Source organism: Toxoplasma gondii, chromosome VIII, assembly GCF_000006565.2.
Source record: "Toxoplasma gondii ME49 chromosome VIII, whole genome shotgun sequence".
NCBI classification, from domain to species: Eukaryota; Apicomplexa; class Conoidasida; order Eucoccidiorida; family Sarcocystidae; genus Toxoplasma; species Toxoplasma gondii.
Genome location: NC_031476.1, coordinates 1,727,392 through 1,845,373, shown reverse-complemented (window position 1 = coordinate 1,845,373; position 117,982 = coordinate 1,727,392). Strand labels below are relative to the sequence as shown.

The window sequence follows — 117,982 nt, the reverse complement described above, 5'->3', positions numbered from 1 at the left end:
AAAGGTCCTGCGGTGAACTTCTGGAGAAACGCGTCCACACAACCTAGTCGTTTCTCTCCTGTCTGCATTGTTCCTGCTGATTTCTGTTGGTCACACCATCTCTCTAGGAGCTGTTTCCCGGTGGTCTTCGCTTTCCGTCCTGCTGTTTCACGCCTTCTGGATCTTTACGAAACCGATTAAAAGCACCAAAATACAGGGAAGAGACACGCGCGAAGATTCTTTTCGTGGCTGTCGCGGAAACTCAAGAGAGGCGCCGATGTTTGCCGCTTTTCCGCAGGCAGGTTTAGTGGTTTCTCCGCTTTCCGTGTTACCCCCGTCAAACCGATTCTCTCTCCGCTTTTCTCGGATCTCCTTTTCCCCCGAACCTCTCTGCCACCCTTCACTTTTCCTGCCTTTCCTGGCACTCCTCGTGTGAAGGCCGCGATGGAGGAACTCCCTGAGGGACAGGAAGGAGAATGATGTGGTCCTGCTTTCCCCGCCTCGCTGTTTCCTTTTCGCGACTCCACAGAGCCGGCAGACTTTCGAGGGTCAACCAGCAGCGGCTCTTCGCCGTAGGCGGGGCTCCCGTGCTTCTCTTCGACTCCGGCTTTCTCCAGTGGTCACTCCGAAAAACTTAACGGGGGACACTGGAATCTACGGATCGGATTCTTGGTGGCTTTCCACCTGATTAAGAACGGGATGGACTCCGTTCACGCTTCTGGCGAATGAACCGCCTGATGGCGGCAGCAGGCCTCTGTCTGTAACTAGTGGTACTCGGTCTCGCCCTCTGTCTCTCGTTTGGAAGTGTGCCTTTTCTTCGGCCTCCACGTCTTCGTTCGCCAACTTTGTGTCGTTGTCGGCCTCGTCCCTTGTCGCCGTCGTTGTTTCGACGTTTTATTCTTGTTTCTTGCGTTATCTTCACCCTTGCTTCCGGGCATTTCTGTTCGCGGTCGCCGTCGTCGGTCGTCTTGGTCCTTGAGCCGCTCGCTGGGACACTGGAGCTCCGGAAGCGCGCGCGAGCGAGAGGTCGGAAGCGTCGCGAGGATCTGTTCTGCAAAGGCACCCACAGGTCGCTGATTCGTCTGCCTCTCCTCGCTTTGTTTTTTCTTGAGAACAGGGAGACTCTGAACAGTCTCGTCTGAACAGAACAAGAGGTCTCAGACTCGTGTATCATAGATCGAGCTCACTCTCTCAGGGATTCGCCGGAGGTGCAGGAAGGCAGGCCGCGTGGAAGCCCCACAGAGACTTCGGCGGCTCCTGGATGAGGGCATGTCTTGCTGCCTCCCAGGAGAATGCACCTTCTGTTTGTCTCCATGCATTAGACGACTCAAGTCCAACGCCAAGTTAAGCTGTCGCGTTGGCAGCTTACGAACGTCGAGGTAGGAGCTTTAGACGGCAACTCAGTTCTTTACGGTCTTCTTTCCACCTTTCCTCGTCGCAGACGTGCTCGGTCGGGTGGTCTGCATGCGCCTCGAGTGTCAACGGGCGTCGACCCGCGCCTGACTCGGCGTTTGGTGTCTCCTCTGGCTCCCAAGATGTTGACCAACATTCTTGACCAGCTCATCAAGACCTACGGCCATGAGTTCCTCGGCGACTGGGACCCCATCAACAACTTCCGCATCGACTCGCTGGCTGAGCCGGAAGTCCACTTGACGAACATTCCTTTTCCACAGCAGCTCTTCGACCTCGCAGAAATCCCCTTCGCCGTTGACTACTCCAACATCGCCAAGGTTCGAGCGAAATTCTCTTGGCAAACTTTCTTCGGCTCCCCGTCCTCCAATCCCTTCACCATCGAGGCGGAAGACCTCGAGATCAGGTATGCCTGGCCGCGTCAGTGGTTCCGTGCTCGGAGGACGTCGTTCGTATGCAGCCACCGGGTCTGGATGGATGGCTCGTGGTCCTCGGGTCGCTCGCAAAAAGCTGCACCTAAATGCGTTCTTCTGGACTGCTTCAGACAGCTGAGAGTCCGCGGGGGTTCCTGCCTACCGTTTGCAGTTGGGTGAATTGCTTCACAAGAGACGTTTCGAGTGTTCTGTTCGTTTCTTCAAGTTCAAAGCCCCGAGACCGCCGGTTGGTCGGTCTTCTGCCTCTGTCTGGGACTGCATGGGAGTGTAACGGACTCAGAAGATTGTGCACCTCAAGAATCCCTGTCCATTTCTAGGTTTCACAGCTTCAGTCCTTGCCCTTTGCCTGTTGCAGACTCCGGCTGCTGTACCCCAGTGAATGGGATGCCGAGCACTGGCTAGCCAAAGTTCTCAAGGCGAAACGGAAACGGATTGACCTCTGGCAGAAGTTCGCCTCGCTCTTCAGCACTTCGGTTCCTGACAAAAAGAGCCTCACCCAGGTACAACGCAAAAGCGGCTTTCTGCTTTCTGCGTCGAGAAACTAGGCCCGCATGCCTTGTGCTCGCTCGAATACTCGACGAAGAAGGCGCGATTTCGTTTCCTGTGCTCCTGACCATTACTGCCTTGCTTGTCTCAAGTGTGAATGCACGTGGATGTAACGCGATGCCGGGAAGGATCTCCAAAAAGGCATCCTGATGATCTTCGTTACCGTAGTGAGACGCGGTGTTCAGTTGGGGATCTATTTCTACACTAACTTTATGATCTAAACTGTGCCGCGGCTTCTGTTCGTACATTCACATATCCGCACAAAGGGGTGTATGTGCAGTTCCATATGGCGGCCGAAGTTTTCTCTCACTCTTGAACCGGCTGAGATCAGTGTTGAACTGTCTCTGCTGGACAGCTCTTCATGTTTCTCCAACTCAATCCCTGGATCTTTTCTCTCTTCTCGTCCCACTACATACGTGACTCTGGCGCATGCCTTATCTATCGCATGCGTGGGCTGCTTTCCTTCCGATTTCGCTCTTCCAGACGATTGAGCCGCGGATTGTGAACGCGCTGAAGATCCATGTGAAGAACATTCACGTGCATTTGGTCGACGACAATATCCACCAAACGCCGTTTGGCTTCGAATTCAAAATCGATGAGTTCCTTATCGACTCGCCCCATCGGGGCGACCCTCGCCTCTCCGAGGTCGAGAGCACAGGTACGGCTGCCCCGTATGTATACCATCTCGGTTTGCTTTCCTGAAGGCAGGACAGTAACACTGCATTTTGTGTCATGAATTGAGGCCGCCGTACCAGTCGAGTATTCAGAGCTCGAGTCTAGTCCTTCATGATCTGAGCCAGCAGTCCAACTCGTCGTGCGTACTCCACGGAGCAGCGTATTTGATATCAACGTGAGACTCCCAGTTTGGCCTCCGCCCTTCGCTCTTCTTCTTGTCGAATTTCCCCGCGAGACTGTGTCTGATAATAATAGGTGACTGCCTCTCGTCCATCACCTCTCCATGTGTCTCGATACAGGAACAGAAACATGCCCAATTTACGAAATGCGTGCACGGTACAGCCGGTGTTCTTTGCTATGTTTTCGCCGCATGCCCTGCCAGTTCGTCAAGGGCTGTTGATCTATGTCTTTTCTCCTCCGGCTTCTTGAGCTGCAAACCGTCTCCTGGCCAAAACAAGCAATTTCCAAGTCCTTTCTAAGGATTCCCCATGTTTCCTGTGTTCTGTTTGCTCTGCGAGCGCTTCCCTCTCAGGTTCAGAGAACTGTTTGTTGATGGGCTTGTGGATGCGGTTCGTCGGCTTTCATTTGTGGTTCCGAGAGTTTCCGCGGCCACAGCTCCGGTGGCGCTCCGGTCCGTCTGCGTTTGTGAAGAAGGCGCAGGATCTGCGGCGTCGACTGCGGAAGAATCGCGGGGACACAGAGGCTCGCCGGGAGCTGAATTTGTTGTTGAACCGGGAGGCAGAAGAAGCCGGTGAAGCCGATGGATCCCAGGTGTCTTCGGGGGAGCAGGAGACTGGGGCTGCTGGTTCGGGCGGGGAAGGCTCTGGGGGCGAGGCCTTTGCACAGTCGCTCTCTTCGAAGAAGTCGGGACTTCAGGGATCTTCGCAGTCTCTAGACTTCGCAGACTGCAAAACGGATCGACGCGACGAGGAAGAACGTGAAGCGCCTCAAACCGATGGCGCCAGCGGGACCAGCGCGCCTGACAGCGATGGACGGCCTGGAGGCGAGTGGCGGACCGCGTTTCGGAAAAGCAACACGACTCTGCGGCGCCGAGCTTACAACGTAGCCTTTTCCACGGACGGCGAGAGCGAAGGCTGCAGGGCATGGGAGCTCGAGACAACTCCGCATGGGCGGGTGCTCTCGCGGTTCGACACCTCCGTAGGTCGCGACGGTTGTCGGGAGTCGAGTCCCAGAGATCGTGGCAAGCAAGGAGCCTCGCAGCTGCCAAACCCCGGCCAGGGTCTGGAGACAGACTCCGAGAAGGATGACGCAGAAACCGGAGGTGAACTGCGAAGCGAGAGACGCCTCGCGGTGAAGAAGCCGTCCGTTGAGGCGCTGACGGCTCAGCTGAGTCGGGAAATCATGGACACACTGCCGATTCGTGATGAAGGCGTCGCCAGGGCCTTGGCTACGAAAGCCATCAAGAAGGGATTTCTGTCCCCGACGGTCAGCCTCCGGAGCACGACTTCGGAGCAGCCTGTCGGAACCGCTGGAAGTGGACCCGTTGCAACTGACTCAGGCCCACAGTCGGCGTCAGGCGGCGTCAGCAGCTTGTCTGGAGAGCTCCTGGACCGTGCGCAGCTCGGAGAGCGATACGCGACAAGGGCGCGGCCGCGGAGAAGAAGGCAGTCGTCGCTCTCGACACCAAGGGACGAAGACGCAGACTGCCTGCAGGGCATGCGGGCAGGGAAGGCGTTCAAAGTCGTGCCGAGTCAAGTACGAGACGTGCTGCCGAAGAACTCTCATGCGTTCCGCGTCACCCCTGAGACCGGCATGGAAATGCACATTTTGTTCAAAAAATGGGAACTGCGGGCTCTGGGGTCGTCGCTGCCCGTCCAGCAGGAATCGTGGAAGTCAGTGGAGCTCTCTTTCATCGCTCACGACCCCTCGAAACACCCGGACCTGGGGAACCCGATTCGCCCCCCGCTGTGTGCGCCGCCCTCCTCCCGTCTCCCTTTCTTCAACTTACACGCGTCTCTGGAGTCTGGGGCGCAGACAGGTTCCGAGCCAGAACCTCGCGCCCTCTCCGCCCCGCTTCAGGAGGCCCGAGGCGCGGCAAACAAGGTGGGAGCGGCGAAGAAGGCGGTCGCGGCGAGGGAGGCGAGCGCGCCGATCGGAGAGAAGGAGACAGGCGGCGCGACCTTCCCTGGCGACCGGACTCAACCGCCATCGCCTCCGCTCATGAACGGCCAGCAGCAGCACGCGCCACTGCGGCTCTCCGTGACGTCGGCCGTGGTCGACGCGTTCTTCAACTTCGTCAAGCTCCTGGACATGTGGTTTCTCTTCATGAAGGGCGCGACGCGGCCCCTGAAGCGTGTGGCGTCTGAGAAGGAGTGCAAAACCTACGTCGACTTCTGGAAGAAGAAACTCGTAGGCCAGACGAAGCCGGAGGACAACTTCGAAAAGTTCGTCGCGCAGTTCGAGTACTCTTCGCCCCTTTTTCTGGTTGTCCGTCTTCGGCAGATAGCCGAAGACAGCCTGTCTTGGAAAGACGGCGTCTCCGCAGCTCTTTTACGCAAACAAGTCTTTCGAGCCGTGACTCTAGGGACCCCTCAAAACCCATTCTCGTGTGCAGGCTGTCGCCCATACGTCTGCCGAGAAGAGGTGACCACTCCCGTCGCGGACTCCGAGTTCGCTCAGGAAGACGACGCCGGCGGCGCCCGAGGCGACGACTTCGCCGAGGGTCACGCGCTCGAAGCTGAAGGCAAAGAAGGCGGCTTCGGCGGGAAACGCTGGTTCTTCTCGGACTCCGAACTCCAGGTCCTAGTCCCCAGTCTCTGGCTCGAAATGCTGCCAGCCATCAAGGGCGGCATGCACATCGACTTCCCCTTCGGCCTGGCCCGGTCCCGTCGACGCAGGTTTCGCGACAGAAACTCGTGTGTCGCCGCTGGCGGGGACAGCGACGAAGATGCGCTGGTTACAGGGCACCGTCGAAGAAACGCCGACTGGATGCGAGGCGCCGGAGCCCGGCGCCTCTCCCGGAAGCGCAGGTCATGCCTGAAGGGGCGAGAAGAAGAGTCGAGTCTTAGCAGGCGAGACGCAAACGGGGACCGGAGCGACGTCGAGGGGTCTCCCTCACGCCTCCGAAAGGGCGAAGCATCCCGTGGGGTCTTGAAAAGCGTAGGCCTGCCTGTCGAATCGGAAACGGCTCTGGGCGTGACGGCACCGCCCGACACACTGCGTTCGTTCGCCTCCTTCGAGAGCGGAAGCACGCCGACTACATCTCCATGTTCCCCCAGCAACCCGCGCCGAAGGAGTATCCCCGTTGCCCTAGATCGGGAAGGAGAGAGCCGGCGCCACTCGCGCCGGAGGCGGGAGGATTCGTTTTCCTGGGGGCGAGGCTCGACGCTGCGGGGGAACAGAGCGGGACGCAGAAGCAGTTCCAATGTCAGAGGCGACCGGACTCAGACTCTGGAGGACATCGTCGCCAGAGGCGCCGTTTTTGACCCGCTCCCGTCCACGACGCTCTGCTTTGTCTTCAGCTGCGACTTCCGTTTCCACCAAAAGAAGAAATCCGACCTCGTCCGTAGCAACGACATCTACATCGATCTGGTTCATGTCCAGAAGGGCATGATGGGCCTCCAGCTCAAACGGTTCGACCGACTCTGCTACGTGCGGACCCCGCGAGCGGAGTCGATTCAGGTGAGACGTTCGGTCACACGAGACGATTCTCGAGACGAAGAAAGAAACCGGAAATGGGCATTCGATGTGGCTGCAGGTGACACGTTTGGTCTATTTGTCGGTGCTCTCTACGTACTTCAAGCATGACTGTCTCACGCGATTCGCGTATTCGGTTATTTGAGATATACGGAACTGTTGGCCAGCGAAACGCAAAGCTGAGGCTGCGTGGTTCGTGGACGAGATACCGTTGACGGTTGTGTGGCTGGTGTCCGTTTGACATCTCTCCGGGAACAGCTTTTCTGCATGTGTTGCAATGGTGTATTTTCAGCGTTCCCGGCGAAGGTGATACGAGTTTCGCGTGGCTGTTGTGCAGAGTATGAAGTGACGTATCTTCCGTTCTGCAAGTTGTCGCCTCGTCGCTCGAAAGCTGTCCATTGCAGCCATCCCTTTTTGTTCTACGCTTGGCGTATGGACACCTGAAATCACACACTGCGTAGGTTCGTGACTGTCCCGCTTGTCGCGTGTCTATGTGGTCTTTCTCAGACGCCCTTGCCGAGATACCTCGTCACTCCCACCCCACTGCCGTACGGTGGCTGGACGACCGTTGTGTATATGCCGCGTTTCCCTCCCTCACGAAAGGGCTGGGGTGTCGATCTCGCTCGCATGCCTCGTCGACCTTTCGGGGGAGCTTCTGCGTCGCCCCGAGAGGTCCCCAAGAGTTCGGAAGGTGAAGGAGAATATCAGCTCATCGGGCACCACGTGATCCAGGGGGCTTTGAACCCACCGTTCAGTGCGTCAGTGGCTGTCAGTGACCCCCTGCAGGGCTCCACGCCCCGCAACTCTCCAGTAAGCAGGGAAGGTGCAACTGTGCCCAACGCAGAGGGCCGGAGCGGGGAGACGGGCGGAGGCGTGGGGAGCCCCGTTGTGCCCTTTGAGGCATCTGTCCCCGTTCGACGACGGTCAGTCGTCTCCACTTTGACAGCGTACATGAACCAGATCGGGTCTCGCAGACGCTCGTCAGGCGCGAACGCGAGTGACCATCTTCCTGACGCGCACCAGCGAACCGGAGACATCTCCGCGAGGCCCCAAGGGTCGGGGACCGAGGGCCCAGAGCCTCGCAGCTCCAACACAGAGGAATGGAATGAAGAAAACGAAGACGTCGTCGTCGGGCCTATAGGGTCGGATAGGCGCAAGAGCATCCGGATCTATCTGGCGGACAAGATGTTGTGGGATGAAGAGCAAGAAAGGACTCGAAGCAAGAAGAAGATCGTGGTCACGCTGCCCGAAATCACGGTTGTCGCGAGTGAACTCCTGAGTCTCGCTGATATCTTGCCAACGACCTTCGTCACGCTCGACCTGTTCTTGCGCGAGGATCCGCTCATGCCCCAGTCGACTCTGGACGCCATTGCATGCGCAGTGAACTACTGTCCACGCTGCGACAGCACGATTTCGATTCAGATGTCCGAGGCAACTTTCGTCTACCGCCACTCACTGCTCGACTATGGCCGACTGAACACCTTTCTGCAGTTCGAACGCCGTCTGCAAGATGCGTCCGCGAAGCGGCGATCGATGGGAACTCCGACGCGCCCGGAGAAACCCAGCAAGAAGTCCATGGTGGAGAGGCAACCGTCGAGCGGTCTTCCGCGGGGTGTTACCGGGGGACGCGCAGGTCCCATCCGGAGGTTCCGCACCACAGACTTCCACGGCGTCAACGACGATCCCGTGATCTCTGTGAGCCGTCGGAAGCTGAGGACAATCGTTCGGGACCATTCGTTTGTTACCACCCGCCAGCTGGTGTTTGGCGAGGACCGGAAGGCCCACGGCGGGGTCGGCGGACAGGGAGTCATGTTCAGCACGCATGGACCTGGCAGACCTCTCGACGGCTTGTTCCCATACTACTACCCCGGAGGAGATGCCAACACTGGCCTCTCCGGTCGATATCGCTACAGCCCTGTCTGGGGTGAAGGCGGCGAAGCTGTCCACTTTGTGGGAAACTTCGAAGGGCCTCCTGGCCTTCCGTTCTATGATGCGGGCGGCATGGACCTTCCGGGTCTCGGCCACCCACGCGCGTGGCCTGAGGTGTTGGAGTTCGCGGGTCCTGCTGGGGATCTTTTGGCCCAGGGCGGCTCCGGAACGTCGGGCCTTGTCAACGGCGTGCCTTCGGCTGGCGACAACGAGGGCGACGAAAGCGGGTCGGCGGGAGACCGCGAGACTTCGGAGACGCGGAAATGTCTACCACAAGATGATGAAGACGAGGGCGACATGTGGGAGGACACGAGTGCCCTGTACTCATCGGACGCCACGGGGCTGTTTGGACCGTCCAGCTCGAGTGAAGAAGACGAGGAGGGCGTAGATGAAGAAATGATTCTTGAAGCCGAGCGGGAGCCTGTCGAGTCGAGCGGCTTCGAGTCGATCACCGAGGGTGTACAGATTGTGGTCGAGCGCGCGAAAGTCCTGATCCGGGAAGAGAAACCCGTTGGAGAACGAACAATCGAAGTCGATGTCGGGGTCCTGACAGCGGGAGCTCTCCTTTCGCCGTGCTTCCAGGCTGACGCGTCCCAGTCTGTTTCTCAGTTGTGCAAAATCGAGAAAACAAGAATTCGATTACGGCCGAATCGCGTCAATGTCTCCGTTCGCGGAGTCCACACGGGTGTGTGTACGCCGCTCTGGTCTCTCGGGGCGACATGGAAATACTTCCTTCCTCACACCTATCCATTCACGACTGCGATGCAGGATCCGACAGCTTCCTTGAAGAAACTGAAGCAGATGGGCCAGCTGCGAAATATCGACGCCTACGCCCGGATGACAATTGCCAAGCTCGAGGAAGAGCAGTACCAGCTCATGTTGAAGGAGCAGGAGTGGCGAGACTCGGCGCCGCGGAAGCACGAGGAAGAGACGAAGAACAGTCGGGACGAGAAGGACGGAGGAGTGGAAACGGAAGACGCCGGCGGAAGCCTTTCCATGGCCGACAGGCAGAAGGCTACGACTGCCGGATCGGCGACACGGAGGCATAAGGGAGACGCGGAGGTTTCCACCTGTAGTTCGCGGGTCCCCGGCGCTGCGGGGCCGCCTAACGATCAGAGGACACAATCGGCGACAGGCTCTGGAGACTCCACCAAGAAAAAGATCGGAGCGAAGGAGCGACAGGCAGATGGGACCCTCTTGCAGCGGTCGCGGCCCCCCCCTTTAGATCCTCCTGAAAGCGGAGTCTTCGCCGAAGCTCGTAAGTATTTTTGCGAAGTGAAGCAGCCTTTCAATAGGTCTCGATTGGCGTGCGCGCGTCAGCGTCGCAGTGCACTCTGTATGGTTGAGCGTTGGAGTTCGGGGGTTCTACAGTGTGATCATGCTCATATATACACTGTCGACTCGTATTCCGAATGTGCAGTGTGCTGCTTTCTTTTCTGTCGGATCTTTGCAGTCGAGCCGCGTTTCAGTTGGCTATTCCGCCCTGGTGACGAGCATGAGGAAGGCGCCGACCGCCGAGATACGAAGGACCGAGGAGGGAGCAACGACGACGAGCCCGAGGATGGCGCGCGTCCTGTGGGTGTCTGTTTCTGTACCGGCTCGACAGGCGCAGCGAAGGCGGGGGAAGAAACGTTCGAAGAGGAAGCGCCTAAGGAAGACGCGAAAACGACAGCGAAACACGCCTCTAGTATCTCTGGAGGCGCCCTGTCGACCACGGCGAGGGCCGACGAGAGGGATGCTCTGAGCAGAGGGAAGCCTCGCGATGTTGAGGTTTTGTCTGGGGCAGCAAGCGGTCGTGAGATAGACCAGCGTCAAAACGCGAATGGGGCAGAGATTTTGAGTGCTCAGGCCCTGAAAAGCGGTCGGGGAATAAGCTCCGACAGCGCCGCGTTGCTCTCGAGCGAAAAGCAGCTTCGCATGCTCGCGGCTGCACGCGTCGCGACGCTGCTCGCTACCGACAAGGCGGCAGCTGCGAACGTGGCGAAGCGCGTCGTGATTTCGTGCGAGGTCCTCAACGTCGGCTTGTATACGGGGACGCAGGTCCTGGCCGTTGCTTTGAGCACTAACGAAATCCGAGTGCGTCTGGATCTGCAAGGAGAGTTGAAGGCTGTGAAGGCGAAAGTGGGGGAACTGTTCATGCAGCATGTGAACCCCGTGGCGCCTCCAGCGTCCGCGACAGGCTGTGAAACGCAGCAGCCACTCGGGCCCAGTGTCGGCTCGACTACAAATCCGAGTCACGGGCAGCAGGGTGGCGAAGTCGGCGACGTCGCGGGGCGCCGGGGCGTGCGGCGGGCGGGCAGGGGGGGCAGTCTCGGCAACGAGCCTTTAGATTCCCGCCGAGACCCGGCGTCGCTGTACCTCACAGGTGGGGCTCTGTTGACTGGAGAGAGCGGCTCCGCTGCATTAGGTTACTCAAGCGTCATTCTGTGCAGGAATGTCGCTCACTTGGGCGTTGGAAGCAGCGAGACGCGCCACACCATCGGCCTTGCGCAGCACAGGCTCCTGGAAGAAGAAGGCCACCCGAACCTCACAGGCGACGGCGGTGACGGGTCCTCTGGGAGAGGCTACCTTTCCGTGCATGCAGCAGGGCGACGACAAGTTGGACAAGGCGGCGGAGCCAGAGGGACCCGGGCGGGCCACTCGACTGGGCCCGCCGAGTTGAGCAGCATCTGGACTGGAAGTTCCGGACATGAGGGCCAGGGACGGGGGTGCAAGCCAACGGGAAAGGGCAGCGGGGGTTTGCTGCGGGGTTCAAGTCGCTTGCGCATGCTGCCGAGCGACGGCACAGGTGAGATGCGGGACCGAGGGTTGAGGCGACCGACGGAGGCCGGAGGCAGCGAAGCGCGGACCCAGTCGGCACCTGCAGCGCGTCGTTTAGGAGAGAAAGGAATATCAGGGGGGGGGCGAGAGAAAAAAGAGCAACTAGATGCCCACTTGACCCACGACTTTGTCGACAACGACGCGGAAGATGGAGAGGACCCCGACGTCGGCGACGAGGAGAGCAGCCGACAGCCTATGGCCCTTAGGGGCGGTAGTTCGGGGGTCACGGATTGGAGCCTCGGCGGCTCGGGTGGACCGGCTGTCTCAGGCTTGCCAGCGAGCCAAGTCGCAGGAGTGGAGCACGGCAGACGGGAGAACGTTGACGACTTGCTTGAGGTCGGGCCACGCGGCGCAGCTTCCCGATCAGACAGTCGCGCCAGCAGCGGGTTTGAGGCCCGAGGCCTAACTGACGATGAAGCGACCTTGGTAGGCGTGGAGGGGGGGTTGGGGTCGCCCAGGAGTCGCGCCACGACACTGGTGTCGAGGCTGGATCAGATTGCACGCAGGAAGGCAAAAAGAGAGTCGTCGGCCACCGGGGTGGAGACGAACGGCGGGGACGAAGGCGAGAACGTGGAGGCCGGTGAGGGGCGGCCGGATAACAGCCCGGGAGGCTTTCGGCGATCGCTCCTCAGGGGTCGCACTCGCAGGCTGCACGCCTCCGCCAAGACTCTCCTGACGAGAGATGACAGGACCACCTCCTGGAGACGCGTGACCGAGAAAGCGAAGCAACTTGCGGAGTCGAGCGCCCCAGCGATGAAAACTTCGAACACGATGGTCAAGTCTGGCAGGCTGTCGAGCAGAAGGGCGCGGTCCGAGGACCGGTCACTCCAGAGAAAAATAGAGTACGCCCGTCGAGGTGCCTGCACGGTGGAAGGGAAGACAGGAAATTTGGATGAATGGAGAGAGCTCATCGAGGATGCAGAGGACTGCTTCGACGAAGACAACGACGAGAAGGAGTTCTGGCCAGATGGCGACCGCCATGACGAAGCAGGTACCATGAGGCTTTGCGGGTCGGGGGACCCCGACACGCAAGTGGAGACGTTCGTTTTTGGAAACGATGTCTCCTCACGCGTATCCGGTGTGGGCAACCAAGACGGTCGCCGCGGTCGGTCGGCTGACCCGGCGGCTTCGTCGCCGCCCCAGATCGTGTTGTTCTGCTCCGTGAATCCAGAAAAAGATACAGTCGAAGCGAATGGGAAACTGCGTTCTGTTCACTTGTTCCCTACGGTGGCGTTCACGTGCTGTGTAACAGATATCGCGCTTCAGTCCGTGAAGTTCTTTAAGGAGGAGACGCAGCGTTCGTCGCTCCTTGTTGCCAGTGTCACAGACGACCCCTTGAGCGCCCTTGTTGCTCGCCGGCACGGCATGTCGTTTCTGCCTTTTGGTCGGACACAGGATACCGACCCAGGGATGAAGACTCGACAGGTTCATGCGCCTGGGATCAGTCGTAGTGCTTCTTATCGCGCATTGCGGGATGATCCAGGACCAGAGCCCTTCCCGTACCCTATGCAGAAGCCGCCAGTGTCTGTACCTCCGCCACGAGGGCGACTGTTAGATCCGCTGCTCTCATCCGGGGAGTATGACGTGAAAGCAGGACTTTCAGCGAACGGTCCTTGCAGAGAACGCAACTGGTCCCAGAGTACCGCAGCTTCTGTTTCGACTCGCAGAGCAGAAGACACAGGTTCGCAGCGCAAGCTCACGGCATCGGCTGAAGACAGTCTGGGGGTAGAAGCCAGGACGTCTGGAGGCACGCAAGCTGGAACGGAGGACGATGGAGAGTTGAAGAAGAAAGGCACTTCTCGGCAAATCTCTGTCAACTTTGTTCTCGACGATATCTCTGTAAACCTCCTGACAGCTGACGCGCAGGCGCCACTGCTATCGGGACCCGCGTCAGGTCTTCCTGGCGACGGCGATACGTTGTCATTTTTCTCTGGCGCCGTAGAAAGCGCGTTTGGGCTCGCGCAAAAAGTCGGAACAGAGTCGCAGTTCGCGTCCGCCGGCCTGGCCGCAGCGGGGCCTCACGGCGAAGCAAGCGTAGCCGTTGGGAGAAACACCGATGGGGCTTACACGAGCCGAGTCACAGGTGGCACGCCGGCGAATCCGTTGCCTGTCTTGCCTGGTGGGATTGCAGGGCCCGGCGAGCCGGAAGCCGGTGCCTCTCCGTGGGGGTTTGTCGGGTCTCCAGTGGTTCGGGGCCATCCGCCCGCGCACAGCTTCATGCCCCATCCATTGATCTACACAGCTCAGCAGTGCTACGGCATCCAGAAACCTCCCCTTGTCGAACGGATTCCGCCGCTGCTGGAGGGAGCGTCTGGAACGCAGGCGGTCGGCGCGAAACCTGAAGGCGGCTCTGGGAAGTCCCTAGCGGCAAAGAAGTCCGGAGTTTCGGCTCGCGCCTGGTCGCCTGCAGGATCCGTTCCCGGGTTCTCGGCGACAGAGCCGGATTCCGGAGTGAGTTTCGATGCACCAGGTCGAAACGACTGTGTGCCTTTCGTCGCGTTCCGCCATTCGCACAATCCTGCAATCCTCCCGACTATGTGGACCCCAGATGTTTTCAATAAAACCGTGATTGTGGACTGCCCGACACTGGGTCTGAAAATTGAGACAGTTATCTCGATCGAGGTGCAGACGCGCTCAGGAGTCGAGGGTCTGGAGATCCGAAGCACAGACGCGTCACCAAAGCAGGGGCGAGAGGCCTCTGAAGGACAAGACTCGAGACCCCAGACTAACGCCTCGCTCAAGACTGGGGTTGCCAACGCCGGGGAGCCGCAAGCTGGACCGCCACGCCACGAGGGTCGCGAGGCTGCCGCGAGGGCGACAGTGATGGAGCAAACCATATCTGCATGCATTTGGCGATTTCAGGTCTGCGCTGTCCGGAACTGTACGTGGACAGTGGCTGCCTTGGTTCTGTTCGACACCGAGTATGCAGCGGTCCTCCGCCGAACTGTCGGTAGTGTGCCGGGAACTCCCGGCGCGGAAGCTGGCGACTTCGGCCACGGAAATACGGAATCTCACTGGCAGGCCCGTGGTGTCGAAAGTGGACTCGGTGGCTTAGGCATGCACGACACTCGAGATCACCGCGCCGGTGGGGCTGGTGAAGTGGATGTGCTCGATGCCGTAGATAATGGCCTTAGGCACGGGACTCGACGAGATAATGATCAGGGTGGGGCGTATCGTGGCCGCCCATGCCACAGGAGCATCGACGACTGGGCGAGCCGGGGGCCAGACGCCGGGCGCGGGGCGATGGGAACATACTTTGGACACGCTGGATCGCTGGCGACCTCCAGCCAAAGTCTGAGCTTGCACGACACCCACGGCCTTACAGGAGTGGCTCGGGGCCCAGGTGCCTCTCCAGTAGACAGCGCCACCTATGTGGGAAGTCTTCATCATGTTGCCGGCGACGGTGGGTCCTCTGGAGGAGGTACTGGCGGACGATCGTCGCTAGCTGTGTCTTTCGTCGAAGGCATGGACGGTTCCGATGGCCAAGGACTCCATGATGACGACGACTCTTCCCCAGCGCCTGGGGACAAGATCCGGTTCCGGCTTGGCACCGAGAACGTAGAGGGGGGGTCTTCACGAACGCCGTCCCCGCACTCGGGTGCTGTGACGGATTCAGAGCTAGGCGCAGGGATAGGTGGTCGAAGCAGAAAATCGTGGCTTTTCCGCCGAACGTCTGCGTGGCTGACAGGGGCCGGATCGACGACGGGTGCATGCGGTGACCGTGTGGGTGCAGGGAAGCGAGGAGGCGCTGCGTTAGTCGAGGAAGACGTGCGTGCAAAACGATCCAGTGGTCGCCTTCGCACGTTATCTTCCGGCCCGATCAGGCGCTTTGGGGGCGGCAGTAACCCCGAGGGCAGTTCTCCAGCTGGGGGCGCGCCCAACACAGTCGCGCACCCGGAAGGCGAAGGGAACCTGAGGAAAGAAGGAGGGAAAAAGGCTCGCCCCATCCGACCGCGGTCGCGATCCTGGTTTGGCCGAGCGTCGGATTCCGAATTGCAGTACCTCTCTTCCGCGGGCCCGGGCTCTTCTCACTTCGTCTCAGGGGATGCTGGCCCGATGTCTCCAACTAATGGGGTGGATGACAGAACGGCGGTCCCGCCAGTGCACTCCAAGGCGTCCGCAGGAGAGTCGAAGACTGCTTGGATTCGCGGCCGTCGCCCGTTTCGCAAGGGGGTCAAGTTCTATAGACAAGGTGTCAAGGACAGTGTACCGCAGGGCCGGCAGCATATGCCTGGCGGCTCTATAGCGACTGAGAGGCCAGATGCCTCCGGGGTTCACGCGATGAGCCCGAGAGGCGTGTCACCGACTCCAGACGGCGGTGCAGGAACTCCAGGGGTAGGTGGCCCCTCGGGTGCACTTGGGCCGTCTGGTGGCGGCGCCGGCAAGATGATGGGCGCGATGGGACCTCACGGCAGCGTCCTCGCATACGGAACGGCCGGCGTCGGCGGGCTTCGGGTCTCTGGCATGGTGTGCGAGGACGCCACTCCGGGAGGCACGCGGCGCCGGCCACGAACTGGCAGGGCTTCAGGACTCGGGCAAGAGGATGCGGTGGGTCTGCCGAACGGAGACCTGCCTGGAGCGTGGCCGGGTGGCTTGCAGCCCGTGCACGACAGTAGCTACGGCCCCACTTGGGCTCCTGGGGGAATGCGAGGCGGATTTTGTGCCTACGGCGGACGCGAGGGGGACTGGCGCATGCCAGACATTGCGGAGGCGCCTGGGGAGCTCGAGGACGACAGTGGGGTCCTCTCAGTGGATGAGGAAGTTGTGAGCTACGTCCTTCAATCGTTTTCCGTCACTGTAAGGCGCCTGGCCGTCTGGAACGTCCTGTACGTCTCAGACGACTTCCCGTCGTTCTACAGTCCCAGTCATCCAGTGAGCTCGGAAGCCAGCATGCTGCCACGCTCTTTTGACGGACACCGAGACGTCTCCGCGCGCCGCGAATCGAGTGCCGGCGGGACCTGCCAGATTGGAGTCGAGAGCCTGGAGAGGCCATCCCCGCGGGGCCCTTCGGACTGGACGTTTGCGTCCAGTCGACAAGGCAGCGGCGGAGGAAGTCCTCAGAGCAAGGGAACCGCAAGCGCCAATTTCGGATTTTCTCCAGAGATTCGAGGGAAGCAGCTCCCACCGGGGGCACCTGCCGTGCCAAGCTTGATCGTCCCACCCGTGAGGTCTGCCGAGCGACTGAATTTTGTGGCCAGCAATAGTTTCCGTCATGGCGAAGACTCTGCTACCCAGCCATCACCAGGCGTCGCGTTAGCCGACAGCCGGGGAAGGAAAACTGTCTGCCATTCGAGTTCTGCGACCGCTCGTGGCCTGGGCTTGCACTCCTGGTCCGGAATCCATGGGCATCATGTAAGCGTCCCGTTCTTTTTGGGGGGAGCAGGAGACCATGGTGTCCGGTCGAGCGTTGGGTTCGGTGAAGGTAGATCGAGTCCTTTACGATTGCTTCAATCTAGGCACCACCCAATCTTCAGAGGAGCTTCTCACTGCCACCCAGCGGCTCTGGCCAGCACCGCCGCATTTATGGGAGCTCTGGGAGCGGCAGGCCACCGAGGCGCCGCCGGCTTCCATCCCTCCCTCTTGCACTTAGGCGGCGTGAGACGGCGATCCTGGATGCAAGCTGCGGCCGCACCCGCAGGAGGTCCTATGGCGGATGCTGCTCTCAGACATTCGCGGCGCAACACGTATCAGCGGCGCAAGGACGTGAGTGAGATGACGGTAGAGTCTGTACAGCGTGCGATAGGAGGGTCGGTTTCGTCCAGTGTGTGGGAAGGCCGAGCCGGAAACGCACGGGGCCCCAGCGTTGGCTTGACGGCGACTGCGGGCGCATGGCCGGGGTTAGGACAAGATCTCCAGAGTGCGTGGCCAGGAGATGACGCCGCATCATTCGCGTCGCACCCGGACTTCCCGCTAGAGTTGATCGAAGCCAACCTTCGTGCTCAGCAGGCAGCAGCGAATCTCGTCGGAGTCAACCTGCTGCTTCAAGAGCTCTGGTGCGATGACTTCGTTTCCATGGCACTGCCCAGCGTGCCATTCTTCGCTTATGCGGTGGCGGCCCAGCATCTGGCGCCTGTTCTTCTGCCTGTCGTTGCGCGCACAACTTCCGCGGGGGAACAGTCCTTTCTGCGGAAACAGCGAGACCAGGAGCAACAGGAACTCAAACGAAAACAGGACGAACTACGGGAGCAGACACTCTTGTATGAACAGGCGCTTCGGGTGCGGGCACAAGGCAAGAAGGGGGCGGGAGACAAGGGCCCTGCCGCGAGCGTGGGCGCCGACCGCACCCTAGAGAGTATTGCGGCCGCGACGGCAGAGGTGAAGCGGTCGAATTTGGCGAGTGTCCGTTTTGACCCCGCGACCCAGTCCTACACGACGCGAGCGCGTTCCGTCCGCGAGCCAGACAGTCGCCGTGAATCTTCTCACCTACCGGACGGAGGCGATGCAGAGAAAGGTGCAGACGAAGCTTCAAGCCGAAGAGGCGAATCGTCGACGAAGCACGGCCGTTCCCGCGCACAGGATCCACACCTTACCATTCTGTTCCGTCTGAAAGACTGGGAGAATGCAAGGGCCGGCAGGTTTACGGACGCGGATGACAAGGGTGAAGACAACTCCATGATCTGTAAAGTGTCTGTGCACCCCACGTTTTGCTCGGTTGACCCTTTCCTGATGAAAACGATGGTGCAGCTTGCGAGACCTGAAGGTGGGTTGGTCGGAGTTCTTCGGCGTTTCCAGACCGAGGTTACTCGCGTTATTCAAGGCCATCGCGAAGCGGCTCGAGACACAAGCTGCCGCGTGTCAGACGCGGGGAGAGACACAACAACAGCGGGTAGCTGGGATCACGTCAGTGGCCAGTCTCCAGGGCGTGTCCATTTCGGATTGGAAGTAACGGAAACCTTGAGTGGAAAACCGCGTGCGGCAGCCCCCCTTTTGCCTGAGAACATGAAACCGACGTCAGTCACTGGGGAATCTGATACCGACCGAGAACGCGTAGGGCGCCTCCCCGTTTCGCCTGGAAGGCCGGCTGGCGATGCGCGCAGTCCCGGCCAGTCCCAGGGAGGCGCTGGAGCCGCTGAAGGCGATGGGCAGGCCAAGGACAAGATCGGGGGGCCAAGTGCGGGGACGAAGGCGGCGGCAGAGGCCACAGTTGAACGTGTCGACCACAAGCTGTGGGGTAACTCATCACAAAAGCTTCGCGCAGCGGCGGCGTTCGCGTCCACCTTTCTTGATCACTTGCCGAAGAGCGTCTTTCTTTCCGTTGCAATTGAGTCGCTCCAAGTCTCCTTCCCTGCGACAACGGCGGTGCTCGCGGCCGCCAAGGTCCCCGTGTGGGTGCTGCCCTTCCCCACACGCTACTTAGCTGTTCCCGCGCATCGAATCCCGCTCAGAGCGGTGCCATATTATCGTCTCGGGTGCTGCAGTGCGTTATCTCACACGCCGACGGTCTGTCTCGATGTCATTGCGACTCTGTCCTGTGAGTGCAAGGAAGACGCGGAACAGCGTGTCGCGAACGCCTCGCCGTATGGGTGTTCTGCCCACATGCAAAGCGACGGTGGGGTAAGCGTCCCAAACAGTCCTGCTATGGCCAACACTGGACAAGGGGTCTATGTGGACTCTTCGCAGCAGGCATCTCCAGCAATGTATCGACCCAAGGGAGGCTCCGTACCCGGTCCTGGCTTTGCTCATGGCCATCTGGGGCCTGGCGCCCACGTCCCAGCTAGTGGCGAGCAACCTGTAGGGTCTGTTTTGCCCGGGGGCTCGCCGTATCAGCGAGGGACTGCCGAACCATACCACGGTGTACAGGTTAGAGACGGCCTGCTCGTTCCGCCCATTGGCGGCCCAGTGCTTGGCCGCGGGTCTGGACAAGGCGTGCATCCCGGGAAAGCTCACTATGGGCCTGTGTCACTGCACTGGGTCCCGGGAGGTCCTCGCCCTTCAACGGGCCGTGCCCGGTCGTTCGACGAAGATGGCAGCTGGGTGCCCGGTGGTGTGGAGGAGACAGGAGGTCTACCAGGGACTACACCGACCGGTAATGAGATCCGTGACAAATTCGGTGGGCAAGGCATGGGTCGCGCTGTGCCTTCTGAGGTCGGGTCGGATTCTGGCGGTTCTTTGGCGGGCCCTCTGTCGCTTGGGTTCCCAGTCCTGAGAGTCCAGCTGCTAGACCAGGCCCGCATGCACGATCCAGCTGCACCTAACAGCACACAGGCTGTGGCAGCCGCTCGTACCGTGGTAGTGATGAAAACCGACGCAGAAGTGTCCGGTGACAACCTCAGTCAGCCGGGTAGGCGTCCGCCGTCGCCAAAGCCGCAAACGACGAAGTTTCCGCGGAGAGAGTCACCAGACCGCAGGGGGACGAGGCGGAGAAGTGAAAGCCGAGGCGCTGTTAGCAGGGTATGGCCAGGGGAAAACCAGCGAAGACGGTCTGCCGTCGACGATTCGATACCGGCTAACCCCATCGCTTTGAACGCGTGGCGCCCTGCGATCCTGGATGTTCGTGTGGACAGAGTGGAAGTTACATACACGCCGGTCGAAAGCGATCACAACACCGACACTGGCAGGGTCGAGTATGGAGGGACAGAGCTGTTACAAGGGTGTCTCGAATTGTCAGTAGGAAACGTGACGGTCTTCACGCAAGATGGGTCTCGTCTCCTACGCAACACATCGTCTTTACGAAGGTTGTTCTCCATCCCTTTGAGTTCTTCAGCGCCTGGAGGTCCCGGCCAAGCGACACGTTCCAACCCTGCATCGCCCACGCCTTGGTGGCCGCAATTTGGCGGCGCCGGTGGGGGCCGGATGAGTGTTTCCGGCGGCCCTGGAATCGGGCGCCATGGGGTCCCACCACCTGTGACTAAAAAGGAGGCGATGCGATTCGGTCTTTCTGCGATGCTCGCTGGTCGGTTAGAGGACAGATTTATCGAGCTCTGTGTGAGGAGCTCGCGTTTCGCAGTCGAGGCCAAGGGCCGTGTAGCCATGGCGCGTGTAGAGGCGCAGATTGGTCATTTGGTAGGTTGCGTAGACTGGGTGTTCCTTCTCGCCGATTTTTTTAAGCAGCAGCAGAAGGCGGAGACCATGTATCCGGCAATCGATTTCGGCTGTTGTTTCTCGACGGCTATGTTCCTCTCGGGGGAAGGAGTGAAGAATCTCCTCAGTGAACAAATTTGCCTGGTCGAGGCGAATCTTGCGGCTGAAGAAAGACTCGAGTTCACCACAACGGGGTCGACAGAGGTGGTAGGAGCCGGAGATCGTGTGGATGGACACGAGGCACTGCTTAGAGCCCGTAGCAGCCGTCTCAGCGATAGCAGTGAATTCTTTGGAAATCTCGAAGAATTTGAAAGAAACTCGGCCGTTGGACGATCGGCTGAAGGCGTTGGTGAAGATCTGTTCCTCAGCCCTGATGCTGGAAGAGACAATATGTCAGGTCGCGCTTTCGACGGATCTGACGACCCTTCCCATGGCGATGACAACCATGTGGAAGCCTGTCTCGCGGGTGCTTCCGATGTGCGCCATAGACACGAGCAACAGCTGCAACTTTTGAGGATGATGAAACAAGCTCGCGGACTGGGTCTCGTGAAGGTCATGTTTCCAGCTTTTGAACTGCCTCTGGACTGCACCCCGTTGGGTGACCTCGTGTTACCCCCTCTTCTGCCTCCACTCCTTCCGCAAGAGCCTGTCCCCCACCTCCCGAAAGACAATCGCAGCGGCGAACGTATGGCTTCATTCCCTCACTCGACTCCAGTTTCCGAGGAACGTGCCAGTGTGTGGGGACAGGGAGCGCAACCCGATGGAGAACGAATGTGGGAGTCCCCCCCGAACGCAGTCAGGTATCTCCAAAGAATGAGCACGAGTGGACTGCTCGAGCACCACGACGGAAAGCTGAAGAGATTGAAGTCCCGTCAAGGATGGCGTTTGCTAGGCGCAAAGGCAACTCCCTCGGCAGCTGCTTACAACCGAGCTGGTCCTGCGACAGCGTTTTCGCGGAAACACTCTGGTGGCCGCTTGCTTGGGCCGGTTCTGAGCTTAGATGAGTCTCACCCGTGTTCCCCAAATTGGATCCATCGAGACAGAAATTGCTTTCCGAAAGGTCAAGAACCACTGGAAGATGGACGGGATCGCGGCTCCTTCATCGGACGCTCTGATATCACCCCACAGCTCGGCGACCCTGGCTTCTTCTGTCGAGTGGGCGATGGCGCCGACGACGAGAATGAGATCCGGTCTGACGTGCCTACGGATGCTTCAGCAAAACGCGGAGCGCCCGGAGGCCGACGCGTAGGGCGAGATCGGCTGCGTAAAGTAGTGAGGATTCGCGGGCTTTTTGGCCGCAAAAAGAAGAACAAGGCTTCCGAGGCAAGCGGACATCCTTTAGACTTTGAGGAGTATTCGATGGAGGAAGACCATGACGGTGAAGACGACGATCAGTCTTCCCGTCTACGGTTCGGCTCTGCCGGGGGCAGTGCGAGCATTCGTACCCTCCGTAGACCTTCGTCTTTGCAGACCTACCGCAACCACTCTATGTCAGGATCCATGCCAAAGGGTTTCTTCTTTTCGCGGGCACAGCGTAACGCGCGACGAGACCAGGGGCCTGCCGACGGTCCTACTCCGCCACGCGCTTTCGATGCGATGCACGCAGTCTGTCCACCGGGAATTCTTCGCCACGAAGAAGTCGGGCGCCCCGATCTCCGCTTCGGCGCCGCCCGCCACGTTCCACGTTACGGAGACGAGCAGTCGCATCGGCACCACGAGGACTGCGGAGTGTCGGGCGCAACTGTTTGTTCAAACACTCGCGGGTCTTGTGGTTCTGCTGCTGTCTCTGTTCCGGCCTTCTCCAAAGCATCCACCGTTGCCGTTTTGAAGGGCATTCGCGAAGCCCTTGCTGCAGCGAAGAAGCGGAGCAAGCACATCCTCACGGCGGGACTCCCTCAGAGAAGAAAGACAGTGTCAGTCGACCTGGACGGCATCGAGGCCTGGATCGTCCTTCCTCCTTCTGACACGGCACACCGCGGTTCCGGAGCGGGGGCAATATCCGGTGGCGGAAGCTACGTTGGCGGGTCGCTAGGCACAGGACTGGGACCGTCAGGGGGTGCCGAAGCCGGTGAGCTGAGTGCCGTGGGTGGCGGGAAGGGTCCCACCAGTGTACATGCCCGAACAGCCACGTGTAGCACAGCCACACCGGGGGCAGGAGATGGGTCATCTAAACCGCTGATGGAGAGCTCCGAGGATCGCTGTGGAAGCGCTTTGTTGCCAGGGGGCGATCCACGCTCAGCTGTTCCCGTGGAATCAGCATCGTTGTCCACCAACACCACCGTTGAGTCTTCTGGGAGCAGTATGATGAGCTGCATGAGCAGCGGGGACACCGACTCCTCCTCCTCATCGGGATCAAGTCTCTCAGATGACGACCTCCTTTATTCGGCCATGTCTCCCTCAGTGTTCTCGACGGGGTCGATGCTCCCCAGACTGCAAATTCTCTCCACGGCCTACAAAGTTGCGGGGTTTCTCCTCGACGAAGAACAACGGGAAAACAGCAAGAACCGCCAGACAATTGCAGTTGGTGCGCTGGTTTGTTGCTCCCTGAGTGTGCAGCAGCTCGGCGCAGAAGTCAGCTCGGGAGTACGTGTGCGCAGCCTAAGCGTGATGATTGGAACGCCCACGCCGAGTGAAACCGTCATCGACTTTGTGTCTCCGGGCCTGTCCCGGTACATTCATCTCCCTTCCTTCCCAGGCAACGCAAAGTGGCTCACCGCGGCCGCCAACTCGCCTCCAGGGGTGGCGGGAGGTTCCGTATCCACTTTTTACGGCCCCCCGCTGGGTTGGACCGATGGAGCCTTAGCACCAAGTGGCTGGACAGCGGCTACAGGCGGTGGTCGGTGTTACTATGAAACAGGGGCCCACATGGGAACTGCTGGTAGGACCCAGGAATCCGGTTTCGCCGTGGGTGGCCCTGCTGCCGTTGGCCTGTCCGACCGGGGAGGGCTTGCGGCCCCGGCTGCTCAGGGTCAAGTGGCGATGTCTGCAGCGGCGGGCGGATTCGTGCAAGCAGATGCAGTCAATGGAGGATTTGATGGGACCGGGACGCGGGGAGCCGCTGTGAATATGGCTGGAGCCTTCGAACGCCCTGTTGGAGGCGGACCGGAGTTCGCGAATGCGGCGTCGACCTCAGGGACGAGGGCGTTCGTTTCGGGTGTTTCAGGAAATGCCAAAAACCCACAGGCGCGCAACACCAGTTTGAGTTCCTACGGCCGTGCAGGTCCGCGACTGTCTCGCAGCTCAGACGAAGGGTGGCGCGTGACACTCCGGGGTCTGCCTGCTGTTCTCGAGGGTTTCAGTGGCGCTGTCTTGCTGCCCAACGTGCACATCCGGACCGACCACCTGATCTCGATCTCGCCATCGAATTTGGAGTTTTCAGGCGTCCCAGGCGCCTCGGGCCGCGTTCACCTCGACATCAATGACCCGCAGGTCCACTTTTCGTTCGAAATTTTCCAAGGTCTTGTCGAGATGCACTCACGTCTCGAACAAGAAGTCGCGTCTGCAAAGGAACGGATTGCTCGCAACTTGTGCCCTTCTTCCCAAATTCTGTCGGCGGTCGTGGCAGTCCAGCGGATCGCTGAAGCTGCCACGCACGTGGCCGCCGGAACACACGGCCGGGGTACCTCCGTCTCTTCGCAGCTGTACTTTTCTCAAGACGTGGTAGTGGGGAGTGCTGGAGCGGGGACGCAAGAGACGCTGGCGTCTCAGCGACACGTAGCAGGCGACGCCGGCAGCAGTGCGCTCTCCGCAGGGGGAAGCAGTCGAAGCAGCGAGAGCGGCGCCGTCGCTGGCGGCCAGACAGATAACGCCAAATTCGAACTTGTTCGAGTCCTGTACCCTCACGTCTGCGGGAGATTCATCACCAATTACGTTGTTCGAATGGGAGACAACAGCATGGAAGGGCAGCTGCTTGATGTCCTGGCAGCCTCCTTGGCGGGCATTCCCGCGACCGGGGGCCATGCGCCACAGGCAAGAGTTGCTGTCCTCGCATATGCGCCGACGATGAGCAAGTTCGGAGGGTCGAACGGCCAGGGGACCACTGTAGAGGACTTGCAGAAACATGTGACCAAAGGCGTGGGGATCCCTCGCCGAACAATGCTCGAGTTCGACTCGTTTGAACGCGCGTCTTCAGACAGCGACTCTGCCCACAGCGGCGCGACAGAAGTTAAGTCACCGTCTGGAGTGCGAGAATGGGACGAAGCCAGTGGGGCTGGAGGGTCTCTTGTTCACGGGACGTGCCTGTCGCACGCAGGCGGCGTGCACTCCAACTGGAGTGGTCAGCGAGGCGATGGCGATGTAGTAGACCTGGATGGCGGCCATGCACCAGGAACAGCTAGCCACCAGAATTCAACCATGCATCTAGCAGGGACAAAACGCAGTAGCGCAAGTAGTGTGGTAATTCCAGGCCAACAGCGGGAGACAGTCGTCCCAACGACCACGGCTGGAGGATCTCCTGCATCCGCTGGAGATAGCCGACCTACGACGGCTACCACACCCGCAGGGGGGGCGCCGTCAGGGATGAGCAGTGTCGGATTTCGCTTGGGTAGCCGAGCGTCTATGGAGGAGGGTGTGTCGTCTTATGGCCACGCGAAGGGCTTGGGTGGGAGAGAAGATGGCTACCTTGACGAATACTCTGATGAAGAGGAAGAAGCAGAAGACGTCCCCGTCGTCAAAATCATGGAGGCGGTCGGTGTGAGTCCTGCCTCCGTGCAAGCTGTCGGGGGGGGCGGTGCATGCGGTCCGACAGCGGCCAGTGTCGCCCCAAGTGTGGTGGCTCCATCTGCGGGGCCCTCCACGGCTTTCGGAGATGCCAGTGGCTACTTCAGCTGGAGAGGCTCTGCGCCTGATGTAGAAAGAGTCCCGATGATAGGCGAGGCCGATGCCGTTGGCACGTCCGTCCTGGGACAAGGCGCAGTTGAGTTCAGCGATCCAATTCACAAGATGCTAGACTTCCTGTTGGCCTTAACCCAGTACAAAGCGGAAGGCGAGACGGAGTTGGATGTCCACCTCGGCGTCAGAGAGTGCACTGTCGAGTTCCATGATTCTCACGGTTCCCTCATGAAGGTCCGCATCCTCGTCGTCAAGGGACAGACCTACATCCACCCGCCTGTCCGTGGACTCAATGCTTTGAAGCGGTTTGGCGCTCGGATGGAAGTGATGATTACGGGATATGATCCCATGAGTAATTCTCAGGAGGAGATTCTTCATCCCCTCACTGCGGCTGTCACCATGAAGCGCGAGTACTCCGATCCCCTCGTATCGGACTGGTCCTGTCTCCACATTCAGGCTTCCCTGGGTGGTGTTTCCTTCGACATCAGCAGCGGGTTGCTCCAACTTGTTTCGTACATCATCAACACAGGCAAAGAAATTCTCGACCATGAAGAGGGGTGGCTTGGCACCCACAACAGTCTCCGCGTTTACAATGACCTCCACACTGAGATCTTGGTTATGCACAAGCAGCGCACAAGAGACAAGTCAAAGACCTGGCGCTACCAGAAGCTCCTCCCGAATCAGTGGTTGGTGGCCCCGACTTCGCTGTTGTTCTTTTCCGTCCGGAAGTACTTCCCGCGTGAATCCACGGGTGCAGATGACGACAGCGAAAATGACGCAGGCGTCTGGCGGAGCCCGTCGCTTCATCTCAACGACGAGGACGACGTTCGAGCCTTCATCGACAGTCTCATGGCCCTAGGCACAAGCCGACAGAAGAACCAGTGGCTCAAGGCGCAGGAGCGGATTCTCCTGTTTGCCAGCACGCGAGCAACGCAGCACCCTCTCGAGCTTCTCGCTGAGGACATGCCCCTCTTGACTGGGGACGGGATATCTCCGAACGACCGAACGGGCTCGCGCACTGCAGCCGAACAGCTCCTCCAGCTCATGCGTCGCGAGCCCGGCTGGTGCAATCTCGGGCGCTTGCATGCAGACTACTCTAATTGTCGCTGCTACTGTCTCCACAACGCCGGCTACAAAGTTCTCGTCGAGCCGTATGTTGACCGCGTTCGCGGTGTCTGGAGCCTGACAGTTGGCAGTTGTGTGCAGATTCAAAACAGCTGCTCGATGCCGCTTCGAATCTACGAAGGCCGGCACCGCACCTATTTCCAAGGTGTCGCCAACAGTTGCTGTGGAAGGACAGGGAGACTCGAGTGGAGGCGAACGGACCTGGGGAACTTCATTGACATCATGCCGCAGTCGAGGCGCTCAGTCCCCCTGTCCTGGTTCGAGACGGGTCGGTTGCCGGGCTTCGCACCGCTTGTCGAGCCGGACGCTTCTTTGGATGTCCTGTGGCGCATGAAAGAAGAAGAAAACCGTCCATATGGGGCGCGAGCGTGGACCGGTCATGGCGACACTTCGCTGCCGCCGGTTCCCTTCTACGCGCTCCACAAGCTGCTGAATCAGAAGAACCCAGGCGACAACCGCCGTCTCGCGCTACCGCCTTTCACCTTGCAGCCACGAGGCATTCTCATGTTCCACGGGTCGGTCGATGTCACCGATGTGCCTTCCCAGCATACCAATCGGATCGCCCACAAGTACGTCGTGAAGATCGAGCCAATGCTGACCATCAAGAACACCCTTCCCTTCCACATATCTATTCGCCTCTCTGTGCGGAACAGCCAACAGAACCATCGCGGGGCTCGCGGCAGGCGCCGAGCAGCGCAAGGGTCGCTGGAGTCAGGACTCGAAGGCAGCGCGATTCGGGGCCTTCACACAGACACAAAGCCAGACGCCACTGGACCGGGATTGGGTGCGGGCCTCTTGGGCCTTCCGCGTCCCGGGAGGGGCGAAGCAGGCGGCAGTGGACTGGGGGCGCAAGACAGCGGTAAAGGGGGCGTTGGCAGCGGTGATCCTCGCGGATCGACTGGAGCCGGTCGCTTGCTAGGAGACCGAACTGATCGTGAAAGAGACGTCGGCAAGACACCCGAGTCTTTCGACAACTGGGGTGAGCGCGGTCGAGAAGAGAAGGGACGCTCGGGCGGGGAAGCGAGGATGATAGCTCCTTTTGGGGGTGCTGGAGGCAAAAGCAACCTGATGCTTGACCGAAGACGGAGAGGCAAGCAAACAGACGCGATGAAGCTCCTCAGCAACAAATGGGTCAAGGCCAAGATCGCCCCTCACGAAGTATGGGGGATTCCCGTGAGCGAGCAGCGGCTGTATATGAAGGTGTCTGTCCACGGCGCGCCACTCGAGATCTTCGAAACCAAGCCCCTGCCTGCAGAGTTCATCAATGAAGTCCAAAATTTCATCAGCCCTCTGCGGTCCAAGCACGCAGGTGGAGGCAGTTCCGGTGGCGACGTCGAGAACACTGCAGCGCCACAAGGAAGGCGAGGTTCGGGTGCGACGGAACACCTGTTCCACCAGCCTTCGCGTAGGAAAACGTACTTTCACCAGGGACCTCGAATGGTCTACGAGTCCTCGCGGTTCTCCGTTTTCCTTCCGCACCAAGAAACGGTAACGGTCTCGCGCGTCCTCTACCACAGGCGAGGCAACCTCCGGGCGCTGCTGCCTGAGTCGGCGCGGCGGTTGGCTCTCGCAGATTTGGGAATCATCGCGGGCCGGAAGCACCGAGGGCGGGCGGCAGGCCTCGACATGTATGCGCAGATGCAAGTTGCGGCAGACGTGAGTCGACGGCAAGTCACCATCTTCAGTCCGTACTTCTTCGAAAACCTAACAGATGCGACACTTGCCATTAATGGCCTAATTGTGCCAAGCAAGTGCCGCCTGTACTCGACAGAGGAAGATGCGAAAAATTTGATTCTGAAGGTCTTCAAGGTCGACCCGCTGAGCAACCAGATTCTCCATACACACCTCAGCAAGCGTATGGATCTCACCGGCATCTCAACTGCTCGGCTACCTCTTAGTCTGCGATTTTCTCCTGTTAAACGGAATAGAGGCCTGCGATTTGGATGGGGAAAGCGACGCGCGGAGGCGACCGGCGCGTCGACTTCATCGCTGCCCGATCGGCAGGTCTTCCGGGGCGGAGAAATATTGTCCGCGGAGAAGTTGAGGCCGCTGTGGGAAGACGCGGATTTAAGTGAAGGTCGAGATAAGGATAGTGATGGCTTGCAAACGGTCGTGCACTCTGCATTCAACGATCATTGGCATGAGCAAGACAGTCCGCAGGAACGCAGTCTGACTGAAGATGCTCAGTCCGACTGGACTTATACGGAGAGTCTTGAGGAAAGAACCGATGATAAGCCGGAGGACAGTGACGATGACGACCAAGCTTTCTCCCACAGCGACTCTCTTTCGGATGGGATCACGGGTGAACAAAGAGAGAGGAGGGCCGAGGGAAAGACCGGGGTGGGTGTCGGGTCGGCACGCACGCATGATGTACCTGGAGGACGCAGAGCCCGTGCTTTCCGGGACCGGCTTATGCGGAGAGGCAGAGACAGTTTTATCCGCGGCAAAACCCGGCATTCAGCTGCGAGTCTCGGTAATCGAGTGCCCACGAACGCTCAGTCCCCCACGTGGTACTCCGATGGACAGGACCAGGACGCTCAGCGGGAGAACAGGAGCCCGCTATGCTTGCGTGGTGGAGCCCAGTCTCTGTCGGGCGGTCGGCCTGGCAGCAGCGGTGAGGACAGCCGCGCGAACGAAGGTGTCGGCAAAGCTGGCCGACGCAGATCGAAGCGGAGTCGGCTGCTGTCCCACATCCGGCGGGTCGAGGCCCTTCAGAGTTTGCGTGAGCAGCATGGTCGCATGCGCGAGCAAAGGGAGCGCCGGCCGAGTCGTGGAGAGAAGGTCCGGATCCATGCAACTGTCCCGGCTCCGTCTGAAAGAGATGACGCGGTTTCAGTGTGCGAAACGGTTCAAGCCGACTGGAGCGGCCCTGCGGGCGCCCCTTCAGCAGTCAGTGTGCCGGTGGGAGCTGCGACTGCAGCGGCGGAGAAGGGAACAGCAAGCGCAGGGAAGATAGCACTTTGGAGTGGAAGCACCAGCATCGTCATGGGGTGCTGTACGCGGTATGCTGAGCTGCCGTACAACACGTCGAAGATTGTTAGCTTCATTAACAGATATGAGTTCGTGTCGCAGCTCCCTTTCCCTGTTCTCGTCCGAGACGTCCGTGCGAAGTCTGGCGTTCTCGGAGTCATGAGTGCTCGGATGAAGCAACGACTTTGCGAAATGGTGCTTCTCCCTGGCCAGTCAAAGGCTTTCCATTCGATGGAGACGAAGGTGACGCTCACTCATCCCGCGCGGACACTGACGTCTCTTCCCTTCTCCCTCGTTCCACCCCATGTCCCTTCTTCATTCCAGGTCGAGCTCCTGCCTTCCACGCCCGCAGGCGCGCCAGCGAAAGGTTCCTCGGGCGCCACCCAGCCGCAGCGGTCTCTTATCGTCCAGGTGAACATTGTGTCGGGGCTCTTCGGCGATGTGCCAGCGCTGCCCTACACGTACAACGGTCTCTTCCTGGTCCTGACCATTCCGTCGTGCCCGCAGTTTCAAATCTGCAACCTCACACGCTACTGTCTCGCCTACCTCCCAGGAGAAACGACCCGTCAGCACCGGCAGCATATCCAGGCAGAACAGGCCCAAGAAGCGCAGTTGAATGCAGCGGGAACCCTCGGCGACCAGGGAGGCTCGCAACCATCGTCCGTCCCGATTAGCGCTGGGGGCGCGGCAGAGACTGGCATAGGAACTCATCAGCTCTATCCTCGTGGACTGGGTCAATCGCACATTGGCGTGACAGCGCGGGAAGGGAAACTGACCAACGCCGGGGGTGTGGTGTCTGGGGCGCGCACCTCCAAAGGCCGTCCAGCGAATGGAGCAGGCGCCGCCGAGAAGGCGACCGCTGGAATGGTGACGACAGCTCGGTTAGTACCACCCCACTCGGCTGTTCCATACATTCCGCCAGTCCAGAAGAATATCGAAAACGTCCGTGTCCATCTGCGCGTTGTCGACGCTCAGCATTGCGCGTGGTCCACCCACTGTCTCGCCAATGTTGTTGACCACCTCCAACCGATTGAGTTTCTTCCTCGGCGGGTCGCGGCGTCGACCAATGGGTTCGAGCAGGGACATCTCCACGACGGAGGCGAAGACTGCCGCGGAATCGGCACGGGGATGTTCCAAGCTGGCGGCCAAGGCGCTTCGGGATCTACCGCCGACAATGTATCCCACATTCAGTCTTTATCTGCTGGCAGGCAAGGCCACGCCCCGTATACACTTCTTGCTTCGCCCGCGCAACCAACGCCTTCTGGAAGTCAGCAACAGCTTACGGCGCTCGCGGCTTTGCGGTCAGGCGCAGGCGAAATGGGAACCGCCTCCACAGGCAGTCTCCCGCTGGTCCTGACAAGTCAGCGGCCAGGGAGCTACCATAGTGGGCATGCTGTGACTAGTATCCCAGCGAGCACCCTGCACTTATCTCCGCCGCCCCCGACTTCGGCAACGACGCTCAGCATTGTGACGACGAGCCACATGTCGCCGAGGTCTCAGCAACCGCGGTTCACCCCGCCAGGCGCCTCTTTGGCAGAAGCCAGCGGAGCGGGAGGCGCTGCCTGGGCCTACAGGAGCGGGCCTGCCCTGTCAACTGTGGGAGCCCCTGTGTCTGATGGAGCGTTCTACCTTGCTTCTGCGCCGAACGGAGTCGGGCCTCAGCCCTCGCCTGGAATGGTTACGCCGACGATTAGCGCGATTCCTGGAGTCTGTGGAGAGCGGCACCGCGTAGGCGCGACGGTGCTAGGTGGACCGGAGGGACCCGGTGAAGGCAGTCTGCTGGGTATCGCAGACTACACTGACGTAGCAACTCAGGTCGAACTCACACCAAGAAGGAGAGTCAAGATTTCCGAGCAGAGGTACGTGAACATTTGGACGCAGACATGTCCTGTTCCCGTTTATTTAGCCCGCTTGCCCCAATAGCAGGTCTCCGCGAATCAAGCGCCCGCAACATCCTCCCGGGACCGTCTACTGCTAGAACAGGAGGTCATGTGTGCAGCGTTTTTGGCTTTTTTCCACTTGTTGTGGGAGGTGTGTGTTGTGTGTGTTGATTCAGATTGGCAGCGACAGCGGAGAGTCCAGTCACGGCTGTCTCGTTTGTATCTGCACCCAGTGCGCCTCCACCCCAGCACAGCACATCACAAGCGGCACCGGTTCAGCGGAAAAAGTTGTGGACCTTCCTCATTGTCTCCAACACAGGTACGTTTGGTTCGACAGGCCAACACCATTGTGGGGTCATCTTGCTTCCCGTCGTCGCATTTATCTCCGCAGATCTTCAAAGAAGACGGATGTTTCTGCGTTTTTAATCTGAAGCCAGCAAGTCGCAGAACGTTCCGACACGTTTTTCGGTCATTGAGGGTGTCCGCGTATTGTTTAAGAACAGATGGACTGCTCTCTGTTCGGACTTGTGTTTCGAATGTACCGGCAGCGCTCAAGTTCACGGCCTGTACGCCTATCTGGTTTCATGGGTTTTCGGTGTGTGTTGTAGGTTCTCGGCTGTTGATGGTTTGTGAGTCACGCCGAATGGCGCACAAAGTTCGGTCGGGTTTAGCAGACTTTGGCGAGCACCTCGGATTCCCACAGACAGCTGGCACGGCAAACAGTCGGATCCCGTCTCAGAAGTACTTGACGTCGAGCGCAGTCGCGTTGTACCCGGGACCAGAGCCGCTGGCAACGGGTTCGACTGTCTTAAGTCCTTTCGACGACATACGCAGCAACGGGCTTTGGGGAAGACAACCCGGAGCAGGCGGATGGGAAAGTGCCACAAGTAGCCGCGAGAGTCTCTTTAAAAATCTGGAAGAGTGGATGCGCAGCGTCCCCGGAGAGGTTTATCGCGCGGATGTCGCGAGTCCCCTCGTCATTTCAGCCAATTCTGCAGATCTGTGGTTCGGCCATCCAGCCAACCCTGCCAGGGGCCCCGGCCTGTTGGAACTTCTGATGTCGCTGTCCAAGACCGACGAAGACGATGGCAGTGGGCAGGGTGACGCTCTGCTTGGGACCTGCCATGGAGTCAGTGGCAGAAAAGCATCGAAGAAAGGAAAACAGAAGAAAAAGAAACAAAAGAAGCACGCGGACCGTGACATCGTCCAAAGACCACCGCCCTGGCTAGGTCTCAGCTACGAGTTCCATCTCCCGAGACTGACAATGACCTGGATTCATCAAAATGAAGTGGTAGGAATTTGGGTCGCTTTGTTTCTTGAGATGCTTGAAGTGTCCAAAGCGAAGAGAGCAGCTTATCTGACTAGATAGTTACACCGTGAGTCTCCGTGGAGCTAAGTGTCGAAGTTATCGCGTGCATCCCAGAGCAGTCGTGAACAAACGGGATTCAAAAGTGTGTCTCGCTCTCGGCTAAGGCGTTTCTGTTGTAAAACCGTGTGGTCGCAATGCAAACGAGTTCCGGCCGGAGCAGGTACTGCAGCAGGCCCTGGCAACGGTGTGTGTCCAGCACTAGAGCTCAGCTCCGTGTTTAAGCTCGTTTCCTCTCCTGTGCCGGTTGGGTTTTCTCAGTCTGTGTTTTTCTGTTGTGTGGTGTTGTTCAGGTGCTCGCGCTGCACATGACAAACTTTTCTGTAGCGGGGGGTGTTATGCCTAAAGACACAGAAGCTATTTTCCGTGCGTACCCGGCGCTGATCCACACAGCTGAACAGAAGAGAAAGCAAGTGGTGATGGTGCCTATGAGGGGCATCGTTCACGTGAGCGACCTTCCTGAATTTGAGTCTCGGCTGTGGCGTAGAAAACAGAAGCGTCGTCGCCGAAGGAGACGGAGACGGGAGCGTGAAGGACGCGGTGGCAGCCAGGGCATCGGGAGCGGCTTCGATGAATCGGGAGACGAGTTGAGCGAGGGTGATGAGCACAGCGAGTCTTCTGGAACCGAGGGAGGAGATCTGTATGGAGGCCGTTCGACGGGCGTTGGTGGGGTTGGCGGGGTGAACGGCAAAGGGAAGAAAACACGAGGTAGTCACTCCTCTCCTCCGGACTTCCGAACGCTTCTCTTTACCAATAGTACTGCCTCGATCCTCTTGCAGATTTCAATGTTGCATCTCGATCACTTCGTGAGAGGGGACATCCCCGTCATCTTGAAGAACACACCGCCGAAGGATTCGAAGCAGAAAGACGTCTTCCTCTGGTTCAACGTGCAGCGGTCTTTGGTGGACCCGCGGCAAGCTCCCATGTATGACTTGATCGAATTGAAGATCAGCTCTCTGAGCGCTAACATCGAGTTGCTGGTCATCGAACAGCTGATACAACTGGCGGAGAAGGAGATGCAAATGCTGGAGGTCTTCCAAACCACTCGACAACAGGTACGTGTCGTTCTGCGTTCTCTTCTGTCACCTCCTGTGACAAGGGGCATGTCCGGGCTTCCAGCAGCTTGTATAGAAATGTTCTTGGTTTCCCTTGATAGGATGCAGGAGGACACCTGACAGCCAGTCGCTATATGCAGCTTGTTCTTGTGTTCGTTCTTTGTCTTCGCAGGTGTGCCCGGCGCTTCAGACGGCGCTGAAGTGTCGGGAGGCAGTGAAGTCCATCCTAGAACTGAACGCAGTCGAGAAGCACTGGACTCACCAGCATAGGGGCTCGTCTCAACCACAGCACGTAGCGCACGCGTTGAACGTCGGTGCTATCTCAGGACCGTCGTATACTCTAAATCATCCAGGAGGACCGTCTACAGTGTCGACGGCGGGGTTAACTTCTGGGGCAATTCTATCCGCAAGTCCCCTTCTTGGGGCAGCGGGCATGGCTGCGCCGGCACAGCAACTTTTACTGTCAGACCAGGGCCTCCCAGGGACTGGGGCAGTGTCGGGTACTCAATCGGGCAGCCAGGGAGCTGTGACGGGGGCTGCGTCTGCGTTGGGAGGGGCTCAACAATCCGAATCGCTGGACCAGGTGTGGCGACATTTGCCTCTCCAGCTTCAGTACTACTGCGAGCCTCGCATTCTCATCTCTACAAAAGATTCCCACGTTTTCGTCTATCCTAACCCCCGATGGGTAGAGCTCCAAGACGCGGCCCCGATCTACCTGAAACACTTACGCATCGCACCTATGGATCTGACAGTGTCCATTCGTACAAGTGAACATCGCATCTCGCGACAAGTTCTCCACATTGTCGACGCTCTGCCTTTAGATACCCCGTACATGAGTATTCAGATCGCCAGCGAGAAGCGCCGATTCATCGTCTGCTCGTGGGATGAACTGTTCTACTCGCTACGCAACAGCTACATGAGACAGTTCATTCGACAGTCTCTCCCGTCTGCTTGGATGTCGAACCCATTCGCCTTCGCCATGGGCTTTATCCGTGGGTGTGGGGCGCTTGTCGGTCAGACAGTGAAGGGAGCGACGAGCGGCGGGAATGTGTTCGAAGGCCTTGTTACGGGATTCCGCATTGGATTTATCCTCTTCATCATTTACACGATGGGTGGAATCATGCAGTCACTCAGCCACATCTTAAACATTCTCCACAAGCTGCTCGGAGGCAGCAGACCCAGGCCGTATGGCGTCTTGGATGCATTCTGGAAGGGCTTCAATGGTTTCCTGCTTGACACTTTTTGGCGACCATGGGTGGGTATCGCGACTGAGCCCATCGCCAGCGTCAATAGGTGAGTGAAAATGCAAAGTGCAACAAAGAAATGGAGCAGAGCCGCAAATGTGCATTTTTATATCTCAAAAAAGGTCAGCCGCGTATACTGGTGATTAACACTCGGGCGAGTCCGGTGGCTTCTGTCAGGTAGACTTCGTGCTAATCCTGGCCGACAGCCCCGGCAGGCCTAATTGTACCTGGTTCTGTTTCAGCATACCCTACGGCTGGGACCACATTGTTTAGATCGGACTTCACTGGTCTCACATGCTGGAATTTATGTCAACTTCTTCAGTTCACATTTCTTCGTGACCATGGTCCCCTCGCAGAGGGTAGTGTGTCCTGCCCATGCGTTGGTGGCGTATTGCAGTGTGGACTTCCTCAGTGGCGCTTCCACTGACGCAATGCAACAACAGTCCGAGTCTCTGATCGTTGCCTTGTTTTTGTGTTTGTTTTTGTCTTGCAGAGGCGACAGCTGTCCTAAGACGACAGCAATTCTTTGCATATGTCTCCTGCGATGTATCTTCTCTCCGGTTTTCGGTATCCTTAACTTCCTAACATCGGTCACTGAGGGATTCTCCAACACTCTCATTGGAGACTTTGAGCAGTTCACGCGTGTGCAAGAGCGAGCAGATCTCGGAAAGAAACACAAGCAGGTCCCTCAGCACGGTCGCAGGTCGCGTACAGGTAGCATGCTCGACGTCTCCGGAGGGTTTCTAGGCGCGCCGAGCTCACCCGGGAGCACTGCGTCTCCGTCTGCGAGCTTTGGCACTTCGCTGGTTTCTACGGCGGGCAGAGGCAGTATAGGATTCATGAGTCGAGGAATGCCGTACTTTGGAGCTGGCGGGCAGGTCTCGGGCGGTGGTGGAGACAGAGGTGACGGTGCCGGGGTAGTCGGAGACTGGGGACGCCTCAACAATGCCTCGCCCGCTATAGGCGACGGTGTCGTTCGCGGTGGACGAGACAGTAGAGGCTTCTTTGAGGTGGCGGTGCCGAAACGGGGCAGACAGAGCCGGGACTCCTTTGCAGGGGCCGGAGAGGTACAGGGTGGCCGAAACAGATCTTTGGACACTGAAGGTGGAAGGTGGCGCGAAGAGCGAAGACGGCGCGATACCTTTGGATCAAAATTGACGTCCGCATTCAGGAAAATGTCTTCTTCGAAACAAGTGACTTTTGCTGTGTAAACGAAATCTCAAGGAGCCATCAATGCATGGGGTAGCCATACTTTTCTTCATTGTATGGTATGCGTTTTATGGGGAGATGGCCCTGAAACTCGCAAAGATGATTCGCACTCGATGGGGCGGACGAGTCGTGCATGTATTTCTGTTTGTGTTTCGTTGGGCAGAGAAGGGCGCTTGCTGTAGTGAAACAGATGTAAAATCAACGTAGGTGTGCGTTGTATTGGTGTAGGTGCGCCTGTGTTCTCCCATAGAATTCCAGTTGTTTAGTCGCAGTTTTTGTTACCGTGTTTGTTCATTGAGTCCTGGTCATCCCTGCGATATTGCGAAAGGTTATTTGAAAACTATTTTTGAATGCATGGGCGAAGGGAATCCGTTCTGTTCGGTGATGACTCTCCTTCGCCTATGCGGAAAACTACTGTATGCTACACTGGCATTAAGGACACTCGCGACAGAAAAAGAAAAGCTCATCTAGGAAAACCCTATTTTGAGATTTTTCCTCTGAAACAGTTTGTCGGAAAGTGTTCAACGAGTGGGCATTTTCGTAAATCACGTGTACGAACCCGAAGTGCCACGCGGCATCAGATGTAGAATCAGAGCATAATCCTCCGTGGGTTCAAGATTATACTCATTCTCTGATGCTACCGGTGACACGAATTGTTTTCCTACGACCTGAGGGGGGACACAGAGCTCGTAGAATCCCTTCAAACTAATCCGCTTCGAAAACTCAATACCTCAAGAAGGAACTCGGGGGCTGGCCTGTCCAGTTTTTCGTTGAGCTGTATTCAAGTTAACTGCAGAATTTACCCGACGGGCCCATGAAACCCTACGTTTTCTAACTCATTTACCGTTCTTGCACCACTAGTTAGAATCGCAGGACACAAGACGAACCCAGGCGCTGCGAGCTTTGAGAGTCGAGCTGCAAGAGCTGCGGTGGAAAGAAATCCTTTTTAAGGTGTTCTCGCTGGCAGGTGGGTGTTTAACAGATGTTCCCCTGCGGATTCCGCCGGTGCTAGAAAACCAAGCAACGGTTTCGTAAATGGTGTGCGGCTCAGTGCAAAATGTGAAGGGGATTCTGTTACCTGAGCGCATCCTGTTACATTTGGGCATGTATCTGATTCATGCGATTTCCACTTTCAACGATGTACTCATCCCGGCAGTTGGATCATTGCACCATACTACGTAAAGACAGTGGGATCGTTGGTGATTCGCGGTTCAGCTTTCGTGGCATATCTGTGCTATCAGCTGCGACCCCCAATCTGTCTGGTGAAAGAGCTTAGGGGGTTCCAAGCGTCAGTCACGTATTTAAGGAGACCCAGGACAGGCTGTTTAGTCTAGTGGTATGATTCTCGCTTCGGGTGCGAGAGGTCCCGGGTTCAATTCCCGGAACAGCCCTCCTATCGAACTTCTTTCATAATAATCGAAGATAGAAACTGGTCATTGCTCTGGGCTTTAAATTTAACAGTGAAGCGAAACCTGTTCAATCGGGTCACGCGGTGCGAGTTACACTCGGTAAAGGGTCACCTTCCGTGAACTTAACTTTTGATTCCCTTTATTTCGTCAGCAGTTTAAGGCCTCATTTCCTGTCAAAATTTATCAGCGTCCCAGTTTTTCGAGAAGCTATCTCTTTTTTTACACAGGCCAGCCGGCTGCGACTGGTCTACTGTTTTCATCTTTGCTTTCGGAACACCAGTTTCCGAAACAGATGAGCGACACGTATGGCGGCGGTTGAAGCCTCAGCTGACCATCGAAGCAGCAGACTCTGATTTATAAAAGAAAGAACTACCTTGCTTTTGATCTTGACAACCAAGCAGACACCGTGCATCCAAGTGTCGTCAGTCCGCTGCCTCTGTGAGGCACTCTCGACATAGCAAAACCCGAATTATCTCAGTTTCTATGGGGGGACCAGCTGACGCTGTGCAGCATTAGATTCAACAGATGTTCGTGTTTACACATGCGACGTGCAAGCATTCAAAATAATATTCGCTCTCGAGGCACAAAAGGAAGTAGAGCCCTCGCCACCGGTATAGGCAGGCATACAGGCTCACAGAATCTGTTGTTCTAGGCTGAAAGGCACATCTCTGCAGCTCATGAATCGTAACGCGACCAAGCCAATTAACAAATGTTGTGAAAGAAAACGTGTTTTTCCATTCTAACAGCGGCTGGATCAGGCGCGTTCGCTCTGTTCAATACGAATTTTTCAAACTACCCACGAGGGAGCGACCATCTGTGAGTGAGGATTCTTTCATTAACGGTGGTAATCTCGAATTGGTGTTTCCTCCCGCCGAGAGCTACTCGTCCGTAGTTGTTGTCGCAGACGTAATTTGTTCAAAATAAAGATGTCGCGAGAGGCGCCACGACGGACACACGCGCGTGTAGGCCTTTTTTTCCACACATCCACCGATCAACATCTGCGCACCGGCGGATTTTAATCTCGATTCTTGGTCAATATAGTTCACGTGGGTGAGCAACCACGCCAATGTTTTCGACACGGGATCGCCAATACCCTTTCCCAAGCACAAGACGAAACAGCAAACGCTTTGAGTGCGCAGCTGTTGTATTCGAATGCAATTTCGACGATCACTTTCACAGTTTGTTTGCGACTGCCGCGGCTCGTTGGATAGCTTCAGCCTGAGGTCGAACAAAGCAAAAGGCAAAGTTCAACGCATGATGGCGGTAAATAACCCCACGACGCAGCGCTAAAGGCGTGGCAGGGGTACAAGTGGAAACGGAGAAGGGCATGTGTGTATCCGGACAGTTATCGAAGAAGACACGGAAGTGTGGATTTCAGAGGAAAGACGAGGAAAGCACACAGCAAGCTACTCCAAGAACGACCGGCCTGGAAATAAATATTACAGCCACTGGTAGAAACATACTAACGAAACATCGAAGCATGCTAACGTCGGAGAGGAACTTCTACAGGGGAAAACGGGATCACCCGACATGGTTATGGCATCAGAATCTCAAAACTACAGGTTGCTGCAGCGGTGGGAAGTAAACGATAGACGACAGGAAACAAAACGTAGGCGAAGCGACGGAAGAATGGACAAACGCTGAGGATGCAATCAAGCCTAACTCTTGCTTGGTAGCTCACCACGCATTCTGCAGCCATGGTTCCTACGATGATCTCCGAAAGCGTCGGCTGGGGAAACAGACCAAAGCCAAACCAGTAACAGATATACTGGAGATAGACAAACAACGGTGCAACAACAGAAGACGCAAACGCGTAGACTGAATGTCAGTGGACGCCATGAGAGAAAGCGAATATCGGAGGCAAGGAGACACATGGCAATTATAAAACAAGAGCGAGAAACAAACAGCCGCAAACAGCAGAGGCAGGAAACTCAGACAAGGGAAGGTATACGCGAGAAACACACTATTTATAACAAGCAAGATCACAGTATACACCCAAGCAACCACCCACCCACTGACTACATTTCGAGTTTTGACTGGTTGAAGCGTTTACATTCGGATATCCACACCGCGAAGCTCAGATAGGAATCCTACAATCAGAGCGGATGACATGAAGTCGCGAAATGTCTAGAAGTAGAACAAGGATGATCTAAAGTCTTAGTGCATGGCGTTGCATACACCACGAGACGTAGCCCCAGAAAAGCTAAAAAGCGAATGCTTGGGAAACGGTCCTCGACCCAGTGAACCGCCAGCATCATAGCAAAGATGCATCGTCCTTTGCGCATACGAAAACCTCATATATCCACGCACGCATGCATGTATAGATATTCACATGTGTGCATACACGTTGTAGACGTGTACAGCGTTCGAACTTTGCTTTAAATAGGCTTGTGTCACTGATCCACGTGAGAGAGGCATATGTTCCTGAATGGGATTCGTGGAGCAACGGTCCCCTGTGCAGTGTTGCTTGAGAGCCTCCTTTTTTCCGTGCCTACGTCGGTGTCGCCATGAGTAAGCTCTCCAGTGGAGACGGCGATGACAGCGTCCCCGTCAACGGGGGAGAAGACAGGGTGAATTGCCCGAGCCATGCCAGCACCCGCCATCGCAGCTACACGCCAGAGGGCGTCACGACTCAAGCTGAGAAGGATCCGAAAAAGAAAACACCAAACAAAACAGAAATAAGGATTGCCAGTCGGCCTATCCCGGCGAGCGCACCGATCGAAGCGCAAGCCGACAATGAGATGCGAAAAACGGGAATAGGTGGAAATAAAAGCAAACAGCCACGTCCACGAGGAGGCAGCGGGGAGACCCCAACGGAAAGGGAGACCCGAAGCGAGCAGGGGCATCCCTGAAGAGCAACCGGAAAGAAACGAGGCATCAGATAAGGAGACAGCATCGACAGGCACTCTTTGGAGTGCTACTACCACCGCCTACTCCAAGTTGGTGAAGACGGCGACCAGAGTTGTCGCTTGTGGCTGGAGGCTCAGAGGTAGGAAGGTATGGTCTGCAAGAGAGAGAAACAGGACAGGAGATGGAGGCGTGAAAGGCCCGAGAACAAGGTGAAACTCAGGGTCGCTTCAACTCTTGCCTGTGCACCGACGGCAACAGGAATCGAAGAAGAGAATACACGCCTCCCCCTCACGGACACAGCCTTGGACAAACACATACATGCATACAACGAGGCGAATGCGGAAGCAGGTTTGGAGCGACTGTGTGATTTCACACATGCACCCACGCATGCCTTTCTTCGTGGATTCGCAGGATCGCAAACGCATGCCCCTCATGTCTTTCCGTCCTGGAAGAACCGGGGACCGAACGCACGAATTAGACTATTAGACTGTACACCGCTTCGTGACGTATCTCCTGTTGACGGACAACAGGCAGTAGGTCGTTTCTGGGTTCTCGTCCACCGTGTTGCCAGTTTAAACGGCTGGCTATGCCGCACCTGCTTTTTGAAGGAGCTCAGAGGCTGCGAATGTGACGCCGTTTTTGAGGGGACCTGCGACAACGGCGTTCTCGCTGTCCTTCCCTGTAGCGACGACGTCTCCGTAACTGTTGACGACGACGAAGGCCTGAACTTTGAGCGTTTCATCGTTGCCGGTCCCTGTCGCTTTGTCTCTCGCAAGCTCACCCCGCCAGGCCCGGTACCGAGAGGCCTCGCCCCAGCCTCCTTTCCGTGGCGCGAACCCCGCGCACTCGCCGACTCGGGCGCAGGTCGCTCCCACTCCGACCCCAACAGATCCTATCCAGGAGACGGTCTCCTCCGGTAAAGTAGAGAGAACAGGGACCGGATCTATCTCCTCACGCGAAGTGCCGGCAGAAGCCGGAGAGGCCTGTTCGGAGGGCGCAGATGCAGCGACGACAGTAGAGACTGACCCACTGGAGTGGAACCGACAACGAACTCGAAGAGGCGCGACCGCCGGGGGGACAGACCTTTCCTTCTCCCCCCCCCTTTCGCGTCGTCTGTCCCCGGAGTCGCTCTCGGGAGCCGATGCCGGTCCAGCCACCCGTCGGCGCTCCGCTTCAGCGCATGCAGTGGCGACGTCCTCGGATTTGACGAATTGGGGAAGCGCACATGCAGAGCTGGCAGGAAACGAGGAATCAGGTGCGAGAGCGGGGACGTCAAAAATGCCAAGCGCTGGACAGACGGGAATGGGCCCTGCAACTGAAGGGCGCAAGGGGCGAGAAAGAAGGCGAAACCGCACATGCAAAAGAATCCCAGTTCGTATCGAAAAAAAGGTGCGTAAAGGCAGGTGAAAGGCGAAAATGTGAAGAAGGACGAAACGCGCAGAGACCGAAAAAGAGAAAGAGAGACACAAGAGGCAAACGAGTGCAGAGACAGAAGTCGCCTCGTTGCGGGGTGAACCTTTCACTGTAAAATGGACTCACTCGCATGTCAGGCACTACAACAAAGATCAGCGGGGTGAGGGAGGACCTTCCTCTGGAGATCGTGGAGCTATTGCGGCGCGCGCAGGCGTTTCGTGACGTTCGTTCGTGGTAGCGCGGAGAGAACACAGGACGAAACGTCGAAAAAACAAGGTCGCCAGCGACAGAAATCGAAGACCAGAGCCCAGAAAGGAGCGGCGCGTGTTTTTGGGGTGCGGAATCAAGAGAGAAACGACGATTCTCTCTTTCAAAGCCGTATCCTCCGGCTTACTCGTCGAGACGCCGATGCCACGCTTGCGCTGGAATTCAACGAGACCTCCAACTCTGCATGCAACGGAAAACGACGTGTCAGTTCGCGCCAAAACGCATCTCCTCTAGCAGAGAGAAAAAACGCTGCAGCAGCTGCATGTCCAAGGATTTAATTCACCTTTGTACACTCATACGCAGATACAGACACAGTTTTAGTCGCAGATATAGCAATAGAGGTGGACGCGAATACAGATGGCTAGGCATACCACTATGAACAAAAATGCACAGCAGGAAATCAGAGAGCAGTGGGGAGATAAGCTGTTGAAGCCGCGAGGGCAGGGGCTGACGGGAAATCGTTAGTAGCAATAAAAAGACCTCAATATCTCGCACAAACTAACATTAGGAAGGAGACACCCAAAGTGAAGATCATGATATTTGTACAGCGTGTATACAAAAGGTTTTTCCAGAGTGTCACCAGGAAGAGAACGAGCACGTGTCTCCATCAGCAAGAGGCTTACGCGTCTAGGCCGAAGACGCTGCCGCCACCGAGGAGAAGGCCGTGGATGCTCTGGACAGAGTTACCTGGGAGAGCGCAAGACGATGAATACGTGAAAGATAATCTCCTGCATGTCGGGGAAACAAAGCTCTGTTGTGTTGCTTTGCAGAGTTTTGAGCAAAGATTCGAATCAATCGCGGCACAAACGGGAGAAGAAGTCGCGACACAAGCGGGCGAAGACTGAAACCGGAGTTTCACAGCGAAGCAAAAAAACATTAAACAGGATGGCCGAATACGTTTTCGTTTCTGAGTCGTGAGAACGGTGGCTCTCAATCCGTGGCTGATGCCACAGAATCATATAAAAAGGGAGATACACCAATATGCATAAGTACATATATATATATATATATGAATGTTGCATGCAAGAGTGTACTGATGCACAAGTATTGCACGTCTGGTCATCTGCGCGGCGACTCGGAGATACGCATATACCGTGAACCTGTTGAGGTACAGCACTATTATATATATATATATATATATATATATATATATATATATATATGGGTGTCTGCAGCATGTGTGCGCTTTACGTTTTACGTCTCTGTGTGTCTAAGTTTTTTTCACAGTCAAGGGGCACATGCAGAGCCCGGGAAAGGCTTCTGCCGGAGAGCACCAGTGCGAGCGGCCGGAACTTGCGGCAGCCGAGCAAAGAAGTTGGCAAGAGCAGCAGAACTTCGGCGGCAAGAGGCGACAGGAGACGCATTGAGGACAGCGGGAAAGCGAGGCAAGTGAAGCCGCGCAGTGGGGGATCTGTGGCAGCACGGACCTATTTGAACTACTGAGAAGTCTCGCGTTGCCGGCGCAGAGCCGAAAAGGCGGCCGACGGCTGCGAGGGGGCGGTCGAAGGCAAAGAAGGAGGCGCCAGTGACGAATTTATCCTCAGCTTGTTCTGTGGCTTTTTCTCCACGGTCTGGGGTCCGGGGCAGTTCGTGTTGTCGCTTCACGTCAGGGGACGAAGCAGTTTCGCTCTCCAACTCCTGCAAAGCAGATTTTTCCACGTGGCACAAAAATGCCACGCCGCTGCCCGCCCACATGGTGGCGATCGCCGGAAAAGCGACGGCGTCCGGGCGAAAGGAAGGAAAGGAGTGAAAAAAAGGGGAGGAAAAAAAAGGGAAGGAAGGAAAGGAAGGGAGAAAGAAAGGACGGAAAAGGAAGTCAGTAAAGGATGCAAATGCAGAAAAGAAAACGAGGGAAAAGAAGAAAAAAGAGGGAAGTCGGCAGAGAGACAGCGCCGGTATAGGGAGACAGCGCCGGTATAGGGAGACAGCGCCGGCAGACAGGAGACAGTCAGACAGGAAACAGACAAAAGAGGAAGTGAAAACAGAGACAACACAAAAAACGCGAGAGAAAAAATGCCGAGTGGGGGGAAGGTAGAAAGAGATGAAGAGCAATGCAGCGAAAAAGGGCCAGAAACAAATGAAAGGACTCCATATGGAAGGTGAAGACACAGAACGCAGGCGAGGGCGACCTCCGCGCAGAAAGAGAGGAACCCAAAGAAGAATCGGTATGCAGTTGACGAGAAGGGAATTTCTTGTCAGATGGGAAACTGATAGAAAAGAAATTTGTATGGATTCGGAGTAAAAACCGACAGGATCTCGAAGGTCTTTGTTTACCAGATCCTAGTTCTATTGTGTCAGCTGCGCACAGTCAAGATGATAATTCTTGTGGAAATGGAACTGAACAGCTTGTATTAATGTAACACAGATCATCAGGGTAGTGTGGGCTCTTCTTTCTTCGTTTCGGTTTTCTTTTTCTTGGGAACTTTTCAGGTTACGATTTAGAGAGGCCGTCGCAACGCCGCCCCTGTCTTGCATCGAGCGGAGTTCAGATGTGTCTCGGCTCGAGTGGAACCCTACACAGTTTCAGTTGCTCTCTCTGCACAGCAGTGAGGACAACGTTCTTTTCTGCGCGGAGTTCACGAATCCATCGTTGTCGCTTTCACGATCTTGTCAGTTTTTCTGCCCGTTTGCTAAAACGTACTCGCGCTGTCTCTGTCACCAAAAAACCCATGTGGAGCGGCGTCTCCACGGGTCTGAAAACAGGCGAAAGTTTCACCGACAGGGCACTATCTTTATTTGTAAAGCATCTAATGTGTAGAAACTGTGCTGCGCGTATTGTGACAATATGATGTGTATTGCGCACACTTTTCTGCACGTACATAGATATGGGAGCACAGTCTTACAGACTACATCCTGTCACGAAGATAGTCACTTCGCATTAGAACTGACTGTCCTGGAAGCTGACTGTCATTTCTCCCCATTCTTCTTCGGTTTCGGGTTGTTTAGGCTTCAGGCGGCACTGAGGTTCCCAAAATGCGATAAGGCAACGCTGAGAATCAAGTGACAATCGTAATCCTTTATCATCATTGTAACGAATGTTTTCGTATGTGACCACAGGCCGCGCTGGTGTCACGAGACAGGGCTGTCCTTTCAAGGGGAGGTTCTAGCAAGTGTCACTGCTTCGACAAACTGTAGACACACGACTGTCAGTGGTTCCGAAATCCTGTATAAAATGCCTTTTTATTTACTCAAAGCCACACAGTTTTGCGTGGTAGTTTCATCACGCAACAGCTGCTTGAAAGAAAATCGACGAAAATAAGGATTATAGACGATTAGCATCAGAGAATCCGGCATCGCCAACCAGAAAGTTTTCATGTATCAGCAGCAGGATGTTCCCCCCCGAATCTCAGACGAATCCAGTAACCAAAGACAACCCTCGTCTCAAGCTCAGGAGCTTCCAGTTTACAGGTGCCCTTACACTCAGGAAAATATTGTTACATTGAATTTTTGCAACAGCATAATATAGGGTGTTCGTAGGCTTTGAAAAGTGATCAGCCCAGGAGCAGCTAATGTGAAAGTTTGTACAGTCTCTTAGGAGAAGCAGTAGCTATTACCAACCTTTCTGTGACGCCAAGGCTTGCAATCTGCATCATGCAAGAAGGGCTCGTGAACGTTTGTTCCCGGCTTTTCCTTGTCACTCGTTGAAATTCTGCCTCTTCCGTCTATGTGTACTTGCGTGCTTCTCGCCTGAAACCTCATCGATGTAGACAAACCTTAACATCGTAGGATACTGGAATCCGACGCTTCCAGGTTCGGTTCTGATTCGTCCTTGTTCCGACCCCTGTTGCTGAAAAAAGTCATCTACGGAATGTTGTTGCCTTTGAGCGTAGCTCCAAGACCTACGAAGTTTCATCGGGAACCCAGCTTCGGATCGTCTTGCGGTCTGTTGTCCCGGTACGCGGAAAATACGAATGCGTTTCTGTCTGCCGTCTCCCACCCTGAAAACTGATTATTTCCCAGGAGACGACTTGCTTCTGCCCTGAGGCTATTCGAATCACCGTTCACACAAAACAGCTGACATTTAGGAAACGGTACCGTAGACTTCAGCCACCACGTTGTCAAGTCTGATTTTTATTTTCTGGATGCCGGCTTTGCACAGGGGATTGGGTAACTTCTTTGCATTCGTTTGCTCGCGTATTTCATCTGTCGCTGAACCGTCGTTCCGAACTGAATCTGGTTTAGTAACCATCGAGTATCCAGCTAACATGGTGGTGCTGATACAGTCCGAGTAACACGTTAAGAACGTAGGACAGGCGACTCCAGAAAACAACAAGACCCCTTCCCACAGGTTAAAAGTGCAAAGAGGCGACGAGATTCATCCCGGCATTCTCCAAAAAGGGCGCACAAGCAACCCTGTCTCAGATTGAATCTTCCTCCATAGTTTCAAACGATAGATGGAGAAAAGCTACCTCCGGGCAGTTCTCCAATCGTAAGGCCGTCGAGGATGAAGAGCATAAATAGTGGGAAATGTGTAAACCTTGGTTTGTGTCAGCACTGGTGAACCGTGCTTCGGAGCAAAGGCACATTTACCCGAAGACTTCGCCGTCCAGAACTTCTGCACGGTCCCGACGACCCTTCTCGGGAGTTTCTCGATAAGTGCTCTGTGAATACAACTGTGAACAAAGCGAGACGCAAGTCGTTGCCTTTCACTCGTGTCGAATTGAGCTGTGTCTGTCTGAACGCCTCCCCCCGCTCCCATCAGGGTCACTTCTTTATACCCCTTCGACGTCGTCTCGGGAATGCATTTGAATTTCTTGCACTCTTTCGTGTTTCTGTGTGCATGTATCTGTTCGCTATATCTGCTGCTAAATGAGGAGTGTCTTGGCTGTGTTTTGCAGGATTCTGGCTTTCCAACGCCGGGCTGTCCTGTCGCGTCTCGTGATTCATTTCTACACATATGCGAGCCGTCTCTGTATGCGGGAAAACCCCCAAGCAAGACGAAGATGAACCGTGTATGCGATAGGCAAAGCATAGTCGACTCCGGTGCACACTGGTACACAAGCGATACAAATAACATGTAATGGAATCCACTTTCGTAGTCTTACTTGGTCCCGTGAGCTGAGCGTGACCCGCGAGAGGGGGTTTCCCCGGATTCTTATGAGTCGAGCGCATCTTTCAACGGCACTCAGTTAGTCAAATAAACGCTGCCTACAGCGATATAACAGGAAGGAACTGGCAAAGAGGGTGCAGCACGCGCCAGTCCGAAAAACCCCTTTTAGAAAAGCGACGGACCGCTCTAGGGAGGATCTCTCTCGCCTCGGGCAGGGCACCCCACGAGACAGTGACCGTGCCCGTAGGCGGTGAATTCTCCCAGGAGAGAAACTTTGTTGTCCGAGCTTTCTCTGCAGACAGGCTACAAGCTCTCGTTGCCACGTTCTTTTTAACGCACGCGCCGCGTCGTTAGAAAACCCGCCTTTTGCGACGAACCTGCTTTTTCCAAGCAGCACAACTGAGACGTGATCGCGTGTCCAGCCACTTTCCCGCGTTCCCGCGCTCGGGGCTGGAGGGTGGTCGATTCTGAGCCGGCGAGCAGACGGTAGCTCTTTTTCGCGTGGCCTCCCCCCGCGGAAACTGTTCTGCTTTTCTCTTAATGTCGATCCAGATAGACACTCTATTTGTCTTCAGAGCGCGCGTCCTCGCGACATGCAGATCTGGGAAAGCGAGTTGCTCTTCGCTTTTTCGGTGTCCTCCCGTGCTGCGGTTGTCTTTCCACACGTACCGTTTCTCACTTTCAGTCTTCGCGCGGGGTTTTTGCACTCGAGCGTCTTCTCTGTTCCGTTGTTTCCATTTCCGCTGTCGCTGCGCGCACAAAAAGGGGTTGTTGTGCCCTGCAGGCCCGTAACTGTACGTCAAAAACGCGTTGTCTCTGAAACACACTTCCGCCCCGACGCAGCTTCTCTTTTTCCTGGGTGCTGGTGGTTTACGTGCGTTTGTTTCCTTTAGAGTTTTTTCACCTTTTCCTGTCACTCCACCTCACCCTCCAGATTGCACCCACGCGGCATCCTTGTCTCTGGATAGATGCGCTTTTTGAGTTCCGTCCACTTCCTCGATCCCCACCGAAAATTCATTTCTTCGTGGATTTTTTTCGTCGATCGATCTTCGCTGCAGTCTCTGCGTCGCGACGCACACGACCCAGGACCAGTCTGTAAGCGAATTTCTAATCTCGTTTACTTCCTCGTTTCTTCAAACTCTCAACATTGTCCCCGACTTTCCCGGTCTTCCAGAATTCCCGGGAAAAGGGAGGCAGGAGGCAGCACGAAGCAAATGAGAAGAGCCGCCAAACTCCGACAAAGACGGGGGGAAAAGCCGCGACAAGTGACGCGAAACACAGGCAGAGTGCGGGAGGTGCGTGTTTAGGGTTGCTCTTGCCTAACGTCGACAGCGTCGCCGCCGTCTGTTGGTTGGGCGTCTTCTCTGGAAAGACTTTTGTTCCCGCAAGTTGTCTGCTTCACCTTTTTCACGCTGTATTCTCTCGAAGTCTTCTGCCGCTTCTCTGAAAGCCGGTTCACAGCCGAGAAAATGGCAAAAAAAGGCAAGCCAACAGCCTCAAAGGCGCAAAACAAAATCCCCCCCGTGTCGGCTCCTCAGCCCGAGTCGAGCGATGAGGAAGTCGAGTCTTTCAGAAAAACCGCTGGGCCGAGTGTCTTCACGCTCGTGGTAAGAAAACATGCAACAGTAAAAGGATTCGTTGTGCTTTACAGTGTTCGTCTACGTATCTGCATTCTGTTGCAATCCATATATATCTATATATATCTATATCTATATCTATATATATATATATATATCTATTTATGTACAAGTGTCTGTGCCAGTGCACATATATATATATATATATATTCTATAACTGTTCTGTTTCAGACGATGTATGTATGCGTGTTTCTGGTGTGAAATGGGAAGTGTCTGTGTTCGGTCCCCATTACCACCAGTTTGCATGTGTCGTTCGTCTCTCCCATTTTCACGCGTTCTTTTTCGCGTCATGTCTTCTTCCTTCTCCCTTTCATCCTTCTGTCGACTCCTTCCCCCTGTTCTTCCGCCGTGTCTCGTTTCTGCCTCTCGTTTGTATTCGTCTACTTTCGCCTGTACATCCCCCGAGACTGAATGTGAAAAGCATGCTTGACTTGACGTTCTTTTCTGTGCCGGTCCGCGGCTCCCTTCGGGTCTTCCTCACTGACTCTCCACATGAGGCGGAGCTGTTGGGTTTTCTAGAGAATGGGTCGCAATCCCCCGTCGCGCTTCTGACAGATGTCCTTCCCTTTTCTCCGCATGTTGTGCAGTCTGGAAAAACGAAGGAAGGAAAAAACAGACACACAGGCCGTTCCGGCAGCCGACGCACAGACGGCAGTCCGGCGTTCTCTGACGGGTGAGACGTCGAGGAATGAAAGTGTAGTCAGAGTCAATGAAGGACGCAGTCCACAGCAAACGGATGACTGGAAACACAAAATGCCTTCAGGAGACTGGCCGTCGTGACTACGTAGTTCCAGTGTCGTCTTCCCTGAGAAGTGAATTCGTATATCTCCTTCTGCGCCGTCGTTATATGGCCTGTTCAAATGAGGGAGTCTTCCCCCGCTATGTGTTCCTATTTCTAATAAAATGTAGTAGATGCCTTTTAAGGTTACTCGTGCAATCCCGAAGGCCGAAGGTTGTTTCTAGTTTTTTTGGCGCACAGAAAAGTGATCAAATAGTGCTTGAAAAAATCGTTAACTCGGTTACTATTTCCTGTTATCAACCTTACATCTTGCGCTCGGTCCTCAGAGGATCGATTCGGAACTCTATGCGGTCAGTTGGAGTACCTCTGTTGAATTGCTCGCTTGGTTGTGGAACCCTGACACGGACTCATGAACTGAAATAGACAACCTAGTTCGTTAGAAGCGGTGCACACCACCGTCTCAGTGACGGAAGCCAATTCAGAAACTACGAAATTCTTGGTGTCTTTCTACTTTTGAAAGGATAAAATTCACCCTACTGTCACCTGCTCTTGGATTGAGTTGGTTAACTCTGCTCGTTAGAGCGCTGCTGGAGACACCAAGAAACAGCCGCTAGCTCTCTTTTCGTTTGTCGGCTGCACGTCGTCTCCGTAGCACTGCGCTCTCCTCTGGGTTTCGTCGTTCAGGGGAGTGCTGTTCCTCGAGCAACATACATCTTATATGGTAGCTTACCTGTGAATGCATACTTGCATATTTGTTCGAGTCTCACCTTTGGGGGTCGTGCCTGGTTGCACTCGCTGGAGTTCCTCTTGTCCTTTTTTAGAGTCCTGTTCAGCACCCTAGGTCCTGTGGCGCGCGTGTCTACGTGACTTGATATAGTGTTTCCTGTCGGTTGCTACAGGGAAGACGCTGAGGAGAGTGGAGACGAAATGGGAACTGGAAGCCGAGCCTCGATGGCTTACGACGCCCTGCGGTCAGGCGCGCACCGCAGCAGTCCAGGACCCGCGGGTTCCCCCGGCGAGGAGGCGCGGAAGCGCCAAGGAAAACGAGAAAAGGCGAAGAATGTAAGTGTTTGGAAGGAAAGGAGAAGAGGACTGGCCGGCTGAGAGACAGAGGAGAGATGGGAAGCAGGAGGAGACAGAGTCGAAGGTAGACAGAGACAGCATGGTAAAAAGAATGTGACACAGGTAGATAGCCAGAGAGAGAGTATGGCCGACAAGGAGAGAAAGAATGAGAGGCGAGTGGACCTGAATGAGAAGAGTGTCGTCAAAGAGACGAGAAAGAAGAGGAAATGTGTCGAGATTTTCTCCAGACTTCGGCGGAGGCGTCGTCCGAACGACAAGAGAGACGATGCCAGAGAGTGGAGAGGAAGTTTCAGACACAAAGGCGAGATCAAAGCCAAGACTGTCGGAGGAGAAGCTGCCTTTTCGACCGCCATTCATTTTTTTGCCTCTCTGGTTGCTTCGCTTCTTGTGAAGTCTTTTTGCAGAGCTGACCCTGGGTGCCTGTGCGTTCGCCTGAGTCTCTTTCTTTCCTCTTGTGCGCACCCCAGTTTCACGAGAGATTCCGCAGGAATGTAGAGTTTTCATCTTCACGCTGGGCTTCACTCTGCTGGCTGCACTTGTGGTCAGTTCCTGTTCTATTGGATACTTTGCTATTCCAAAAGAGAAACATGCTTTCCACGATCTGGTCGATCTGGACGTGGAGAGAGGAGAACCATTCCTCCTTGTGTGCGCTCAGGCCTCTGGCTTTCCAGGTGTACGTTCAGCGTTTGATTCGCTCGCGTTTCGCGTCCCCACAATCCGTCTCGGTTGTCCATCTGTGCTTCCTCAGGCTCCTCGCTCAGGCAAGAGAAAGGAGAAGGAGGAAGGCTTCTCTCTGGCGGGGTTGAAGGCACGGCTGTTCGACTCCAGCACTCCTCTGAGGAGTCGTCTTCTGCGGTGGCTTGTCAACGCATGCGTCGCGCTCGCAATCATCGGTAGGAACGATCGCGTCGAAAGAAGTGGAAGAAAAGCGAGGTTCCACACATCGTGTTCCCTTTCGACTTCGAGAGCCTCCTCTGAACTCAAATATCCTATATATATATATATATATATATATATATATACGTGTGTGTGTGTGTGAGTGTGTGTATGAACGTGTATGTGTTCTCTTTGTGTGCCTCTTTATGCAACTGTTTGTGTATGTGTTGGACGCCTGTATGGAGAAAGGCGTAGATTCGCGCGTGGAGTGTGTGCCCAGAGATGCGCGTCGATATTCGTGTACACGATGCTCGCTTTGCGTAGCGGAACGATGAACGAGGCGCAGCGATCATGTGGAGCGTAGTTGTCACAGCGTGCCAGAGAAGTCTGAACCCCCATGAAGCGGGCGACGTAAACGGATGACACACTGCGTCTTCTCTTGCGTAGGCGTCTTCGCACTGAAAGCTGCAGAAGAGTATTACGGCCAAGACGAAGACACGGGAGGCCAGCAGACCGAGCAGCACTTGGCAGCTCTTCAGCTGGACTCTGGCGCCACGGAGGCCGACATCCGCAAAGCGTACAGAACCTTGTCTGTTCGATGGTAAGAAGTAAAAAGTCATGGGTGTATGGACACCTGTCCACCGTCGGTACAGTGGGAAGTCGGAGCCTCTCGTGAGCAAGTCAGAGAGAAGGACAAAAACATCGGATGTTCACACGTGTTCGTCTACACGCTAGAGTTAGTCCAAAAGCATGTCTGTATATACATAGTCCTACGCATACGCATACACATACATACACGCACAAATCCACGAATTCATATATATATATATATATGTATATGCTTGTGTGTGTATTCAGCCCTGCTCATCTTTGCATGCTTGCACACAGACATACAAACCCCCGGGTGGATGTGTTTGTTGCGGTTTAGATGCGGAAAGACACGTATACATATTTTTTTAATATGGACAGAATTGGCTCTGCGAGAGTTGCGTTCCTTTTGTCAGGCACCCTGACAAGAATCCGGGGTGTGCGGGATGCCAAGCGCGCTTCACTGAAGTGGCCGTCGCGTACGAGTATTTGATGAAGGCTCAGAAGAAAAAGAAGGAGAGCAACGGCGCAGGCGAGCGAGAGCGCCACAGAGGAGACGGCGAAGACGCTCTTGCGCGCACCAGCAAAGACATCATCGACCTCACTAGTCTGGGCCCAAATGACACCTTTTACCCTGCTTCAGGCCGACACGTCTGGACAATCATGGTGAGAAGAAAACTGCGAAAAGTTGCAATCTGACTGTCCACAGCGTTCGCAGAGCAAAAGTCTCTGCCGGGTGACAGAATGGGGAGCCGTCAGTTCCATGCATTTCCATTTGGGCGTGGTGGACGTGTAGAAAAATTCATCTTTCGACTTCTGTATATCAGGACAGTGGATCTCAAGAAGCATTTTATATGCGTACGTATACGTGTCTCTTTCTCCAGGCGGTTGGCCGTCGTGTATGCTCAGGGAAGTGTGTGTCCATCCATCTCCCTATCGCACCTATATACATATATACCGCCATGTCTTTAAATAAATGTCTATAAATGTATGTATATAAGTGTAAATGTGTATCTGTATGATATAGGAGTCGGGGCAAGTGTCTGTGCGGGTTTCAATCTGATGGCTGTCAAGGACTGTGCGATGTGACTGCAGCTGCACAATGACAAGGACGAATTCAGCGAGCATGTGATGGAAATGTGGGAGGAAACAGGTACGACGGGTATTCCTCAAAAGAAAATCCACGGTTCCTGGCCGCGTCTCTCCTCTTCCTTTTCGAGGTTTCGTATCTGTTCTCTCGTTCGTCGATCGCAACTCTTCTCGCGCCCCTTTCTTCTCTTTTGTCTCCTCTTTCCTTCTCCTCTGTCTCGACTGTTTCGCATGGGTCTCCCGCCTTAACGTGAAACCTGACGAGTCCTTTGTTTACAGTTGACCCGTCACACTCAGGAGCGTCCCGTCGTAGTGAGACCTACATTTTGTTTGGAGTGCACGCGCCAGTGCGAAACTGCAAGTATAAAAGATGTGATGTCTGCGTTGGTCTCACGTGGACACATTGGTATAACACAACTCGAATACGCAGAGACTCTGTTGTGCCGAGGATACTAGTCAGGACTTAAGTTACGAGATATGGACAACCAAGTTCTTTATAGCTGCTGGACACCGTGTACATCACCGCGTTACTGGACTGCTTCGGAAAGCGAAATGTGCTGAGTTTCGACTTTCCAAACCGGGGCTGTCAGGGCTACGGAATGACAAAAGCCGGAGACGAACGAGCAGAATCGATGGAAAAGAATTGACAGAAACAAGATGGAGACGTACAAGGCGTCGCATATATACTTTTCTACCCAATATATATATATATATATATATATATATATATATATATATGATTACAGATATATATATATATATGCATTTCTGCATAGAGATATATATGTGTGTCGACACAGAGTAAAGGGACTTGTTTGGTTTGTGTTGGTGGAGAGAGGGAGATAGTGAAAGAGTAGAATTTTCATGTTTGTGCATGTTTGTTTTCGCGACTGCAGCGTTGACGCTGGGGAAATACTTCAAGTATGGGGTCATCAATGTGAGGAAGAACAAGGACCTGACGAAACGTCTTCCTGTCAATATCAAGTAAGTAGTCCGTCCGTGTTTCACTTCTTTTCACCTTTCCTCTGTTTTTTGGAATCGGTTGTACCTCGCTTTCTTTTTCTGGCCATGGCTTTCTTCTGGCGTGACAGCTGCGCTCTTCGCTGGCCCCAGTGTTTACTCTTTCTTCTTCTTTTCGTCCTTGCTGTGGCTTTGTCCTTCGCTGTTCTCTAACCTTCTCGTCCCTTCTCTATTCCGTCCGTGTTTGTTTTTCTTTGTTTCGCACACACTCCTTTTTCCAGAATTTTCCCGGCAATCCTCGTCATGTCGAGCGGCATGCATCCCGAGGTACGTTCACCGTTACGTGGCACGCCTTCATCGTTTCCACATTTTCCGGGCTGCCTCTCCGCTTCCTCTTCCTGCGGAAAAGTGTGTGTGTTGGGAAGCAGTCTATGGTCCGTCAGGGTGAAAACTTCGTTGCGTCGCCAGTTTCTTCTTCGTGTTCCTCCTCTCTGAAGAACAACTTTCTTCGGTCTCTCTTGTTCTGTGTGTGTGTCGCTGTCTCTCTATCTCATGTGGTGTTTGCCTTTACGTCTGTTGTCTTCGCCGCTGTCGGTATCGCACGAGGATGTTTCTTTGGGGAAACAAGGCATCTGTGTCGTTGGTCTTCCGTTGCGCGTCTCTCAGGTGTATCCCGCAATCACGCGGCCGTCCGTGGAGAGCATTTACAGCTTTATCGCTCGCAGCTTCCCAAATCCAATCGCGAGTCTCTCCTCTGGTGAGTTGTCTTAAACGCAGTTTCTTCTGCTCTCTCGCGTCTCATCTCCCTCCGGATCACGAAATACCACGCCTTCTTTTCCATTGTGCCGCGCTCTGTTCACACATCCCCGTCGGGGCGCTCCTCTTTTCTGTGCCTCCCATCCTTCCCTTGGTATTTCCTATCCCTGCTCCCGCCTCCCGGATCTCGCGTCTCACCGCTTCTCCTGACCGTCCCTCTTGTCGCGTGCTTCTCTCTCACGCTGAGACTCCACTGACGAGCGAGGCGCCGGAAACGGCAGTCGACCTATATTCGGAGACGGTCACACAGCCCCTTTTCGGGTGTCTCCTCTCTCGCGTTTGCAGAGAGTTTTCTTCTTTTCTCTCTGTGTCCTTCGCTCTTGAATGTCTGCGTGCTTGAAGTCCATCTCGTCATGCTTGTCACAAGGACTGCGTCACTTCAAACCCTGTTTAGCTCAGAGCGACTTCGAGTCAAACTGAAAGAGTTTCCACCGTTCATCGTAAAAGAAATCGATCGGGGTCGCGTTCGCTCCAGGGAAACCGACTGCCGAATAACAAAGTGTGACAGAAGGAAGTCACTCTGTCGTGTGTCGCATTTCTGGAAGCGAACTGTGTTTCACGCGAAGGCCCCTGAGTACCGCTCAGTCTCCGCGTCGTTCTCCGTTGTATCGTGCCTGCAGAAGTTTAGAAGTAGCGTGAATATGTGTACGGTGTGTGCGTACGTGAAGCCTCAATGCGTTCAGGCAACTCTGTCGTCTATCGGGTCTGAAGTTAGAAAGCGCAAAAGTCGTGTCCAGCCGTTCTGTCTCTGCTTTCCTCTTTCTCCTCTTTGCAGCTGCGGAGGTGCAGGCCTTCCTGTCTGCCTCGACTGCGCCGGGAGTCTCTGCTCTCGCCCAGCCGTACAAGCTGGTGGTGGTTCCCTCGCGTTCGTCTCCAACTGTTCCTTCGCTTCTTCTCAAGCACGCTGCTCACAAGTACCTGCCTCTCTTCTCCTTCGGCTACGTGCACAACTTGGAGAGTCTGTTGGCCAGCAAAGCGGAAACGAAGGACCTCTTTGCGGTGCTTCAAGATCCCCCGCAGTGGCTGACTGACGGCGAGAAGGCGATCAGCGCCGCGAAACAGACGCCGCTCGAATTCGCTGAAGAGGACTTGCGCTCCTCTCTGGTCTTTCTGCTCTTCGTTGACGAGGGCAAGGGCGTCCGGAGATTCGTCGAGAAACTGACGGTTCGGAAGTCGCGTGTGACGCAGAACGCTCTCTTCGCGCAGCTCCACAACCTGCTGGCCTCCTTCCAACAGGTGAGATACCAACGTGCGACACTTTCTTTCCCTCGCACTCGAAACTCCTCGTCAGCTCTCAGAGGCGGATGCCGCGGCGCTCTCGCCGTGCGGTGCTGCTGTCGTTCTCAGGCGTGATACCTTTTGTGGGGTTCTCTGTTCACTGTTGCTCCCTTGTGTCCCCTGGCCTCTCTTTCCATAACTTCCCTCTGTTGCCACTTCATTCGCTCCGCGTTCCCTTCTTTTCTTGACTTGTCTCGTTTCTCTGTTATCTCTTCCCTCCCACATCCTCACCTTTCTCTCCTCACTTTTCTCTTTCCTCGTATGCTCCTCTCTTCCGCCTCTCTCTTGTTGGCATACTCCTTTCTTGCACACTCCTTTCTTGCACTCCTCTCCCTTTCCGCGCAAGATTCTTTCTTCCAGTTGTCTCTTTCCTCGCATGCTGCTTTCTGCTACTGCTTTCTTCTCGTCCTTTTCTCTCGCTGGTCGCTTCCTGGACTGGCAGGGACAGCTGCACCTTGCAGATGAGATCTTTATTGAGGTGGGGGTTTAAGAAAGGCCTTATCCAAACTTGCTTTCCTTTCGCAGCACATCCATCCGTACATCTACCAACAGAACGCCGCTCTCTTATGCCGAGGCACACTCGAGCAGCGGGTGTACACTCTCGTTCGAGTTGAGGGTCCGAAGAAGGAAGGCGAGAGCGGCTTGCAGAAGACCTCCCCAGACGCGGTTCTTTCTGCCGAGGAAATCAGCGTCCTTCTCCAGCGTTCCCGGGAGAAACTTCTCAAGGGTGAGAAAAGGAAACGGAGAAATGTCTAGAAAACGCAGCTGGACACGCATCGCAAAACAGGACCGTGTCTGGGTGCTTCGAGTCGCGTGCATCGACAGGAGAAGGAAGGCGTGTGTACCTCTCTCCTGACGCAGTTCAGAAACGAAGACCAAGCAGACACAGAACTCCACCTACACATATACACATATACTGGCAGAATCGGTAGACGTAGATACAGGTAAGCATAGATATATATTTAATATATATATATATATATGAATTTTGGTAGATTGGTAGATATTGACCATCTTGGATAGATTGAGAGGAAATATATGTATAAATATTCGATCAGCGTAGATAGAGAGAGGCATTTGGAGGTTTGATGGTCCATGTTTGTTTTTTCAGACAAGGCAAAGGACAAGCCGCAAAGGAGTGCAAAGGAGCCAGAGAACGGCGACGACGAGGACTCCGAGGAAGAAGGGGAAGAAGAAGAAGTCCCTGTGGAAGAAGAGGAAGGAAGCAAAGACGGAAGTTTCTTTGTTCAGACGGTAAGAGCAAATGGCGAATCCATGAGTCTCTGGCGCGTATGACGCACACTTTCTCTCTCCCGGCCCTCGCTGCTTCTTTTTCCTTGCCGTGTATGCCCTTCGTTTCTCTTGTTCGTCTTACGCCATTGTCCTTCGCAGTTGCCTCTTTTTTAGCGCCTCTTTTTTCTTTTCGTTGCGCTGCCTCTATCTCCTTCCCGTCGCCACTCGTTTGGGTCCTGTCTACATCTATAGCTCTATACATGCATGTACACATATACGCATATACCTATATAGATACATATATATAGACATATATGCACATGTATATGTTTTTATCTTTATGGACGCGGATGGTCTGCTAGTGATTTTTTCGTCCGGAGGGGTCTTTTTTTTCAGTGAGAATGTTTTCGGGAGTCTGTGGGGATTCGGTGTTCTCCCCTCGAGCGTGTGCGCCAGACTGCTTCTCTTTTTTTTCTCCAGGTCCGTTTGTCTCTGGACGCGCCTCCGCTGCTACCGTCGCTCCCGGGTCTGTCGACATCTTCTCTCTTCTTCTCGTTCTGGAAAGACGAGCTGGATTTTTCGAGACTCTTTCTGCTCGACTTGGACGGCAGTCGGTTTCTCTCGCTGCATGACGCCTCCACCCCACCGACTGGCCAGACGGGCTCGAGTCAAGAAACTGAGGCTGAGAAGCAGCGACAGAGAAGTGTATTGGTGGAACTGTATCAGCTGTTGGATGCGCAACAGTACAAGTCCGACGACGAAGAAACTGATGAAAAGCACCTCGATTTCCAGCCTCTCCCCGACTACTGCGATGTGCACCAGTTCACTAAACGATGCCTTGCCAGTGCCTCACCGGCGTGGTACTGGTCTGCGGTCTACAGCTTCTTCGATTTCTCGTGGAACCACGTAGGCAAAGAACAACACGAATGGAAGTCACCAAACTCCATGACATATATATATATATATACAGAGAGAGAGAGAGAAAGAGATTCAGATAGAGGTAGATAATGATATATAGGTACATAGAGGAAAATAGGAGGAGAGAGATAGGTATAGATACGTAGACAGGTTTGATAGGTACAGGCAGAAAGGTAGATAGACAACTATAGGTAGATACGGATAGAGAGCTAGATGGTGCGGGACTTGAGACGGAACGTGGGATAGATAAGTTTATGTTGGATGCGTCTCCAGGCTTCTTGCATTTACGGCTTGTATCGGTACGCGTGCGATCGCGTCGTTACATTCGATAGTTTTGTCAGCTCCTGATGCAACTTGTAGCTGGGAAAGTGCAACTACTCAACGGGGAAGGTAGTTTTTAAAGGTTTGCTGGAGCTGCGTTTTTCATGAGCCGATACACTGAACCGAGGCTTGGGAATAAAGCGATTATGAGAGGAGGATCGTCTTCAGCTAATAGGCAGGTGAACTGTGAATTTCACGCGTTCCACGACACAGCGAAGAACGTGAGCTCCCTACTCTCTCATGTGGGAATCCTCCGCCTCTCTCGCCGTCCGACAGGGTCCTGTTGGCAGCGGGGTCTCTCTCCGGCGCCTCAGTTGCAAGCAGAGCTTCTTTTCGATGAGAAAGGCGAGCTATGGAAGAGAGAAGTGGAGGAAATGATTCGCTTGTGTGTAAGATACGTGTATGCATCCACTTTGTATCAGGTTCTCCTTCTGGCCATTGTGGTGGCACTCTATTTCTTGGGCGGCGGCTTGAGCTCTGAGGTAAGACGTCGGTGAATTCTACAGTCTCGCTTTTACAGTAGATATTCTCTCCGGTCGGGTGATGCTCATCCCACAACTACGGAACATAAATGCAAGATGACTAGAGATTTAGAGCACGTCAGTGGCGGAGTGGTTACGACTTTATTATATGTACACATGTAAACTTTCTCTGTGCATTCCACGGTGGTTTCTCGGCATCGGGGGTTCAATGTTTTTTCTTCAGTAACTATGCTGACACATCGGAACGTGGATGCGGGAAACGAGGACAACCATGATCCGCGTCCTTTCTAGGTTACTCTGTCGAGGGAGAGACAGTTGGTCATTTGGAGCCTGTGGTTCTCTGTCGACGCACGTATGAGTCTCCCCTTTCTTCTCGCGTCTTCCTCAAGTCCGGTCTAAGGCCCCGTGTGGTGTTTTTTGACCGTCATCGAAAAGCGGCAATTATCCGTTTCGCCGTCCGGGTTTGCTCGCGAGGCTTCGGCCTCCGTCTCGCGTGTGAGTTGGGAGTCTCAGGTTTCTGGTCTAGGTGTGTGGACACGTTGAACCGTTTTCGAGTGCTTCTTTTATCCCCAGAAGTGCCAGAGGAACAGTTTTCGTGCATGTGTTGCCCGAAGAGGTTTTCCTGGTATGTTCCTCGTGGAGCAAGAAGAACGGACGCCGTAGACGTTGCGCGTTTGATAGGGCTCTCGCCCCGAGAATCCACTCATCGAAGACTTGTTTATCGTTTCATCTGTAGTTTTGACGGGCTCTAACCGGTCCACGCCGTGTTGCGTGTGTCTTTATTTTACGCAGATGGTTGTCATGCTCGTGTTGGGCGGCTCTCTGCTGATTGGTGGCTGGTCGAACTTCCAGGCGATATTCAACTTTTTTATGGGTGTGGGACGGAAGTGAAAGGGAACGAGGAAGAGAACAGGCGCCCCGCAGAATCACGGGGCTGGTGGCTTGTTGGCTGTACCTGTGGACTTTGACTCCTGAAACGTCTTCTGAGAGGAAAGAGAAACAATGAAGGAAGGGGAAGGAGGGGAGCCGGCGTGCCTTCGGCGCAAGAAGTGACAGGTTTCTTAGAGCGCACAAAGAGAGCCATGCCTCTTGTCTCGGTTTCCCTCCATGAGGAGAGGCGCTCCGCGAGTGTCGTTGTCGACGTTGCCTCGCGTTGACTGCTGCTCACTGTCCTTCTCGTGGTACTACACTGTCTAGGCGTCGCAGCTGCCCAGGATGCAGGCGGCCCGCCGGCGCGATGTATTTGTCTGGGTGTTGCGTTCGGTTTGCTGGAGAAAGAGAACAGCCGAAAGGGACGAGGCACGGCTGTCCTGTTTCCTCGCCCACTGCGTCTCCGTCAGGCCAGTTCCGGTTGTCTCCCCGTGTCTTCGGGGGGGTTCGATTTTTCTGTGCTGTTTGGGCAACTGCGAACCTACAGACCTTCAAGCGTTCCCACTTGAGTCCGATCTGCAAGCGCCTTCTGTAGAAATTCGGCTTCGGGACACAGTTCACTCCGCTATTTACCTCCATTGCTATTCGGTGACAGCCGTACCACCTGACCGGAAATCGTGGTGACTTTTTGCTACGTGACGAGCGGTGCGTTCCAGACGTGTTTGCATGCACTCATTTTAGTACGTCCTTGATTTGGAAGCTCGGAGACGGAATCGTTACTACGCACCACGTAGTCCGGGGGTTACAACGCAGGGGTAAGGAGATCCTTCACCGAAAATAAGAAAGCTCACAAGCGAAAAAGATTGCCACTCTTATTACCGCTTGATTTCAGCTTCTTGTATCATTCGGTGTAATCCAGCTCTTTAGAAGCGAATTCTAAACTATTCAATCACTAAAGAAATCGTTTTTTCAGAAGTCAGTCTCCTAGTTCTGCCTTTTACGGAAACCGTGAAGCACGTTCACATTTGAGGCTGCTTGCCGAACTGCTAGCGCCCTGGTTGCGTCGTCCACCCATGTGGTGTCGGAGACACTCCACTAGAGAACAGTTGCCAAGCATCTGCTTCTTTCAGACAAAGCCAATCGAGCGGAGAGACAAACAGAACGGATCAAAAGGTGTAGCTCTGAACTTAATGGAGTGCCGGCGTACGACGCAGGATATGGTGAGTTTTTTGTAAGCCTTTAAGGTCTAAACCAGGAGTCCAACTCGTAGTATGTACTCTTCAAAGGAAGGTAGTTCATGTAAACCCAGGGGTCCACTTTTAGAATGTGCAACAGAGAGTACGTGTTTCGTATCTTGTTCTCCCTGCGTCTCAGCCCAGAGCTGGCGAGCATTTCTACGGGCATGCAGCAGCTGAAACAATTGGATCACCACGTCGGGACGCATTCTCTCCCATCCCTCGTTCCTCGCTATCCCTTCTCTTCGATATCAGCTCACGTTTGTTCGTTTTTCTTATTGCGCTCTATTCCTACTCGCCGTCTTTGTCCACACTCTCTCCAGGCTGTCCACACTGCCTCTGCGCGAGCCTCTGGCTCTGCTTAGACTTCGCCATCCTTGCACTTTTGTCAATCGGGTACCTTGCATTTCTGCCAACGCCTTCCTTTTTATCGGCATCACTCTGTATCTGTCTTACTCGCGAGTACGGGCTTCTCCCTCTCTAGCTCTGGTTGTGGACATCCCATACGACCTTTTCGGATTCTTCCCTCCTTTGCTTCGATACCGCGTGGCGAAAACAACTTCGAGACGCGTACACATACGCGGGGAGGAAGAAGCAGAATGTAGCTTGCTGTCTTGCTTTTGTCAGTGTGAATACTGCGCGATCTACACCTACCTGCATGCTATCGCGACAACGCCAACAGGGAAAAATTTTAGCTGTCTTACGTCGTCCAGTGGGGTGGGGGTGTATAGCAATTACAAAGAACTTGTTTGTCTGTATCTCCTATGTGGTCGCACTCAGTATCCTAGGTACTACACTGTCTCTGTTTACTCGATTTGAATAAGTTGAAAACAATCATGGACATGCGGTGTCAGTTCCCCACACATCTCCGCACCACATTAATCATTAAGGCGAAGCGAGGAGGGGACAGGGAAGGGCCGAGAGTTGGGACAAAGTCCCGCTTCTTGTGGTGGGGTTTCCGGCACTCGGTGAGAAGACCGGGATCCAGTGTTCTGTAGAGTCGCGTGAAAAGAAGAAAAATGGCAGCCACGAGAAGGCGAAATGAGACTGGGAAATCCAGAGGCTGTTCAACATGTTGGCCGGTACGATTGAGGGTGAGAGCACGATTCAAAGGATACACAAATCTGTTCAAGATAGAGGTCGAGGCACTGCCCTGAGACTGACGCGTACGGCCAAGGGCGGCCGCGGTGCCGGCGGGAGATTAAAAGGCGGGCCGACAAGAAGGGACAAAAGCTGACAGTTTTTTGCGACATAAAACCAAAGAGACAAGAAGCACAGAGAAACTTGAAAAAATCAACACAGTGAGGAAGCGTAAATGCATTCAGCTGTATCTTCGTATGATTCTCATAGAATGTTGGCGGCCATCTGCGTCGACTTCTCGCTCATATGCACAACACATTCATCCAAATGACATGGAGACTAGCACGGCAGAAAGGCGGATGTTTCCGTCCTTTCGCGTGAAGAGTTTTCTATTCGCCACGTACGTTGAATCGAATCGAAACAAAATTCAACGGGGCAAACCGCAATCGACCTCCACCCGCTTCCGCCTGCCACCTCACACCAGGACGAGTGACAGAAAAGAGCGGTTACACTTTTTTATAGCTATCATCAACTGCATACTCGCTTGTCCCTTCCGACTCCTCCCTATTTTCCTTTCCTGATGGGTTTCTTTTAGAGACGGTACCGAAGGTCGTTCTTTCTTCCCCACAGATCTCTCGACCTCGGCACTACTCTCGATGTCTCATGTCTCCCCCACTCATCGGAAAAAGTTGGAATTGGGGCGTGAGCCCGGATCCACATGTTCACCAAACCTCCTAATACTTGGTGTCTCTGGGACCGTCCATCACCCCTCTTCCGATAGTTCTCATCGACACCACGTGCTGTGTGTGCATACAAAACTGGCAATGTAGATGCGCAGTTGTACCTCCACTTGCGTCTGTGTAGACGCCATGCACTTTGGGCAACACCACAGGTGAGAGCAACGCATGGTAGTAGACGCTGAAGAACGTTGTCCAGAGCGCATTCGAAAAGCGGATGTGTGTCAACATGTACACCGTCATAGTTTCCTTCCTAGTGGTAGTCTGGGCGGACTCCACGGATCGGATTCTTGTTTCTGGCTTCTGCTGAATAACTGTATGAGCGATTTTTACACCTAGTGTCGATGGGTAATACTCGACTCTTCTTGATCGAAGATGTCTCATGGCCGAAATCTGGTTGAGGGAGCGCGAGGGAAGCCCCTCGGCTTCTGGGGTTCTCAAGTTCACTTGAGCTTCTTCTTTCCCTTTCGACTGGCCACGCGCCAGCGAATGTCTTTGACGGCGTCATCGGCGAGCGCGTCGATCTTGAACCACCTCTTCCACATCATGTAGATGGCGAATACGCCTAAGATGCACCCAAAGACAAGGTAGGTGATGCCCGTGAATTGTGTCCGGCCCCCAAAGCGCGACGGCTGGACAAGCACGATGGCCTTCTTGCCGCGCCACTGTTTGACATCGTAAGTCACCGCAATGTATGCAAACAGCGGGAGCTCCACCGGCCCCTTGATGCGCCCGTACAGCTTTCGCCACGTCCCGAAGGTTGCGACTTGCATCCACTGAATGAAGTGTCCGTTTTCGACCATTTCCCCGGCCTCGTCGTAGTTGAGTCGATCCATCAACAACTCCGCCTTCGCCTCTTCGCGGCTCTTGTACATGTCTTGCCCATCGTCGTTGTCGACTTGACTCATCCAGAAGTAGACCTGGTCGCGGTACTTGGCGCGCTCCGCAGCCGGCGGGTTCCTGAATCGCGAGCGCCAGTCCAGGGAGCTGAGGAGGATGTCTTGGCTCTGCTCGACGACCAGCGGTTTGACTGGGCCCGAGTCGACGGCGTCGTCGGGGACCGCGTCTAGGAATTGAAAGCGGTCTGTGAAGACATTCCAGGCGAGAGCTCCACAGGGGTGTAGCACTTTGCTGACGTTGTTGACTACGGCCGTGACGACGGGGGCGCAGTCGCTTAGTTCCTTCGGATCCGTGATAATCTTCCCGGCCAGCTGAGCTTCGTTTCGACTCCAGAGGATCTGTGCGTCGTTCTGAAAGAAGTTCTCCATCTCTACGTAAACGTAGACATACGGCCCCGCGAGCTCCGTTAGATCGCTGTTTCGACTACCACACAGATCGGCCGTAATCGACAGGAGCGAGTACCTCGACCCTCCCTCCTGCAGGGTTTCGTCTTCGTAGTTCAACCGACACTCGACGTGGCGATTGTCCTCGACGATTAGCCACGCCCCGAGGGCTAGGCACAGGATGCTCCCGATCAAACAGACCCACATCGTGGCGCCCAGGGTCCAGATCCAGTATATCCCGTACGCCGATTCCTTTCGCCACTGACTTACAAACGAGGTTGCGGAGCACGACCACGAGCCGCATAGCGGCGCGCACAGACTCCTCGACGGCGAAGACGGTCGCCTCCGCCTTCCCATCCCGGTGTAGTACCCGCTGACGGTTCCAGGCCCGCCCATCTGGTCCGTGCAAATCGCGCGGTCGTCTCGGGCCGCGCCACCGTCATGGGTCAGCGTGTGACTCATCATTCTTCGGTGCTTCGCCCTCGTCCCGCACCGGTGCGCCTCTACCTCCTCCTCCCACTCGCTCAGGCACGAAGTCAAGACCTGGCCACGGCTGTCAAAGTAGACGGTGCTCCGTTCCTTCTCGCTGAACAGCGCGCGACTGCGGGGCCCCTTCTCTTGGCGTTCGGCCTCTTGAGTGCGGACAGACCTCGCCTCGGCGTCTGGGCGCGGGCCGGTGCCGTGCGTTGAAACAGAAGAGAAGGAGCCGGACGTCGCGAGGTTCCGCGCCGGCGTGTGGGTCTGGAGAAAAGCAGAGGCGGGTGCAGTAACATCCAGCGTCGCCGAGGTAAAGCCTCCGCATCGAGGAGTTTGGGCTCGGCGAGAGAGCATGCGCCGGTGCTCCCGGGTGCACGGGGGACACGAACCTGTCGAGAGGAACCGCTCGGGGGGCGAGCACGAGGGCGCCCCCCCCGGGACCGGCGAGGCTCCCCAGTAGAGGCCCGCGATCGAGGCAGGGCGCCCACCCAGTTCTGAGGGGCTGGACCCTTTTCTCCCCACTTCGCCGTTCACGTCCGAGTATACCTCCGACGCCGTGGACGCCGCGCGGACGACGGAGCTACACGCCGGAGAAGACGGCTCAGCTTGTCGCCTGCTCGTCGCATGGCCCGTCACGGCGTCATTCACGGCGCCGCCTTCTCCGGATGGCGGGTCCTGCCGAGGCGTCTCGGGGCCCGAAAACACGGACGAAGCTGGGCGGCGAGAATCCACACTGTCTCCGTCGTCCTCGCCGGACAGCCCCAGCGACGACGCCGTTGATATGTGCGCCTCCATCGCATTGAACGCTCTACAGGCCCCCAAACTCTTTAGGGCACTGATCCCGCATGACCGCCAACGAGACGGTTCTCCGTGACTAGATTCTCGAGCAGCGTTTCCGGCGACACTCTTGTCTCGCCTTCCAGGGAATTAACACGGACGTGGAGACGAGCGCACTGTATATAACGACACACACACCGAGTGAAACGATTCTGAAGACCTGCGCTCCCTCATATAGCCCTAGTGACGCTGCCCTTCTTTCCGGAGACGGGAGCGGCCGCGCCACAAAATCAGTGTGAGAAGCTACAGCGGTTGATGGCGGCGTCACGCAGCAGCCGAAAGGCAGAGTAAATCGAGAACGTCTTGGAAGGAGCGAGGGATTTACAGTTTGGACACGGGGTTCTGACGGTGAACAGACTAGGATTGCCGACACAACGTAGGAGTGGAAACGTAGTTTGACGTACCCCGCAAGAATGCTTAACGCTCTCGCTTCTTTCGGCGCCCCTCGAGAATCGCGAGACCGGGTGACCACCAGAGGTGTTGGGTGCAGAGAGACGTTTACAAGCAAGCAGCGGATGGGAGACGAAACTGAACGCACGTGCTGCAGAGGATCTGCTGTTGCATCCTAGAGGGCGGAGCGGTCTCAATGACCAACGAAGGAAGAAGGGAGTTGTCAGGAGTCGGGCAGGGTACCCGTGAGGGCGGACGATCGGCAGAAGAACAAGGGAAAAAGGGTGCCGTCGTGAATCCGTTGCCCTCAGAAGATGTGCACGCAACAATGGCTGTTTCTCTCGCAAGTCTCAAAACCTCCGATGTGACAGAAGACGTTAAAGGAAGGCGGCTGCAGGGTCCGTATGAAGCCCGCGGCTGTTAGCGGTGTCCTCCGATGCTGCCACAGAGTGCAACGCTTGTCAGAGTGTCTCCTGGAGAGGGACGGAGCCTCTTCTCCAACGATGTGTGTTGGCAAACAGGTCCGTACGCGCTGTGAGGTGTGCCAGGAGAAAAAAAAACTGCAGGGGCTGCGTCGAAGAAGCACCGGCGGGGAAAAAACAAACGCTCAAGACCCACGGCGCGGGCGTGTCTTGTGCGGCTACAGAACACGGAACAGTTTCACTTGCGGGGTTGGCGACAAAAAAAAAGCACCAGAGGTAGACGTCCGACGAAGCGTTGATCCCGATTCTCGGGACCAACAGAAAGCGGTAAAAAGCGCTGTGGTCGTGAGCGAGCGTGGACGAATGCGCATGACCTGATTAGGAAGAGCAGCCTTGGGTTTGCAGGCGCACCAGGGCCAGCAGGAAAACGCGCGCTTAATTTTTGCGGGAAAGTCGGTGTTGAGGGAAGACACATCCGCGGGGGGGGCACGGGGGCCACAAAACACACATGGAACAAACGGATTCATATGTTTGCATTACAGTGGAGGCTGTGTGGACATCTCCTCGAAGCTGAGCCGGAACAAAGGCTCCGTAAACAACAGGAGGCGGATAGCGGTTCCTCCATCTCCTGGGTTTTACGCTTAGCAGCGACTGCCGGCATGCGAGGAAGGGATGTGACGGCTACGGAATTCACACCGGTCTCTTCCACCGAAAAGCACGTAGGACAGCTAAACAACTTGGCTAGGAGCACGTATCTCGCCTTCAAATGTAGCAGTGCTCAACTCTACCCACGGCGAAGCCTGCACGCGGGGCACGCACCGCGAGACCGGGCAAGTTGGGGGCAACAAGTCGACTCATGTCGTTTTCGGCGGCAGATAGGAAACCGTGGGTTTCTGGATGAAATCAGGATGTTGGAGAAACGCGACAGCGTAAAGCTTCTCGCCTTCTACTAACGTGACGGCAGGGAACCCTCTCTAGAGCGTTTCGAGAGTCCTGGCAGAGAAAGTGGCCCCTCTCTCCTGCATACAACCGCTTTCCCCCGGCTAAATTTTGTTATTTCGGGTTTTCCTGAGGATCATTCATTTGCAGTCGTCTATACCACGGACCTCGCCACAGAGAAGAAGCAGAAACGCCGAAGCAGCTGTTTCATGGCTACGAAAGGGACTCTGGGACCTTCTGACCCATCCGGATCCGTACTGTGAGGAGACAAAAAGAAGAGTGGAAGAAGTCGCACAAGTGGACCAGGAGAACCGAAAGAAGTACTGCCAACCGCCGCCACGGGAAGCTGACAACGACTCTGGAACAAAAGCTTTGCGGAACAAAGGTAAACAAAACGGTATTGGCTGCTTTGCTTGCCTCGAGCCCAACGCAGTGCCGCTGGGGACTGCGGAGTCGAATAACGAAAAAACGAGGAGCGCGATGTATGACGGACTACGACAAGCACCTAGGAACTCGTGCGTCTCCCTGGCAGAGGACCAACAAATGCAGGAAAAGCAGATTTTGCTCGGATTCCTCCTTTGCTGCGCCGCAGCAGGCGAAGCGGATTCTTTGCCTCGACCTGCACGCACATGACAGGAGTTCGTCCGCCGCGGCGGCAACTTTGCATGAGCTCTGACGAATTGAGATTTCAGCAGAATCTACCCCGGCGGCACGCTAAATCTACGGAGGTGGGTCATAAGCGACTTTCGATTCTGTTTTTGGATTATTTCCTTGCTGAATTTGTTGTTCGTAGTTTGTCGCGATGTACCTCTCAAGAAACGTGACGTCCACGCCGCAAGCACAGGACCCTTGGAGGGTTCTGAAGGCACAAAGAGGTTCTGTGGTTGCGGCGGATTCCCTCGACTACATGTCACAGCGAGGCCATCCTCTCTGGTTGACGTCACCTTCTCCATATTTTAAGGTTACTCACTCAGTTTTGAGTGTGGCTGAGCAACAGGCTGCTAGGTTGCATACAAACTTCCTTCGTCGCCAGTGAGATCTGGTAGGCAAAGAGACAGGCAGTCGACTTGCGTTATGTATACTTACGCCTGCCGAGGCGGCCCTGTTCGTACAATACAGCCATCCACGGTAATTGGCTTAGAGAAGATGGAAACATGCTTTCCAAGTGCCTCAACAAGAGCATCTGGCGCATCACCAGCCACTATTTCCCGCCGTGTCGAGAACACCTCAGCTTTCTTCAACTTTGCTACCAAAATCACCATCCTTGCCACCCACTTGTAAAACCACTGTTACGTTGCTTACAGTGCTCATTGAACGTGCTCTCTATTGGTTCCTGTGTGAAAAACTACACGCCAACTGAAAGGCGTACCATTACACACGTCTTCTCCATTGAGGAAAGAGGTAGTGAGAAGCTGTATCAGAAATCGTGGAATTGAACGTAGAAAATGCCCTGCCGAGCGGCAGCCGCCGCCAACTCGGCTTTAACTTCTCAAGTAATAATTATGCTTGTTCCTAGGCGAAATACGTGGTTAATTTCTCAAGAACATGGAAGAGGCTTTCACTGCCTTCTGGCACGCCGGTCACGCTATAAACCGTTTCTGACAAACACGGATACGTGACTATAGAATGAGCGACGACACCTGATGTCTTTCCCACGAAATACGTCAGCACTGACCTCACATCTTCATGGTGAACAAGCATGAGTGGAGGGAAGCAAGCACGAGGCGCTCAATATACCCCTGCCCTACTATCATACTCCTGGAGGCGTAACTTCAGCTGTCAGAACAGTTGTCCGAAGCACCCCGTCGGAGTTTCTTAATTCACTTCGGGTGTCGTCATTTCCAGAGCCATGAAGACAGGCAAGCCATCTACAAAGCAAACTCGGCTGTGAGCAGTAAGAGCTGTCACCGACAGCGGGGGCAGAGCGTCCTTGATCTGCAGATAAGGTGCCCTTCATTTTTGACAGTTGTTCTTTTAGGGCTCGAATTTCAGCTTCTTGTTCCCTCATTAGTTGTTCATGCTCTTCCAGAATATCTGTCTGCATCCTCAAGAAAGTAGAGTCACTATCGTGGGTGGGCAGGGTTTCCTGTCAAGTCACACCCACAACACAAAAACCACGCAAGAAGGAATGCCGTGGAAACCCGTATCAGATTGAAAAAGAGGATTTCTTGCTCTGAAGGGTATTCTGAAGTGGCATTAACTCCTCCGCTAACGCGTTTTCAAGTGACAGACAGGCTGATATGGCCCCAATGAAGGTGTTTAGAAGGCCTCCAAGAGGGATATATCAACTCTCACGAGCCTAAAGGGGATGTCGGGGCATGAAAAGGCGCGGGTGAATTCCTGTTCTCAGCCTTGTCAGACGGCGGAGCACGTAAGTCGCTTGCACAGCGCGAAGTCCAGTGGGTCATCCATCACGGTGGTACAGCTTTTAGTCTTCCTACGCGTAGCTAGTTGGTTTCAACAGTGAGATGCAGCGCAAGCCCTCGCGGACAATACCCGTGCGAGCGTTGGGATCCTAGCACCGTATGGAGAGAATCGCATTACCGTTCCCCTTCACAGTCCGTAGCATGAAACGCACAAGCTGGGTAACGCATGAGAAAAACCTATGGTTCCTGTCAAAGGGGGCGTGAACTCTATTTGAATCCGGATGCGCTCTCACCTTTTCAGTCGCCGATGCTGTGTTATTCGACGTCTGATGAAAACACGCATGCTCAGGTATTCCGTAAGTTACAGGTCTTAGACACAATCTCATCAAAGTCCCCAGTTACAGATACTGTGATAGATGATTCAACAGAAATTATCTGCCGCTTGCTAACGCACCAAAGAAACATTTATCTACGATTCGTACAACTCGTGTGCACGGTATCCTCAGTTCAGCCGCTTTGCCACGGTCCGCGTCTCTGGGGGCGAGCCGCTTCCGTTGTTCCAATACCAGCTCCAGTGAAACAAAAATGAACCTCTCACTGGTCCGTTGTCAAATGCATTCTCCAGTTATCTCTCTGTGTAACACGGCCACCACAGGAGACACCGCTCAGAAAAAGTGTATGGCACAGTCACTTTTTTTTGTTTCGGTAACAGCATACGGAAACAGTGGGTGGGAGAAGAAGTTACATTCCAGTGGCAACTTTGGGGTCACCAGATGGTGCTAATATGTGAAAAAACGAATGCGATTCAAATTCCCCTGTTCGTTCTTTCTGTCCTGTGAAGGCTCTCTTCCCTCCTTTCATGAATGACGATGAGCCCTCACCTGGTGAAGCTTCATGCTTTCTTTCTCCAGCTGTGCCACAAACATCCCCACGCCAACAACAAAGGACAGGTCATGTGTCGATCGATTTAAAATCGAACTGGAAACAACACGATGAAAACCGCAGGAATATAACAAGGTCGGAATACGGGAAGTCCACCTTCCCCTCCGAGCGTCCCTGGTTTATGGGAGCACGTGGCGAAGCTGGGGCGTAGCCAATACACTGTTGCTGTTTTTTCTGAAATACTCTTGTCCCCTCTCGGTTATAGCAAATGACAAACGAGTCACCAGTGTACATGTCCGTGGACATAGAAGATCGATGCATACTTCAGGCTATGTGGAAAGGGATTGTGCCTGTTCGGAGTCTTCTTCCTGTTTGCTTCCATCGTGTTCATCTGGAATCATCCGTGTTTGATGGAGCAGTATTCACAGAGCATTCAATGGCAACAATCCAACTGTCCGAAATATAGTATGAGCTAAGATGACTTTGATGAGGTGCTACTTAGCGTGTCTACATCAAAACATGTCCTTAGAAAGGAAGCAGGAGATTTCGCAGGTGAAGGTCACAGCAGGCTTGACAAATGAATGACACAGACGTGAGCTGTCCCTTATCGTTTTCCCGAAAGACCTTACGCTTCCACGAATGCGAGGTAGATTTGCATTGATCACCTTCCACTTGTCAAGGAAACAAAAAAATAGGGAGGAGTGTAGTAGCTTCCCTCCTCCTCAACTGCAGAATCACCAGTCATTTAGTGGAGCCTACGCAACATGCCATTTGGCCTCGACTGGTGCAGCAGCTGACGGGACCCTGAGTATTTATTCCGAGGTGTGAACGATGCATTCCTTACCTCTCGTACTTTCTGTTGGATGCGGCACAGCTTCGAGAACACACACACACAGAGAAACCGCGAATAACATTTATGTTGAAGCTGGATCCCCTTAATGATGGAGAAGGTAATCTGAAAGGGTGGTACGGAAGGTGATTTCCCAATCAGGACGCCCGTCACGCCGACATACACCAGACGACATCGTTTGATACAGGACATTTTGATGCAGCGGCATAAGGATCTTGAATTAGAACCTAATATAAGCCTTCTTAGGCCATAGGCCTGTTCTGAACCGCTGCAGCGGCGTCCTGTGGCAGCAGAGAGGAAGTAGAACGGCATATTTAGTATGGTTCCCTACAAGCTCTATCAAAAGCCGAATAAAACAGACAGTCCGTTTGCAAAGCAGTTGTGCTCCGAGCAAATGTGTAAGCAGGGAAGTAGCTCAGTTTAGCTACGGCTACGTTGACACGCGCCTTTAATTAACACACATCTCTCTACTGGGAAAAAAACTGGTAAAATTACGCCCAAAACCTTTCATTCCATTTTTTGTGCCCGAATAGTCTTGAGTTGCTGTACGACCAAACTCACCCTCTGAGTAATACTTTCAGGAGGTTCAGGCAGAGGCATTTGCTCTTGAGGTTCAGTTTCGTCCGTCATCTTGACTTGCACTCTTTCCCACCGAAAGAAACCGCTACGGCACAGACACCCGCGAAAGCGAAATAATGTTTTGCCTGGGGGCTAGTCAGAGGACCGTCACTCCGCTACCTCAAAGGAAGGACTAACAGAAGCCGCGTGACGCCCAACACATCGCACGTAGTTGTAGGGGACCAAAAATGCGGGGGCGCCCGAATACCGCACATTCGTTTCCGAAGTGTTGATCAATCGTTTATTCATATGTAAGTTCCAACAAGCAATAACACCGGACCGCCAAACAGAAGAAGATCGCGGACCATATGTTTGAAGAAGCGAATTTGCGCATAACTGGGGCCTGTACAGCATGAAGACGGGACAGCGTCTCAAAGTAGGAATATCGTAACCCTCGATCATCGAGAGACTCCGTCGTTCTTTGGCTAAATTTGAGAAACAAAGAGATTGGCTGTCATTGATACTTCCACAACACTCTAACTTCGCCTCGTGTATCATTTTTGAGTTCGACAAAGAAATGTAACATGAATTCCAGTGTCATCCTTTCTAGTATCATTCAGCTACCGTCGCGTATTGTTGATCACCGGCTACCTGCACCCTCGCATGAAGAGTGACGCGGAAGGTGGAGCTCTTCCTTGTTGCCTTTGGAAGTGGCCGAGACAGTGTGCTCAAAGTAACGCCCGAGTAAACAGACGATCTGCGGTGGTCTGCTACCCAGTTACCATGGAGTCATGTCATGTCTGCGTATTTTCACATAGGTTTCCTGTGTTCCTCTCAGCTAGCCAAGCCATCTGAACGTCGTTGACAGCCTGCTAGCCGCTTCCTGTCTCTGAGGCAATCGCGACAGATGTTGCCGCCAAGTTGGGCGTCGATTCTTCGGTGTTGTCGGTGTATAAAATGACTTGTCCTAGTAACAGCTGTGCTCGGACGTTCACTGTGTGCATTGCAGCATCTGCTGCAACTTGTGCTTGTCTGCAGTTCGGTTCACTACTCGCGCTCATGAATGCTAAGGAAGTTGCTCGAGCGTGAAGTCTTCTTATGTAACGTTCGACACAACTACGAAAGTCAGAGAGTATCAGTCTGCACAAACCATTTGACGAGATTATAGCATGTACCAGATGATGCGGATTATAGAGAAGCGAGGATACAGCAGCCGTCGGTCTGTTACTGGTGCCCCCAACATCGTTGTTGACCACATGCAGCCGTATGAACGTCTCTCTCACAAAGCTGTGATGTCCTCACCATTCTGGATCTTCGAGCTCACTGCCAACAATAAGATAAAACCTTTGCGCTCCCATCAGACAAGGAGTTAATCCTATACAACTTCGCCGTGGAGTCACAGCAAAGTGGGCCATCATGGCCACATACGCGACCGCAAGTCGAATTACTGTAGAAGTGCCACTGCGTATTACATACAGGTTAGTCACAAGTCAGTGCTGCTCATACGTTTGCTACTTTTTCGATGCATCCCACAGGACTATGAGCCCTTCAGTTCTCCAAATGTGACTTCGTTTTCACTTTAAAGAAAGCCGTTTGAGATTAGAAAACGCTGTAGCGGAGGGAAGCATAGGCTTTCCGTAAAGCAATTTCCTTTCGACTTTTCGTGTCTGAATCGACGTGCGGTTTATACAGCCTTCTTCCGGTGTTATTCACGGTCAAATAGAAATCTGCGGGCTGGTTGATAACTGTCCAGGAGCACTATTGTTTGGTGGAGCTGGTACTTTCACTCACAACAGCTGAAACAGTTACGGAATTTCTGTTTCTGTTGTCTACCATAGCTGTCCTGGCAGTTGGTAACCATTAGCGATGTCGATAACGAATGTGACGCCAGAAGTGCTAGGATGGCCACGTGCCACGGAGGTGGCAAGTGAAACGGTTGGCAGGTGCCTTCTGTCGCTCCCCACAGAATAAAGTACTGGGAATGAACCACCTTCACTGCATGAAACTTTCTTCTCGAGCATGACCTCGCGAGAAGTGAAGTCACATCTGCGCTTGATTGCGGAACCTTATGATTGCGATCGCTGCTCTGTCACACGGACACGCAGTTTCACATCCAGCAAGATTACCGAACAGATATGACAAAGTGCCACAAAAAACAGTTCCACTCACTGGCTCTGGAGTCTCCGTAGTCGTGTTAATGAATTCACCTTGCAATGTGCTCCTCCGACGTACTTGCCTGTCGCGAAAGTCTGCAACGCTCCTGCCTCTTGCTTCACACTATGGAGCGCACCGGCTTTTTGGTTTGATGCAACTCTCACACCCAAATAACGCAGCATCAGTCAGTCGGGTTGTAACCCCCACAGAGACGTTTGCGTTCCCGCAGCTCGAATGCACTCCGTCGAAGCGAAACTAGGATTCTCTACACCAGTTGTGTTCAGAGACAGCGACGATGATAAGCATAGCAAGACACATACTTTTCCTCTTGCGTAATCCCGCTAACCCGACTTCACTCCCCGAGTGTGCACGGCACAGAGAACTTCCCACATTATACGTGCAACGACGGCTTCAAAGCATCAATAGACAAGCACTCCTCCCTCATCGTTACACCTCTCCTTGTTTCCGGCATCTTCACACTTGCTGGCACACAACAGAAGCAACTGTGGCTGACACGTCATAGCAGCAACACTTTCGTCTCGATCCGAGGCGACATGACCCTATTCAAACAAGGTCCCAGAGCTGGTGCTGGATGGCATCATCCAAACGGGTTTCTTTCTTGACGAAACCGTAACGTTTGCTAAACTGTAACACATGGCGCTAGGGTGAAAAGATGCGCCCGTGTTTCACTGAAGACCCACCACGTTGCTGCTACTCGCAGACTGTGGAAGACACAGAAAGCCATTTAATGCTGAATGACCATTTTTACTGTCTTTATCCTTTGTATTTCTTTCACTCTCAAAGTAACTTCACCCTACGGATAGGCCTATTAGCAAGCAAGCTTTCCGACAGGATGAAAATCATATCCTCTGCTGCCTAGCCGCGTTGGGGTTGGTGTTGCCAGGATTTTTTCAGCGGCAACGGGGTTCGGTGAGCGATGAAGAGGTCATCGCCGAAGCCTGCGAACGTGGCTTTACAGAGCGTTTGATTGGACAGTAAGCTCCAAGTCCTTTTGCAATTTCTTTTTTTGCCTGCATGCAGGCAGTTTTACCTTGCTGTTTTTTACCGGCCACCCAAGCTGTGTCTTTTCCAGTGATCGAGGTTTGTCTTGTCAAACGCAGTTTGAGTAAGCTAGCGTGTCTTCATGCGATGCATTCGGAAATGAACAACATGGATACTAGTCCCTATGCGCCGTTTTTCGTGGAGAGACGGTTCTTCCTGACTTTTTCTCTTTAGTTTCGGCGGGACTATGGTGTCTCTTTGCCTTCCTTCCCCACTTCTGGGGTTACAGGGGCCGTGCCCCTCCAGAAAAAAGCCGACTCGTTCAAACGGGAAACTACAGTCACAACCTTGTGCTCGCTGGAAGCCAGTGGACTTAACCACCCCACAGTCACGGCTTCTTTGTCACTCGTTGCCGACTGTTCCCAGTTCCATCTCTCCATCTCAGTCTTCAGCTTCTTCCAGGCTCTCCGTTAATCCTTCTTGCCTTGCTTTTTCTCCTGCCGTTTGTTTTCTCGATGCGAACCGCCGGGCTTCGTGGTCCCCCTGTTTCAGTCTCAAATGTTCCTTTAGAAACTCCAGACGACCCTTCCTCTGTATGGCGCTTTGTATCGTGCATCTCTGGCTCTTTTCCGCCCTCTCCTTCAGAGAAATCGTTTATGTCTCGGACTCCGCTCACCACAACAAAGCAAATCCTACCTGTCTTAGCAGCTGGTCACTCGCTGCTCCAGTAGACGCTCGCCAACCAGTGAATGCAGCTCTGACAAAGGAGGCGCAAATTGACTTGTACGAACCACGAAACACCCTCGGAGGATTGGGAAAAAGTGGCAGAGGCAGCGGCTTTTCACTGAAGACGGGAGATGCCTTCAAGGACGTCGCTCCTGATGACAGTGGTGTGGCACTCCTATCGCACGAGTCTCAGCAGTCCAGTGCTGCTCACGAGCTGAATATGCACCACGACATTCAGCCTGATCCCTCGTCTACTGAATTCTCGAACGGCAGGTCTGCCCCAGTCTCATTTCTTCTATCACGGGCCTTCCATTTATCAAGGCAGCCAGGCCACCTGTCGCTGCACGACTCTTTGAGCCGCCTCTCTCTTTTTCCTTCAAAAGGTTCTTCCATCTCGTTTTCTTCTATGTCGTCTCCGTCTTTGTCTGCTCTGCCCTCATCTTCGGCTGACTCTCCTCTGTCGTCCGGACTGACTCCACCTCTCAGTTTGTCGACTGAATCTGTCCCTGCCGCTGAGGAATCTCCTTCCTCGGGTGCCTCTTCTTCTTCGTCGCCTTGCGAATTCTCTCCTTCCCGGGATTTCGCCTTCCTGGAGGCAGGGCAGGCGACTTCTGGAAAGAACTCCCTTCCACGAGCGTGTGCCTATGCGGGCTGTAAGGCGGGCTTCTTCACGCCGCGGCCAGCGAACGATCCGAACACATGTTACACTCTTTCCGAGTGTTCTCAGTGCCGCGTTCATCCGGAAAGCCACGCCGATCTCTGCAGCCAAGTAGAAGAGAGAAATGGCCTGCTGCTGCTGATGAAATCGTCGCTAGGTCTGATGCCAAACCCAACAATGCCTTTCCGCTACAAGCCTCTCAGTGCTAAAGACATAGCTCGCCTTCGCGATTCCAAGGGCAAAGGGTCAGCGGGAGGAGGCGGGGACGGTGCTGAGGGGGAGTACGATGACGCAGGCGGCGAAGAGTATGGAGAGGACGGCGCGTCAGGCGAAGGAGAGGGAGCGGATGACTGGGAAGGATCCGATGAAGGCTTTCTCCAACTGCACAGCCTGGAAACCCGCACGAAGGGGGAGTCTGAACCGACGGGAAACGCTCGAGGCTCGAGTCAACCTCTCAGGAGACAAGGACGATTGCCGTCATCAGTGAGTGGCACTGAGGAGATATTCCATCCTTCTGATTTTCGACTTGCCAGCTTCCTCGAACAGGCTCAAGAGGTGCGGCATGGTCAGAGAACTGCTGGCGAGACAGCTACCGGTTTCGCCGCCTCCTTGTCTCCATTGCCCTTTTCATCGGCTTCTGGTGCCTCCTTCGATCTTTCTGTGTCCTCCGCTCCATCTCACTCGCAGTCTCCCTTTTCGTTTCTCGGCGAGAAGGTGTCTTCCTGGGACAACGAGTACGGAGATCAAGGAGACGACTACGGGTTTGGCGACCAAGCGTCGATGTTGGGAGAGTACGACGACAATGAGGGGTCAGACGAAGACTACGACGAAGGCGGGGAGCAGCCACGGGGCGCGACAGGCGCCAAATCAGGAAAGGCTGTTTTCTTGAAGTTTGATGAGACACGCGTTTACCGTATTGTTCCCAACTCCCTCTTGGGTGACGTCGGCCGCTGCGCAACCGACTCGAAGAACTACATGCGTCTGCAAATCACTGTGGCTCTCCAGCCGCGGCGATTCCGCATGAGTGTGGCGAAAGCCAAGAAGCTCATGGGCTTGAGGGCCCGGAAGCCCATCCCAAGGAGCTTTCACGAAGGAGACGAGGGGGAAGACGGCGGTTATGACGATGCAGACGGCGGTTATGACGACGAACAGGGCTTCCTTGAGCTAGAGAATGAAAGACGAGAAGGGCGCCCTGTCCAAGGGGATGGAACCGGAGAGCTAGGTACCGAGAGCCGCGAACAGGAAGGCAACTGGCACGAACTATCTGGCCTTACAGAGGGACGGGACACTTCGGAAGACGCAAGAGAACGTCAACGAGGCAAAGATCGAGGCGAAAACGGACGGCACACGGGCGTCGTCTCTCTCAGCGACACTGCCGCAGAACTTGGCTACGAAGGGAAAAGTGAACCCGATCTACAGGACGGTCGAGAGCAGGACCTGAAATTTCGTTTCTCCTCGACTCGAGTGGCAGATCTCGAAGGGGAGGCGAATCAACCGTTGTCTTTCGTGCAGGTTGAAGACGACGACTATGGCGATGATGAAGACGATGATGGCGAAGGCAGAGGTCTTGGAAAGAAAATGAAGGGCTTCTTTGGGGGCGTGAAGAGGGTGTTTTCGCGCAAGAAACACGGTGAAGATGACGACGAAGAAGGGGGATACGACGACGACAACCCGCCTGACGATGAGGGGGAGGCATCGCCTTCAAAGAAGGGTAAAAGACGAGGTAGTTTCATGAACAAAGTGCGTGGACTTGTCAGCAGCAAGAGTCCCCAGGAGAAGAGATTCAAAAAAGAAACGAAGAAAGCGAGGCGAGGGATCAAACGCGTTTCGCGTGTGGCGGTAGATATAGCGTTCCACTCTCCCGCCGTCAAAAAGTGTAGGAAGTCTCTCTCTTGGTCAGCAACTTTTCCAGCCGCCAAAATTCTTCAAACCAGCTTCTTCATTCTTGCGAGACAGGGAGAGGTTGGAGGCCAACTTTCTGCCTTCATCAATTCAGGATTCAGCGTCACTCTGAAATGCAAGATGAAAGGCGGCTGCATGATGAACGAAGTCCCCGTTTCTTGCGCGCTGGTAGGCCCGATACTGCGTTTGTTATTTTTCCCGTTTTTTTTCGTTGCTCAAGTTAGCCTTCCTTATCCACTTCTTCGCTCTCTTCTTCCACAGCTCTGTCTCCTACCTGGTGCTGTCATCTGTGTCTCGCGCCTGAAATATCTCTTTGTCTCTCAGTCGCCGCTCCCACGGTCACACCCGAGTTTCTCGTAGCCGCCTAGACCCCCACCCAGTCTGTTGTCCTGCTGTGGTCCCAGCAGCTCCTCTCTCTGCCAGCCCTTCTTGCCAACACCTCCCCACTGTGTCTCCCACGATGCGTCAATCGCGAATCAATGAGACTACGAAGTTATGGTTTTGGCTCGTGACTGTCTCTCAGTATATTGCTGAGTGCTTGTCCACTAATTATGCCAGTGTATGACTCAAACGCCAACGCGTATGATTCGTTCCAGGTCTTTCTTGCTCGTTCGTTGCGTCCCCCGTGCTGTCACGGTCCCTCGGCAACTCCTTGTCTGCGTCGCTGTCGAACCAGGTCTCGTGCGTGAAGGCGAAGCATGTCTCGACGGAGGCGCTTGAGGAGGGCAAGAAGCGGGCGGCTGCTCTGGCAGAGCACAACCTCAAATTGGCGCAGACATCGCTGGTGATGAGTCCAGCGGACCGAGCTGCTCGTGCGGCCGAGTACGAGCGCAAGATCCAAGAGAAACAACAGGAAATCGAGGCGGGCAACCTAACACAGCAGCAAATGCTGACTGCACAACAGCAGCAGTTTCTTTTGCAGCAACAGCTCGCGGCAATCTCTTCGTCTCAGAGCCCCCTCGATCCGATGCAGGCGAAGCTGCTTGCCGCGGTTCAGGGCGGCGAAGACGCTTCGTCTTCAACCTCAGGCGTGACAATGCAGGAAGCAAGTTCTGGTGTGACAGACAGCCACACCCAGCGACTGATACAGCACATGATCGCCTTCGATTCACGGAGGGGCGGAAGAGGGTCGCGAATGAGTGGAGGCGCGATTGCTGCCTTGGTGATTCTAGGCCTGCTCGGAATCCTGGTGGGGGGCATAGCGGTTTTCAAGTACCGCGGCGGAAGGCGCCGGCGACGATGAGGGAATAACGCTTTTGCGTTGAGAAAGCAGCGAGGAACAGACCTAAAAGAACCGCACACGCGCCGGGAAGACTCCGAAGAATACTATGATGGACCGATACGGTATAGCGGACAGATACGTTTTCATTTATTGTGATTTTGTTGGTCCGCGTTTTGGAGAAGCGGAGGTGAAGGCGATTCGATTGGGGATGGCATGGGGCTGCTGGGAGCAGGGGCACACAGATCAGTTTCCAGAATTGCAAAGAAATCGAGGTCTGCGTGTGCACCTGGACGGAAGGGGGGACCAGAACAAAAAAGCGGGGGGAGGTCAGGATCGTGAAGAGAACACGGGAGGACGAAAGAGCCAGGAATCCGGAAGAAGGGCGCCACAGCTCCTCGCAGAGAGCCAAGGAAGTGGAAAGGACGGATAGAAATGCGACCACCAGTGGTGATATTCAGTGAGAGAAGAAGGCGAATCAAGAAATGTAGATGTGCATATACTTAAATATATACTATATATATGTATATATATATGTATGTATAAATGTGCATAAGTGATGTAGTTGCTTGTGGTCCTGGTTTCTGGTTCCTCTGAGGCCAGGGGAGGGAGGAAAGTGTGACACGAAGCTGAAAACATCGCTGCATTGAATCTTCATCTTGAGGTAGTCGGTGGCGCTGATGCCTCAGACTCAAAGCGGTTTAAAGCCTGCCCTTCTGGATCGCAACAGAGGGTGACGAAGAGAAAATGAGGAAGGAGAACGGCCTTTCCGAGGCGAAACGGAGCGAGTGTCTCTTTTCGACCTTGTCTGTGGATGCCTTCCTTTGTCTCATTTCCTACTGCACGCCTGCCACTTCCCGACCCCGTATTGTTCCATTGGCGTTTGTCTACGTGAACGTCTTCCTCGTGTTTCGCCGTCCTGCGGTGCTCTTTCACCTGTCAGAGCTTTTTTTCTGCATCTCCGTTTGTATTCCAATTTGTTTTCTTCTCTCATAAACGATACTACGCTGAAATCTTTCGAGGCAGTCACTTCGTGGACGCGGGGCTGCTCTCCACCATGCGTTCACACCACAGTTCCCGCCATCACCATCGACAAGATTTACGCACTGTAGCAATTAACTGCGGTTGAAGGAAGAGCAAACAGCTAGTCAGCTGCTAGCCACTAGTCGGTGGATAATGTTGTAGAGTACGGAAAGAATGCATTTGTACTCTGCATCTTTTCCTTTTCGCACACGTATATCGTTTTCGGAGAAAATAGTCCTGATGGTATCTGTGGGGGAACAACTGCTACCCCCGGTCATCGCCCACTCCGTAACAAGACAGGTGCAGGCTCCAGGATCCACAGATGGATGGTTCTCTTTCGGTGAAATCGGAATCCTAAAACTATCTCGATCTCTACGAGGATGGAACAGTCTGGGTGTCGCGATCGATCCTTTCGTCTTCTCACGTGGTTGTGTAGCCATCTATAGAGTACTCCTGCACTGTGTGTGTTCTCTGGTATGCCTGTGCCTCTATCTGCAAGTTGATAGCATCTAAATAGAAGAGAAGCACAGGAGGGGGGCAACAGAAAAGCAAGTGTCCTGTACTTCCCTGGACAGAGGTAAATATCAGCGGTATTTAGTGCTTTCCTCTTTCGAAGACAGGGATGGGGCGACCGTCTGCGCTGCAAAAACGCTTTGCCTCACTCATGCGACGAAGATCCATCGATGGCGTTTCGCCCACAGTGCGCATGGAAAAACCCAGGAAATCCACATCTGCTTCCTCGGCAGAGCGAACAGAGGGGCAAAAACAAGACGGCTGAGGAAAAAAACCTGTGTTGATTCTATACATGCACATGCAGCTGCGAGTCCATTTTCACCTATACGGCTATTTGGAGACCAGCACATAACGCAAATACATATGCAGACGGGCACACTGGCGGCCCGGCGTAGGAGAATTGCGTGCGTGGCCTACTGCCCGTCTCCTGTCTGCCTTTTGTGAAAAAACTGCATGAAAATTCAAAAACTCCGTCTGTCCAGAAATCGGATCGTCGAAATTGCACGACCCACATAGGCAAAATGCGCGTTCACCTCTACCTCGGAAGCTTCGGAAGAACTGGAGAAAAAACAACCGATCATCGTTAAACAAACACACACCCTAATCTGTGAGTATCTGGATCCTGACAGATTCAAAAACGCGAGCTCCTACGCAGTCCTCATTGTGGGCTTAGGTGTGTCTATTATTATGTGCATCTGTACATATTCAAACTAAAACGATTGATCTACGGACATTGCTGGATACGCGTACGTCTACATAAGTACACTCCATCATTACAAGCAAATGCTTCTCTGTTCAGGCGCCACTCACGTCACTGTTCAACCCTTCCTGAATCTTCCCAGTTTTTGTCTCGGCTTCCTTTCTTCGACGTGGTCGTGTGTTTTTTACGGCCCTCCTCTCCCGACGTAGGGCGAAAAGACGACGAGAATCGCGGTGACATTGTCCCGGCTTCTGCGTTCGTGAATCGCTTCTCTCACGAGCTCCGTGACGACTTGCTGCGGATCCTGTTCGTAGGGCGGCATCGCACTCAGTCTGCGTCGGATGAAGGCCACAGCTTCGTCACTGGAAAAAACATCAAACAGGCCGTCGCACGCCAGCAGGAGGAACTCGTCGCTCGGCGTGAGTGCGATGCGGCGGATTTCCGGAGCAGCGATGACCAGGGGCTCCCTATATATCTTCTTCTCCCGCTTCGCCAAGAGAGCCTTCGGTTCACTTCGCCGCGTCCTTTCCGCACTTGGGAAAAGCACCGAACTCTGAACCGTAGGTGAAGCGAAGAAGAAGTCGACATGGTCGTGCTTCCTGCCGAGGTAAATCCGTTTCCCTGCTTCCTGGAAGAACACAGGGCCGTCCTCGTCGGGTGGCTCCCCGCTTCTATGAAGCTCCGCGTCCCCCCGAAGTTTTCGCTCGCACTCTCTTTCCCGTTCGCTTTTCTCGCAGTAGCCAAAGAGGCTGATTCGCTTCCCAACTCGCTTGGTCTGGCGCGTGCCGCCCTGCTCCCTAGCTTGCTCTCGCAGCTCCGCCGGCTCGTCCTCTTCTTCATACAGGCTGCCCTTATACTCGAGGTCGCCGAACGCACGACTGACGGCGAGGCGGCCCAGCACGCGCCTGCAGCGAATGAAGCCTCCCGCCTGGACAATCCGCTTGACCTCGTCTTTCCTGTCCGGTTTGTGGTCTGACGAGAGATCCACGGCGCGGCCATTTCGAGACAAGACCGCGCGAGCGTCTCCGCAATTGGCGCACCAGACCGCGCCACCGACGACTACCACGACTACTGAGGCGCAGCCGGAAGAACTGGGACGAGGCTGGGCCCTGGGACTGAGGAAGAGGTGTGTCTTCGGAGACTCCCTGGGGACGAATGAAGCGCCCGGCGCATGCAGCGGACTTCCCTCCGAAATCAGCGTGTTCATAAGCTTTTTTCGGGGTCTCGGCACTGCCCCAGAAACGCAAGTCACGCCAGTACCCTCTCCTGGACTAGAACCAAGGATCCCTCTGCAGGCGAGGGAGTCTGGAATCTGCGAGACGCGATTCCAGCTGCGTTGCCGGCGCAGGTAGGCCGCGTCGGTGAGCAGAAAGGCGAAGTAGAGAGCGCGAAAGATGTGAAAGTTGATGCGCTGAGAAAAGTCGAGGCGTCCACACAACTGCTCGAGCTGCTGGTGGAACGCTTGGTGGAGGTGCTGCTTGACGAACTCGGCGCAGTCGCGGCCGCCGTGGCCGTCGTAGACGCCGAAGAAGGAACAGGAAAATGCGTCGCTGATTCCTAGATCTTGAATGATGACTTCTTCGTCCTCCATCGTCGGGCGCAAGCCCCGCTCACTCCTACAGCCGACGTTGAATCTGAGAAATGCGAGGTCGAGGTTACCGAGGCGAAAGGCCGCGTCGGGTCTCAAAGACAGCGGCGTCGCCGGAGGCAGCGAAACAAAGCTCTCCGCTTGCCCCTCCTGGAGGCCGCGCGCCGTGGAAACCAGCTGGAAAGTGCCTTCCAGAAAAAGGACCAGAATGCCGTGAAACGTGGAGGGAGAGGTGCCGAAACACGCAGGCGAAGAATGTGAAAACCGCGGGGAAGGAGCAGACGAGACTGGCGACGAACAGGCAGGCGACTCGAAGGAAGGTGGAGGGATGGAAGCGGTCGGAGACGAGGATAGAGCAAATGGAGGCGAAGGGCACACGGAAGGAGAGAAGGCGGAACCCGAACGAAAAGAGGAAAGAGAAGTGGGAAATGGATGTGACAAAAAAGGGGGAGATGGAGAGAATGATGGCGAGAAAGAGGGCAAGAAAAACGGAGAAAAAGAAGACGTAGATCTAGGAGACAGAAGAGGAGACGGAGCGAGACGCGTTTGCGCCCCTAGGGACGCCGCTCGCCAGACGGGAGTCTCCACTTCAGAGAGCTCTTCGCGGGAGTTGGTCAAAAGCGATGCTCTCCGATTTTCGCTGGCGTCGTGTCGCATCTGGCAGAGGTCGAGAGCAGGAGAGGCACGAGAGAAAGAAGGAAGAAAAGGGTAGGGACGACTGTCTGCTGGGAGACGGGACAAGCCAGCAGGTGGGCCAACGGGGGACGCTGGACAGAACGGAGACCGACGGGAAGTTCCCCCACTTGCAGAAACGGGGACGAAAATGACCGGTCGATCCTCGCGAGGATGACGAAGAAGATGTTGTTTCGTTTTATGGAGAACAACTTCATCGTCTTCTTCCCCGAACAAAAACGACGTCAGATCGTCACTCCTGTTCTGTGCCTTGTCTCGTGCCTGTCTCGCCGCGGGGTTCCACTCAGTTCCTGGAGCCCGACTCTTGCCCTTTACGACCGCGGTCGCGCTTGGCGTGAGGACACAGCCCACGCGTGGAGCCCCACCCGGGCCTGCCGGAGAGTTGTCCCCACTGCGCGCTTTCTTCTGGAGCTCCCAGCTCAGGAGTTTCTGCGTCTGGTTGCCGTGGCTCGTGGCCGCCAAAGAAGTCACTGACGCACTTGAGTCACCTTCGACACTCCGCTTCTTCTTGAAGAAGGACCAATAGTCACTGTTTGCGACCCTCCAAATCGCGGCAGGAGGCCGTCTGTCGCCTTCGACCTTCCTGAGACAATGGGGACTGTGGACGCTGGGACTACTGTTCCGCGAGAGTTTTGGACTTCTACCTTGGCCGCCTTCAGGATGCCGCGTCTCGCTTCCAGCAGATCCCGTCGCACCAAAAGCCGTATTCACCGCACAATCCGGGACGTCGCTTCTGGGGAGACCGTCGCCGGCGTTCCGGCTGCTCTTCCCCAGCCTCCTGCTAGGCTTTCTCAGACCAGAGGCACTGCAGAGATCGTGGAAGGTTGCTGAGCAGAACGCCTTGGGCAGAACCGCAGGAAGGGCAGTGTGAACAGAGCTGGAGTCGATGAGGAGACTCGACTGCGGGTCTGATGCGACTGCCTGCCTCTCGGAAACGCTCAATGGAAACGGACTGGCACTGTCACCAACGTCACTGTCGTCCCTCTCGTCTTCACTTTTTGGAATGCACAGAGTCCCCTCGTTCACTTTCAGTTGATGCCCAGTGTCGGACCGCGTCTCCACATATCGTATCGAGGTACCTAGACTCTCGCGAGTGCATGCGGAGACATCATAGGAAACGCAGTTGTTGCTTCTGTCAGGAAGGCTCTTTCCTGGGTCAGGACGCTTCTGATATGTCTCGAATTTCGCCTGGGCCTCGGCATTGGGGGTGGAGTCCCTGTTACTCCCCATGCAAACGTTTGCAGTCTCCTGCTTTGGATTGCTGCAGAGTGTAGAACTGGACAGGCGGCTGCGTTCGCCCGCGACTCCAGGCTTAGAGTCAAAGCGATCAGTCGCAATAAAGCATGTATCCAAAGAAAGTCGAGACTTCATAGGCGCACCGCGGTCACCTAACATGCTTCCTGTTGCGTCATCGGTCTCTCGAAGAGCCTCGCAGCAGGAGGAGGAGGTACGGTTTTCAGTCACTGTTTCCGCTTCCCCGTCGTCACATGTGATTTTCTGTCTCTTCTCGTCCCCTTCTGGCGAGGCCGGTTCTCGGACCTCCCTGGGCCTTTCAGGTTCCCCACTTCCATGTACATGGAAAATGTCGGAGGGAACCGCCAAGCTGCTGAGATGAAAAGACGAAGAGTTGCGAGCAGAGGAATCAGACAACGAGGAAAACGAAGATAGCAGTAGACACGAAGAAGAAGACGGAGGGGAAGAAGAAAGACCAGAAGAGAGGAACGGACGAGGGGCAGAAGAAACAGGTGAACTAGAGGAAGCGGGCACAGAAACACCGCGGCGATGAGAGGAAGGTGAAGGCAAGACAGACGGAAGAGCGGCTGGCGGGGAACTGCAGAAGATCCTGAGTTCTTGAAAAATTTGTCGGCGCGAAGCGACAAGATGAGACAGGAGCGAAGAAAGAAGAACAGGGGCAAGGCCCGCTGCAAGTCGGTGCCTCTCTTCTCCTTGTGTCTCTGTTGAAAGAGTTCGTTCTTCTTGCCGCTTCTGCAGCCCCTCCATGTCTCCTCCTCCCGCTACACGTTCGCCAGTGTCAGATTCCTTGCCTTTCTTCGAGTCGTGTCCTTCCTTTTCTCTCCGCTCTTCGCCGAGATGTCTTTTTTCTTGATCTGAAATTTCGCCTTCGCCTCTGCTTCTCGCGTCAACATCTTCAACTTCACTTCTCTGTCGCGTGGCTTCATATCTCCCCGCCCCGTCGGTCTCTTCCTTTCTCTCCGCTCCCTGGCCTTCTTCATCGCCCTGGCCTTTGCTGGCGATTCTTCGTCTGGACACCTGGAACGCAGGGACTCGAATGTCCACAGAATCTGGACACAGAAACTCGTCATCGCTAGAGGATGCACGCGCGATGCTTCCTTCCGGCGCTCTGTCGCTGCCTGCCGCCTCGTCTCTGCCTTCGTCCGTTTCGCATTCTTGTTTCTCTTCTTGAGCCGACAGTTTTCTTTCATTTTTCTCCGCATTCACAAGAAATCGGGACAGAGGGAAGCGAGAGAACGCGCAGAACCTGGGTTTTGTCTCTCTCGCTTTGGCTTTCATTCCCGCTCCACGTCTCCTCTCGCTGCGCCCGTTCGGCTGCGCGTCGCTCGAAGAAGATCGCATGCAGTGCAGCGAAGACGCCGAGAAGGACGAGACAGCAACAGAAGAAGCGACAGGAGAAAATAGGGACAGCGAAGCCCCAACAGACAGCACGTCGTTCCCTTCACACTCTGGGGCACGAAGTGCAGATGAAGGCCCACTCGCTTTGAGAGGCGCCACCTCTGCATGCATTCGCTGTTTGTTTTTCATCACTTCTGCGGGAGGAAAACGGGGACTCAGGAAGGTTTCTTCTGTGTCGCCTCCTCTGCCCTCTTCTGCGACATCTGCGTCGAACCACAGTGCCTCGAAATGGGGTAACAAGACACCCGGGGGGGCTCCGCTGCTGGTGGCCTCGTCTCCTTCGACAACGTGTGTCTCCCTTTCTTTCCGCGTTCCTTTCTCCCGTAGAGCTCTTTCAGCCTTTCGTTCTTCTCGCCTCCCGCTCTTTTCTCCCCTTTCCTCGTCTTCTCTTCCCTCTCCCTTTTCGGACTCATGCTCGCAGGTGTTCTCGTTTCTCAGTCGCTTCAGCCTCGTGCACACTCCTTCTTCCAGCCGGGGAAGTCTGCAGTCTCCTCTCTGTGCGTCTCCGTCGGGACTGGTCTGCTCGCCAAGGTCACTTCCAGAGCCGCCGGCAAGCCCGGAGAGAAGCAGAGGAGAAGGAGGCGAAGAAGCGCGAGGGGAAAAAGGAGCCGGGAACGGCGGCGTCGGCAGACATGTCGAAGGGGAAGGAAGAACGGAAGCCAAGCACCCGGCGCGGAGTTCTCGCAGAGCTGGTGCTCCTGCGTTGCTGTCTCTGTTGTCTCCATCGCACAGGTCGAAAAACACCACCTCCGACGGAATGCTTCCTTCTTCTTCATCTTCCATCACGAGGCGTCTCCCCATCACTTTCTGTCCCCTCTGATTTTCGTTTCGGCTCAGCCTTCTGGCGCACTGTACAGTTGCTTCTTCGTACCTTCCCTGTTCCGTCTGTGGCGCCTCTGCCTCGAGGAGACTCCGATTCGCAGACGCCTTTAACTCTGTAAGACCCACAGACCCCGCCGACGTTTCTACCACCCGTCTCGTCTTTCCGTGCTTCACCACTTCCTCCCCTCCGGAGCTTTTCTCTTCGCCATTTGCCTCTTCGGTTTTCTGATCTCTCTCGGGTTCCTGCAAACCTTGCAGCTCTTCTCTGCCCCGCTGTTCCCGTCGCTCAGTTTTGGCCTCCAGCTCGCTCGCTTTTTCTGTCTCGTCCTTCTTCTCTTCCTGGTCTCCATTCTCCTCTTCCCGCTCCTCTTTTTTGTCGTGGTTACCTTCGTTCGCTTCTTCCTTCTCTTCATAGTTTTCGTCGCGGCGCCAGACCCGTTTTCTTCGGCTTTTTTTATCTCTTTTGTCGTAGAGGAACGGGAAGAGTCGCCTCCTTTCTTTCTTGATGCTCTCAGCAGATGCGCGTCTTGCTGAAGAAGACGAAGAGACCGGACTGCTCCCGCACTTGCCGAGAGCTCCGGGAGAAACGAGAAAGCGAGGAAAAGCAGTGCGTCGAGGAGGGGTCGCAGACGGCGACGCGTGCAGAGAATCGGGACACTCGGGTGGCAGAGCAGAGAAGGATGAGGAGACAAAACGACTATGGGAAGGCAGCCTGGCTTTTCGCTGACGAGAAAAGGTCTTCTGGTAGACACTGGAAAAGCGATTTCTGTCTTCGAGCTCGACAACATCGGCGTTGTCCGTTCTGAGCGAGGCCAGGCGGCAGCTATGGATCTCCTTACTTTCTGCGTCTCTTCTCAAAGCGCTTTTCTTTCCTCTTGTGATGACACTGCCCTCGTCACGCTTCGCCTCTGCGTCACCTCCACGCTTCCTGTCGACCCCAGTGCCTTCCTGCGTCTGGCCTTCCCCAACACCCTCTGCTTCTTCCTCGTCTCCTTCGTCTCTCTTCTTGTCAGGTCTCGCGTGCACTCTCCTTTCCTCTCGCCCCCAGCCGTCTCCTACCTTCTCCCGTTCGCTGCCGAGAGGCTCTGGACACAGCTGCGACGCCGGGGCAGCGTGCGGCAAAGAAGCCGCCGAAACGCGTCTGGGAGCGCCAAGTCTCAAGGCGGCAGAAGATGCCGGAGACGACGCCCGGTGGGGCTCCGAGGAGACGAAGGGGATCCAAGAAGGCGTCAGCGCCTCTGGAGAAGAAGAAACAGTATCCCCTCCCAAAAGTTTTGGAGATACGGCACACCTCTGACTGCCTTCCGAAGCCGTGCGTCGGTCACAAACAACCTCGGTGGTCGTTGTTCCGACTCCTCCCCGCTGCATCATTTCACGGTCAAACTCCTCTTTCCCTCCGCTTCGCAGGTCTCCCGTTTTCTCTCTTTGCAGTTGTCTTGCCTCTCTCGCGCCTTGCTGGCCGTCTCGGATCGGCCCGCGGACAGTCTCAAACGCAGCACGAGAGAGGGGAGACGCTGCAGAAGAACGAGAGACAGCTGAAGAAGAAGAGACCCAGGGACGTTGGGCCACCGGCTTCTCTCCAAAAGTTTCCCTCTTCTTCCTGTCTCCCTCGCTCCGACTGCGACGCTCCAACATCAGCAACGCAGGCGGACTTCCGTGCCACGGTGTATGCACCATCTGTCGCTCCCCTTGTTCTTCTTGGCATTCTTCTCTGGCGTCTCCGTCCTTCCTCCCGCTCCTCTGGTTCCGCATGTCTTCTTCTTCTTTAATGTTCTCATCGGCGTCTCGTGGCTGCCCTGGTCTTGGCGCGACCAGGGAACTGCACATTGGCGCTTCTGGGGGCTTCACGATCCCTGAAAATACGACTTCCTCCTCCGTCACCTTGACCACTAGCGTTCGACTCCATTCTGTTTCTCTCCCCGTCCCTCTTGCGAGTGTGTCCATCACCGCGCCTTCCTGTTCACTGTCTCCTCCCCTCTCCTCGTCTCTGATTCTGCGCCGCAGAGAGCAAACGCGCGTGGAGGGCGACTGCAGGCCAAAGCTTTTGCTCTCCGTCTGTGTTAAGGCTGCTCTTTCCGCGCTGGCTGTCTGTGCCTGCCGCACGCCGAAGGAAAGAGGGGAAGAAGGAGAGGAAGAACGAGTAACCGGAAGGACAAACGGAGACGCGGACTGTCCATTCGAGCCAAGAGAAGAGGAAGAAGTCGAAACCGACGATTGAAAGACGGGGCCCAGAGACGAAGAGAGTGTACAGACAGAGCTGCCGCGCCGTTCCCGGACTCTCCCTTGGCCAGCAGGAAAGGAAGAAGGAGAAGACACACGGAAACCGTAAGAAGGAGAAGACACACGGAAACCGTAAGGTCCGGAAATCACCTGTTTTCTTAGAGATGAGGGAGCGTCCAAATGAACTTTATTCGCCTCGCTACAGTCCGTGAAAGACAGCCAGTGAGACGCATTTCCGTTCCTCGAAAATACGTACTTTTGCAGCAAAGAGACACTCCGTCTCTGTCGTTTACGAACGCTGTCAGGTGTGCCAAGCTTTCCTTCCTGGTTGCGCATCCTTCCTCTTCCTCTTGCTGTACTCTCTTCGTCTTCCTTTGCTCCTGACCTCCTATCCCTGTCGGCATCGGCACCAGTGTCCTCTGTTCTTTTCCCTTGTCCTTTGTCACGAACCCCTTCTCTCGTCTCTTCTCCAGCCAGCGACTGTTCCTTCTGCACTCGTTCGCTTTCTTCCTTTCCATATCTTTGTGTGCGTCCTTCTCGTTCCCCTCCCTGACCACCTTGGCTTGCCTCCTCGCTTCCTCGTTCTGTCTCATCTTCTGGTTTTGCGTCCTCTGTCCGCACGCCGTCTCCTCTTTTCTGAGGCAGCAAGGGGGTCTTCGAGGCTCTCAGACTGAGTGCCGGCGACAACGGCTTTCCTTCTTCTCTCGGGTCTGTTCTCCTCTCTTCGGTGGACGGAAAGGGAAGAAGGAAAGCGCGTGTCTCCCTCTCCTCGCTAGCGGACAGAGAGTGAGGGCGACAGCGTCCCAGAGCAGAAAGGAATGACTTCGGCCGCGGTGTCAACGCAGGCGACCGCAAGGAGACCGGCGCCACCTCGGAAGAGAAGGACGAAAGCGCCGAGCACGGAGAAGATGATACAAAAGCAGAAGAAGCGGAGAGGACAGTCCCTGCGTCGTGTGTAGAAGCCACAACAGGCGAACGTAGCACTTCGCGAGAGAGGGACGCGGCAGGAGTCGGTTGAGCCACAGCCGGAGAGGTCGAGAGAGATAGAGAATCGGCGCAAAGAAGAATTGACCCGCCACGACGATCTTTGTCGACAACAGACAAATGAAGTTGCGGCCCCCGTCCCGGTGAGAGCTGCGGAAAGGGAGAGCGACATGTTGGCGACTGACCTGACGCGACAGAGGAATAAGAGAAGGCAGAGAAAGAAGAGGAAGAAGGGAGGTCCGACTGCGAAGCAGGAAGTGTGGGTCGACCCTCGCTGTGAGTTCTCGCCACTGGCATCTTTTCTATCCCTGACATCATCCCAGAGATCCCACTCATATTTCCTTCCTCGAAATCTCTTCCTTCCTCTTCAGGGACTCTTCGGTGCTGCTTTCGAGTCTGTTCCTTTTCTTCTTTCTCCGCGCCTCCTTCCCCGCCACCCCTGTCTCGACCGGTTGCTAGGTGTAGGTTTTTCCGCGCCGAAAACGCCCTGTCGCGTCCGGGCTTCAGTACATCTAGGTCCGCTGATCGCTGTCCCTTCTTTTCAGGAGAAAGGGCATGCAGCGAGGCAGCTTCTCGGAAGTGGTGACTGTCCTCAGAGTGAGTAAGCAGAGGAGACAGAGAACTTCTCAGGCTCGACATCCCACACGCCTTGGTCCCCTGGGGCTCCGGGTGTCCCCCCAAACTTTCTGCGCCGCGCTGTAGAAGGATGCCCTCTGCTTCTGACGCTCGATCCTCGCCACGAGCACTCGCGGTGTTTCTCTTGTCCGAAGGAACAGAAACGATACGAGTTTCCTGAATGTTCGGCTTCTCTGACGTTTGGCTAACGTGCTCACCTCTTCCATCTCTTCCCGTCTTTGTCTCTCGAGTCGCTGTCGTCGCACACCAGTCGCCCTTCATGCTCCCGGCTTCAACAGATCTTCTGTCGTTCCTATCGGCTCTCGGTCTTCCGTCGTCACTCTCCTGTTTCTTGTTTCGGTTGTCATTATCCTCTCTCTTTCTTCTGTCGCCACTGCCCTCTCGCTTCTCTCTGTGGGTTTTCTTGCCCGATGAGAGCCAGGCAGCCGGGTAAAGAGTATCAAACGCATCGCTCGTTCCCGAACAACTGTGCCTCTTTGAGGGGGAGGATTGGAGAGAGAACCTGGGCGTCTGCTTGCCACAATCGTGCGCACCGGGCGCCGCAGCGTGAGACCCTCGAGACCGCTCCAGGGGCATGTGCGACGCAACTTCGTCTGTGTGATCTGCTTTCGTGCCTACTTGCGACGGAGACGAAAAGAAAGCGGCATACTTAGATGCCGAAGAGCAACGAGAGGCGGGACAGGAGGTCGTTGAGCGAGACAGAAAGGACTCTGAGGCACCAGAGGAAGAGCTCGTGCACACCGAAGAAGACAAGATGGGAAAGTCCGAACGAAACGCCGGAAACAGGCAAGCACCTGTCCAGGAAACCTGACCCAGCAATGTTCCTGACGCGTGGTCGACAATCAGCAGAGGGCGACTTTTCACCTCCACAGGCAGGTAATGAGGAAGGTTCTTGCATGCAAGTTTCCACTTGAGAAGGTCCTCGTAAGTCAGTTCTTCGTCTCCAGCTTGCTCGTCGTGGCATGCCTTTCCTTCTTCCGGCGTTCTCTGCTGACACAACGAAGAAAAACCCAATGGGTACGCCTCAGAAGAGGGGGTGCACGCAGCAGGGGAGGCATAAGCGTCGCCTTTTCCGGACGCCGGTTTCCCTTTTTTTCGTAAGAAAGTGAACCTGTGGTCTTTGCTGCGGCTCTTTCTCTTCTCGAGGCTGTCTCCACTCTCTCTGGGTGTTCCTTGGTCATTCCTGCGGCCTTCCCGTTCGGCCTCTTCTGCTCGAGTTGCTTCGCAGTCTCTCTTGATCGCGTTGGAGGTGGCTGAAAGGAAGTTTTCTCTGCATGCGAATTGGTGACTCGCGAGATATCGCTCACTTACGTCCCCGACGGCGCCCTTCCTCGACCCGGCAACAGTGGAGAGGCTGCGATGTACTGAAGACGAAGCTTGAGCCGGGTCTGCATGCAGTGAAGGCGAAGAAGGAGTTGGCAACGACGGCGCGGAAGCGCGAGCAGACGGAAGGCGAGAAACAAAGGGGAAAGCAGGAGTGGAGAAAGGAGAAGAAAGTGGCGGAGAAGACGTTGCGGCAGATTCCACCTCGGCGCTTTGATCCGACCCCTCTCGACAGATTTTCGCTTTCCCCCGATTGGAACTCTGGAGAGAAGCGAACAGGCACGACGGACTCGCCTCCGCCAGCCGGTCTAAAGGACTGCGCATGCACCGCGGGCAGAAGCCCCCTTGAGTGCGGAAGGTCGACAACGGCCCCGACACAGAAGCGGACGCAGAGCTCAAATCTGAGTCTGTAGCGTTTTCTTCTCGCCCTCCTGGCCACGAGTCACAAGGTGCAGCTTCTGGTCTCCCAGACAAAACAACAGAGGAAGAAAACGGATTCTGATTCTCCGGCGTGGTCGGCAAAAAGCCTTTGCCCTGGTCACTTTGAAGAGACCAAGGTCTTCCCAGGAAGGCAGAGCCGATACCGTAAGGCACCGCAGTGTCAGAACAAGGGGAGACCGGGGGTGCCTGTTCTCGCTTCGGATGCTCCTGAGAGCATCGGCACTGCCGCTGGAGTGCCCGTATGATTATATCCCGCAAATGTGACAATTCAAAGGCCTTCAGGAATTCGACGAAGGCTCCCCAGGGTGACAGGGGCGGACCTCTGCAGAGTCTCAGCAGTGTCCCCTGAAACAAAAGGAACTGAGAGGGGCCACAGACTTCTACCGGAGGCGAAGCAGGCAAACAGGCTCCTTGTTCGGCTGACTGCCGCTTGGAGACACCAGTTGACTCCTTGCATGCAGGCGAAGAATACGCGACACTGGGAAACGGGGAGAATGATCCGGACGACGGAGAAGATCCACGAGGGAGAGAAGATCCGGAAGAGGCATCTGCTGAACTTCCTCCGGTGTCACCACACTGACCCTTGAGGGGACAAGAAGACCGAGACGCCGCGCTACCTGAGAGAGAGAAGAGTGGCGTAGGGCGGTCCCACCGGACACGCGCCCATGTGCCTGAGAGGGAAGAGATGAGGACACAAGCGGGATGAGTTAGCCATGAAGACATGGCAGTATCCCAGCATAAACGTAGTCATGGAATAATGAATCGACAGATCGCCCCCTGGTCAGCTACACAGATGGAGACATGGACATCGTCCTTGTCTCCATCTCGTTTCTCGGACGCATGGGTATCACGGATCGACAGCAGGTATACAATCATCGAAGAAAGGAGATCGGTGAATTGACATTTCTTCGACGCAAAGACCCTCAACACTCACTGAGTCTTCCGACAAAGTAGATCCGGCCACCCGCGTCAAATGTCTTTCCTCCTCGTTTTCTTCTCATCCCGAGAGAGCGACACATTCCCCGCGCTTCTGTCTCGCGTACCCGTGTCACTGTTGAGGTCGAGAAGCGCGAGCGAGTCTTCTCTGCGTCGGTCACCGTCTCCTGTCTCCTCGACAACCTGGGCGTGTGTAACGCTGAGTCCGGCATGTTCCACGTACATGGTGACCTCTCTCCGGTCCTTTCCGCCTCCAAAGATGTCTCCTTTCTGTCCCTTGTTCACGAAGAAGAAGCGGCCTTCAAAGGGCCCTCGCGTGCAGCGGATCACCGCGTGGCGGTGCGGCGTGCAGGGCAGCACAGCAGCGGCAGGCCCATCGGGGACCATCCCAGGAACGAACAGCGGAGCCAGGCGAGGCTGAGGCAGGGCGGAGTGCCCCAATCGGAGGTCGTCATGTGTCTCGGATCCCAGACAGCGTTTCTGGACGGTCTCCGTCGAACCCTTTCTCCTCTCGACCCGGTCTCTCTCCAGAGACTCTCTCAGGCGATTTCGGGGGTCCAGAAAGAAGTCGAGAGACTCCTCCGCAGGCGTCCTTCCTCTCAGTGCAGGACGGGTGCTGCCGTGGGCTCTAGTGCAACCTCGGGGAAGAGACGAGGGAGCTGGAAGCGTCCGTTTTCTTTGTCGAGCCGAGAGAGACGAAGTGGGAAAAGTTGGAAGAGGAGATGCCGGGGACGGAGTGCCGCGGGGGGCGCTGCCCACGCAGACCGGAAGCTCCGCCAGGGCAGACCCGAAGGTCATTTTACAAGCCGTTTGAAACACACGCAACAGCGAGCAACCTAGATGTTCAAGGGGAAATATGAAAGACCTGACACAGGATACTTGCGGAAAGGGGGAAGTGAAAAATTGTGAGCGGAGAAGGGTTCCAGAGACGGTGAGTTACGCTCACAGGCGAGTCGCCGAACCGACGGTACGGGCTCGGACTCTGCTGAACCCAACAAGACGGTGTGTCACAGCAACGTTGGGCTTTCAGTCCCTCCATTTTCTTGCTAGAGTCGAAGGAGAGACTTCTACCAGTGCGAAGGCGGGACGACCGAGTGAAAAAACAGGGCAGCGGGGAAGGGACTCGAATGTGATCAACAGCTCATTTTATTCTTTCCCGGTGGCTTCACTGCACTGTCTCTCTGTCCCAACCCTCCCTCTTTCTCGCCTGTCTCTGGCACTCCTGTGAAGACGCCACACATGCATCAAAACACACAGCGTTGAGTTCCCTCGTCTAACTGCTGACTAGCAACAAGGTGAAGACAGGGTGGACACATCGTGGAAAGAAAGCACCTGGTAACCTAGTCAGACTAATGAGACCAGAACGTGACCGTGACTTCTCCAGATGCGCGAACTTGTAAACAAGGGGACAGAGCACCCATCAGGAAATGAGTTTGGCTCGAATGTACATGCGGGGAAAGAGGCAACAGTCGTTCTGTGTCTCCACCCTCTGGCAACGCAGGAACGCAGATCACATATAACCAGATAATACGCTAGAAACAACCTTTCACAATTTCCCACTCTACCACCAGAGGAACACGACGAAGTGGAGTGGAAAGGCCAGCCCTAAGCGAGTCATGGCAGAAGTGGCTTGCACGCTTCGCGGCAGAGACTTTGAACATGTTTCCGTATTCCATCACGGTGCTCTTCCGTTGTATACGAGATCGAAATGGTATAGAATGGAGGAGCTACGGCAGGAACCGGCCGTGACGCTCTGGCAGTCATTCTTCCAACGCACACTTACATCAGTAGAGAAGGCAGATGGTAAGCGGCATGCTTGGCTTGTCACTTTCCGCTGTGCCTCATTTCCGGGCAAACGTTGAAAGCATGCTAACGTGGCTTGTCTCGGCGTCCGCGGGAGCTCATCCCGCTGCAACATAGTGAAGGGACAGCGGGTCGACCATTTCTACCCAAGGAAGGACCTGCTAGAGAATCCACGATTCCTGAACTTGCTCAGAAGAATTACGTGAGTCAAATATGAAGGAACATGCCGTTTTCTCGCACCGGTGGGTCGGTCGACAGGCACCGAGCAGTGCGTCAAGCAGACGTGGCAAGACTTGAGGAACCAACCCTTCGCCAATCCTTTCAGAAAGCACACAAAAGACCGCAAAAATCTTGAAACGCTGGCACAGAAAATCGGGATCCGACCACAAAATCGGCTTGAGTACGTCGCTATGAAACCGGACACGCACCCGAAAAACTCGAGAATGTTGGTGTCCCACGCGTTTCGGTGGCTACAAGAATCCAAGGCGCTGTTAGCACGCGCGAAAACGTGTCTCGCAAGGGTTAAGTGACCTCGCGTACAAGCCGATCGGCAGAAGTATCCGTCGTTGACGTTCGCTTCCCACTGGGCTTTTTGAATGCGAAGCTCTCAAGCTCTTGTGCATATCTTCGTCTATGTGGGAACAAAAACCGTGAAGCATGTCTCGTTCACTAGCCTGTGCATGTATCCCTATCCGTGTACTGCCCCAGCACACAGAATCATACGGCTATCTTGCATTAGAAACTAGATCACGTTCTGTTGGTTATGCCACCAGTCATCTACAAAAGACCTTCGGTATAATGTTTGTCCTCTCTGAGACAGGAGAAACGTGTTGAACCATGCGTGAGAAACTGAAACGAGCTTCTCGAAATCTTCTTAGGCGCAGACGCGATAGAGAGACGAGGGTGTCTCATACTTTCGTTCCGACGCTAGTCAGAAGGGCATTGATCACGTAAAAGCGATTTACGGGGCATACTCGGTGAAACTGAAGTTACACCCGTGTCTCAATCCAACATGTAACCGGTGTGCGCCAAGATTCTCGCCAATTCCGCATACGTGGTGCCGCTAACCGACTTCACGAAACTCGCCAACGTAAAAGGGAGAACCAAGTGGGACCAACCGCCTTTTTAGGTTGTCCTAGAAAACACACATGCCGCCCAGAACACTGCATTATTTCGTTCGTTTCCAATGGCATTGTGCGTAGCATGGACAGGAATGGTTTGTTCAAACAAAGCCGTGTTCCAGCAATGTACCCCGTTAGTTTCCGGAGACGCCGTCGAGGCCAGCTCACGTTAACAGACAGCGCCCTTGCATTTGTGTTCAATCGAATGTGAAACACCCGGCTTTCCGTCATCCCGTGCTGTCTCCGAAAGTATTTCGCTCCCCTGCTCTCCGCCGTAATTATGAATGGAAAAACCGCGGTGACGCCACGCGACATGTGTTTTTTTAAAAGCCACATATGAACCATAAAACCCGACGTCATTTTTTACAAACTTCTTGCGCTCTGCCATATCCGAATGTCCGTGTGCTGTTTGTATGGTTCACGCAGCGTCTGGTACCGGTTCAATGGTATTGAGTTATCTGGGTGTTCTTGTTCCAACAAACCAACAGCCGGGGAGCACCGGACCATGACGTGATTCGCGGGGGTGAGGAGTCCATAATAAACCCTGGGCCTGTTTACGAGATTAAAAGGGTCACGGTTCAGGCCGTCACACCGCAAAAGTTTCCATAGAGAATAGGTCGCACGCGCGTCGTCTGACCGCGTTACATATCCTCTCAAGTGCGCGTCTACGACTGTCACTGCCATGCCAATCTCCATTCGAGCAACTGCCTCGCCGTTTGTAGGCTTCCGTGTTTCACCTCTCCCGTGAAAGGAAATTCAACTCCACCGTGGCACCGTGAAATCACGTTAGCTAAATATCCAGTGGTTCCCACTACAAAATCCATGAGGTTAAGAAAAACATAAAATCAAGGTCCGCGCGGTGAAGTCGTAACGCATGATGTGGTTCAGCGATGCTCTATCGATCAGCAGAGTATCAAAAGGTGAACAGACATCCTTTCCCTGTATAAATGTCTTTCGTCAACGTCTTTCTCCGGTTGATTCGATTTGCTCAGTTTATTTTACGCTCGCCGGTGACATCGGCAAGGTTGGTTACGGCAAATTCGTTCGGCATGCCCGAACCCTAGCTGAGACGAAATCCGGAAAGCCTATCTGCTTATAATAAACGTCTTTTTTCTCGCGTCGGCACGCTGCAAGCGCCACCGTGCATACCACGAATCAAGTTGCAGCCGTACTTCTAATTACCGTATAAAGGCATGAAATACCATTTAGGCAACTTCACCTCCGCTGGTTTGTACTGACGATCACAGAATATCTTGAATTCGTAAGATTGTGAGAACAGGGGCCACCAGAGCGATACAGAGATCCTCTGACGTGGAACTGCTTCTCAGGCAAAATGTAAGGGAAACTCAAGGGCGAAATACAATTAGTAAAGCTGAAGGTGCTGAAGGAATCGAATGAGGATAATACTAGAGCCTTAACAGGGCAAACCATCCTCCAGGGGGCGCACATAAAACACAAGAAACAGTCCAGCGGGGAGCACGGTTTTGTGCTGGATACCCCGAGCGTCTGGTAGTGAACGTGGGTCACCAAAAGTCAGAGACGAAACCAGATGAGTCTGGAGTTTCGCTTGATGCGCCGCGCCACCTTGACAGCTCTGCCACACGGCCCGAAGAAAAATTAGAAACGCTGAAATGTAGGGCGGAAACATCACATGACGGCTGCACTGCCGACCTCCCTCAATCGAACTACCGTTACCTTGTCATCCAACAGCTGCTGCGGAGACTGCTCTACTTCAAAGGCTGCACCAGACTGTAAACACTTTGTGCCGGGGTACTAGCAGAAAATCCAGCGCCGACAAAACCAAGACTGTAGAAAAAGACAGTGCCACTGCACATGATCCGTTCTGTCGTTCGCTCCCGACATCTGGTTGAGAACAAGGTATGTTCATGCACGCAAGCAATATTTTCTGCAATTGGACAACCTGTCTGTTTCTCGCACGATCTCTTACCAACCCTATTTACATAAAAAGGTCGACATCGAGCCATGCAGATGAGCCGAAGGGCACACGGAATAAATCGGATGACTGACACTACATACACACAATGCCTCTTATTAATGGTTGAAAGTCACGTCCCTTCATCCGAAACTACAATCTTACCATACCTTGAATGGTAACGAGTCCGCAGTTTGCGGCATGCATGGCAGCCACGTAGCGAGACTGATCCTAGCCCGAGCATCCTGCTGACCGGGCACCAAACTTCCACGGGGGTCTGAGTGAGGTGAAGGTCACCACCAACGGGCGCAGTATTATCAACTGCTCACCCTACCTCCGAATTCGACACATATCGGCATCATCTGAAAAACACGTATTGTAAATGAATATGCACGTTCTGCAGATGATAGTGCTCAAAGCATCAAAAAAATGTCCCGTGCAGCAGAGGTTTCACATAAGCTCTAACAGTCACCGTGAGCGTGGTCGAAATTCTGTTACCATGGCTTCTCACTGGCGTGTTGTGGTTCTCAATCATGCTTGCGCAATTTCTGTAGGAAACGCATTGAGTTCGAATGGCAATTCGCGCGGGTGGAGGGCGTACGCACCGCTTTCACCGGCTAAAGGTATCAGCTCAGGTTCTAGTTCTTGCCGCATCCTTTTTCCTCATCTCAAGCAGTACTGGCCAATCGGAGGGCTTGCGCTGAAAATCGACTATGAATACCGTAAAAAACTCTACTGAAGACTGTATCACCTTGGAAGTCTCCTTGTTCCCTCTGTAGTCCATTTGGGTCGCGGCACCTGCGCCTACAAGACCGGGCTCTTCCTTTCCTTGCAAGACCGTAGAAGCTACCTCAGTAGGCTTCCTCGACGACGTTGAAGCGCCGGAGTGACCCTCCAGTACTCCTACGTCAGTCTTCTGTCTGAAGAGGATACTGCCGCATGGCACCGTTGCTGGGTCCGGACACGAGATCGTTGCTCTCTTCAGCGCAACACCATACGTGGGAGGATTCCGCTCGAGGAGCAAGCACTTGCTCAGCACGGAACGGACATTATCACTGCGCGTAGAAGGCGCATCGGAGCCTATAGAGAGTTGCTGAGTTGCAAAGTTCGCCCAGACCGAATGATTAACACTGCCTCGAAAGGCAGCCACGACGCGACAGCTATGCTGCAAGACCTCCTCGTGCCACAAAAGCAACGAACCTGTTGGGGGAGACGACTTCCAACACATTGATATGCCGCCACTTCCTCCTTTTACGCTTTCTGAACACACCAGATTTCTGGCTGCTGCTCGGCGCATCAACAGGGTGAAATCAAGGTCTGACGCGGCGCTTCGCGCTGCCGCTGCAAGGGGTAGAGCCTCTTTAGGGGCCACCCACCCGGGGTTTTTGACGAAATGGATCGCGATGCCCTCGGTTTTTTTGCCCTTAGAATCAAGCAGCTCACGGAAGAAAAGATTTCCAGAGGTCAGAGGGAGGGGGGCATGTCTATCTTCCTTTTTCGTAGAAACTTCTGTCCTCTCTTTCTGGGCCAGCGGTTGGAAGTCTGGTCGAAAATAGCAGTGCGGTGTGTTCAGCTGAAAGTCCTCGAACCTGTTGAGGCTCTTCCGCCGAAGACGGAATAGAAGATTTCCAACAAGCGGTGGTCGTTCTTCGTACAGTAAGCGAGCACGCTGCCGACGGTAGTCAACGATGAGTCTCGCGGACCCCGGCACGAAGGTGCCAAAAATGGACTTTCGGGACTGCGCTTGGCCCACGTCGACTAAAAGGATGCAATCAGACAAATCCCACACTGCCGTCTGTTCGCCGCCTAGCAAACCCCGTCGAGACCGCTCCTGTTTTGAAGCCCTATACGAAGACGCGAGTCCAGCGATAATGGCAGCGACCAAGGCAACTCCTGATCCGATGAAGGTCTTTGACTTCCAGAAAGGCTTATCTTGCGTACCCCCAAAAGGCACTATTCTGGGTGTTTCACCGTCGGGCCGTGGTGGAGGTCCGGGACCAACCGAAACAACACCGTCGACCACGTCATGCGGGGTCAGAGCCCTGGCGCCGGGGAGGCGCAGCTCATCAACAGGGGCGTTCACTGCACCAGAACACCGCAACAAAGGGAGAAGAACGATGAACAGAAAGCCTGGCCACGCAATCCCAGGTACTAATTCACAGGAACAACTGAAGGAAAAGTTTAAAAGCAACATACAAGCGAGCAACGTCGTCCCGCAAGCTACCGGACACGGTAACCGTATGCGTCTTGAGCATATGGGAGTATGCTCACTGAAATATCGTTGCTCTCTCGGGCGGTTTAAAAAAGTTGCAGCGCTCAAAATGAACGACATGTCCCCGACATTGACTACGTATGCACCATTTCACGAAAATAGGTATCATTCATCCAGCGAAGCGCTGCGGGTCAGCTGGCACCCTGTTGTTCCACAGAGCCTAGTTCAACAATATGTTTCCTTAGTGTCAAACATTAGACTTCCCCCCTACAGACGCGTCTGGAGGTACCTCCGAGGATGTAGTCTTTCAGGCCAGCCGCCGCCAACAAAGGGAGACCGACGAGAGGGACGAGTCCAGCACTGAAAGATGTTCGCGAACCCCCCACTCTCAATCTTGTAATATCCGCGGCCTGCAGAACCATGTCCCTTTCGCATGCACGTCCGTCCTTTTTGTGGTCGGCCATAACCATCAGACGAAAGCGCCGGGCCACACTGTATGTTCCGTCGTCCTCGACGAGTTCAGAGCTTGCACTGTCATCGTGCTCTTCACGGATAAACACCGTCGGCTGCGCCTCTGCATCCACATGGTTGAAACCACTGTCAGGCATACCCTGTCCAATCCCATCGGCGCCAGCGATGTCCACGGTAGCAGCGAGAACACCTGCTAAGAAAAACCAGAGGACACGGGCCCCGAGACCCCAAACGAGAGCCCTCATGCTAGTCGCCGAGTCATCAGGAAAAATGTGACGCATTTCCCTCCCTTAGAATCCGAGGTGAGTTGCCTACTAAACTCACGCCTCCTAGACGCCAGAGACGCGGAGACAAAGATGCTGACTTGTGTTCTCGATTTCCCCCAGGCAGTAGCCCGCGAGGTTGCGGATCCTCTGACTGGACCGGGGGAACAGTCTTCCCAGGGAGTGGAGTCCCCTGAGAAAGGCCTGTGTTCACAGGAATACTGTACCCCTGTGGAGCCTGGACTCCAACGGAAAATCTACGCGAGCACGAGTTGCGGATCCATATGGTTAGTGGATGAAAGCTCTGGTTACTTTAAACAATGGCACTTCTGCTGCAGGTGGTTCGGCTACGGAGCGATCCCCCGTGCGGTTCTTGGAGAAGCCAGAACATCCAGGACGTGCTCGAAAAAGGAATACGTTCCTGCACGGTGGTACTCCGCGACTGCAAATCGCTCAGCTTGGAAAACATAGCACCTAAGGTGCTGTGTGTTAATATTTATCTCGACAAAAAAAGGACTGAATTTGCGACGCCATTTGTAGGTTCGTCCTCTACGATACACGGGAGAGCCGGAGGGGACCGCCCCCCTGGTTCGTGTCAGATGATGCTGCCGCGCCCTGTTCAGCGCGGGACTTGGATACGGAGGTCACCCGAGGTCACCAAAAGCATTAACACAGTTTGAATTAGTTGTCCACAACAGTTAAAAAACGACTCAATGGTGGGAAAGAGTCACTTCATGAAGTCCGCGGCTTGTTTCTGTGCGGGCGCTCGTGATGGTTCCTACGGTACTGAGAAGCGGGGTTCCTCGCTCGTGGCTGGTGGTGCGTCTCATGTTCCGAAAGGGGGGCTCGGTAGGATGGCCGGGTTTTTTCTCGTAAGTGTAACTCGTTAGTTGCATTTCAGGAGACCTGCAAGCTATCTCATCAGCGAACATGTCACATATCACAATGTCAGAGTGATGCGTCAGGAATTTGAACTCTTCAGATCCAGCTCACCGAAAGCAATAGAGAGCCTTTGAATGAGAGGGTTCATTTAAATCCGCAACTCTCACTGCAGCAATGTGCCCATTTGGCCGGACGTCCCGGTTCAGTGGACTGCGTGTCTAAACCCGTGTCCACTATTAGGCAGAAATGTTCGTCATTGGTAGTGACAGAAGTAGATGCATTTCAAAGGACATTCGTGGTCAGAGATAGCGGCGGGTGTGCCAGTACTTCTGACTCTGCTTCTTCTGCTTCACGCTGACAGCCGTCTGCATGTCAAGTTTTGGGGAGTGTGCGAAGGGTTGGCGCGTCGGGAAAGTCGTTCCCTCGCGCACGCTGTACAATATAAGGCCTGCATTGTTTGTTTTCGGTCCATTGAGCATACCGCATGTGCCTACCATGTGTGGCGTTGCGATCGCTCCTCGCTAGATTTTCGAGCCGTTCAGTGAGAGCGTGTTCCGCGCAGGTATGGCTCGTGTGACAGTTTACTTCGTGCGCCGCACACTGATCAGTCCGACAAGCCAAACGTATTTTGCAGTTGAATGGTGTAATTCTTCCCCCCTTTAGCGATGCCGTCGTAGTACCTCCCCCGTAGAAGAACTGCGAGCGCAGGCAACCAGCGAGATGCGTCGATGGCACCGCGGGCCTTCGAGAGAAGCAGGAGGGCAAGCCACTGGGGACCAGTGTTGCTGTTTCCATATCTCGTTTTCTGCTAACGTTACGGAGGAACGTTTGCAACAAGAATAGATCCTCCACAGTTCGGGACAAGTCGCCACGGGTAGTTCGTTAACTGCTGTAGCTCGCGAGGCAACTGCAACCGCTGTAGGCCCATGAAGAAACCTGCTGGTCAAACAGTAGGTTTCTGCTGGTGTGTTTCGTCGTCAGCGAGCAGCTGTGTAATGAAAAACTCTACAGACACGGCATGCGTGTGCCTGGACTATCCAGGGCCTGCAGGTGAGACGCAGCGACGGACACGTCCTATCGTCAACATGAAGTCAACAGAGAACGTAACAAACAACGACTTTTCTTTTCTCTCTTTCTTCTGCCCGAGATGGACTTTATTGAGACTGATGCACAGCAGTGTCGCATCCCCAATGGATGACGCCGATTCTCCGGTGCTAGGTAGAGGAGATACCATGTGTGCGACAGGCGAAGGCCCAAATCGGTGGCAACTTCGGGATAGAACACTGAGCCTGTTAGATATGCCAGGAGATCGACAGGTAGCAGCAGCAGACGAAGTGATCTCTGAATGTGATGCTCAGTGTACAGTGAGTCTTTCTAGCCCGAAAAGGGGTCCGCAAGCCCACAGAAGTCTCTCCGCTCCACCTACAGTTTATGATCCAATTCGTAATTCGAAATGGTCAACCTTATGTTGTCTTAAGTGCAAAAGTGGACCAGAGTCGCGTCGCCGCCGTTCATCGCGCGGCTGTTCCGTTTCCACGCGAACACGTACTGGAAGCCGTAGATTCCCTTTCGGTCGGCTGCAACGTACCAGGAAAACGCCGGTGCAGTCGTCCGATCTTGGATTGAGGACATTTCGGAAGGACGATACTTCGCTCCTCCATTCGTCACCAGGAACGAATCGCAACGGGAAAACCCCGAAAAACGACCCTAGCGCTCAGCATCGAGTTCTAACGTTATGTTTCGCAGCCAGCAACGATCACTGTGGGCGCGACAAGACTGCCTCTTTCGGTGCAAAAAGCAGCACGTACATGATACAAAGGTGCAAAAGGGAATGGCCCTGTGCTGTCTCGGAGATGGATACGTCTCGGAGGGAACAGAGTTCTTGTCGACACTCACAAAACTGGCGGGGCAAGAACACCATGGTGACGGATGACGTACGTCTGGCGTCAGTTCTCCACGAACTGAAACTACCCTGTCAGTGGCCACCACGATGTCGAGGTGCTTCCAGAATCATCGAGGCGAAGCTTCAACAGGACGAATTAGAACGAATCGCGTGCACGTTTTCCCCGGACATATCTCTATCCCAAAGAGTCGTGAAGGCACCATCTTCGAAAGCGTCTACTCCTGGACTAAGACGACAGCGTGGCGTGCTGGCCGAGAACACACAACCTCAAGGTCAACAGAACGAAATTGTCGGCTGCGACGCACGCTCTCCCTCGCGTATCTGGTCCACCCACAAAACGTCAGCGGGTAATGGGACGTTGCTGAAGGAGAGAGAGAGAATTACACACGCAGGAGAATTGCGGCAACGAGGCACCCTGCATAAAAATGTCCATTACATGCGATAAACGCATTCAGGAAACACGTATTGGTGCATGCTGTGTAGGTGTATATAGCATTGCCGTAGAAATGAAGGTTGAATTTCACAGCCGGAAGCACTTGCGGAGGAATTCATGTGCTTGACCCATAGTGTTCCTGCACTGCGATAGGTAGACAGCGAAATAGTATGGCGTGGGACTGGATGCAAGCAACGTTTTGCATTACTAGCGTATGTGTTTGGTTCTCCCTCCTAGTACTTCTTCCGGAGGCTTTAATGAGGATTTTGAAGCATACAACGTCCTAACTTCCCATCCTGCTGCTGCTCTTCTAACTAGACGTTGAACGCTAGCAAGGACACTCCGGCAATATCGAAAATAGACTTCGAGTCTGTTCTGGAATTGGTACACCTCATCTTTTCCGTTCTACGCAAAAGACTGATGACCTGGAGCCGGCTGCTTTGGTGGCCGCTTCTGATCCAGACACAACTGAAAACCGAAGTGGGGTGCAGTCTCAAATTTGTAGTCACTCATCATACGAACGTCAGAATCCGCGGCGGGGACCACGTTCTGCCGTGCCTCCATGCACTTCAAAGTCGACTAAGGAGGTACTGGCAAGGACGACGAACTCCACGAGGTCTCTTCATGGACCACAGTGTGCGGGAAACGGAGGGCGAGTACCACACGCCAAAACGAAAGCTGACTTAGTGACTGCCTTTGTCAGAAGGCAGCAGGCGATGGTGAGAAGCACTCCGAAAGACTGAAAGTTCCAGCTGTAAGCGCTGCCTCTGCAACGAGGACACGCATGTTGGTTGCTCAGACTGTTGGACTCACCGGGTTGCGTTTACGAGCAGCTGTCTTTGTTAAATGCATACAGCGAGACGTGAATGGCGATAAGGCTAGCTTGCAAATGAATATGACAGTATGTGCTCGAAAAAGAAGCCGTCTTGTGATCAGTGCTCTGGGCAATTGCCGTCGTTTTCCACCCGTTAGTGTTTGAGGCGACGACCAATATAGTGTCTCTTGTTTAGTACTCGGTTGCGATACGTCCCTACATGCTCCTTTATTCATCTTGCCAAAGCAGCTAGCCTTTTCTCCGGCACACAGGATACCCGGCGACGAGAACAATATAGTAGTCGTCAACACTATTAAGTTGCAGGTCTTGATCTTGATTCACCCTCCACTAGAAACTACCTTGAAGTGAAGAGACAATCGTGCGCAAACGGTGACGGATGACCTGCATGTCACAGTGCTACTTGCTGGCTTCAGCAAGTGTGCAAATTTCCAGCTGATATAATGAATGGTGAAAATCTGGTGCCACACTATTTCTTTTTTCAGGAAGAAAGAAGGATTCACAAGCTTGAGAGCATTCGGGCTGTGCAGAGGCAGAGAGGTGTGTCAAAAACGGAGGAACACTGTATAGAGCTTGTCTTCCTTCTCACATCAGAACGACCGCTGGTTCGGTAGTGTCGCTGCGAACCTTTTTTCCCTGCAGTTGACGGATGGGTGTTTCACTCGCGTTACAACAACTAACAGCGCTTAGATCGGGAAACCGTTGCCTAGTCATCGCCGGTAGACACAGGCTCCAGACTCTCTTTTCCATACGTCAGTCCCACCTTGCCATGAGCGGCTCCGGCTGATGCCCATGCTTACGGGCGTCGGTGGCATACACGAATGGGAAAGGCAATGAAGAATACAGCAAGGGCCCTCCTGGTTGCATAAGGCATGCACTGTGTCTTGCGACTGAACGGCAGCCGCTGAAACAGCGTCACGGCCCTCGATCAATCCTACGTCTGCGCGGATCTGCCGTTCCCGCTCTTATCATGGGTTCACTTCGAGTTCCATTGGATCTGGACGAGGCCATAAGGATCGGCTGCTGGAATCGAAGCACTGTTTCAAGGAAGAACAGTGCCAGCAGGCTTTCGTCCCATGTATCAACAAGTGAGTCGTCGGGAAAGGCTGCTCCTTGTTAAAAATGGCCGTTCAATGCCGGTAGTGACAAAGGGAGATGCCTCTGCTGTTCCCAGCTTGTACGTGGAGTCAGAGAAGCAGAGGCCGTTAGTTCTGCTATTCGCATGCTCAGAGCCACCTGGGGAGCCTGTTCGTCTGTGAAAGAGCGCATGTTACGCGTGTAGTCTCTGAGGCCGAGTGCCGTATACAGGCTTGATACACAGTTCACGGCAGAATATCGTTTGTGCGTCGGTGCAGCCTGTCTCGAAAGCTTGCGCTTCGACTACAACGGAACCCATTTGAGGGAGAGAAGGTGTTTTGTGGTGGAAGGCATGCAGAATGCGCAGCAAAGGCGGAAGCCCGCGAGTTAACGTTTCGTGTAAGAATAACACTGAAGGCTTCCGCAACAGCATCTTCTCCTGCTGACGAAATTAAGAACCTACAGGGGCTTTCATGTCTAGACCTACATGGCTTTTCTTATCTTTGGGCTGCTGCAGAGGCGAGTCGCGTCTGCATCTTGCCTTCTTATGGGCCACAGTTCACAAACGATTCGTGTCCACACCCACGTGGTACCTGCTTACTTTTGCAGCCTAAAACGAACAGAAGAAAAGGCGTTTCCTCAGTGCTACGGTAAGCCAGCTGTCAGTTTTTGAACAAGATGGTGCCGTTAGCGGTTATTACCTTCGCGTGACATATGACGACTCCCCCCCCCCTGCTGAAGAGTTCCGTCCACGAGAGTGGTTGGAGTATAGTCTGTTCAGCTCATATTCTGGTAATCTACAATTTCTAGTTGAGTCTGTAACGCAAGCCGAACGAAAGAACTCGGGATTAATATCCCACAACCCCAACTTTTCCGTTCCAGCAGAATTCTAAGAAACACGGAGCGAGCAACGGCGTATTTCCAGCACCTCAGAGAACTAAAAGCAATTGCCGAGGAGAGACGGAGATTGTTAGAGCTTGTAAAACTCGAAGAAGAGGTAAGGAGCTACGGATGAGATATTTCCGTCCATAATCAGTAAACGCTCGTGGCGCTGATACCTAGTCAGCACAGACGTGCATGGGACTGGACCTTCAGAAATATTATTACTCGGACACCATGAGCCGTTCCACTGTTTGGCGAAACCACAGGAGCGATCAACAATTTCCTGTTGGACTTTAGACGAATTCTCGTTCAATAGCTACCCTTCCGTCGACGTCGAAACGTCGTGGGCGCATAACCAGTTTACTACGCCAATTGGTTGTGTTGTATGATCATCCAACGCTCATAGCGAGCCTCATGCAACAAAAATATGATGACACCGTAAACCCTAAACAACTCGAATAAACAAAGAAGTGATGCCTCCCACGAGAAAAAAAACGGACGATACCCACTTCAGTGACTCTCCAGATTGCTGGAATTGCGGTCGCGTACTGCATGTTTGATTGGCACAGCCGTGAAAGAGACAACGCCGTGCACTTGATAGTAAAGCACATCTCTATGGGGCGGGATTGTGCGTTTGTCCAGCTAACTCACTGCAGCTTTAGACCAAGAATCAACAGGCGTTCTCTGCAGTCTGTGCCTTTTCAAGGAGCAGCTGTGGGCAGTGACAATTGCAGCACGGGTGGGAGCAGCGGCGGTGTTCCGTAAAGTTTTGCCGTTGTTGATTCCTGTGAGGAAGGGGCTAAAACGCCCTACGCCTCCAGTACCAACTCCTCTACCGGCTATTGAACAGCAGCGGTGGTTTTCTTCTCAACTGATGGGGAGGAAGGGTGCGAGACAAGGACTACTGGAAACCTGATCGATTGTTTTTCCGCTACGCTGGTGGAAACACACTAGCAAGCATTTGCACGTCATGTAGAGGTGCGACGACACCTCAGCCAGCCGTGAGTTTAGTCTACTTTTCGTTTTGGATGAGGGAGCCCTCGAGGGCCATTCTTCTCTCTTCTGTTGTCCCGATGTGAAAAAACCATGTTTCAACCAGTTACTACTATCGACGCAGACACACCTGATACCGCCCTCCCTTCTGGGCGTCCGGCTCAAAAGCCTAGTTCGGACAACCGATACAGTCACTCCCGAGAATCGACGCGCCGCGGGGTGCCGCAATTATGTAGTCACGGACTGTTTGTCACAAGATCTGTGAAAGAATTGTCCCCCTAAACGATTAGGAGGAATGCACATGTGTTGTTTCGATACTGAGTGGCTACTCCGAGGAAGGACTGCCATACAAACAGCTACCCCCCTGGAGCGTCTGCTAAATGAACGATGACTAGCGACCTTAGGGAATGTTCTAAACTTTTTTGCGACGTATGGTCGCTTCTAAGCTTCCACTCTGCTGTTTCGGCTTGTCTATTTCAAATGATGGTGGTCCCACTGACTAGCTGCGACTAACCTGGGTGTTGACCCTGTGGTGCCTGTGGTCCACCACACTTTCGTATCTCCGTTTTTCGGCTTTACTGTTCAACTTATAGCGAAAATAATGGTGGTACGAGAATGTGGCGAAGTGCTGTACACGGACAGATCAGATTGACTCCGACGACACTAATGGACATCTCCTAAGCCTTAACCCGCCGGTGTTGGGCAAGACATTGCCGTTGCCGTAACGGGTAGTACTGGAAGATACCTTCCTTAAAAATATGGGGCTTAATCTAAAAATAAACACGCGTAATTTCTGTTGAAAGGACTGTAAGACAAAGATAAGCTGTCAGAGGGGACAGTAAGACCAGGAATGCAGAGCATTATATGAGTCTCGGTGTCTCTTTCGAGGCTCTTCCTAGCACAGCCACATGGGACTGGCAGGAGCCGATTAAACAGCCAGAGGGCGTGAGGCAGACAGCGGTCGTGGCAGCGTCAATTTGCTAGTTTGCCTAGGAAACTACATCCTTCTTGGTGACACATTTTCTAACCAGCTGTGCTGGCCAGCTCATTCTGAGTTGTGTCGGCCTGAATCGAACTCAGTCCTGATCATTTCCTGCTGTTTCCCGCAGCAACCCTGTTTGCTCACCTTTCCGTGCAATGCGCCGAGAGGGTGCCACGCAGCAATCAACACTTTCTCTAGCTCAAATTTCATGCGACCATGCCTTTTCCCTCAATTTTTTCCTTTTGACGCTTTGCATTCACCCTGATTCCGAGCACGGTTTGTGCAAAATGAAAACTACACTTCTTTTCCTGGCCCTCCTCTCCGGCTGTTTGGCTCCAGCTGCCTTTCAGGCTTTCGCTGCCAGCCCCCGAAGTAGGCCACTACCGACAGGAAGACGCGATGTACCGTAATGCCCATGGAAGAGTTGATTTGCTTGAAACGGAAACGATTGAGGGGTTGAAAACAACACTCCAGAATACATCGCTTTTTGCGGCAGTATCGATCAATGAACGGTCCCAAATATTGACGTAACACTGGCCCCCTACTGGGGCCCTGCCAGAAGCCCTTACACGAAACCAGGACCCCCACCCTTTCTGGTGGTGGCTTCATTTTCGCAAAACGTTCCAGGCCAAATTAGTTCTCTACTTTTGACAAGATGGATCCCCTCAGACGCCTTCGTTTATCTGTCAGGTGTAAATGCTGTACACACCGGATGCCGGCTGCGTGTATCCATGTGTACCGACGTGAAGCGCATATCTCGTATATCTCGACGTACGGCCGTTTCCTTTTGAACAGAATAATTGGAAGGACAGGAGGAGATTGCAACTGTTGAGTTCTGTATTCGTGCTACGCGAGGAAAAGGAGGGGTGGCATCACTGATGGGAACTACAGGAAGGCGGTTTGAACAAACCTCCCTACTACCCTACAAATTTGGTGTAACCCTAACAACGGTGTCGATCTGCCAGTTACACCAAAGTCCTGTTTTCGCGTTGAAAGGCGTGTATATGTGCTCACCAATCGCAGCAAACAACGTCTGTTACAGCGTTTGCTCATGGGCGGACTCAGTGCCCGGCATTTCTAGACACCATTGTGCGGAAGGTGTACACTCGCAAGCTCACACCTTTTCCTGACTTTCTCTCCTTGACGATGTTTCCAGAAACTACACCACGGCGGCCGCTTAAGTGTATGCTTCCTCGATGTGTTTCTGGTTTAAAAATTTCTTACCGCCTCGTCAGTCTGCATAATCACTCAAGAGTCAGTGATGACCGAGGACGTGCCCGGCGGAGGCAACTGCGTCCCTCAAGCCTGTTTTCACAAAGAACCGGAGAAGCAACTGTTGAGCGAACTTTCTGAATCTTCACTTTTTTTACAACTTCTATTTCCTTTTTGCAACTCGAAACTATGGTGGGCGCGTTCACCACAGACGAACGCGGAAGGCATCTTTGTGTCGTTCTTGAAAAACGGCAGCTGACGCGCGCCTTTTCTACCAAAAAATAAGCAATGATCCTTGTCGCTTGTAACTTCTTACAGCTGCGTGTTTGCCGTTCTGGTTGCGACGACCACACATTTCTCTGTCGCATCGTCGGCATCAGAGCAAACGAGAGAAAGGCTCCGCTTGCAGACGCTGGAATCCCGCGATTGGTTGCCTTAGTCACTTTCTCTAGTGTTCTTGGCCTGTCTCTGTCTGCAGATGAAGGCGCACCGCAGGGCGAGAGGGGCGGCAGAGGCGAAGTAAGTCTCGTCTGCGAGCTGAATGAGGACATGCAAGCCTTTTTTAGCGAAAGGATAGGGGAATCCCAAGCGTCTCATCGTCCCGCGGATGAGGAAGGAAAACGGTCATGGCAAAGCTTGCAGACAAGCCAGAGAAATATTTCGTCGGCTCCCTGTGGAAACTGTAGAAGAAGGGAAGTCCATATCTCCGGACGTATCTGGTTTTCGGAGGGCTGTCGTTGTCACTGCACCTCGTTGTACACTTTGTTCGCGGTTACCTATCTGCCTTTGTTCTCCCTTTGTCTGTGTCTCTCTCTCTGGCCCTTTTTCCGTCGCTATTTGGGTCTTCATATTTCCTTTGGTTCTCTCACTACGAGGCTCTGATCGTTTAGCGAAACGGGAAAGAAAAGGTGCGAGCTATTCTCACTTGCTGCCCTTTCGTTCTCTCCAGGCCCGTCCTAAAGAGCTGACAGTATGAACAATCGAGAGGCTGAAAACAACGTGCAAGAAAGGTGGGGGGGGGTGGAGGGGCAAGTGAATGGCAGCACAATGATGAGAAAGAGCAAGACAACCGGGAAAAACATTGCTGTTGTCAACACAGACTCATTTCGGTCTGCATGTCCGAGATGAAACAGGGGAAAAGGCACAGAAACAACCCACGAGAAACGCAGAAACTTGATGAAGAACACGGCTGCGTTCAGGGCGCTCACCTGCATCCGTGCAACGTGTATACATACATCCTCATACTCATATGTGTCGATAGACAGATCTACAGAAAAACAATCCAGCACACCTCTGTGGAAGGGAGGGTATCGGCTCTTAATGTACACGCTGGGTCTCACACCGCTGTGTCGTGGTTTTCATGCTCTTCCCTCAGGCTGTAAGCGTTCAGATCTTTTTCCGTCAGCATGCTCCTCTCATTCTGCTGCTTTCTTCACTGACCCGCTCAATCATGTTTGTTTCTCTGACCTTTCTCAATTGCTCTCTTCGCTTCTCCTTCCCTTCTCCTCAGTCCTTCATCTTCTTTGATTAGTTTCTGAACAGTTCCTACTGCGGGAAGAGAGCGGCTGTTCGCCTTCTTTCACACGAGCTGTCTTCCTTAATTTCTCCTATGTTTTATTTACGCTTCTGTTGCTGTCCCCTGTGTGGTGAGTGCAGTATGAGACGTGGGTAAGTCTTTAAACCATTTCCTGTCTTCGTTTTCCCTCTGCTTCTTGCCAGCGTCTTCTCTTCGTTTCGCTGTTCATGCCTGTTCGTCTGCTGTTTTCTTTTCTCCGATTTCCCTCGTTCGTTTTTTCTACTCTCTGGCGTCAGGCAATTGTTGCCGCCCCTTCTCTCGTGTTCTTTTTGCGCTTGCATATATGCACGAAAGACTCAACTCTTGAGCTGGCTTCGTGTGTTGCCTGTCTCGCCTCTTCTCTGCAAGAAGGAACCCATTTCTGTGTGGTTTCTTCGATTTGGCCTTTCTGTCATTCTATTCAGGCCAAAACGGTAAGACGTTTGTTTCATTTCTAGTTTGCCGTCTGGCGTGGTTTGTTATCCTTATGCGTGTCGAATCCGTTTTTCTTTCCCGTCAGCAGAGCACGCACACAGCGCACACACTCACGGTGCCTTCGCCTCTTTTTTTCCATCACCGCGGCTGCGGTCTCTTGCTTGTGTTTTTCCTACGCGATAACTCAAGTACACGCGCCTGCATCAATATATGTAGATAGGTCATTTGTGCATTAGCTTAGGCACACATATGCTTTCCCATGTGGGTGTGTGTCTCCGCATGTATTTACGAGAGATTCGTGCAGATACGACAACACAGAGAACCTAGCTATGCATCTCGAGCGAAATGATTGACGTTAGTCGCGATCAGGCAAACAAATGTAGCGTATGTGGAGCTGTAAAATGTGCACAGTCCCGCCTCTCGCTTCTCACGCTTCCCCAGGTTCTCGTGTGTTTTCTTTTATCTCTGGAGATCGATTACCTTGCTGCCGTCAGCGCTCCTCGCTCGTGTTGCTACTTTGCTCCCTTCCTCTCAGCAAGTGAGTGCAAGTCAGTTTCATTTCACAGAGAACAGTAGACACCAAGAATGACTCTCTCGTTTTGCGTTTAGTCACTGCGGGTCATGAGAACCGTGAAGAGGCTTGTGGCGGACAGCCTGGCCACAATGGTCTGCTGCTCCTCCTTAACTTCCCCTTCTCACCACGTCACTGCGTCTGTATCGCTGTTGGCGCCTTCAGATTGTAAGTCCGTTTTCTGTTGTATGGACACTTGCATGCAGTCTCTGTCCATTGTTCTCGAACTGAGCGGGTACAACAGAGTGCCGAGACATGTCATGAGATATAACAAAGACACAGATCGGCTGCTGGTTCGCGGAAAGAAGGGCAACTGCTGTCATTTCGAAGTCTTCTCCCACCCTGAGGATCCCTCAGGAGCGAAGAGCGAAAGAGAATCTTTGCCTTGCTGTCACCAGTGTCGAAGGGCTGCTCTGTCCTGAACGACTCAGAAGCGTGGGGAGACAAGACCTGTCTCCGGGCAAAGAAGGAAAGGGTCCTGCGCATTCACGAAACACACTTGTTGCCTTCAGGTCAGTAGAGTAACGGAGAAATGGAACAGAAAGGGAGATCGGTGTACTCTACAGAAGCGTTGCTGCTGTTTCTGCCTAGCACCTTCTGCGGTTCATTGATAATTCCGTTCCGCAGTCAGTGTATTCTTTCGCGTCGTAACAGGGAGTAGGTCCTTGCCGATGAGTCAAGAACAAATGCAGAGGGCAAGCCACTAGAACATCTGGCGATTTGCCTATCTTGGGCTTTACCTTTGTGTTCGATAATGCATGAAGGCAAACTGTCCATGCGCGCAGGTTTCTTTATGTGGAATGAATATTTATAATCATTTATTCCCACTCAAGTATATGATTCCATGGACAAACGTGATTCACGTATGCACTTGGCGTCCCCGAGCTAATCTACACTTTTTGTTTGCGTCACTGTTACAAGGAAAGATGGACAAAAAAGCATGCGAATCGGTTACTTGCGGGCGGTTGTCGCTTGGCATCGATGTCAAATACCCTTTGAGTCGAGGTGAGTCTGACTGAGGGGCGCAGTCGAAGATCCAAGAATTCTTTCCGGCCAGTTCAAAATCTATCCCTGGGCCTCTGCAAACGCACTGCGTCTTACTTAGGTGTGCACGCGCGATTCAGGAAGTACGCGTCTTCGCTTCCTGACACTGAAAGCACAAGTCGAAAACGGAACAAGTCGGCTTGTTGCGCGTTTTGTCTCCATATGCCCTCCACACATCTGCATGAGGAACGCTGGCACGTTTTTACGTCAATGGGGCAGCCAGGCGGACCTACGCAGATATGCTTGCAAACAAAATGTGGGTCAATGCCGTCTTTGCGGCCCTGGTGACAGATCGCAGGTGAGGGACGCACGCGACACCAGAAGGATCCTCGGTCGAGACCGAGAGATACACTATTTTTAGGAAGCGAGTGAACGCTCAAACGATTAAACAAACTGAGAGAAACGTAGAGAAGCAGCAGAGGGACATGTATACACTTGAATACATGCAAATACTGGCGTAGACACGTCTATCTTGATTGTTTCTTGTAAACATCACACACGTATTTGTGTGTGCACATCTGCTTGAACATCTCTCTCTGTGTTGAGGCATGATAGAAATATCCCTTTTTGTACATATCTATATATGTTTACTTAGACAAGGGACTGGGCTCCGGAGAAAATACAAGACAGTATGTTCCCTGTGCCCCGAGACCGCCAGCACGGCTCGCCACCATCAAGTTGGCTTGCCTGTCGCGGACTTCCTCGCGTCTTTTTCGGCAGTCCGTACAGCAGGAGTGTATCTCAGAACGTGTTCTTGTCCCTCGTGCTTGGCATGCCATTTGCAGATCGTAGGCACTTCTTCTTTTCTTTTTTTGTGTCAAAAGATCCATTTGCTGAGATAGCAGTTTTCAGTCCGGTGTGCGTTGCGAGTGAGACAAATGACTTGACTGTCTTCTCTGTGCTCTTCTGACCTCTTCACAGCTTCAAGTAAGGGAGGAGACTCAAACCGACGAAAGCGTGTCACGCCAACAGAGAGAAGTCGTCCAGCTTCGTGACAGTTTGCTTCTTCCGCTAGTTCACACACCGAGCTGAAAGTCTTGTTTTTCCTCTTGTGCTCCTGTTTCGAATTCACTCTATGTTTCTCGCCTTCTTCCTGCTTTCCGCTGTCTCTTCTCGCAGATCCCTGCAGCAGTAAGGCGTTTGGTAATCTCGAAGCCAAGTAGGACCCCGCTCTTGTCGTCTCTTTTGCCTGCTGCCTACGGGTGTGTGTGGTAAGCTGTTGAAGTAAAACGCCTGTAGACTTTTCGTAGCCTACGCAATCGAACCTGGCCGCTCTTCTCCGCAGTGCCTGTGAACGAAGATCTTCCTCTGCCTCGCCCCTCTCACCCTCACGTCCTATGCATGTACTGCAACAGCACACTAATGAAGATATAGGAAGTAGCTTCTAGATGTGTATGCATTCTAGCACAATCCTGGGTGCATACAACGTGTATGGTGCACGATTTGGTTGCTGTGGCCTGCAAAGGCTGCCTCTGTTTTTTGTCGAAGTTGGATCTGGCGTATTTCCAGTCCATAGAGTCAGAAACGTAGAACGCGTGGAGGAAAGGCGAAAACTCGTTTTGAATCTTCTTTCGACCTTCGTGGGCGCCATTTTCGTTTGCCTTGTTAGGAAGTAAGTGGAACATCATGCGGTTTGACTGGGTTCATCGGAGAGAGGAACAGGACAAGTTTCGTTTCTCGAACGTGGCACAGAAATCACAAACTCGACACTTGGTTAGAAGCCGCTTTTGCACGACGTTTGCTTGTTCTTACCTGTCCTGCCGTTTTATCCGGTGCATCGTTGTGTCGTCTGTGCTCCCTCCGTCTTGCGGAACAAACAGGTGAACGTCAGTGTTCTTTTCACTTTGATGTGTGATTTCATTATCCAGTGTCTTTCGTCTCCTTGTCGTTCTAGTTTTCGAGCCTGTCTTGGTTCCAGTTACCGCTTGCATGCGATGCAAGAGAGGTGCCGCTGCTCAGGATAATATCATCGGCCCACCTTGAAACTCATTTTTCGATCATCCGATGTCTCTCTCTGTCTGCATGGCACTCGACGTCTGCGCGATGCTCGTCGTGTTGCAGTGCGAAGCTATTTCGTGGCGGATTTGTTTGCTTATTCATGAATGGCGAATCCGAGTCTCTGCCTCTTCACTAAGCTGGACCAAGCCTCATTTTCACACTGGCGTTTTTTCAACAGCGCGTAAGCTCGTCTCTCCGTCAGACTGCTTTATTTTCCATATTCTTCCCTCTTTCGTGCTTCGCCGAACCAGACTGTCTCGTGGATGCCCTCTGGTTCCTTCGTCTTTCTCCGTCTCGGCCTTCTGCCTCGCGAGTGGTGCGGCAAATAGAGAAGAAAGATGCATGTGGGTAGAATAACCCAGTCAAGTTCGATAAACGTGTAGCGGCAGTCATTAACACACAAGGATACAAGGCAACTTTCAGTGTGGTATCTGGAGTACCGGTACCTGCAGAGTTGCTAACCACCCTCGAGATGTACGGAGCAGACATGTACAACCGTTATAGTAGGACCTATAAAAAGCTCGAAACCACGCGTTTCTTTGGTTTGTTCTGGCTGGTCTTGATTCTCAGAATGTAAGCAATCCTCTTTTTGATGAGGAGAGTCCTGATCCACGATTCAGGTGCCCCGCTGTGTCGGTGCGAGAAATACATGGACATACATATTTCGGAGATCTGTGCACTCACTCGTATCTTTGTTTTGATCAGAAAGTAAGCCGAAAAGGGGCAACTCTTCATTAGTGGACGGGAGAGGAAATCACCTGCTGGCGCAAAAGCAAGCTCGCCGACTACACACTTCTTCTGCTTTCACATGCATGTACACATATGAGCGTAATTACTCCTGTGTGGTCTCAAGGTGTCTGTAGATACACCGATATCTGCCTGAATGTGACTATACATCTGCGTTTGTATATGTACATGCACGTGTATGTTAATATGTACACTTATGGATATATACGTATATATATATATATATATGCACATTCAAGCGACTCCACGTAGAAATCAGTTCCGTAATTATTGGTGAAACAGGTAGTTGACTTTGTGGATCTATATAATAGTGGTGCTTGGGTTCTTTTGCATGTGAACTCTTGGTTTTCTGCATG

General features: G+C 54.2%; 11 protein-coding genes and 1 non-coding gene across 12 annotated transcripts; 6 read left to right on the top strand and 6 right to left on the bottom strand.

Moving 5' to 3' along the window:
• Positions 1–1,514: 1,514 nt before the first annotated feature.
• On the top strand, positions 1,515–36,599 carry TGME49_232080 (hypothetical protein; the record flags this gene model as incomplete). The annotated part of the gene is made up of 11 exons (XM_002368037.1): positions 1,515–1,795; positions 2,179–2,323; positions 2,853–3,027; positions 3,577–6,686; positions 7,209–9,888; positions 10,084–31,255; positions 31,453–31,595; positions 31,885–32,567; positions 32,936–33,697; positions 33,870–34,990; positions 35,435–36,599. 11 exons carry the CDS (start codon positions 1,515–1,517, stop codon positions 36,150–36,152), a joined length of 30,990 nt encoding a protein of 10,329 aa, XP_002368078.1. The 3' UTR covers positions 36,153–36,599.
• An 870-nt stretch (positions 36,600–37,469) lies between these two features.
• On the top strand, positions 37,470–37,541 carry TGME49_232070. The gene has a single exon. It is a non-coding gene; the product is annotated as a tRNA-Pro (tRNA).
• Positions 37,542–38,374: 833 nt separating this feature from the next.
• TGME49_232060 (hypothetical protein) lies at positions 38,375–43,784 on the bottom strand (the record flags this gene model as incomplete). The annotated part of the gene is made up of 8 exons (XM_002368036.1): positions 38,375–38,777; positions 39,241–39,288; positions 40,055–40,196; positions 40,494–40,563; positions 41,005–41,724; positions 42,217–42,269; positions 42,713–42,776; positions 43,517–43,784. 8 exons carry the CDS (start codon positions 43,782–43,784, stop codon positions 38,733–38,735), a joined length of 1,410 nt encoding a protein of 469 aa, XP_002368077.1. The 3' UTR covers positions 38,375–38,732.
• A 4,483-nt stretch (positions 43,785–48,267) lies between these two features.
• TGME49_232050 (DnaJ domain-containing protein) lies at positions 48,268–60,582 on the top strand. The gene is made up of 16 exons (XM_002368035.1): positions 48,268–48,746; positions 49,364–49,449; positions 50,415–50,577; positions 51,347–51,491; positions 51,922–52,075; positions 52,479–52,728; positions 53,158–53,215; positions 54,048–54,135; positions 54,393–54,438; positions 54,778–54,868; positions 55,703–56,163; positions 56,731–56,932; positions 57,317–57,459; positions 57,919–58,344; positions 59,100–59,159; positions 59,952–60,582. Exons 1-16 carry the CDS (start codon positions 48,609–48,611, stop codon positions 60,048–60,050), a joined length of 2,610 nt encoding a protein of 869 aa, XP_002368076.1. The 5' UTR covers positions 48,268–48,608; the 3' UTR covers positions 60,051–60,582.
• Positions 60,583–63,302: 2,720 nt separating this feature from the next.
• TGME49_232040 (hypothetical protein) lies at positions 63,303–65,636 on the bottom strand (the record flags this gene model as incomplete). The annotated part of the gene is made up of 1 exon (XM_002368034.1): positions 63,303–65,636. The coding sequence occupies one exon, from the start codon at positions 65,634–65,636 to the stop codon at positions 63,525–63,527; it is 2,112 nt and encodes a 703-aa protein (XP_002368075.1). The 3' UTR covers positions 63,303–63,524.
• Positions 65,637–65,668: 32 nt separating this feature from the next.
• On the bottom strand, positions 65,669–69,130 carry TGME49_232035 (hypothetical protein; the record flags this gene model as incomplete). Its single annotated transcript, XM_018780316.1, has 6 exons — positions 65,669–65,794; positions 67,847–67,874; positions 67,935–68,048; positions 68,238–68,288; positions 68,400–68,468; positions 69,105–69,130. The coding sequence occupies 6 exons, from the start codon at positions 69,128–69,130 to the stop codon at positions 65,669–65,671; spliced, it is 414 nt and encodes a 137-aa protein (XP_018636826.1).
• A 49-nt stretch (positions 69,131–69,179) lies between these two features.
• TGME49_232030 (hypothetical protein) lies at positions 69,180–72,360 on the bottom strand (the record flags this gene model as incomplete). Its single annotated transcript, XM_018780315.1, has 6 exons — positions 69,180–69,515; positions 70,089–70,121; positions 70,677–70,706; positions 71,522–71,551; positions 72,089–72,191; positions 72,266–72,360. 6 exons carry the CDS (start codon positions 72,358–72,360, stop codon positions 69,180–69,182), a joined length of 627 nt encoding a protein of 208 aa, XP_018636827.1.
• A 3,128-nt stretch (positions 72,361–75,488) lies between these two features.
• Positions 75,489–79,770, top strand: TGME49_232020 (hypothetical protein; the record flags this gene model as incomplete). Its single annotated transcript, XM_002368032.2, has 2 exons — positions 75,489–78,695; positions 79,204–79,770. 2 exons carry the CDS (start codon positions 75,489–75,491, stop codon positions 79,768–79,770), a joined length of 3,774 nt encoding a protein of 1,257 aa, XP_002368073.2.
• Positions 79,771–82,166: 2,396 nt separating this feature from the next.
• TGME49_232010 (protein phosphatase 2C domain-containing protein) lies at positions 82,167–96,110 on the bottom strand (the record flags this gene model as incomplete). The annotated part of the gene is made up of 2 exons (XM_002368031.2): positions 94,385–96,110; positions 82,167–94,012 (listed from the first exon to the last, which is right to left on the bottom strand). The coding sequence occupies exons 1-2, from the start codon at positions 95,073–95,075 to the stop codon at positions 82,167–82,169; spliced, it is 12,537 nt and encodes a 4,178-aa protein (XP_002368072.2). The 5' UTR covers positions 95,076–96,110.
• Positions 96,111–98,731: 2,621 nt separating this feature from the next.
• Positions 98,732–103,368, bottom strand: TGME49_232000 (hypothetical protein). Its single transcript, XM_002368030.2, has 2 exons — positions 101,636–103,368; positions 98,732–101,216 (listed from the first exon to the last, which is right to left on the bottom strand). Exons 1-2 carry the CDS (start codon positions 102,096–102,098, stop codon positions 99,766–99,768), a joined length of 1,914 nt encoding a protein of 637 aa, XP_002368071.1. The 5' UTR covers positions 102,099–103,368; the 3' UTR covers positions 98,732–99,765.
• A 3,205-nt stretch (positions 103,369–106,573) lies between these two features.
• TGME49_231998 (hypothetical protein) lies at positions 106,574–107,222 on the top strand (the record flags this gene model as incomplete). The annotated part of the gene is made up of 2 exons (XM_018780314.1): positions 106,574–106,670; positions 107,032–107,222. 2 exons carry the CDS (start codon positions 106,574–106,576, stop codon positions 107,220–107,222), a joined length of 288 nt encoding a protein of 95 aa, XP_018636828.1.
• Positions 107,223–114,595: 7,373 nt separating this feature from the next.
• On the top strand, positions 114,596–115,242 carry TGME49_231996 (hypothetical protein; the record flags this gene model as incomplete). Its single annotated transcript, XM_018780313.1, has 2 exons — positions 114,596–114,842; positions 114,962–115,242. The coding sequence occupies 2 exons, from the start codon at positions 114,596–114,598 to the stop codon at positions 115,240–115,242; spliced, it is 528 nt and encodes a 175-aa protein (XP_018636829.1).
• Between the last annotated feature and the right edge of the window lie 2,740 nt (positions 115,243–117,982).

What these genes read in the sequence shown, in the direction of transcription:
- TGME49_232000 (XM_002368030.2), bottom strand. Translation starts at nt 102,098, where the DNA reads ATGCGTCACATTTTTCCTGATGACTCGGCGACTAGCATGAGGGCTCTC. An exon ending in GAAAGACTACATCCTCGGAG is followed by an intron (nt 101,217 to 101,635) that starts GTACCTCCAGAC and finishes GTTCTGGTGCAG; the next exon opens with TGAACGCCCCTGTTGATGAG.
- TGME49_232050 (XM_002368035.1), top strand. Translation starts at nt 48,609, where the DNA reads ATGGCAAAAAAAGGCAAGCCAACAGCCTCAAAGGCGCAAAACAAAATC. An exon ending in AACGAGAAAAGGCGAAGAAT is followed by an intron (nt 50,578 to 51,346) that starts GTAAGTGTTTGG and finishes GTGCTTCCTCAG; the next exon opens with GCTCCTCGCTCAGGCAAGAG. An exon ending in GCGGCGGCTTGAGCTCTGAG is followed by an intron (nt 59,160 to 59,951) that starts GTAAGACGTCGG and finishes TATTTTACGCAG; the next exon opens with ATGGTTGTCATGCTCGTGTT.